General features: G+C 39.8%; 2 protein-coding genes across 5 annotated transcripts; one reads left to right on the plus strand and one right to left on the minus strand.

The window, feature by feature from the left end:
• Positions 1 to 9,677: 9,677 nt before the first annotated feature.
• Positions 9,678 to 34,807, plus strand: ST6GAL2 (ST6 beta-galactoside alpha-2,6-sialyltransferase 2). Its single transcript, XM_062020582.1, has 5 exons — positions 9,678 to 10,677; positions 14,707 to 14,804; positions 17,988 to 18,089; positions 19,163 to 19,337; positions 34,539 to 34,807. Exons 1-5 carry the CDS (start codon positions 9,732 to 9,734, stop codon positions 34,805 to 34,807), a joined length of 1,590 nt encoding a protein of 529 aa, XP_061876566.1. The 5' UTR covers positions 9,678 to 9,731.
• Positions 30,008 to 115,216, minus strand: LOC104560978 (opsin-3). Of its 4 annotated transcripts, XM_062020581.1 has the most exons (6): positions 115,070 to 115,216; positions 109,850 to 110,624; positions 85,983 to 86,308; positions 51,428 to 51,661; positions 48,130 to 48,190; positions 32,033 to 32,171 (listed from the first exon to the last, which is right to left on the minus strand). In XM_062020581.1, the coding sequence occupies exons 2-6, from the start codon at positions 110,184 to 110,186 to the stop codon at positions 32,119 to 32,121; spliced, it is 1,011 nt and encodes a 336-aa protein (XP_061876565.1). In that variant the 5' UTR covers positions 110,187 to 110,624; positions 115,070 to 115,216; the 3' UTR covers positions 32,033 to 32,118. The 4 variants fall into 4 exon arrangements, with proteins under 4 accessions (XP_061876564.1, XP_061876561.1, XP_061876562.1 ...); XM_062020580.1 differs by lacking the exon at positions 48,130 to 48,190 and having other exon boundaries at positions 30,008 to 32,171; positions 109,850 to 110,620; XM_062020577.1 differs by lacking the exon at positions 48,130 to 48,190 and having other exon boundaries at positions 30,008 to 32,171.
• Between the last annotated feature and the right edge of the window lie 28,963 nt (positions 115,217 to 144,179).

A 144,179-nucleotide genomic window follows, 5' to 3' on the forward strand; every position in this document is an offset into this window, starting at 1 on the left:
TGGTAGTTCTTAGAGATCTTGTTGCTCTGCAAAATTTTCATGTAGGTGGGACTCAGTGGTTCGTGTCAGGTTGCAAACAGCTGTATTAGCCACAGAAGAGATTTCTGTTGGTCTAGTCATGGTTTAAACTAATACTGCCCTGAGCCATGCATTAAACAGTGCCAGAATGTAGGAGAGAAAGAAAAAATTTAAAAAAAGACCCAACAACTTAAGTACTAATACCACTTTATTTTGCTTTTTGAAGCCAAACAACACATCCAAGCTAGTGTAAGTTGGCTTATCATTAGCACAGTCATGTTAAGTATTAAAATAAATGTGAAAAATGGGAGTAAAAATTGTTCCAGTACAGGAAACTTTGATTCTGGATTGTATTTGCAGTGTCACAAAGGCTAAACTGACTTCATCCTTCAGTTTGGCAGGCCTTCTTCCAGAGTGAAACCTTTCATTCAAGCTTTTAGCCTAGAGCAAATAAGCCTATAGAAAGCCTGTTGTTTGTGTGTATGTATGTATATCAGTATATAGAATAAAATATTAAATATGTTAATTTTCAAAATGCTTTTTTACAATTACATACAATTATAATTACTATAAACAGATAGAAATTGGCATTGAGACAGAGCTGAGGAGGAAAGATTTATTTACCATTGTTCTCTTTTAGAGTTTTAAAAGAAGGGCTTGCTTGCTTTCCGGAAGAAATGTAGAAAGACAAACTAGAGTCTAATAAAAAAAAGTTAGTAATAAAAAAAAGTTAGTAATAACAGGTTAGTAATAAAAAGCAAAGCAAATCACAGTGCCTACAGAACTTGCTTTATTGCAACATACAGGAGAAACATATTCTGCGGATGTAAAGTTTACTGCTATATTGAGCTATGGATAATCAGTATATCTCAGAAACGTCTTAGAGTGGAAAATCAAAATTCTCTAACCATTTCTGTCTGAAGGGTATGTGAGTTTGGTCAAGTTATTTTTTTTTTGTCATAGGATTGAAACAGACCTTTTCTAACTGCGCTCTCTGTTCATGTGCGTGTTCGTATAAACGTTTCCTTCTTTCAGGAAGCAATTCAGATTGCCCTTTTTTGTGCAATTACTGCTGTGTTAAGTTCAAGTAATATAGCATCTAAAAACATTTACGGAGCAAAGAAAGGAAGCCTTTTATTCTAACCTTGCCAAGAGCAGAAATAAAATGAGCTGTTGTGCTGGAAGTGTAGAACTGCATGAGGATTTGTAATGTCCTATTTCTCGTGGTTTAGTCTTGTGTGCAGCCTGAGATTTGTGTGATTTAATGAGACTGTGATTCGTTTATCCTGTCAAGCTTTAAATAAAAAACCCTCAAAGCACTTCCTTCCTTTTTTGAATTATGTGTTTTTGCAAGTACGGTATCAAAAGCTGTCCCTTGAAAAGAGGGAGGGGATCCAGATACAGTTATGGATGTTGGCTGTATATTTTTTATTCTGTTTTATTAGACACTGAGTAGACTATCCATTTCTCTGTGCCTCTCTGTCTTGTTTCTGGGTATTAAGAGATTCCTGCCATCATGTTCAGTTACATATGACATCAGAACATAGGCATGAACTGCTCCTGAACTTTGCTTTTGCAAGGGGAAAGGGATTAAAACCTTCTGTGGGCAGGGAAGGGTCAGTCCCACAGGCTGGGTGGTAACTCCTGCTCGTTTTGTGCATCCGAGAGTACTGTAGTGCATAGGGTAGGAGTGGAGCAATGGCCATATTTCACCTTCAAGGAGCACAGTTGGTGCTCAGGATCCCCTTTTCTATGCACAGGGATGGCAGGAACCAGCATGGGAAGGAATTACCTAGCAGAAAGGGGAGAAGGCACAGCACGGGGTCCTGCTACTCACCCAGACCTCTTATCTGTTGCAGGTGGTCTCTCTTCCATTGCTTGCTTGGGAGAAATAGGGCAGGATGCTCTGGGCCAGAATATACCCTCAGTAGTTGGAAGGCTCACATGGTGCTTCCCCAGAGGGAAGGATGTGGTGATTCTGGTGTGAGGATGTTTTTGCTTCTAGTTCTCACCCTCTTGGTGATGAATTGTCCCTGCCTCTGGCAGATGTTGTTTTGCTCTTTCACTAGTGCTGCAGGCAGAGTTTTTTTTCAGTCTCTGCTGCTCTCCCTTGCCTTACTGCCTTCCACACTGCTTTGCCGCAGGGCTTCCTTCCCACCCAGACCAGCATCCCAGCCTCCCCCAGTCCTTGCTTCTTCCTCCCTGTATGAGTGTACTCACTTCCTCTTCAGTGACTTTACCTCATCAAGAAAAGTAAATACAGTAATAAGGGGGTTAAGTATGAACAGAGGATGTGCCAGTAAGTGATGGACATCAGTGTGATCACCTTGTTTCCACACCTGGCTTTTATCTCCAGCAACCTTGCTGTTTCAGCCTGCATGCCTCTAGCATTTGGCTTCGCAGGACCCTAATGCTGATTAGGTCTCCTGCAAGCAACCAGTTTCTCTACAACCTGTAGTTTATGAAAGGGACCAGAGGTGCACAAAGGTACTGGAGAAAATACACATGCAGTTCCATGGCTTGATTCCCAAGGCTTTGCATGTGTAGAGGAACTCCTGAGTTGTAAGAATGTAGCCAGATGGGATGGTGTTTGTACAACGCTGGATCATTCCATGAGTACAGAATCATAGGATCATAGAATGTTTTGTGTTGGAAGGAACCTTAAAGATCATCTAGTCCAACCCCTTGTGCCATGGGACAAGGACTTCCACTAGTCCAGGTTGTTCAAAGCCCCATCCAGCCTGGCCTTGAACGCTCCTAGGGACAGGGCATCCACAACCTCTTTGGGAAACATGTTCCAGTGCCTCACCAGCCTCATAGTGAAAAAATCCTTTTTATTTCCTCAGTTTAAATGTCAGTTTGCAAAACTGACTTACACCGTCTTTGGATATTTGCAGTGATTTTATACTCATGTAGTATGAGTTTGGGTTTTTTTTTTTTCTTGATGCTTGGGTCAAACAACAGTGCTGTGGCAGCTAAAATACAACCAAAAACTGGCCAAACCAGCCAGCTGGTCGTTATACAGTGGCAGAAAAGACACCTTAGCTGCTCTTCTACTGTGTATGAGGCATGCTAGGGACTATGGTCAAAGTGATGGTTTCTGCATCCATGTCCTCTAGTGGAATGAAACATGACTGATGTTTGCTGCAACTCAAAGCAGCCTTGAACCTTTGCATCTCACTGTGAACAGTGCCAGGACAGAGCAAAGGTATGGCAAGAGCAAATGGCAAAAAAAGGTGTCAGCAGTAGGTAAGGCTGAGTGCAAATAGTGCATGGCTATGTGAGTGGCTCCTTAGAGGCTGTAGGGGCTGATTTGTGTTCTGTTGTGAAAATTGCTTATTTTCAACACAACTATATGACTCTTCTGCCCCTTTGCAGTTTTGATTGAAGAGCCTGGAAGTGATTTACACTGCAGTTTTTCTGAATTTCACATGGAGAAATGTGTAGTACATTGCTACAGAAGCTTTCAGTTATGATTACAATACTGTGGTCAGCACATAACCAGTCTGTAAAAGATAAAGAGGTTTGCATCGTCTCCCTTAACCTGAAGTCTGGGAGGAAATTCTGGCTAGGATATTGAATCTCAGAGTGTATCAGGGTGAGAGGTGCTAAGTTGCGAAAAAAGATGCTCCAAGCTGGATAGATGGAATCTGACCCGAGAGGTGCAGTCAGTCACTGCAAAGCCAGGTTTTCCTAGGCCCTTGGTGTCATGATGAACATTTCCATCTGCAGTGGGAAAGCCTGCGTGTGAAGGCTAAGAGCTTGTAAGGCTGCTTTTACTTCCCTGTTGTCCACACTCCACATAACCTGTATGCGGTCTCTGAGCTGTTCAGGTGGCACTGTGGGTTGTAGGAAAGAGGTAGCTGGCTTCAATGCCAGGCAGCTTGAACTTGATGGAGTGTGGAGAGTGGGTATCAGATGCAGAGCAGATAGCTTTGACCTCCCACTAAAACCCAGAGATTGATGCATCTAAGCCCCCATGCTCCTACAGAATAATCTTAAGACACGTTCCTTGGCAGAAACCCCTCTGAGCCATTTCTCCCGCTGCCAGGTTACCAGCTTGACTGTTTTTTACTGCAAGTCTCACTATATTTGGTAATTTTCTTACAGGCTGAGCTCCTGGAAATGGATCATTAGTAAAAATAATAATAATAATTAAAAAGCCACTCTACTCCCACCCCCTTTTGCTTGGAATCCTAGGATTTATCAGAGGACCTGAGAACAGACACACTGCCTGCCTGCATTCCCAGAAGCAAACAAGAACCAGAGACTCTGCTTTCCAAATGCCCTGGCTTGGGGTGCTTGGCTCACTTCTATCAGGCGATTCAGTACCGTAGCAATACTGTAGCTTGTGTACCTCCCAAGAAATCTTGCCTAAGAAGATAACTAAATCTAAGGTACAAAGGCAATGAGCAATAGTGAAAAATGGAAAAAAAAGAATCCTAATTATGAGTTGTTTGGATGTTTCTTCTTTGGTTCAGAAGACATTTTCTTATGGTGCCACAAATAATACTGAATGCAGCTTGACTCCTCTGAAAATAATGTTGAAGGAGAGAGCCAGATTTATCGGGACTAACAAGGAAGTTGTCCAAAAGAGATTCATTAATTAAGAGGCCTAATCACAGCCAATAAGACAAGTGCCTCGGCCATCAACAGACTAATATACATCTTTTGGCAGTCACCACTCCCCACAGGCTTGCCTGTCTGTTGCTGCCTACTGTATGGCTCACGCCACAGAAATGATGAGATAACGCTAAAACCAATTTGGCACTTCCCACGTGAGAGGGTGAGTGTGTTTCCCCACTTTGGAAATGCAGCCTCCAGCAGTCTTACCCTATGCCAGAGGTTTCTTAATATCCTGGAATTAGCTGACGAAGAGATGAAGCAAACTGAAGGAGCATTTGCTATCTGTTCAGGCCACCTAAGCTTTCTATCAAATAAACCCTGGTCTGATTCTCAGCCCTCTGGGAACGGTTGCCCACAGCTAACATTTGTTACCCCAAGTAACCCCGAGGTGACCTTCTCTTAGCAAAGCTGCAGCCAAGAAAAACCCTCTTTAACATAACAGTGCAGAGCTTAGAACATCAACTTGAACCATCCTGACCTCTGAGCTGCCAGGGTCTGTACAAATTAATTTAACAATAGACAATGTTGAAAGGGAGGAATGTTTCAAAGGAATTAAAAGAAAAAAAAAAGCTCCCTCATCCATCTCTTCTCATTTAAGAAATAGTCAGGAGGCCTTCTTTAGAAAACTTAAAAGTGCTCCTTGTTGCAAAACAATGGGCAATATAAGGGAAACTCATTGGTTTCTTGCGCATTAGCATAGGAAAATGAAATTTCCCATAAATGGGTGCTGTTTTGGGAAAATCAGCCTTTACTTTCCACTGGGGAATTGCCTTTATTTCCTGGGATGCTTCAAAGATAATTTCACTTTATTTTTCAGAGCTGCTCCTAGGGCTTCTATTGAGCAAATAAGGAAGTCTCCTCTTTCTGCCCACTTCACCAGTTTGTACCTTGCTTCATATTTCCAGTGGCTCTCATGCCAACAAGCAGACTGGGTAAGAAAAAAGCCCCTTACCATATGGAGCTTAAATCAGTTAATGATTGAAGGAGCCAGACAGCAAGGAGATATGTAGGAAAATAAGATCTTCAGGCTCCAAGGCAAACAGCTTTATTACCTCTGCTGAAGAAGAAGCTGGCTGGGGTTAATTCTTGGGTGTTTTCCACAGGTGCAGACTTACTCCTCTGGTCCTCCTTAGCAGGAGCTTTGACACCAGTGGTTTCATTCTTTGTGAGCAGAGAGGATTATTATAGCAGGAGTGGTGAAGCTGGAGGCAGTGAGCAATGCTAATGGTAATTTTTAAATTTGCCTAGAATTGCTTTGACAGCTTGAAACCTGTGTGGTGAGTATAGATAGGGGAGATGGAAGTGTCTTCTTGAAGCATGCAGTGGCCTTCAGTAATTACACCAATGAAACCACCTGTTTTTCTTTATTTAGCCAGTGTTATTCGTTGCAATGGTAGTTTCTGTTTTCCTACACAAATGTTTTTTTCTTCACAATTGAGCTGTGCTTCCTTCAGTAACACAGGGCATGAACCCAAGCACATTCCCAGGTGGCACCGAGGGAGATTTCCCAAGGGAAGTGTGTGTGGGGGCTGCCCTCTCCTCCCAGACATTCCCAATGCCTGGGACTGTGAGATCTGAGGAGCTGTAAGGGCTGAGGGGGAGAGGACTGGATGTTTAGTGCAGAGGGAGATAAGATAAACCTTTATGTCTCTGGACTTACTGCAGCTTTCCACACACAGCCTTCAAGATCCTGTGAGGTTGTAGGGGTCCTCTTGCAACTAATACAGTAATGACCTTGAATTCACTTCGAGCTCAGCTGCGCTGCTGGAGGACAAGGCTTTTCTTGTGAGCAAAAAACATTAAGGCAGTGCAGAGGTTTGCCTACATAGCTCCAGTCTTCAAGAGATTTGAGTATCCTTTTTGAGGCCCTGCTTGCAACAAGGGATTTTAGATAAGCTTCTGCAGGAGTTAATGTGTAAAGTTTTCAGATTTATCCTCACTTGATGCCTCTCTTTTTTGCTTGTTGACAAATACACTGCTGTATGCTGATTGTTTTACAGAGGTCATTTTTTGATGCGTGAAAAAGGTAGTCATGTGCATGCTCATGTGTGCATGCTGACCAAAACAAGTGTGCTTTTATGACTGTGTAAGTTTTAGGGGGGGAAAAATTAGTCACATAAAATTAAAAATAATGAATAATCTGGCTTATCAATTTTTCAAATTGTAACCTGCATTTAGGAGGCCAGACTGATTCTTCATACTGAGGTAATCTGTTGCACCAAGCACATGCAATCACAGACGGTTAGAAACTTTCATAGTTTCACACTAAGACTAAACCCCTTTCTATTTCTCATCATCTTCTGGTTATAAGAGACAACAGAACCTGGGCGGAGGGGGAAGATAAACCCATGAGATTTTTGTTATGGATTATTTTTAAATTGTGCTTGGACTTGTTACATGACTCAATGGAAAATATTAGTGACCTCTTCCTTTATAGCTTCGACTTCCTGCAAGCTTGTCTGTTAAAAAGATTCTGCAAGATGCTTCCTTTGTGGATCCTGTAAGAAATGTATATTCAGCAGGAGAAACATCTGACTGAGCAAAGACTAACTTACACAGTGGTTTGGAAGCCACGTGTTGAAAAGTGCTGGGAAAACACAGCAGGGAAAATGATAAAAAGGGATGAAAGCAGTTCAGACGGGCAAAGAATGCTAATTCAAAAATGCAAACCATCTGAACACTGATGAGTGTGCAGGTTGCAATAACTTCAGGGCTGACCGAAGTTGCTCAACAGTCATATTCTGTAAGTCAGCTCCCACAGGACATTGCCTGCAGTGATTTAAAATTGGAAGAGGGGAGGGGGTTGGTTTGAGGTGCTGCAGAGAGCAATCCTGCAGTAGCAGAGTGCGAGTAGGAAATGGGTCAGTTGAAGTAATAGCTTTTTTTTAATGTGGTTTATGTGAGCCAAGCCAATGTCTGTGGAGCACAGGGTTATCACATTCATGACCTGGATTTTTTTTTTTCATTGTATTAGAAATGAGTATTTTTGCAATGAAATTCAGTCATCCAAGTGCAACATTATGAATCCTCTTTCTATTCGGACACCACCTTGAGGCCCACAGTCATATTGAGGTGTTTTTTTAGTGTTGACGTTTGTCTAGATCGTTAAAATAGACCACTGTTTGGCAATGTAATGCTGTGGTCTCACATTCCCAGGAGGTCAGCAGAAATACCAGCCTGGAGTATCCCTGCTAATACCGCCTGTGGTTTGTTCTCACCTCTGCATTGTGGGAGGCAATCTCCTTGGTTGTGCTGAAACAACTGGATGTGTGACCACACTGAAGTGGCTAAAGGGGCTGACCAAGCTTAAAAAACACCCAACCCAACCCAACCCAAACCTCACCAACCCTTGACCGTATATTTCCTCACCTTAGCCCCTTGCTATATCAGTTTACTGATCCAGTTTGTAATATGCCAGCTCCATACACACAGGTGTTGGCAGCAGTGGGGGCACGATGCTGCAAGGGATGGAGAATGCCTTGCAGTAGTGTTATTGTTGGTTGCTTTCAGTGTGAGAACACAGCCTTAGTTACAGCTTTGGTCTAAACTTTTCAGTCAGCTTTGATGTACTTTAGCAGCTCGCGGAAAGGTGATAGCGTACAGTAGCTATGTTTTTGGTCCCTCCTGATGGGCAGATATTAAGCAGACAGTGTGTTATCAGAGGTGTGTAGAGCTGTGCGTGCTGTTCAGATGAGGTGTGACGAGACTGTGGCTCCTGAGGCACAGGCTGTTAATGAAATCCAAACCTGCCCCCCCTCCTACTCCCCTGTTCTGACCACTGCTGACTGGTTCAAGTGGCTCTGAAGTCTGACCATTAAGTGGTTATTGAAACCAAAGGGGTTAGAAAGAAAACTCCAGAGGAAGGGGCTTATTTTTAATCCAGATCAGGTAAATCGTCCATCAGTAAGTAGTACACTGAGTCAGACTGCAGTGTAGCAGCTAAGGTTGATAATGGCTATGGTGGGGAGAGGTGAATGATAGGCTTATGAGAGGGGAGGGACAGTCTTTTTTCAGCCAGTTTTGCCACCGATGCCCACACCACTTGATTAAGCAAGTGAGTTCATGTAAGGGCATAGTCTGCATGACAGTCCAGCAATGTGCTAGTGTATTTGCCTTGGAACACAGTCCTCTCGGTCAGACTTTATGTCATTTTGGACTGTGCATCCCTCTAATAACGCCCAAGCTGTCCAAAAGTCCGAGGTATTAGCAGAGCATGGATTTCCAAGTCTAGGTCTGACATTTCCAACCCATTCCTTTTATGTAAATCTCTATCATTATCCTAAAGGCATGTATTTAGTTAGTTGTGCTACACATCCCCCTTTTTCAAAAATGCAGACTTCCCCACCCCTTGACACACAGAACTCCTTCATGCTGCCTCAGTGTGTATGCAGCATCTGTAGCAGAGGCACAGCAGTCACTCTCATTTGGATCTAATCCTGGGTAACAAATGGTGTAGCCCACTGATGCCGTGCCAGTTCATACTAACTGAAGAAAGACCTGCTGAGGTGATGCTCTCCACTACTTGCCCTTGCTGATATCCACAGAGCACAATCCTTTCCCGATGGTGGACAGAGGAGAGCTGTCCAACTGAGGATTTGTGCTCCCTGCCAGGTCCCTTTGGGTACAGGCTTGCTCACAGTCCTGCTGCGTTAGGAATATCAATGGCAAAAGAGAAGACAGCTAATATTGTCCCCACTGTGCACACAGCCAGGCGTGGGTTTTGCTTTTGCTCCCTTAATGCTGTGCTTCGTATACCAGAAGCAGGCGGGCACATGATCTCCCTGAAGGCAGGATCCAGTGTTACTGTAGAAACTGGCCACCAGCTTCTTTTGTAGCTAGCAGCTGTCACTGTGTGGTTACAGCCAAAGTGTCACTCCTCCAGTGTCTGCAGGCTCTGGAGTTTGTTTCTGCTTCTGAATCCTCTGTGCTACAGCTTAGAGATTAATTCCGCACCTTCTATCAAAGCATGTTAATATATTTCTGAATTGCATCTATTTTTGGAGATGTTTAATATTTGATGTTCTTTCCAGGTTTCATTTTCCTTCACCAATACTTCAAGGCATAGAGGAGCTGTTAAAGAAATTGCCATGAAACCTAACTTGAAGCAATGGAAACAACTCATGCTGTTTGGGATCTTTGCATGGGGTCTGCTTTTTCTGGTGATATTCATCTATTTTACAGATAGCAACGCTGCTGAACCAGTTCCCAGTTCCTTTTCTTACATTGAAACTAAGAGGCTTCTGCCTCTTCAGGGCAAACAGAGAGTCATCATGGGAGCCATTCATGATCCATCATTCTCTGAAACCGTCGATGGGAATGAGGTACTTCTTAATGAAGATCTCTTAGGTACCTTTAAATCGGGGACTGGAAGTATTAAGAAATGGACTGATTTGGAAGATGCCTTTAGAAATGAAGATGAGTTTTTTCCATCCCAGATAGGAAGAAAATCGAAAAGTGCTTTCTACCAAGTGAACGATGATTATTTATTTGCTGCTGGTCAGCCTCAGTCCCACAACCATCTTCAAGAGACAGCGAAATTCATCTCAGCCGATGAGGATAATCTGAAAGTAAATAGTTTACAGAACAACTGGAGCCATCAAAGGAGAATGAGGAGAAGGAGCACAAAGCACAGGAGAAGCCAGATGCTTGATGAATCTGATGACTGGGATGGGCTGTATTCCACAATGTCGAAATCCTTTCTTTACAAGCTTTGGAAAGGGGATGTCTCTTCCAAGATGTTAAACCCTCGACTGCAGAAGGCGATGAAAGATTATTTGAGCACCAATAAGCATGGGGTGCGGTTCAAGGGGAAACGAAACTCCAAGTTGACAGGAGACCAGCTATTCTGTGAGCTAAAAGAAAGGGTGACTGTGAAAACAATAGATGGCAAGGAGGCTCCCTTCTCCACTCTTGGATGGGAAAAGCACGTTCCTCAGATTCCATTGGGCAAATTGTATACACATGGTTTTGGGAGCTGTGCTGTAGTTATGTCTGCTGGTGCGATACTGAACTCCTCTCTAGGAGATGAAATAGGTGGGTTAAATGCATCCATTCATGTACATATATATATATGTACACATGTGTGTTCATGTTTGTCTTTCAAAAGGTTCGTTCTTTTCAAGCATAGATCTGTAAAGCCTGGTTGTTTTTTCTCACCAGCATTACATGAGTGTGAGGTTATGGACTTCAGTGAAGCTGTTCCCTTTCAGGACAGTGTTAACTGAAAGGAAAATCAAGGCATAATTTGATTTAAAGAAAACAATGCCTTCTTATCATATTACAGCTTATAGTATGAAGGAGGCACTGGTTCCATGAGATCTGCCGCATTTGACATTTTACTGCAACATGTGTTTATTTCTTCAACAGATTAGAGCCATGTTCAGGTTTTATTCTGCAAAACTGTGTTGTACCTGTCTATGTTTTGCAGTGGCTTATAAAGAAACTTCTTGTGTTGCTAGCCCAGACTGAGCTTTTGTCTGGGAAGAAGCAGTAGACCATCTTCTTGCACATTTAGAATTCACAGACCCTTGAGCAGCCTCATGTGCTGAGGTCAAGTCCCCTGACCTCTTTTCCAAGAGTGAATTTAAATGAATTCAAGTATCTCTTCACATTGTTTTCCCATTGCTGCACTTTGTCAGTGAGGTTGCAGGTGCTGAGATTTTAACCTTCACAAAGAATGCCCTACTTTAAGGTGGGGTATTGTGGTAACTATTCAGAAGAGGATTGTGGAGCCATAAAACTAATCCAGGCTTGTTTTATTTTTAAGAAATGAGTATTACTACTCATGTTAACATCTCAGTACTTTTTCAGTTCAGTAGTACACATGCAGTATGCTAAGAGCACTGAAAGAAGGATGAAATGTATGTCTCTAACTTGCGTCTGGAGCAAGAAGACTTACCTCCTTCAGCTTTATAAAAACCTTTTGATGTGCACTCGTTAATCCTCCTATTTTCCAGGACTTCGCATACTGGTACCTGCTTCATCACACTGTATCATCTCTTTGACACAGATGGGTTTCCTTTAAATCTCTGGGACATATTAGAGCTACTGTCATTATCAAACTACTCTACTGATTTAGAAATCTTTGGGGTGAAAAAGATTAACAGTTCCTCTCCAATGTGTTGTATTTGACTGAAGCAAAATCTCCTGACAATGTTCCCCAGTACACCCAGATTTAGAGCTATACTGGAGAAACTATAGCATATTGTGATGTACCTATGTAACCACATATTACAGCATATATTTTAACATATTTGCACTCTCAGACATAGACGTAGGTACTTGACATGGTACCTGTGGCCTGGGTACTCCCATGTGTACCCATTTTCTTGGGAACACTCTGGATACAGGAAGCTTATGCTCTCTAAGGAAGGGCTTTTGAGTTAATTGGGAAATTGTGATCTGATGCTGCCTAAAGGAAGGGGATACCGTTTAGTCTGCACAGAAGTTCTGTATCTCCTCCTATTTGTTGTTCAGGAAAGTGTGTGGGGCAGCAGGAGTCACAGAAGGTGACCAGGCCACGTGCAAGTACTTACGACTAAGCAGATAATTTCTCTGAGAGCTGTGGTAGGCCAACTAATTGCTTGCCATCATCCAAGCAAGGCCTGGTAGAAACCTCTGAGTCTCAGTGGTCAGTGCAGCTCCTGGGAAGTGCTGATATACTGGAGTCATCATGCCAGTGTTTCCCTCTTAAAATGGAAAATGGAAGCTCCAGCATCTGTTTATATTATTGTTCCCATGGGGAAGAAGTTATGCCTCCCCTGCAGAGTGTAGATAGTACATATTGCAGCTGAGCTCTTGGCTGTGACTTTCCACCTCCCTTCTAATCCTTAAAAAAAAAGTGAGAAGAGTCTGACCAGGAAGAGAAAAATCAGACTGTATGAAATACTCTTTTTTCTTGTATGTGCGCATTGGTGGGAGAAGACCATCCTCTCCCAGAGGCTGAAAATACAAGCAAACTTGTCAGTTTAGAAGCACCTTAGGTTGCCGGTGGTGCTACTCTGTGGAGTCAGTCTGGCACTCCCTTGGTGGCCAGAGAGGGATGGTGAAGTCAGCATCATTGGGGAGTGAGGAAAAACACTTCATACATGACTTCTGGCTATATAGAACCTAGGTTGTGAAGATGCTGCAGCCGACAGAAAAGGCTTAGGAGCTCATCAGTAGAGGGCCTTTCTCTTCATAGGCTTTTAGCTCCCCCTTCTGTGTTCCTATTAGAAACGCAGGCAGAAATGTTAATTTGGCTTCTGCCTTTTGCCCTCCTCCCAACCACCCCTACTATTGTTTCCAAATGAAGCTATCTATGGTAATACTGCGCCCGTGCAGCAAACACTCCATCGTGATGATGCTGTTTAACAGGAGACCTGTTTGGCATCACTGGGAAGTAACAGGGATCAAACTCCAAACATTTTACACCTTGAAAATGGTTATCTCCAAATACTGAATCAGATAAAAATCTATTGACTTAAAATTATCTATTATCAGTGTTAAACTGCATTCTGGTCATATATTTTATAGCGAAGGAAAAGGATTTCATCTTGATAGGAAGAATCAGCATGGGTAACGTTGGAAGTGCAGTACACTGCCTATCAGTTAAGTTGTGAACCATACAATTCCCATTTCTCAACTCAGTTCCCAGTTCTTGGTCAACAGATTGTCAAAAAGTTGTCAAATGCAGGTCCAAATTTATTCTTAAATTCATAAGCGGGTTTCAAGTATTAAGGACCTTTGTTTTTCTTTTCCTTCTCCAAAACTGTGGAGTATCTGCAGATTCCACTTGACTTCATGTCCTCAAGCTCTTACACAATCAAGATGTTTATGTTTAGGCAGATGAAGGCTAGGTGTTGTCCCTGCATAGGGAACGGCCCGATGGGAAAAGCCGCCACTCCTTAGCTTCTGAGAAGCTGGGCTTGGTGGACATTTGGCAAAAATCTCTCTTTTCAGACGCAACATGCTAAAGCAAGCAAGTATGGCTGAGATTGTACTGCCAGTTTCGTGTCACATAGTGTTTTCTTGTCGGGAGTAGAAGGAATATGGAGTAAAGGTGTGGAAGGATGAAAGATCCCCGTTTGATAGGATCAGACTTGAACTCCATTAAAACATGTTGGTTATCTTTGGAAACTTCTGTCTCCTCCATTTTTGAGCTGCAGACTGTGATCTTTTAAGTGACTAAAGATAAACAGCTGTATGAATTACCTATGGTTTAAGGCATTACATGTCCATTTGGCTATTCTCTGCCTCCATCAATAGAAGGGACAAAAGTAGACTACGGGAAGTATCCATTACTGTGTTAATGGATATAACGTCTTAGTCTCCCTCACACCTTTTGGGCTTTGAGATCCCCTTTTAAAAAGCACTGGAAGGGTAATTATCTTTTGTCACTCACAGACTTGCACATAGTGTCTACCCTTGACCCATACTTGACTTATAGCTGCTTTCTATTTTACATGACTCCCAGGTCAACAGCTTGTGGGGAAACTTTGACACTTCAGCTCTGTTATATCTTTGCTACCAAAGGGTCCTCAGGTTTTTGTGTGTGAGCAGATCTGGGGGCCGACTTCCATACAGAGACAACCTTTGAGACTTGTACTGACCTTGAGAATAAGTGCACAGTATGATTAATAGATTTGAGGTAGGCTGAGATTTTCAAGTGTTATAAAATACTGTGAAACACAAGCTTATGCTTAAGCATTGTTATTCATTCAAATAGGCAATTAGATATCCTTGCAATTAATGTGCTTTTGCATGGAGTGATTCTTTGTAAATTTTGCAATAGAAATAGCAAATAATTATGTGTACTGGATGTGCTAACAACTTTCTCACACTAAGTTCATCCAATTCAGAGAAATATTTAAGTATTGAAAGCTGAATTAATAGATAATTCTGAACTCGTTTTTCCAATGGATTTTAATAAAGTTAATAACGTATGGAAGATGCAAGAGGATTTTTGTTTGTGGATAGTACAATGTTTATTGTCCTTAGAAGATAAAGATTAAGCGAAATGTGTAAATTTGATATTTGTTTAGATCTAAGAAAAACAAACTACCCCTGCATTTATGCTCCTAGATTCTCATGATGCCGTTCTAAGATTTAATTCTGCTCCAACACGTGGCTACGAAAAAGATGTGGGAAATAAAACAACCATGCGGATCATTAACTCTCAGGTAAGATCTTCCTTTTGTGACTTCAAGTTGATGTCACTTCTGTAAAATATACATGAAATTAATGTCATCTGAGAAAGTTGTGAGTAATCTGGGAAAGAGCTAGTGATTTAGCAGTTGTGATGCAGAGCAGGTAAAAGTTCTCCCTTACAAGAGTATTCACACTGCTGGGAGTGGAGAATGATTGTAATAGTTACTTGATGTCCCTGTTTCAAAGAACTGGGTTGTAAGGTTTCTTATGTGTCTTACATCTGTAAAGGCTCTGCAGGATGCCAGAGCCGTCAGTGCAGAAGACCTTCACCACACTGCCTCCGGGATCTTCACAAAGCCTAGGCTCTGGGGATCCCAAAGCTCTTTTCTCATATTCTCCAGTTCCCCAATTATTTCCTCGCTGGAAGGCGAAAGAAATGGGAACTGAATTGTCTTAATACATAACTTCAGGCAAGTCATCGTTCTTTAAAAGTTTACTCCAAACTAGTGAAAAACTTTAACATACACTGGATATTACATGTAAAGGCAAATTTGTTCATCCGAATGGAAAAAGAAAATGGTATTTTCTGCATATGGGCATCAACAAATAATTGTGCGTTGAGCTACAGTGACACCTTATGGTTGAGAGTAGTTTTTCTGTTTTGAAAAAACTATTGCCTGAACTCAGTTCTTGGGCAAACCAAGCCTCTTTCCCCTGTATGAAATGCAGCCACAAAGCAGCAATGGAGTTACTGTGAAATTTTGTGACATATTGAAATGGTCAGTTTACTTGGTCAACACTAGTAGTATGGTTGGCCATGCATCATGCTGTATACATAGTGATTCTTGCTGAATGAGAGCAAAATTTTCATTTATTGTAATTCTTAGGAATTCATTATTTTTTCTTCTTCGAGTGACTGCCCATGCAAAGTGTATCCTTGGTGGATGTGCTCTCTGTGCATACAAGTTCATGTTCTTTGCCACCACATAGAGGACTGTTCATTGTCATTCCCTCCACACTGGTTTTGTAGCTCTTCGTGAGATTTGCAGTACAGAGTCGATCTTAGAAGAGATCTGGGTTAAATGTGCCCTCTTTTTTTTTTGTCAGAGAAAGGAAGCAGAAATACGTTACTCTAGTGCTGAAATCAGTGTATCAGAGAACATTGATCTTAATGACATTTTTGGGTTTTATAGTTTTCTTTTTTTTCCTTTTCTCTGACTGTTTTCTGTTAAACTGTTAGCCAAAATGTCCCAGTACTGACCATGCCTGACTCTTGTGCCAGGCAAGGAGGAGGGTTTAGAAACTTTATTTAGTTGACTAGTCTCAGTATGTTCTCTGTAGAAGAGAGAAATGTCTCCAGGTAGTGGTCTGAGCTTTGTTTTCATCCCAGCAAACTCAGAGAGACTGAATTAGCTAAATTCAGAGAGGCAGGATTAGATGTGGTCTGCTGTTCGTGCAGGCTGGGGTCCTCCTGGCTCCCAGAGCTGCTGCAGCATGCTGATAGAGGGGTGCTAATGCAGGCTCCCATGGTCTTCTGTGCTGCACTGTACATTGCCTTCTCAGTACAATCCCTCTCAAGGAAACACAGGGCATGGCTAGAGATCAGGCCAGATCAGCTCACAGACCTGCCTCACAAGTATTTCTATTTCCATCACCTTTCTGCTTCTTCAAAGAGGTAGGAAGCCACCTGGGATGCTCTGGCCAGCTGCTGAGAAACTGGCCTATGCCTCTTTGGGAGTGAAATCTGCACAGGTCACTTGGTAAAGTGGCTTTCCCTACCAATATTGAAGATGGGTTACCCATACAGCTTTACCGACCCTTCTTTCCTCCCTGCTGTTGGAAATTCCTGCATTCATTTGATTAAAAGGCTGCCGTGGCCCTCATCTTACCTCATGTTCTCCACTGTGAAAGCCTAAAGGACATGAAGGAAGTGCATGCAGTCACAACAGGTGATGTTATTCCGAAGAAACTCATCTCATACATATGAATACAGACTAAGAGTGAAATTTGTGTGGAGAACGCCTCCAAAGGACTCTTGCTTACTGAAAGGCAAGTAAGAGCTTGCTTACTGAAAGGCAAGTAAGAGCTCCTTTGTGTGATAACTATGGAATCGAGCTTTTAAAAGCTTGACCTTTTGGTCTGTTTACCCTGTGCTCTCAAAAAAGAAGTTTAGGTTCTCAGGCGAAAACTGCTCTGAGAAATGGAGTTGGGGATGCTGATGGCAGCACGACTAATTCTGTTCTTGTTGTAGAAGGCTGATGGAAAGTCATTAAGCTCAAAGTTTATGGTAGGAAGAATATTGCTATGGCAACAATATTATTTTTCTGAAGAAAAATATGCATAATCAAATATGGCTCATTGGATCCCAAAGGGAAATGAAAATGAGTATGAATTTATTTGTCTGGAATGTTGATTAGTTTAACAGCTGGAGCCAAATTGATGCTGTTTCAACCAATGCTGAAATCACTCCGCTCAATCCTGCCTGAGATTAGATGCACCAGGGACCAGAGAGATCTGGTTTAGGCATGGAGGGTGTGGGAAGGGATGAGCCAGTAGGGGTGAAGAGTAAACTTCTAGTGGGGTGGGACGCAGAGTACCAGGAGACGTGGGAGGGAGTTGTATGAGAGCAGTAGATTGGAGCAATATGTCAGTTACTTCAAAAGCAGCCCTATTCCAGTGCCTGTTGCAAAAATTATTTTTCTAGGTATTACCAGCTTTTACAGTCATGATCTAATTTGCCTTTTTGGAGTTAACTTGAAATGAGTCTGACTTGCTGTTGAAATGAGAAAGCAACCAAAAAGGAGAAAGGAAGGAGTATGTTATCCTTGGGGGCTGTAAAGAAAGCTGCTCTGTGTCTAAGAAGAGAATCCTGCAGGCGGTCTAAAATACCATAGCTTTCGTTTTCAAGTTCTAGAATACTCAGTAATGTTGATATATAATTATACAACATCTCAAGTGATCCCATCACATCTCTCACAGATGGAGAGTAATTCGGCATACTGCTACTTCAAACTCATGAGTGCTGTTTATGGCTGAGCTGGTTTTTATATATATATATATATTTTTAACAAAACAAGATGCTTAAAATTGACCAGAATTAAAGCAGAACAAACAGCAGCATGTGGAGGACTGTTCATTTTAGAGAAGGATGTTTCCATTTTTCTGGATCCTACTTGCTTTTAACGCCGTGCAATTCCTTGCATCTGTGTTTGCAGATTCTCACCAATCCAAACCATCACTTTGTCGACAGCTCCTTGTACAAAGATGTTATCTTAGTAGCCTGGGATCCTGCTCCTTATTCTGCAAATCTGAATGTGGTAAGATGTCTGCTTGGACCTTTCTTCCCAATCAGTCTGAAAGCACTGGAGAAAATGAGTGGATGTAGTACTGCAGTCTCCTGATTCTCACTAGTCACAATGAACCCCAAAATCTATCTTTAAGGAATGGGGAATGATATTTCTGCATGAATTGGTCAAAATTGGCTTATTAGTCAACATCTTTTTATTAGGATGCTAGGATAGATGGATGATGGCGTGTTTTCAATAAAATGTTCTTATTTTCACATAACAGTGAGTTTTCTGTATGTTTGCCAAGCAGGGAACATTGCTAGATTTCAGAAGGTTTCATCAAAAAACGTGAAGAATTACGTCTGTTTTTTTTCCCACCTTCCCCTCTGTCTACCCAGACAAAATACAGCACCATAATGAAAGTCTTTTTGGCTCCTTCCCTGTTTCTCAGGCCTCCTCCCTTCCAGTCTTCCCTTTGTATCCACTCCCCCACAGCCATCTGTGCCCCACAGTCTGCCCCCTCACTAAGAGCAGCAGACGTCCATCTGGTTGTCACTGGGGGGAGTCTCTGCTTTGGCTCATGCTGCAGCTCCAGTGGACCAGTTGATCTGATGGTTCTTGGCAGGGACAGCTCAGAGCTGAGCATGCTGCAAAGTAGGAAGTAAACCTTAATCTGCTGAACTGTCTTAGCAACAGATGCCAGAGGCTGTCTGCCTCCCACACAGGCTGCTGCCAGCCTGTTTCATGTGCTGCTGCTGCCTCCATCAGGGACAGGGACACTTTCAGAGGAAAGTTCACCCCAATGCCCAGATCTTGTGTCAAGACTCTTTGAACCCCATGTTCAACATGAGCCTGTGAAGGGGAAATGAGGTTGGCTCATCCCACTGCAATGAATTGCTCATTGGGAGTCTCTAAATAAAATGAGTAGTCCAGAGTGAGGACTGGCTTCCCAAGAGAAGCATCAACCAGTGCAGGCTGCTTTGCTACCTTTGCTTCTGTTCTGAAGAACCCATGTGAACCTAGTTCACATTACGGTACATGTAGTGTTAAAAACACATTTGCTGCCATGAGATTTAAAAAATGTCTTACTTTTTTCCTCCCAGTGGTATAAGAAGCCGGACTACAATCTGTTCACTCCCTATGTACAGCATCGCAGGAAAAACCCAAACCAGCCGTTTTACATTCTCCATCCAAAGTTTATATGGCAGCTCTGGGACATCATTCAGGAGAACACTAAAGAGAAGATACAGCCCAACCCTCCTTCTTCAGGTTTTATTGGTAGGTGTCTCAGTGATGGGCCCAGTAGACATGTTAGATTAAAAAAACACCACCAAAAAACTGTAGATGTCTGCGTTGCATGAGGATCAAATCCCTGCACATGTACTGTTTGTTCTTGGTGCTCTATATAGAAATGACGACTAGCTAAAACGCACAGTATGAGAACTACAGAATAATTGGGTGTTCTGCTTTCTTGCCCTTCTCACCCATAGTATGCATACCATATTCATAAAACATACATGTATCTGTGAGAAATTTGTATTATTCCGTATCAATATATCTGTTGAGAACCTACTCAATTCTGAAGTTCTTTGTTAGGATCTTAGAGCAGAGATGCATCAGACAAGTGAAAGCATGTGGCAAATAATAGAGAGAGGATGAAATCACTGACAGGCCCCAAACTGTATTCCCTACACAGGACAAGGAATGGGATTTCCAGTGCCCTGCCACAGCTTCCAGTGGTCAGTCTGAAAGTGCACAAAGCACTCTTCTTCTTACACTTGGAAGGAATGGGTTTCACTGTATTTTTTTGTCTTTCCTTAGTATTTCTTGGAGAATCATTTGACACTATGCCCACAGTTCATACAGCATAAAGACTTATCTGATGCCTAGCAGGTCCTGATCATGAATGTCTAAAAGTTGCAAGCAGTCAGAGTAGCAAAGCTGAGTCAGAATCTTCCTTGTTCATAGTCCTAGAGACATGGAGGTTGACAGAGCTCCCAATACTCTCTTCCACTTTGGAAACATCATTATTTCCTACTTGACATTGTGATTATTGGTTGAGGTACTTGCTGCAGTCAGAACATGATCTTTTTATTTTTTCTATCTGAATCTGAAAGCAAAGATACCTGAGATTTCATCCAACGTGGGAAAAGCAGTTCCAAACACTTAGACTCTGTACACAGTAGTGGTATCTTAGGATATTGTGGAGCTGACCAAAGGCCTTAGTCTGCTGAAGCTCTCAGATAAATGACATAAAGATGTCTGAGAGATGCCTATCTATGACCTGAGTGGGCTGTGCTTACCTTGAGCATGAATGGAAAGAAGAGGAGGCCTTGTGTGTTGAAGGACAATGGCTTGGCAGTTGGATACTTCTTGAAGTGAGATCTTTGGAACCGGTTTGTAAAAATTCATGAGAGAGCTGCTCATGTGGAATGATCTCACCAGCTGCATTCATATTGTGCAAAAGCGTTTCTTGGAGTAATGAAGTTGTTGATAAAAATAGGTTAACAGCTGCTGATAGTAAGAATAGTGAAGAGGATCATTGTACTGTCAATCTGTACTTCCACAATATGTAAGAAATACTTCAAAAGCTTTCTTTGAAGAAATTGAGTTAATTTCACTATAAGAATAGAACAGTAATCTTCAACCCCACATGTAAATGTTCAAATCCTTCAAGCAAAGAAAGCTTTGAAAATATCAATCAAGCAAAAACATTAACAACAAAAACTGTACAGAGAAATGTATACTATGTGTACAGATGCAAATTTGTTTCCTTCACTACTGGGAATGTTTTATTTACATTGTTCTTTTCCAAAGGATATGCTTAGACATTTTGGTAATACTATTATTAGCTTTAAGAACATCAGGCAATAAGACAAGCTTACTGGGAGCTGTATCCACCTCATTTGATAATTAACTACTGTTCTGAGACATACATTTTAAATACGTTATTGAAGGGGAGGCTTCCTAATTTAGTGACCTTATTGAATGGATGTCAATGCCTTGCTTGTGTAATGTAATATAAATGGGGAGACAGCACAGAAACAGCAACTGCATGTTGTCAAAGGTGACATAAAGGGCAAGATAAAGCATAAAAAATATAATGCATCTTGGCAGAAATCTGAAAAGTCATGTTGGTCTTCAGATCAGGTATCGCTCAACAACTCGTGCAGCAAATAATCCAGTTAGAACTGCAGTTATCAGACACAACTAAGTACACCTGTATGAAAGGCATATCCTGAGCACTGGGCTACTCCCTCATTCTTATAAAATCTGTAAAATTATTTCTATAAAATGAATAGAAAGAATGGGCAAGTGATGACCATCACAAAACATGAGTGTCTGAATTTCAAAAATATATGGTGAAATGTTTATTAAACAACCACAATGTAAATACCGTTATGCTCAAAACAGCTGTATGAAGGAAGATAGACTGTTCCCAAATAGAGGGTATGCATTTTCACAGGCAGAGGGACCTGTATCCCTGAATCTAAGTTCTTTACAGCATGGACCATAATGATTCTAATCACTCTATTAGAGTAACTTATTATAAGGACTTATTTGCCCACATTTACACTGGCAGAAAGTCCAGCAGCCTTCTGTAAGCTGCTGTTACTTGTGGAGAAAGTGCAGCAGTTTCTCAAATCATTGTTGATGCCAGTAATGTGGAAAAGGTAAAAAAAAAAGGTTCTGGGTCAAGTGAAGAACTTTTGCTTCTAGCCTTTTAGCTCTCTGGAGCCCTGGTTTATAAAATTGAACAAATGTATAAATTAAAACGTGGAAACATCATACTATTTTCCTTTCAGGAATGTCAGGAATGTTTTAGAGTGGTCTTAGGCTGTTTCTTCAGTAACTACCATTTTCACCTGACAATTATATCTATTTCTGCCACTTGGCACTATTTATAAAAAACTGAGTCTTCCCAAAGGGAGGATGCTTGGAATGTGTTCTTCTGCAGCAGTGAGTCAGCAGCCTGCAGCAGTGATTGATGACAGGAGAATCTTTTAACATTGTTAATAGCTGTATTCAAGTATTTCAGTCATAATATTATGAAGTTTCTTGGAAAAGTGGCCAATGGGTCATTTGTGGGGAAGAGGTAGTCTCTCACATGCTGTGGCTCAGTGGCAATGAGAGAGTGAGAAGAAGTAGGACCTTTTCCTTAGTCTCTCCACTAGGTGAGAGCTAGAGAGACCATTTTTTTGCTCTTCCTTTGCAAACTGGGATGCCCTATTTTGGCATAACTCCCTCCTGGAGCCCCTGGCTCCCCAAAACCCTACGTATGCTAGCTCTGCACCAGCATGTTGCTGAGGAGAGACGATTGCATTGATAACTGGTGGTTGGGGTGAGGGCAGTGTATGTCCCAGCCAGCTGCAGAGGAGGAAAGAGGAGAGGATAAGGAGACAAGCATGGCACAGAGCGGGATTCGTTGTGCTCTACAGGTTATGTACAAAATAAGACACAAGCCTCAAATGCCTTAGTAATGGCACATTTTGTGTGCATTCACAAATGATTTTAAACCTTTTAAATGTATCAGTGCTTCCAGCCACTTCTGCAATGCTAACACAGAACACCTACATACTATGGAGTTCTAAAACCAGGTGAGGTGAACACTACCCAACATAGATCAGCTTCCTCCAAGAACATAGTTTCTCTGTTCTTCTCCACTGAGTTCTAACCTGTCTTTGTTCCTGTCTTTGGTTTTCTCCTGAGCAGCATGTTGGCTCGCAGCAGCCCATCCATCACTGGTGCCAGGCTGCACCTACACGCAGATCCACAGCTAACTGCAGTCTTTTCTGCTAAATGTGTTATTTAACATTGTTTTCTACACAAACTAGTGATGGGTTCAGGGCATTGTTAAAAGTAGGCTGAACTCATCTGTCACATTGCAACCCTAAGTTAGGTCCAGGGGTATGCCATGATAGGAAGGATTAACTTGGCACAAACAAATTACCTTTTAGTGTGGTATTTTCTAGTTTAAAGGCTATAATGACCAGGAAGACATGGATTATTTTTTCTTGGGGTGGAGGTGAGAAAAGGTTCACTAGAGTAAATCAGATCTTTAATCTGGGAGTCTTTCATAGCTTGTTTTCTAAAGAGACCAGTGTGGACTTCCTCTGGCTTGTAACTTTGCCTTATGTGGCATGCCATAGCTTTGCTAATGTCACTCTCATTGTAAATTATTTACTCTTTATCTCCCTAAACTAATCCTTAGATGGGCTTTGAGAACACATTCTTGCATATTTTTGCATCCATTTTTTTTGCAGCTGCCACCTTCATGCTTTTGAACAAAACTCTGCACAGTATTCTTATCATCTTGCATTAGCATTAGGCAATTGCCATAGTGGTTTTCTGCAGTTAAATTTGTTGGTTCACATTTTGCTGAAAATTAGGTTTGCTAAATGAGTATCGATATGTTTACATCTCATCTTGGACTTTGATCTACTCCATTTCTCTCAGAGGAGATGTAAGCAACCAACCACCAAACCTCAGGTCTGGATTCCACTGGCAAATCCTAAATTGACAGTTGAGAAAATATCACTGTTGTTAGAGAAGGATTTGCCCTGTGTTTTGGCAGCAGAAATATGTTACCCCTTCATTTCCCATTAATACATTTTTCGCTGTGAGATATGAACTCAGTCTTCCTGCCCTCTTTCTGAACGTATCAAAACTCAGTTTTTAATTGAGGCTGATGGTGTATAAATTGGCAGTCTTTTTTTATCATTCTGCTGTAAGAAAACTGTTCCTATAATCTCCCTGGTAGCCTATGTAAACAACCTAGTTCTGACCTTACATGTTTGTTATCTCAAGACCAAGACTAAAACTGCTTCCTTGGGTTTCTCAAGAGCAGCATTCTATGTGCATTGGATGGGATGGTACATTAGCATTGTGAAAGTTTGAGGGCTTTTTCATAACATCTAGGTTATATATAGGCTTTTCTATGAAGATTCTGCTCCTGCCTGTTTAGTAACTGGATTCGCTATGAATTCCCTCTTACCATAGCCGATCAATACACTTCGGTACTTTACCTCTTCAGAGGTGATTTTACTTGAAATTCATGTTTGTATACCCTTACGTACCCATCAGCTTTTGTCTTTTTCAAAAGCTAGTTGAAAGCTCTATGGTATTTTTTTTACTCCCAAATGAAAACCCGGTCTGTGTAGATGTTTACATTTCGATTTGCCTGTATAGGTGGTAGTTTTGGCTGTGTTGTAGCTTTCAGCATAGCGTATGAACCACTGAATGCAAAAAGATAACTAAGCCCAGATTACTTTATTGCTGGGGGAAAGAAAGTCTTATTTGAGGCTTTACAGTTGACATGACAAATTTAACAATTATGCATCATTAATAGTTGATAACATTATTTTAATCTTCATTTGCATGCATTGAGACAGTAGTACAAGCAAGACTATCATTACACTGCAACATTAGGAGGTCATTGTATGACTTAGTACTGAAATTTAAAATGGCTTTAAAGAGCATGTTGAATAGAAGAATGCAGCTGATCTCCAGCTCTGCTTACAAAAAATACACTTGCATCAACTGAAATAAAACATTTTTCTTTATTACTGTTACTTACTCAGCTGTTTGCCAGCAGTGAGTGTAGGGCTCACTCTTTCCAGCTCAGTTTTGTTCAAGTATAATCACACAAATAAATAATACCTTCAAATACCATAGCATCATGGAATCATTTCAGTTGAAAAAGACTTTTAAGATCATCACGTACAACCACTGACCTCACACTGCCAAGCCCATCACTAAACCAGCACCTCATCTATGTGTCTGTTAAATATCTCCAGGGATGGTGACTCCACCACCTCCCACGGCCACCTGTTCCAGTGTCTTAACAACCTTCTCAGTGAAAAAATTCTTCCTGATCTCCAATCTGAACCCCCCTGGTGTAACTTGAGGCCGTTTCCTCTTGTCCTTTTAAGCTTTAAATTCTTCTTATTCTAATAAAAAGCACTTCAAAATTTTAGCATCTCCTACTTCCTGAAATACAGCGATAAAAGAGCAAACTCTCCTCTTAGAGCACTCCAAATCACATAAAAAACCTTTACACTTCTGGTATATCACCCAAATTTGAATAACGCATTTAAAATGGTATGATATTACCAGTCAATATTTTCCAGTAAACACTCACATTACAGAGCATATTACTGTGATTGATGTATGGCTTTTTGCATTCCTGATTGTGGTAAACATGTCGATTTGTAGTTCTACTATATACTGCAAGTACGTATATATCAAAGATGATAAGTATTGTGCAATTCGTTATACTTAGACATGGGGCCAATTGGTGACAGTTCCTTAAATGCTTGGTTTTCTTGTGGTCGGTATTTATCACAGTTCATGAACTGAGCAGGGGGAAACTAACTCTTTTTCTAGAAATACAGTATTTTAAAAAGCCAACGCTACTTTTACTATATGTTCCAAAGAATAACTGAGGCACATTTGGCCCAGTTTGAAGGGGTGACAGATTTTCCTGTCTGACATGCACTGCTTCCTAAAAGTGCCCACTTTAGTGACAGCAAAGGAGCCTGTGATACCTATCTCAGATGTGGATAACTGAAATCCAATCAAGACAGATGACAGAACTAGGCTAACATACAGAAAACTATATGTTCTAAATTCTTTATGTTTATTTACGATGTTTTCAAGTGCACAGCTTATCAAGCAAACTTAGTAGTGTGTCTAACTAAATTATTTTTATGACTAAATCTGTGGTCTGTATTAAATGAGACACATTATGAATAATATACATAACAATAATATACCTAATAATCAGATTATGTATATTTAAACGTTTTCAGCATCTCTTACATTTTATTAAAGTGATGCTGAGTTCTTGCTTAATGTTTGGATTACATTTGTTATTCTAGATGCTTTCATACAGTATCTGTTGTACTCCGGTATATGGAGCTATACTTTATTTACTTGCAAACAAGAGGACATTCTTTTTAAATTGGCGTGCTAACCACAAAGCCATTTGTACTGTACAGAAGATGCATGTTGGAAATTTGAAACCTCTTGAGTCATTAAAATTGCCAAGAACAAATTGAGAAACATTTCCTCCTTTTGATTACAATCCGTAGTATATGCTCATTTGTATAAACCATCCATGCAAGGAATTTAATCTTAATTTAATTTTGGTTTAAGTGTTTTTGATGCAGATTGTAAAAACTCAGGAGTTTATTTGTGCCAGTTGGATGGAGTTTAAACCATACCCAACACTTCTTGACAACACAGATATCTGCCAAATAGGAAAAAGAAATATCACATCTTTCTAAGAATTTTGAAATACTAATCTATGTTGATTTGGAATACATTATACTTTAATATTGTACTGTTATAACAAGCTTGCAGGGTGACTGTTTCTCTGATAGCCACATCGTGTCTTTGGAGTAACATTTTAAAATATTTTTGAAAGACTATTCTATGCTCATGATCCCTTTTTTTGTCCAATGCAGTACTCTGTAACATTGCCATTCAAATGTAAAGCATTCATACTTTTGAATAATCTAAAGTGACTTTTTCCACACAGGCAGAATTATTTTGCATTTTTCCATTTTCACAGTTTTAATCCAAATGGGACTTCTGAAAATCCAGCTAAATGTATTAAAGTAGCCTACACAGACGTATCTTCAGTTGGTATTTTGAATGTATGATTGCACCAATCATACTTACCAAAGCTAAACTCATGCCAGATACCCAGACTTTTTTTCCTTGCTATGAAATAGTAAAGATGCTTAAGATCTAGAAGTTTTGAAGCCTAAGGATTAGCTCTGGAAGAGACCAGATCTGATGGTCATTTTCATACCTGCTTTCTGCTTTCAGAGTCATACCTCCAATATTGTTTTTGCTTGCTTCAGTAAACTTCTGAAAAGATTCAACAGCTCCATTTCCATCCTTGGAGACATTCAGTACTGGTATGGACAGGACCCCAATCAACCTGATCTAACTTTGAGGTCGTCCCTGCTCTGAAGGGACTCTGAACTACTCACACAGTTCCCTCCAGACCCCTCCACTGATCTCATGGCAACATCATTGCTCAGAGTAGTAATATTTCTGCTGGTTTTTATTGGATCTTAACAGATTCTTGACCAAATCCCCTAGACACAACAGTAATACTACCACTAGAGTAATCCAATTAATCTGGTTAATCTAGTTTTTTACTGAGCTTTTCTAAGGTCCACTGATGAAAAGCAGACTTTGCTTTGTGCCCCATGGACTTCTCTCAGCATTCATTCTAAGTAGTACTTCACCCTTTTTTGATGTTCACATGGCATAGTCAGTCTATGGGCTTTCCATCTCAAATTTTATGTTTTCTTAAGTTGTGCATGTCCTCTGGCCTTCCCTACTTTGTAATTCTCTGATTTTGCTCCTATTCACATACCTTAACCCTTATGAGTGTAAAAAAAGCCATCTCCTCTCAGCCTAAAATTGACTCATTCATGGTCCATGGCTAGGTCAGTCAGAGAGTGGGACTCATGTCACCTCTCTTTATATGTCTCTAATGCAGGTCTGTATGTGTGTTAGCCTCAGAATTAATAGAGCAAAAAATAGGCACCTTTTAAAAATGGATATGAGACTTGTGTTCCCCTCTGCATGTGAAATTTTCATCCTGTACTGGGAATGCGGGTAGAATTCATGTAGTACAAGTATCTGTGCTGCCACTCAGGCTTCCCTTAACATTCAGCAGAAAGAAACAGGAACTTCTTAGGCATGACTTGTATGATCCAATTTTAAATGGGATGAGTAGACATGCACTGTTTCCTAAAAGTGCCCACTTTATTCTATTGACAGCAAAGGAGCCTGTGATACCTATCTCAGATGTGCATAACTGCACCATTTGGTCTAATGAATCACACTTTGTTTTCATTTCTTCTCACAGTGTTCCTTGAAAAGCCAATCACATTACTTTTTCATGAAGCTTCAAAAGCTTCTGACTGAGGAGGGTGGAGCTGAAGGTCCTTGACAGCAAAAGCCATACTTTTATTTTCAGTTTCCGCCTAGTAACTGGACAGGAACAACATTTACAATGAACAGTTCATCTCGTCCTGAAGTAGACATCTAAAGTAAATCAGATTAATTGTGCCCTGTAAATGCCTGTCTCCTGAGCTGTGTGCTGCACTGCACAGTGCTTCAGGCCAGCTAGGTCAGAAATGGACATGATCATCTCAGTGAGATTAATTCTGTGCAGACTGCAAGATGTTGGGACAACAACTTTTCTATCAGGCTCATTAATGACTCCTTATGTCACGTATGAGCCAGTCTCTGCTGTTTTAGATGTTGTAATCGTGCATTGACTGAAAACTAACTTAAGGACTATGAGCAAAGACAAATATTGAAGTATAGCATATGGAAATTCTTCACCCTACAAGCTGTGAGACAATTTGGTTTTCATTCATACTGATACTGGTGATCACAGAGTGCAAAGATAGGAACCAAACTTGCAGATGATAGCAAATCAGGTAGTGATGTGAAAAGTACACAGACAAAAGAAATTAGTAGATAGGCAATATAAGAAAAGAAACTAAACTTTCAAAATACAGGTTAATATGTGTGGGAGGAAATACAAAGAAACTCAGCCACAGCAAACAAATCTAGGAAGTGATAACACAAAAGGAAATGTGTAAAGATAACAAATGGGATAACAAACGGGAAGCAAGGCAGGACTTTGCAGAGCAAACTGGCAAGCAAAGCAGGTTAATGGAAAGTCAGGTCAACAAGAAGTCTACCTCTTTGTTGTCTTTGTGATTGCATCTGAAACACTGAAGTTCAAATGTAATGTAAAAAGTATTTTGGGGACGGTGTAAGTGCCAAAGAGTAGTTTGAAAAAAATCGTAAGATTGCTGAAGATAACTAAGGGAGAGAAGGGAAGATGGGGAAACTGAGTTACAAGATAGAAGAAAACACAGTCAGCTTGGCACAGTTATACCTGCTGGATACAGATGTCAGTAACTCAATGCAATGTTGTTAACACCAAGAAAAGAGAGAAACTGAGTTAGAGTGGTACTAAAAAACAAGGGCTGTAATATGAGACTCATAGCCTCGGGAGCAGTGTTGGCAGCCCTATTTTAGGAACTTAAGGAAAACAAGCCAGACATGGTATTAGAAAGTAAAGAGAATGAAAGCTGAATATATCATAGTACCTGAACTGGTGTACATGCCCTTATGTTTCAAGCTGCTGCTGTTCGTTTAAATATGATTAATTCTTGGTTTTCATGAATTTAGATTGCAATATTGCGGTAACGGCTCTGCAACACTACAGATGTCCCCTGTGGAGAGGGGTTCATATCCTCTAAGGCACAGGACAGAACTGAATCCATTTCATAGAATCATAGAATGGCAGGGGTTGGAAGGGACCTTTAGAGATCATAGTCCAAACCCCCTGCAGAAGCAGGGTCACCTAGATCAGGTCACATCATGTCCGGGTGGGTCTTAAAGACCTCCAAGGAAGGAGACTCCACAACCCCTCTGGGCAGCCTGTGCCAGGGCTCCCTCACCTCAACAGTGAAATAGTTTTTTCTTATATTTAAGTGGAACTTCTTGTGTTCCAGCTTCATCCCATTACCCCTTGTCCTGTTGCTAGCTACTATAGAAAAAAGGGATGTCCCAACCTCTTGACACCCACCCTTTAGATATTTGTAAATGTTAATAAGATCTACCCTCAGTCTCCTCTTCTCCAGACTAAACAGCCCCAGTTCCTGCAGCCTTTCCTTGTATGAAAGATGTTCCAGTCCCCTGATCATCTTGGTGGCCCTGCACTGGACTCTCTCCAGAAGTTCCCTGTCCCTCTTGAGCTGAGGAGCCCAGAACTGGACACAGGACTCCAGATGAGGCCTCACCAGGACAGAGTAGAGGGGGAGAAGAACCTCCCTTGACCTGCTGGCCACACTCTTCTTGATGCATCCCAGGATGCCATTGGCCTTCTTGGCCACGAGGGCACGTTGTTGGCTCATGTTCAGTTTATTATCAATCAGGACTCCCAGGTCTCTCTCTGCAGAGCTGCTCTTCAACAGTTCAACCCCCAGCCTGTACTGGTACATGGGGTTGTTCCTTCCCAGATGCAGGACTCTGCACTTGTCCTTGTTGAACCTCATGAGGTTCCTCTCTGCCCAACTCTCAAGCCAGTTGAGATCCCGCTGAATGGCAGCACAGCCTTCTGGGGAATCAGCCAGTCCTCCCAGTTTGGTGTCATCCAAAAACTTGCTGAGGGTACACTGTCCCCTCATCCAGGTCATTGATGAAGATGTTGAACGAGACTGGCCCCAGAACCAATCCCTGTGCAACTCCACTGGCCACAGGCCTCCAACTCAATTCTGTGCCATTGATCAGCACCCTCTGGGCTCTGTCATTGAGCCAGCTCTTGATCCACCTCACTGTCCACTCATGCAAGCCACACTGCTTGAGCTTTCTGATGAGGATGTTATGGGAGACAGTGTCAAAAGCCTTGCTGAAGTCAAGGTAGGTGACATCTGCTTCTCTCCCCTCATCTAGCCAGCCTGTTATGCACTCATAGAAGGCTATCAGGTTGGTTAAACAGGATTTCCCCTTGGTGAACCCATGTTGACTCCCTCTGATAACCATCTTTCCTTTTATATATTCAGTGATAACATTCAGGATGAGTTGTTGCATCATCTTTCCAGGGATGGAGGGGAGACTGACCAGCCTGTAGTTTCCTGGGTCCTTCCTGCCCTTTTTGCAGACTGGCGTGACATTGGCCTTTCTCCAGTCCTCAGGCACCTCACCTATCCTCCATGATTGTTCAAAAATGATGGAGAGAGGCTTAGCAATTACATTTATTCCCTATTTTAGTGAGGACTATATTCATACAAAGAAAACAACTTACTTTCAAAAAAGGTTGGGGTTTTTTTTGCCCCTCCCTGCCTTACCTCACTTCTGTTTTTAATACAGTGCTATCCCACCTTCTGGTTTTGAGTGAAGCAGCAGGAGATCACTCAAAGAGAAAATTTGGAGGCTATGACAGCTGAATGGAGATATCTACCTCCTCAGCTTCACACAGAACAAGTGTGTAACACAACATGCTGTGGGATTTCACCCATAGGTGGTTTTTGTGGGAGTGCTGGTTGGACCACACCTTTGGTCTCTTTGCTGGGAGTCTGTGGTGAGAAAAAGTCTAGCACTGGCCACTAGTTTTCCCCAGAGAAGGGTTTGGGTACTTGAAATGTGCATCAGGCCTGGAAGTCTCAGGAGTGCCACCATTTCCACCAGGACAGATAAGCCTCCGTAGCACAGGAAGACTTCTGTATGTTATCATCTCCACTCATGGTCTTAGCTCATCTTTCAACTTGTTGACTGTAGACTTGAACACAAAGATGGGCTGTAAGTTACCTGTCAATATTCAGAAACTAGCCTATCAAGTCACCGTCTTTCCTCCTTCAAAGCATCATCATCCAGCATAAGCAAAATCTTGGGTGGGCTGTCAGAAATTGTGGTTATTTGCGAGAAACCTAATTGGAAATCCCAAGACGTGGACTGGTTAGAACAAGGCAGGAAATGCAAGGAGCTTAACTAGATAGCCCAGTGTGCTTTTTAGATTGATCCTGGAGGACATTGATCCACACACAGATCACTAAAAACTAAAGCTCTATCGCTTCCAAGTGCTCCATTAACTAACTTACTGGAAATCAATGATACTGCTATAAAATTTTCTTATTCATGAACCATACCTGCAGTGATACGGCCATCTTTACTGTTATTAGGGAAATTAAAAGAGTGTCCCAATTTTTGTACTTGACGGCTTTCCTCTCCCACAAATGGCAACTTCCTTTATTAGTTTTAAGGTTAGCTGGGTGGCATAGCAGTGAAACAAAAACACAGTCTGATTAAGGCTTATGCTTTCCATCAGAGCCAATTTTCCTAAGACGTTGGTGGTACAGCTTTTGAAACTGGCTCCAGGCTTGCCTGTGGCTGCAGGAGAGAAGTCATTTTACTGTCTGTTTCTGGATGTGGCTCATTACTGAACATGTTTCCACCATCTGTCCTCTGATTCAGCTGGATAACGGTTACCTTGGAGTGGCAGGTGGGCTCTCCGTCACTGGAGGAAGGAGGTTGGCAGTGGAAAAGCTGACGAAAGCATTTGTAAAACTGAAACAACAAACAAACAATGCTAGATACAGTTGCTACGCAGGTTACAATTCAGACCATCTCTATAACATCTCAGATGGAAGGAAACATGGTTTATTAAGGTCGTACCTTTTGCTGAAATGGGGATTAAGTATTTTTTGCTGTGAAGCTGTGTTACTTGCTGCTCAAGACTAAAGTTCACTTAAATATGTGGGCTTTTCCTTTAAAATTGGTATGTTTAGCTTTTCTAAGACCACAGACTCAGTAGAGTCTAAAGCTCTAGAGCAATCTAAAACATTTTTCCAACCTTTCATTTATGATGAAAGAAGATTTAATCACAGAAGTAATTGGCTTTAAGTTACTTCACATGTCAGGCAGGGAAAAAAATCATTGTGATAATCTAATGATACGCAGCAGGGAGAACATAACGTTTGTTTCATTAGCAAGCCATTGAAATCTCCATGTTCCCAAACTGCAAACTAAACTTCAGAAAATGGCTTTGCTTAATTAACAAGCAAAAATATTTTTTAGTGTTAATTCATTTCACTTGTGAGATCCACCCAAAACACCTTTGATGCGTTACGACTCCAAAGCTGTTGTACAGAAAGAAACAACAATTGCATCAGTTCTAATTTGTAAGTGCAAAATGAGCAGAATTATATAGCTGTCTCCTCTGAGAGCTTGACAATCATAATTAACAGTATTGGTAGTGCAACAAGTGTTTCAATACATTTAATATATATTTTTACTTTTTAAGTGAAATCTTTAAAAAACCAAATGTGTCCAAGACTAACTTTGTCATTTTCCTTTCATGTGACTATGTGAAAAGGCTCCCAGAAGCTGTGATTGATGTGAAAGTATTGCAGTTTAGACAGTGCTGTTGATCAATGATGTTAGTCCCTTTGACAATGTGTAGCCACAACAGTAGAGTTCTCTCATTTTAAAGTTATAAAGACCTTATCTTAGTATGGATTTACAGTTTTGCTGTAGGAAAACAAAGTTTATGTAAACCCACCTATCTTTCTCCTGAATCTGTCCTGGTCTGGTTTTAATCTTGAGCGTGGTAAAAGAAGAGTACCAGCATCTTAGGGCTGCACCTAAGGTCAAAGCAAACCTTTGCCTAGCTTTGAACAGAAAATTAATTTCCATATGGCATTTCTTAGCTGCTGTTGACAGTGCTGATGGCAGTCTGCCATTGACATGTAGCAGGAAAAAATGGGTTGGCATTTTGTGCTTTCCTCCATGCTGTGCAGGAGGTGGTCAGGGGAGGTAGTCAGAGGCTGTTAATCATGATAGCATTGCTCTTAGAATGAATTGACCTTCCTTTATCTCTCTTGGTGAGACTCTCCAAAAAATGCCAGAAGCTGTGGGCTTCTGTGCCAGCACTAGAGGGCTCATGTTTCATTAAGTGCCCATATGCATGCATTTCAGCTGCTGCCTTGGTCAGGTCTTCCTGCCTAGAGAGAAGAAAGTGGATGGAAAAAGTGGAATTTGTTCAATTCCAGGCCAAAACCAGCACTGTAATAAGGTGGAGATGTTTCAAGGAGTAAATTGATACCCTAATATTGCCAACAATCTGAAGGAGCTATCCGAAAGTTTTAAAGGGAAGAAACATGAGTGATATTGACACATCTTTCTATTCTTGTTTCCTCTTGCCAAGGTGTACAAAAAAGGAAAGGGAAATCAGTCATATTCTTTGTAGCCCTGAAGATTTTTATGTGTGTAAATATTTGCAAAACACAGATATCCAGAAGCACAGAGAAGGATAGAATGGGCGTACCTGGATTATTTTTTTATGTCTCCTGTGCAAGGCAGGTCAGAGTTTAGCTGTGGAGGTGGCAGAAGTACCAAGAAGTGCTCCTTAACACCAGGCAACTGCTCTGTGTGTGTGTGTGTGCGTACATGTGTGTGTAAAGACCTTATCTGTTTTGCCAAATACCTATAGGAAGTGATACACAAGAAAACCAAGAAGAGTGATCAAATGACACTGAAAAAATAGCATGCAGCTGCATTATGTCCATGATTCTTGGGTGAGACCTTTTGTGACAGGATAAAGGGAGGGAAGTGGGAGAGAGCAGTTGTCTCACTCAAGGAGGCTGATGGTGGTATGCAAACCATTTATAGACTTTTTGTTCTTTCCTTAGAATATTTTTGCTGCCTCCTCAAGTCTACAGGGGTCACAATCTTCATGTATCGGAGGCAAGTGAAAGTCACTCTAATAAGAGGAAGTATTACTTCATTTAATGAATTTACAGAAGTAATACTTGAGATGTACAATAGCAAAGGAAAGAAGGAAAAAAAATACAAAACAGATTGGATGACTGCAGGGAAGCTTCTATGAGAAAGTTGAAATCTGGGATTCATTTTTGTTTTCACTTTCTGCTCCAGGTATCCTCATCATGATGTCCATGTGTAACGAAGTGCATGTGTACGAATACATCCCTTCAGTCCGACAGACCGACCTATGTCACTACCATGAACTCTACTATGATGCAGCTTGTACCTTAGGGGCATACCACCCCTTGCTCTACGAGAAGCTATTGGTGCAGAGGATGAACAAAGGTTTGCAGGATGATCTGTATCGGAAGGGGAAAGTAATTTTGCCAGGGTTCAAAGCTGTCAAGTGCCCTGAACGAAATAATTTCCCTCATTTGTAGAAGAAAGTCTTTCAGAAACAATGTGCAATAAGGTACTACTGTCGTACTATAAACAAGAAGAGAATACTTGAAAAATGTATCTTAGACCAATCTAGTTTTGAGTCTATAAATTGTAATTAAGTAGCAGGCACAAGAAATACTTTTTTTCTGAGCCTGAGTATTTATTACTGCTTTGCAAATAGTTAAAGAAAAAAACCCAAGGCTTAGCTCATGAAAGGTGCAAAGGATGTACCTAGGCAGAAATATAATGTATTGTTGTGGGTGTGACTGTCAGAATTTGTTGGTGGTTTCTTACGCCTCATATACTAGACTGTAACTTTTTTTTTAATGAACTTATTTAATTGTCAAACCTGGCATTGTTAAGCAGACTCTATTGTTGATAGACAGAGCAGCCAGTTGAATAATGCAGTGTTTCTCATAGCTCCATGGGATTTCTACATTCTCCTGAGACCGAAGCAATCTCTACTCTGAGCTGTGCAGACATTGAGTAGGAGTAGACTTTAATCCCTATTCATGTGAGGGCTCAGTTACAGACCTCCAACTGTGTAGGGGGCCATACAGTGGCTATGAAGTCAGTCGAGATGGCTGTACACACATCTAAACCAGTTAAACTACTGGATGTACTTTTGTTGTCAGACCCTCTTGCTCACACTGATTGCATAGTGCAGAGGGGAAAGAGAAACATCTCATTTCTTCAGAGTGCAACAAATGTATTTGTAACCCATTCATGAAATAAAACCTCACCCTGGGAGACATATCAAGGGAGTGTAAGATGGAAACCATACGTTCCCCTGGTCTGCATGCATAAAGAAAATCCAGAGCCAAAAGAGGCTGTGCAGCACACACACATCACACAGAAAGCAAGCACAGAGGGACCTCACCTTTCTGCAGCAAAGATAACGTTCAGGATTACAGATGTCATTTGTTAGGCATTTCATTGGGATCCAAATCACATTCACTTATTTACAAGTTACTGCTGTTAAGAAAGTATAGGGAGTTTTCTGACAAAAGAAGAGGATATCAGCATTCTTTATTTAACATTTGAAAGACTGTATCCCAAATAAGCTGTAATGCCTCCAAAAAAACTGAGTATAGATTGCACTTGGAGATAATCTAATACTTTCCTTCATAACACACAATAAGAATGTTCTCTAAGGTGCTTCTAAAAAATCTGCCTGGTTGCTAATATATTTAAAGCATTATTTTTCACAGCAAGACTGGAGTTTCAGATTTTTCGAGTGGCAGAACGTTAATGTTTTGGATGGTTTTTTTCCACACAACTGTACCTTTCTCTTAGGGTAAGTTCAGCTGAAACTTATTTACACAAAAGCACAGCTCTATCCTATCCATATATATTCAGTAAAAACGCAGACAGCTCAAAGAGGCACTGAAAACAATAGCTGAGTGATTGTGGTGGAAAGTATTTTTGGTATTTTGTATTATGCAACAGAAAAGCAGTTGAAGAGTGCACACAATATTAACGACTATTTCTTCGTCAATAGTAATGCAAGTATAATCACAGAATCCTTTTTCTCTCCCTCTGCTCTTTGTGTCTGATGATTTTCTTTCCTCAGAAGTGATGAGTATGTGCCCTACACAGGACTTAGCCTTTTCCCAGATAGTATTCTAATTTGGGTCTTACAATTTGGGTCTTAATTTTGTTGAATTTCTGTTGTCCAGATGATCTAACTTCTGTACTTCTGTGGATAGTTAAGTTCATAAATGATTTCTCTACACATCAGAATGGATAGGTTTTACTCATATTAGCCTTAGACTCTCAAAGTCATACATTATGATTTCTTTTCAATGTTAGGTATGGCTGCAACTGTTATTCTGAAAGTTAATAATGCTGTTATTTAATCTTGTGGAGAACAGATAACCTGCATAGAAGTAATCCGTTTTTCCATATGTTTGGTACTCTGCTTGCAAAACCCAGGAAGTTTGAACAGTGCAGTCACCGTCTCTCCTGTACTCTGGGTAAACGATCACATTTCTAAAGGACAGGACGAAGGGTAATGGGATGAAGCTGGAACACAAAAAGTACCCTTTAAACATAAGAAAAAACTATTTCACTGTTCAGGTGAGGGAGCCCTGGCAAAGGCTGCCCAGGGAGGGTGTGGAGTCTCCTTCCTTGGAGGTCTTCAAGACTCGCCTGGATGTGTTCCTGTGTGATCTGATCTGGGTGAACCTGCTTCTGCAGGGGGGTTGGACTAGATGATCTCTAAAGATCCCTTCCAACCCCTACTATTCTATGATTCTATGGAGGGAGCTGATTAGCTTTGTAGGACTAGTGAATATGCTACTTTTCTATAAACTGGAAATATCCAAGTTCTGAGAAAAAAAAAACCCACATCACTTTGACTGGTCTGCAACCATTAATGTTTAACTTTGATTTTCATGAAGAAGAGAAATACTAACTGCATTACTCAGTATGTTGTATTAGTCCCTCAGTAATTTGTCAGAATAATTAACATAACTGTTGTATAGAACCAAGCAAATGATGGAGTTTCGTGTAACAAGTGCTAAGCATACCTACTTAACATAGCATTTAAATAACGATGCAGAATCAGGTCTTGAGATGTTATAAAAGGAACTCTGTATTTTTAATTTGCTGGACCGTGTGCATTCAGACCCTCTGCATTCAAGCAGAAGTTTTTTTCTTTGCTCTATCCAGATTTATAAGGCAGGCAGTGCTCCTTCCACAAGTGCAAACAAGGGTGCTTGTAGCACCATTACCTCAGAAGACACCACAGAGCTGTGCTGCAAATACTTGCTTGCTCACAGAGGGAGACGAGCAACTTGTGATGCCCACTTTGAAAAAAAAGTAACCTTCCCAACACTGGTTCCCACTGTGATGATTCACTGGTCTTGCTCAAAACACTTTGTGGCAGCTTAACAAGACTTTACTCCCCTACCTTGCATTGTCCTTCTTTTGTTTTTAGCACAAGTGCAAGCATGCTAACTTTCCAACTGAAGCAGAGTGTGCCCTCTGCTAACTGAGGGCTCACCGCCACCTCGATAAAGGGGGAACATAAAGGACCTGCAGAAGTGCTCCACTCACCACTGCTTATGCTCCGTGGCACTGGAATTGCTGGCTTTTACAAGAGCCCACCAAGTATTTTTGAATTAATGGGCATTTCCCCATCCCTCGTGAGGGCAGAGAGATCCTCACAAAGAATCACGTTCAATAAATGTAACACAGTGGGTGCATAGTGACAATGAACCATGTGTCTTTTACTAACCAGGATAACAATGTGTGAGAGTGATAGCTTTAGATAAGTATATTAAATGCAGACATTGTGAAAGGAAATGCATTTCTCAGCTAGATGATAGAGTTTTTTTGGGAAAAAAAGGTACATGGCATGGCTTTGTAGCTGTCCTGTGTGGCTGTCACACACTAATGGAGTGGAACGGCACTGTAGATGAGAAGTTTGCACAAACCTTGCTCTTGAGATGCATCATCAGCCAAGCAAATGCCTCTGCTAGTGGTCTCCTGAGCTCCCTTCACACTTCATGTAATAATGCAGGTTCTAAATCTGTGACATTTTACTGACAAGTATGAGTAAGTTGCCTTCAAAAGCTATCAAGCCTCATTTCTGTGCCCTGGTGCTGTGGACAACAGTTGCAGTTGGCTGAAACAAACCAGAAACACAGCAGCAGCTCAAGGAAGTGTGCTGAGTTTATGCTGAATTCCATTGTGCTCTTTTTTTCCACTGTGAACTCTGTAGCTTTTCTGACTCGCGGTGCTCTATCATTTTATGCATTCAGCCTTTGGATGGTTAAATTGAGGTATTCTTCTGTTTATTCATGAAAAAAAAAAAAGATTTTTTTCCTCAGAGCCAAAATCTTTTTGCTAGAAAAAAAATAAAGTATTAATTGTTCCATTCATTTTTAGTTCTAAAGGATACCTGAGCATAAACTCACGGCTCAGCCATTAATTGATTAATGGATTAAACTACTACGTCGTCTTTATTACCTTGTTGTGCTGTTGAAACTCTGATACAGTCAGTGAAATTATCATGATATAAGAAATATATACCTTTGGAGAGAGAGGCATGATTCGTACACTCTAATCTACACTCTCTTTGTACAAATTTAGCTAGAACGTTGCATGGGTTTGATCAGGACACTTTCTTTGGTGAAAACATCCAAAGTCTGGACCTGTTTCTGTAGATCTCTTGCCAAAGTCAGGAACTCATACAATGTTTTTCTTAAATGAAGAAAGTGTCTATCTATACTCAATGGTTGCACAGACTGAACACGTTAGTTTTAGAGACAGACTGAATTATACAAGTTCAAAACACATGTAGACCAACCCAATCCATAGTGGGGGTTTTAATTTCTTTTTCTTCAGCAGTTTTCAAGGACAGAAAGTGCCATATGGACAGTGACACAGATATATTATAAAAGTAATATTAAATGCATTGACTGCAAAAATAAATGGCTACTATTTTTCCCTTTTTGCTCTCTAAAGTTGATGCATATTGAAGAAATGAAAGTGTTTTTTGAAGTAAGTAATTCAGAAGGTTATCATTAGAAAGCATCTGAATCTTTTGTGGGACTTATCCTCTCAGACACCTGAGGAGGATACCTGATTTAACTGTTTAAAATTTGAAGTAGCCCATGTCTGGGCATACCTGCGTCACTGAATGAATTTTGACACTGCAAATTTCTTCTTTCTGGCTTAGTAATCAGAATTCTGTTCTTGAAATAAGAGTTGTGTCTAAAAGCCTTACATTTATTCATATCATCTCATCACTCTTACAATATGTAGTCATTGAACTATTCAAATATAGACTGTACTTTTTTAATAGCTTTGAGAATTATTTTGTATGATGATTTTTTTAAATGAATGTGTACTCTAATAACAAAGCTTAAGATTTTACAGGAGTCACATTTTTAAGCAGTGTTTGTATACATTTTAACACTTTTTATATTTTCTATTATGATTTTGTATATTTTTATGTATGCACAGTGTACAGATTTTTTCCTGTAAATAAAACATTTGTTTTCATTTGTTTAGGAGTGCTGGTCTTTTCTTATTGCCTGTAGTGAATGACACTGAACTGCAGATGGAACAAAATGGAGAAGGTGCCTGTCTGTTCTGCCCACAAATGCAGTGAAATCTCAAATGGAAAGACAGACAAGCTGACAAGTAGCTTTTACAATAAACTAGAGAAAGGAGGCAAATACTGTAAAGCCAGTTTTCTTCTAAAATTAACATGTCTACCCCAGATAGTTCTCTAGGGTTCCTCTGAGAGAATACATATATTTGGCAGTAAATTTCTTGGGATAGTCAAGCCCTCGGAGGATGTCATGCTCTGATGACTTGAAATACTGGTAAACTGCAGCTCAGTGACTGGAGTCCCCATTCAAGGAATCCAGCAGCATGTTTTAAAGAATAAGAGCAGACTTTTTAATCAATTATTACTCAAAAAACAATTTATAAAGGGAAAAGATAACTTGCCACGCAGTTTGTGATAAATTGCTACACAATTTATCCACTGCAAGTCTTCCTACATCCATTAGAGTGAGGCATTCTGCTGCTTTTGGTAGTCTTTGATCTACATAGTGGCTGGAGTTGGAGCAATGGAGGTAGTAGTCACTTTTTTCATACCAGGGAGTCTCAAAGTCCATGCTGACAAAACTAGTTACATGAGTGGTACAATAAAAGTTGAGTTGGGTTGCTGTTTTATACACTCCTGGCAGCCAGTAATGAGAGCTCATCCTGTGTATCACACATCTCCTAGCAGGTAGCATTGGGGGACTAATTACTATATGTCACAATAGGCTACACTAGGAAATAAACTGAATGCTGGGATGCATTAACAAAGCAACTAATTGATGTTTCTCAAATATGGCAACTTTGGTTTTACTGTGGCCTTTCATTTACAACACCAACAAAACACACTCACTGTATTTCATCCCATCTCAGTCAACTTCCTTGTCTGTGACATGAGAGAGGACATTTTTGTCTTGCTGCATACAAACCAGTGTCTTGGTAGGAGGTTGAAACCCATGGACTATGTTGTGTGGGGTACAAAGAACATTTTGCTGTAATCCCTATTGTTTAGCATTGACTGCTATGGGAGGTGTGTCATTACTTTTCTCAGGGAACTTCAGATGCAAAAGTGGACTGCCTTTCATCAAACAACATGCCTTTGAGGGAGTTGTCTTTCATGTTTTTATTCCTAGAAGTGAGCTGTGTTTCACTTGAGCAGCTCAGTTCTCTGGCAAGCTGAGCTTCATTACAGGCATTTCTGTTTATCTGAATTATTAGCTCACCAGTTGTGATCTGGCTAAAAGATATGTCTCAGGATAACTGCTCCAAATTGTCTTGACTGCATCATGAACCTGTTGAAGTGATTCTGCCCCTCTACTCCATTCATCAAAGGAAAGACATGGACCTGTTGGAGCAGGTCCAGAGGGGGGAGAAAAATCATCAGAGGGCTGGAACACCTCTCCTATGAGGTTGGGGCTGTTCAGATAGGAGAAGGCTCTAGGGAGACTGCAGGCTTCCAATACCTAAAGGGAGCTTATAAGATGGGGACAGAGTTTTTAATAGGGGTTGTAGTAATAAATGTTCTTATTTTTTCCTGCATGTTTGGAGAGAAACACAACTCATCTGTTGGTGCTCATCTTGCTGCTGTCAGGTTTAGTGTGCTGGGATGTGATCTTAAAATGAAGAACTGAGGTAGAGTTAAGAACTGTAACTGACTTCTGCTGAGGTTCAGCTTCTTTGTAAACACATGAATCCCACAAATTAAACTGAGAAAAGACTAATGGAGTTACACTGCTACACTCTAAACAACCACCTCCGTGTTCTTATAGTCATCTGTATGACAAATGAAATAAGAAACCCCACTTCCTCTGGAGACCTGTTTCTGAACATAGACAAATACGAATCGAATACCTTCTTGGTTACAGGATGCTGACAGATAAGGGATAATTACTGTAGCAACAACTCTTTATATGCTTGTGAAAGGACTCCAGAAAACCCGAGGGGTTCGGGAGGACAGGCAATAGACATCACAGTTACCTTGATTTTATGGCAGGAGCCAGAGGGGGAAAATTGCTTCCAGTGCTGACTCCAGGCTGTGTCAGATGCTGTAAATTGCCTCACTCCCAGTCATCTGACTGCAAGTGAGCTTGCTGATTAAAATCTTTTCCTGGGTCATCTTCTAAACAGTGTTTTTTTCCCCACTCCCAGTCCTAATGTATGTGGTATACTGGCTACATCCTGTACTGTTGCTACCATGTGCAGCAGGTGTGTCTCTTGTGCAGGTGAGGTCCTCGGGCAGGGAGGGAGAGCAGAAGAGGTTTAGGAGTTTATGGATTGTTTTCTATAAAACCAGAAGACTCCTCTTGTATTTTAAACATAGTTTAATCATTATTGTAGCAGCTCAAGAAACTATGACATGAACATGCCTCAGGAAGATAAAAGTTCATGACTTGTGAGTTGTATGTCATATAGACTACTTGACCTGCTGGCCACACTCTTCTTGATGCACCCCAGAAAAAGTACTAACGAAATTTTTCCATGGTAGAAGAGCAGGGATGGCAGAAGCAAAAGAGCATATACAAATGTCTGAGAAATACTACTTTGTTTTTGTGGATGTAGCATACTATTCAGATAATCCTTGATCATTTAAAAATACTCTTTTTAGATTGATTTCTTATTAAATACATGCTGTCATATAAAGTGAACATAGTGAGATATCGAAGCTGCAGGAATCCTAAGCTGGGGATAATTGTTTTGCTCGAGGAAACACAGAGAAACTTTTTTCTACTTCAATGTAACCAGTATGGCTGCTGAACTTCAAAAGGACGGGTTGTGCATAGGAAAGCACAGTATTAACAACTCGACAATGTCTTCAGTGCACATTGATTTGAGACAGCACTATTGCTTTCAATGGGATTTATCACTGCAGGAAAAACAAAAGACCAGTTGTCATATTTATCTTGCACATGCTCTTCCCTGGCATTAAATAGAGTTGCTAAAACCCATACACGTTTACAAAAGGGCTAGTTAATTCCTCCTACCTAAAAAAAATGATAAATACGTTCCTAAAGCAATGTGAGAAACAAGAACAGGCAAAGAACTTCAGTGAATAGCAACAAAATGGATCTTGCCTCTGTTTCCTGTTCCTATTTCATTAAGTCAGAATTGTTTAGGGCTTTGCAGTGTGATTGATGGATCCCGACTGACAGAAGCAGCAGCAAATTTCCCAGTCCCTACCGTAACATTTTACTTCATGAGGAGAAATGAAGGGTCTATTACTACTGTAATATGGGATGAGTGATTTCAGATAATTTTGAAATAACTCCCATTTTGCTGAAAGTTCAAAGTATAACAACGAGAAGTATTTTGACACTTGAAAAATGTGTTTATTTAGTTACAGTCAATATGCTGTTCTGCTTACCCAGTTTCTTCTTGTATTTTCTGTTCTCCATCTATGGTTTCTGGATCAGCCCGCAAAGATTAAAAGAAAGACTCCTGTGATGGGGTTATGCTGATATATTCCTGCCCCAATTCTGCTGTGACTAAAGTCAAATTAATAAATATTTGTAGAAATGTGATCTTACTGGGCTCGTTTTTTGCTGGGGGTTATAAGCTGCCTATCTTCAGCTATGCGTGTAAACGCGTGTTTAGGGAAAACAGTTATTCCAGATGTTCTTTACAGAGTTTCACTTAGGCTGAGACTAAGAACACTGCACAAGACAATACAAAGCTTTCATTTCATGAGGTTATTTGTAGTACAATAGCATTGGCTGTCTTCCATTGTGAATTCCTCAGTCTTTTTGCTTGAGGGTGGGTCACTGCCTTACATTCTGCTAACACATGCACAAAACAACTTCAGCAACTCTTGTGTATTTTACCTACTGACTCTTCCTTGGCACTATCTTTCATTCTTTCTCTGGCTAAAACACAAGTTCTTATGAACCCTTCCTTCCCCCAGGTTACCATACCACCTGCTCTGTTGCAAGAACTTCCCTTGTTCAAAATGATCTTTCTCTTAGTTGCTATGAATGGCATACTGGAGGTAATCCAATATGGGAATGCTAGAAAAAACTTGTAATTACCAGATATGCACCCTGCTGTTGGATGAGGGCTCTTGCTGCAGAGCTCACACTGTTTTTCAGTCAATGAGAGCTGCAGTGTGGTAAGTGGTGGGTATAAGGGATAGGAACCAAGACTTTCTAGTTTTTTTATCTTTGTCTTAGTTTGCAGCCAATTGGGTATTGATTTTCTCCAAGGCAGAATTAGAAATTAGTGAGAGTGGTTTGATTTGTGACTTTTTTGGTAGCAGTTTGGTTTATGTGTAAGTAATGCAGTAACAGAACTGACTGGGTTGAGAAATCAAAATTTCTGTTCTGACAGGATTTTTAATTCTTCTGCAATTTCTTTCTTACCTTGGACAAAACCAACAAAACCAAAGTAAATTATAAAAAAAATCCAGACAAAACCTTGGACTGTGAAAATAACCAGTTACAGGTAGATGCCTTCAGGAATTATAGTTCAACTTCATTCTGCCCTGGAACTCTTCCAGGGTTGGTTCATTCACAGCCTCTCTGGGCAACCTGTTCCAGTGCCTCACCAACTTCATAATAAAAAAAATTCTTCCTTATATCCAATATAAATCCATCTTCTTTCAGCTTAAAACCATCACCCCTTTTCTTGTCACAACAGGTCCTGGTAAAGAGTCTCTGTTGTCTTATAAGCCTGCTTTAAATATTGAAAGGCCTTAACAAGGTTCACTTCCTCAGGCTAAACACCAACTCTCTCAGCCTTTCTTCAGCAGAGAAGTCTTCTAGCCCTTTGACAATTTTAATGGCCCTCTTCTGGACCCAGTCCAGCAGCTCCGTGTCTTTCTTGTCCTGGGAGCCCCAGAGCTGCATGCAGGACTCCAAGTGGGGTCTCACATGAGCAGAATAGTGGGAAAGAACCATCTCTGTCAACCTGCTGGCCACAGTTCTTGTTACATAGTTCAGGATACAATTGGCTTTCTGGACTGCAAGCACAGACTGCCAGTTCATGTCCAGCTTTTCATCCACCAGTGCTCCTATGTCCTTCTCTGCAGAAATTTCTTTCAGAAATGCCTGTTTTCTTTTGCAAGGTGGATATAGACTGCAAAAGGATGCTACTGTCTGCTACAAACGCTACTTGATGCATTTTCCCCTAGGTGTCTGACATGTTCCCTTCCCTTGTCTAATGCGAAGGTCTCTTCCAACTTCTGTTAAGCCCCATATTTCTCCAGTGCTATGATAAGAGCAATATAAGAAGAGACATCAATATATTAGATACTGTTTAAAGTAGGGGCATATTGCTGCTCTTCGTCTTTTTTTTTTTTTTCCAGAAAGGAAGATCTTCAAACTGGATATCACTTCCATTACTTTATTCTCTAGTCAAAGTCTAAAACACGTGTACTTATCCTGTGTTTGCACTCATTCATGCTTATTAGTTTCCAACTTTATTTAATATTTTACTAGCATGTCAAGTGGCCTGGTTGTCTGCTTCCTACCCTTCTGTGATGTTGAAACCAGTCCAGCCCCCAGAGAGCATCTACATGGGACCCAGGATCAGGCTGAGCTCATGGCAACATAGTCAGACAAGTTGCACGAAGGATCAAGCCTGAGGCAGCATGAAGGTGAGCTTGGGCTTCTTGAGACCCTAGTTAAATGGCCAGGTTATTGACCTGAACTTATCTTTTTGTTGTGAGCTATGAGAGAAATTCATAAAGTAATTTTGAACTTACTGTGTGAAATGCAGTTTTACCTTAAGACAGCAGCAAAGGTGCCCTTGAGACCTTTCTTCTCTTTGCCCTTCAACTTTAAAAAGTCATAACACTGTATGTTGGGAAAGAAATAAAGTCAAAACCTTTCTGAACTGCACTATAATATTGTACTTAATGTATTCTGCACTGAGATCATTTTGACTTGGCCCATTTTCAGCTTAGGAGCTTGGGTATGCAATTCTATTTGGACAAAAAGATCTCACTATTTCTGGATGATTGAGAAGGTAATGTAGCATCGCTTCTTTATGATGACTATTACTTACTCAAAGTCAGACCAGATAATAGTGAAGAGATGAAAAACCAGATCATGAGTATTAGCATCTACATGAATTTCAATGAAAAATTGTAACAACTTGTGATAATAAATGTTACAGTAAGCCCATGAACCTCTACAAGGTCATGAACTAAATAAACAGATTCTCTTTTCAGGCATTAATAGGTGTGCTCCAATGTAAGCACAAAATGAGGTTTGACACAATTGTCCCTGTATCGTATACTATCTTTCCAGATCTGTGGTTTTGTGTTCTCATGCAGCTAAAATATCTTAGTTTTCCGAGTGGGAAAATAAACAGCTTAAAAAAAAAATCCCAACAGTGTTAACTTATCCACATATCCCCGCAGCTGTAAAAATGAAACATTACCTTTTGTTGAAAATACTGAAAACGGCAAAATACCACATGAAAATTGACTGTGAAAATACAGCTGTTAAACAGCCAGATGGGAAATGTTGTTTTGGGGTTTTTTATGACTATCATGTGTAGCTCTTCCCCAAACTGAGTGTGCATTTCTCCTTGCTCAATGCATGATGTATGATAAAGAAAAGACTGAAAAAGGTCACTAGAAAACTGTATATATAAGGCACATGTACAAGGCTGTGTCTTCACAGCCTCTCCATAGAGGTTCTTGGCTTGGGCCCAGGTGATTATTTCACCTTGTGTACATGAACAATGAAGATAAATCTGAGGATAATTGGTTGTGTGAGCAGTCCCATGGCAGCCTCTGGGATGTGTGCCCGAGTGCTCAATTGTGAGAAGCACAGTTGCACACGCTGGGTCCAGGTCTCATTAAGGAACGCTTCTTTGAGTATATTATTATTCAAATCCCATTGTCCACCAGAAAAAAAAAAAAGTCTTTGTAGTTGCCTTAGTTTGTTCATTCTATTTCATTTCTCCTCTATTCAAGTCCACTGTCCCTCCCCCCTCCCATTACATCATATCTCCCATCCCAATACACGATAAATTTGGAAAGATCATGGTATTAATTGTTTCCAAGTAAGTGTGTATATTCTTTCCAGCATCACTCCTCTAAATCCTTGGGGAAAATGGCAGGGTCAGCTTCTATTTTTAAAAGTGCAATGATCTTAATACAAGAAGACAGAAAGTTGAAATCAAACCGCTAATCAGGGACTTTTACTCACATCCAATACGTCCATTCCCTCACACTTTCCCTCCTTACTTTTGCTTAGAGGCACTGAAACCAGAAATAGCACATTACTGATCAGAGGGTTTGAGTAGACTTTTTTTTTCTCAATTGTAATATTAGATTGTATTGTAGTATTAGATGTGCTAGCCTGAGTTTCAGTAGACCAGGGGAGCCTTAGGTGCACTGCTTAAGTGACTAAATGTGCGAGAGTAATTAGCTGGAAGCCTGTGAACTGTAGTGGAACAAGTCTATTTTACATCAACAAAGGTTGTGACTTACAATCTGACGAGTGGCTTCCAAGTGATAGCTTCCATAGATCTTTGAGTGATATAGGTTTAACCTGACATTGATTTGGCTGTCAACAGCAATGCATCAAACTCCTATTTTTTTCTGACTGCAAACTTGAAATTATGTGAAACAAGAAGTGAAGATTCACTGTCTCACCATTGTCTCATCCATAACCATATCCCTTCAAGCACTAGGTATTCATATCAATGAAAAATAAACTTATGATGCAAAAAATCCCCTCAGACGCTGCCACACCATTATGTTTTCCAACTAATGATCCCTAGTTCTCAGTGTGGTATGTCCCCATGAACAGTTATGCAAGCCAGTTAAGCTCTTCCATGTCAGAATTCCAGTGTTGTGGAATACATGCAAGCAAGATGTCTCGAGTTGAGTGTTCAACTCCTCAAAAGCAAGCCCAAGACTACAGGGAAGCTCCATGACTTTTTGTGTCAATATTTAATACCTGCTTGCAGGTAACATGTGAAAGAGCAGGTTTCTGTCAGCACTGCCATGGTGAAAGAAAGGTAGTTGAAGCTGTCATTAAAAATCTGTTCGAGATGGCTGCATGGGTAGAAGTTTGAAGACAGACAATGTGATCCTGACAGGGAGCTGTGATGGAAATAAAAGACACTAAGAAAGGTAAGAGAAGATGAAATGGAAAATCTGCATATCTACATTAACTGTATAACTGCAAAGGACTCAATGCATTAAAAGCCTAAGCATGTAGACCCTGCCCAGTTTGCTCTGGCAACTGGGAGACAGTGCCAGACCAGTTAGCATGGTACTTGGCCGTGTGCTGCATTTTTGGGGACTTACCCTTTGGGAAGGCCTGCCTCAAGCACAAACAACCATGTTGCCAAGGGCCAAAAGAGCCATCCTTAGGAAAAAAAAAAAAACAGGTGAAATGGAGTCTCCTCTACTGTCTCCTCCAGCTTCCCCCAAACATCACTTAGTCTCAGTCAATTTAGTGTTTTACAGCTTTGTCAACAAAGTGTGTGTCATGTTATTAGCTCAGTAACAGTCCAGCTTAAAAGGTACATCTCACTCCTCCTGGAGAAGAGCAGAGGGAGAAGGAGAACAGAGTGCTCCATGCTGTCCCACCTGAGGGAATCCCTGTGCTTGGAAATAAACTCACCATTTTCCTCAGCGTTTTATTGCCTCAAGTCAGTGCAGAAGGCAAAGGCAAAGACAAAACTTTTTCTCTGGGGTTGCTGGACCATGAAGGTGACCCAGGGCCTGCTTGGGAGTTAATTTAAAGGTGTGCTCTGCAGGCTAAGCTTTAAGGCTGATTCAGAGGCTGATGGTTCCACAATATCCCACATTGATTTATGATAGCTGGAAGCTAACACCACAGCTGCAGTCAACCAATGCTGTTTTGAAATCTTCAGGGTATGTCTCAAAGTAAAAAAAGTTTCCATGTGTACAGAGAGCTAAAAATTAAGCCATATGTTCTCAGCATATTTATAAGATGTAGGAGTAAATAGTATACTGTGGCATCTCACATCTGAAAAGACTACTGTGAAAAATGTTGGTCAGATAATTTCTGTGCTGGGAGGCACCAGCCCTCTGTGACAATTCTCAGCTAAGCACAAAGCCCAGAAGTGCTGACTGATGGAAAGAAGAGAGCTTTTCCTGAGGTGTCAAATTTACAAAAAAGAATGAGAACAACTAAAGAGTACCATGAACACTGGTGACACATCAGATGAGAGTGTTACGATTGTTCCCATTCTGAAAGGAAGCAGAACAGATGGAGGGATGTGTTTCACCCTTTTTGAGAGAAGCTCATTCCTCAGTGTCAGATAAACCCAATTATTTTTACTGGTAACACACAGTGGCACAGAAGATGAGAGCTGCAGATTAATGCTGGGCATTAGGTATTACTTTGGTTTTATTATAGTGAAATGTATTTACCCCTAATCTATCTAAGCTCCTTTTCAGGGCTGATTTTTACCCTGATTTCTGCATCAATAAGGAAGCTAACTATGAAAAAAAACCCAGTCCACACAGTAACTTCCAGCTGGCAAGACTGACTTGACTATCCCCTTGCATGTTTTTGTTAAATGGTGGCAGTGGTGGAACAGTAGACAATGGGAAACTATTGAAACGGTCTGTGTTCAAAGAAAGACTAGGAAGAATACTTAAGAAACTGTTTCCAGTTCCCTGCCATGGTGCTCCTGGATTGTTGCACAGCCTTTTCAGTTCCTGCTGCTAAAAAACAGCCCACTTCACCTCACAACTATCCTACCAGATCTTTCCCTTGTAGACAGATCACCTTACACTGATCTTTATCATATCTTATAAGATACGATAAATTAGATGAAAAGTAAACCCCATATTGAGGAACAAGTATTTCCTTTCTAGCTGAAAGTGGCAGATACTGTAAGGAGAGTGGTTTTAGACAACTTGCTATACTTCTGTGATGTTCAAGCACCCTGGTTTTATTCTTGGTAATCGAATTTTTCTCAACAGTAAGAATTTGCTTTTTTCTTCAGCACACCCACAGCAGCGTGACTGTCTCATAAGTCATGGATGCTGCAGAATTCAGTTTCCATAACTGCTTGGAGCACTTTTAGAATATAAGAATGGGCTTAATTGTGTGTATATCTGTGGACGCTAGGTTGGCAGAACAGCTAATTGTGTGTGTGTTTCTGTTCTCAGAACTCTCAGGCTGAGTTCATGTGTTTTAAGATGTTGTAACTTTCCCCTGCCTTCCATAATCTTGCTATTTGAGATGTGCCCTCTGTGTAAAGACAAAGGCAAAATGTTCTTGTTGTCAATATTATAGTCTGCTCTGGTTATCACAGCACGGTCAGGCTTCTCACAGCAGTCATGGATCTCAGTCAAACTGCTCAGAGAATAAAGCAACAAGACAGATGCTGCTGTTGAGAAGTTTCCACTAGATTTGTAAAAGGGGAGAGGAAGTAGAAAAAGTTAGTATTTTGCTTCAGCACTTTTCAAATGGAGCTCCATCTTTTTCAATGTCAGCTCAAACTAGACTTTGGAAATTAGGCCCTGGTCTTGGGGAAGTCAATAGTACTTTTCCTTTCTGATTTCAGGGAGGTTTCATTTCTTGCCCCAGGTCTTTCCTTCAAACTCCAGAGTCAGATTCATTCCTCATTTAAGAACTTTAGGGTACATAAATCAGAATAATAATGATCTCAGGCTAAGGCAAAATTGGAATATATTTAGCTGTTACGTTCAACTTTTCCCTTGTCTAGGTTCCATCATTATATACTGCTGCTGTTGATAAATACTAAGGGTAGGCTCCAGCATACACTGAGCAAAAAATGGTAAAGGAGGCTTATCTGCTATATAATAATATGATGGACATAATGAAGACGGGAAATTGAGAACAATTGTAATGAAAAAGGGAAAGTGTTTTCATAAACTATGCATATTTTCCAAATTTCTTACTGCAAAACACTTCTGAAACTTCCAGATCTGCCATTGTAAAACCTCAGGGTTAGAGTTGTAAACACAGAAACATTAGGCAGTTTAACTTGTATACTGAAAATACCATTTACAGGAATAAGAAACTTGAACTGTACCTAGGCATTTTAGAAGGGTTAGAATAGGCCTCGGTCCTCATAAGACAAAATTCATTATCCGTTTGGGTGTGTAGCTGAACTGAGAATTTAGTAGGAAGTATGCAGAAGTCCACAAAAACTGTAATTGCGATGACCATTGGTTTTCAAGGGGATCTGTCATGAAAATATTATTTGCAAATGGTCTCCTCCTTTATATAGTTTTCAAGATCACAAAATCCCTTCCTCCTCTCTTTCCTCTTTTCTTCCCCACACTCCTCAAACATTTGAGTATTCTTCTTGTAAATAGATGCCAATACCTTTGGCAACTAACTCTGCAGCATACAAATTAACACACGGTGTGTCCTCAGAACACAAGCAATTTCAGTAAGCAAACATTTGCCTATTCTTCCTATCTAGCAATACATTGTTGATTGCAAACACTTCCATCCCAAGACTCCAGTAATATCATGCGGACAAGTCTTGTATGTTTCTTGTAAAGACACATCTATAGGACTGGTAGTCACAGTGGTCAAGAACACCTAACAGCTGGTAAAGGAAACACAATTTTAAAATAATATATGTCTTACCTGCTTATTCATAAGTATGTAGATGATGGGATTGCAAACAGTGCTGCTTTTTGCTAGGATGGATGGTATGATGCTTGCAACTGGAGTCACCGTACCTGGCTTACCAAATGTTGCAAGTAATGCTATAACTCCATACGGAATCCAGCACACGAGGTAACATATAACTGTAGTGATCACCATGAACAGTACGTGGTATTCTCTCTTGCGGGCAGCGTTCTTGTGGATTTTTCCAACCTAGGGGATGGTGAGAAAATAAATAATTGAAGAAGCTAAGCTGTTGGATTGATTGCTTTAGCAATGATAATCAGCATTATGGTTCCAGAAATAAAACAAATAGGAAACCCAAAAGTGAGCAAATGCAATGGGAAGCCTCATTACCTCCAGCAGGTACTAGGAGAAGCCCTGTAGGCACCAAGCTGCATGCCAGCATAAACCCATTGCCAGAGTCACAGTGAAGGTTGGAGCAAAATAAAAAAAAAGCTGAAATCTGATGAGGTTAAGGAACTAGTCCTTAATAGGTGGTAGGTCATCTCAAGTTGCTTTTCAGGTATGGCATTTTGTACAATGTTCTCACTGACGTTAATCTAATACGCAGGACTTGCTTCAGATGGAGTAGCATTATGAAGCACAAGTGAACCAACAGAAGGGTTTTCTGTTAGAGGTAAGGAAACAGCAGACCAACACTAGGACTGTGCTTAGTACCTCTGTCCTTGGATGTTTCCAAGGTTTGGCTACATAAAACCTCAGCTGGCCTGGAGTTGGAATGGCAATGGTTGCACTTGGAGTAGGACACTAGAGAAGCCTTGCAAACAACATGTTATGATGTTTCCAGTGATAGGATTAATCCTTTCTAGACTTCTTTCTTCCAGATAGTTTACTATTTTGGCAAATGGGCCTCGCTCCTGATAACTACCAAACACATTTTTTTCTACTCTTTAAAAAAAGTGTGCTGAATACTGACATAGTTCAGCTACTGTATTGGGGTTTTGTGAAAAATGGAGTAAAACTGGGTAAACAGGAAGCACAGATTTAAATTAACAGTTTCTAGTTGATGGTACAACAGTCCATCTTGCTAACTTGCTAACTAGTAGTTACAATCTGTGAGCAAACTCAGCTGTGCTGTGGAAGTATTTACAGTCTATGCTTCAAAATGTACTCTCCTTTGACCAGTTCTGGACTGAAGCATCATGCCTTTTTGGAGGCTAGAGCTTGAAAATGAAGGTTAAACATTCAAGTAATAGACATTCACGTAAGAGCCAATTCTCATTTTTAAACTTTGGTGAGAATTAATTTTTCTGCAGACAGCTACAGAATGCTTTTCCAGTGTGTTCATATTGCTGAGTGCAGTGGTGATAACTGAGAGGATAAAGCTTCTTTCCCTACACAGAACACACATTCAGTACCATGCACAAGTGTTATTTAAAAGCAAGCTTCCCATGCAGTAGGTCTGTGAGATGGTCATTAGGTTTATCCAAAGCCCATGGCAGTCAGCACAGTGGGGTACAGGTCAGGTGTGGCAACTTAACCTCATTTTATTGGGATTATGAAAAAGTTCTTAGGAAACTTTTGGAAATATTAACTCCAGAATAGCAAGGCTGGTGTCCCTAAGCCAACTTTGCAGCCAAGAAAGAAAAGCAAATTTGACAAGGAGGTTAATTTTGGAGACAATTTCTCTCCACTGACTCTAGACAGAGCCTCAGCACACTGGTCTCCCTAGAGTGTGGTTAATTCCCCAAATTCGCTCCAACATGTGTTTAGCAAACTCTGATGTGTCAGCAGGATTTCAGGAAGTATTTGAATATTTAAATTGTATCAATTAAGACTTGTACTCAGATAAATGTAATTTTTGTCTACTTTAAGGTCATTTTGCTCCTGAATGTGGTACTTGAGAGTAAACTGCACCTGAGGGAATTAAATCCCTGTAAAGCTACAAACATAAATAAGCAAAAAGGCAGTTCCCTGGAATACAATGCATTCTGAACTTTACCTAACAGAAAAATAATTTTGAAATGAATAGACTTAAGCCGATGCAGAACACTGATGTGCATAACTCTGTAAATGAATAGAATACAGTTAAAGGTAGAAGCTACTAATCACTCAAGTTAAATATCTTATCCTATTTCCGGGCACACATGCTAATGCAGGGGAAATGAAGCATTACCTACCTCTTTGTGGTATGGGTGCTTTTGCATAACATTTGTGTTTATGTCTCAGACTGCAAATTAGAAACAACCATGTAACTGTGTAAGCACATATGGAAGGCAAAGCAATATGGCAACACTGTTTGGCTTTAGCCCTCACAGAATCATAGAAACACAGACAGATAGAGATTGGAAAGGATCTCTAGAGATCATCCAGTCCAACTTCCTGCTAAAGCAGGTTGACCTTGTGATCAGGTCACACAGGAACCTGTGCAGGCGAGTTTAGAAACCTCCAGAGGAGACTCCATAACCTCCCTGGTCAGTCTGTGCCAGGGCTCCCTCGTCCTCGAAGGAAAGTTTCTCCTCACAGAATCACAGAATGGTAGGGGTTGGAAGAGACTTCTAGAGGTCGAAGCCTTCTGGAGTGTAGGAAAGAAGTCAGAGAGTTGTCATCCATGGGGCAGAGTCTAGTTGGAGGCCTGTATTGAGTGGAATCCCTCAGGGGTTGATGCAGGGACTAGTACTGATCAATATCTTCATTAATGACCTTGATGAGGGAACAGAGGGCAATGTCAGCAAGTTTGCTGATGATACTAAACTCAGGGGAGTGGCTGACACACCAGAATGCTGTGCTGCCATTCAATGAGACCTGGACAGGGAGAAATCTAATGAAATTGAACAAGGTCAAGTAGAGTGTTGCATCCGGGAAAGAAGAACCCCATGTACCAGTACAAATGGGGAATGAACTGTTAAAGAGTAGTGTAGGGGAAAAGGACCTGGGGGTCATGGTGGATAGCAGGATGAACATGAGCCAGCAATGTGCCCTCCATGGCCAAGAAGGCCAATGGCATCCTGGGGTGTATTAGAAGGGCTGTGGGCAGTAGGTCAAGAGAGGTTCTCCTACCCCTCTACTCTGCCCTTGTGAGACCACATCTGGAATATTGTGTCCAGTTCTGGGCCCTTCAGTTCAAGAAGGACAGGGAGCAGCTGGAGAGAGTTCAGTGCAGGGCCACAAAGATGATGGAGTGGAGCATCTCCCTTATGATGAAAGGCTGGGGCTCTTTAGCTTGTAGAAGAGAAGACTGAAGGATGATCTCATTAACGTTTACAAATAGGTAAATGGCGGGTGTCAGGAGGATGGAGTCAGGCTGTTCTCAGTGATGTCCAATGATAGGACAAGTGGCAATGGGTACAAGCTGGAACATAAGAGGTTCCAAAGAAACATAAGGAAAAATGTCTTCACTGTGAGAGTGATGGAGCACTGGCACAGGCTGCCCAGATGGGTTGTGGAGTCTCCTTCTCTGGTGACATTCAGAACTCACCTGGATGAGTTCCTGTGACCTACTCTAGGTGACCCTGCTCTGGCAGGGGGGTTGGAATAGATATTTTGAAGTCCCTTCCAACCCTCAAGATTCTGTGATTCTGTGATCTCAAGTTTCAGTAAAAATATTCCTGTTAAAAGTAAATAAAATACACATTAAACTTAGTCTGCTGAAAAGTAACTTATTTTTCCTGTCTAGACTTTTAACGCTTTTCTGTCAAGAGGCAATTACAACATAAAAAACATATTTTCTGAAAACACTGGGGAATACTCTTTTTTTTTCTTTTTTTCAAGAAAGAATAAACAAGTTCTTTATGTTTATCTCACAATTACTTTAGCTAGAAAAAAGGATTAATAATAGATAATGGTCCAATACCCTATTGCTTTTCTGAACTGAATTTTTCATGACTAATGGGAATTTCCTCTGACTGAAGAATCCAGGACTCCATATCAGTTGAAGCTATATTAGAAGTTTAATATTAATCGATGAATGCAAAGTCTCATCTAGCCACACATGTAGCATCCACATCTAAAGATCTTCAATAAAGGCAGAGGCATGTTAGCACATTTTTCCTCTGTGTTTAGATATCTTGGTCTTGAGTTTGCAAGAATTTACCCTCTTGCACGGATAAAACGTATTTCATAAACAAGTGAAGGAAATATATGTAAAAGTAAAGTGACTGTGGGTGTGATTTTGGTATGAATCCTTCTATTATCACATCTCTGTCTTGTTTTCTGTATTGGCTTTGCCTGGGCAAGGTTTTGGTAGCAAACATTAGCGAACAGGGCCAATGTCAGTCACCACCCAGAGGGTCAGCTGGCATCCAGCCTGGGCAAAACCTCTAAGTTTCCTTAGGAAGAGAAGCCTGCATTGTCATTGTGTCTGTGTCAATAGGTTAATAAATTTGTTTGTTGGGTGTAGTAGCTTCCTTGTATATTTGTTTGAGGTGTTGAAAATTATTAGGTCGATGGGAGTCTTTGACATCAAGCTCTTTGTATATCAGTAGAGCAGAATTATACTTATTTCCACTACCAAGAAAAACGCAATGTGACATGAACTCGAATTAGACATCAGAGAATCCACTCTAGTTTAGGTTATATTTTGATTTTGCTTATATTTTTCCTCTCATCTTCCTCTTATGATAAATAAAAAGGAGAAAACGCTGATCACAGTTGTTCCTGAAATAGGACATTTTTATGTGTCCCCAGTATCCATTAAGGGTGACATTCTGCTGCAGTCTTCTGTAATTTAGTTTAAAACTAATTTATCATAAGACAGACCTATTGGAAAGCAAACTTAGTTAGCTATCATGCTCACAGAGTCTTTCACTTCCATGTTTACACCAGCTAAGTCACTTGTTTTAATTTTTACGTACCACAGATTATAACTCTATAACAAGATTTATTTACAGTCCAGATCCTGAGAATGAGCAAATTACAACTTTAGGGGTTTTTAAAATAACTTTCTTTTTCAAGAAGTTAATTTCTGTTCCCACTGCCACAGAGAGGACAAGGATGGTGAGTACAAAGGACAAATGACTTTTAGGCATCTCCTGCAATGAACCCCAAATGTACTTGATGCTTCTTTCCTTAGCTTTCTCTAAAGAGAACGTCTCTTCTTTCCTTAGACAGAGAAGGGAACAATCTGTCCTTTTCCATGCAGAAGGCAAGCCAGCATCTTCCAAACACATGAAAGCTGTTGTACAATGGTATGGGAAAGAATAACAATATGGCTATGGGCCAGAGGAAATTATTTTAGAGTAACAGGTTCTGGTTACTGAATTTAGGCATTTACAGGTCAGTTCAGACCCTGCTATTGGTCAAGTTAACCAGTTAAGTCAGTCTGTTCTGCAGGAAGTAGCCAGGTAGCAACCACAGCTGGGCCCGTGGGCTTTTTTTCAAGCTAAACACTGGCTTTCCAGCCCAGACAAAAGAGGATAGGCAGCTCCTTGCCTCCTGTGAGAGATTTACCACTTTTAATACTTTTCTTAGCCACCACATGGCTCCATATGGGACAAGAGCCCTGGGCAGTGCCCTGCCAAAGGGAACAGCCTGCCCTGTCCTGTGCCAGAAGTTTGACATACTGCAGCCCCTTCTCAGCTCCCTCTGGATTTAGCTGACCAAGGGAGTACTGGTGACACTTCACCTGCTCAGAAGGCAGCACATATGCAATGAAAGACCTGCGGGATGGTTGTACACAGAAGCTGTGCTGATGAATACTGCAGGCAACTGTGAGGCTCACAGTGCCAGAGGCGCATACCGAAGTCACCCTATAAGGCACTAACATGTACAACTGTACATGTTCTCATCATCCATGGGCAAGATGTTTTCTTTTTTTACACATGGGTTAAAGATAGGTATTAAGAAGCTGAAGCTTCAGTGATGAAGGTCTAACCTAATTGTTTTAATTCCCTCATGTTTTCTTTTTTTTGCATTTACACTAGTCTCTCCTCCTTCCTCAATGCAGCCATGCAAACATCTTGAAAGGTTCTGAAGAATATACATCATCACATCCATCTAACCACTAGATGGAGAAACTACATGGTAAGAATCCAGCATCCATAGCCACTTCAAGTAGGTGACATGAGCATATTGCACCTTAAAAATCAGGGAGGCTGTTTGTGTGTTTTGTCCTTCAAATCAGTTTCCTTTTCTCCAACTATTTATTAAGATGGAAAATAATGTCAGTTATTATACGCTTGTACAGCTAAACAGTGGATGCCATAATTGTCCTTTACATAATGTACACTAATTAAGAAATATGGAAACAGTGTACAAAATTTTTATTATGGCTGATGCATTATTCCTGGGTCTATGTTTGTACATTTCACACTTAAATAACCACATTTTCTTCACTGCTTTGGAACTGCACAGGAAAGAGAAGGCAACTAATGAGAAGTAGTGTGGTTGCCAGCCTCTCTAAGTATCAGTTGTTTTGACATGATCAAATATTCAACAGTACTACCAATACCAGAGACAAACAAAATAATAATAATCATATGAGGAAAGTCCACCAATCTCCAAACATTTAGACTCCTACAGCTTCTTGAAACAAACAGAAGGGAGCAAGGCATTTTTAATGCAAAAGCTGCAACAGAGAAAAAAAAAGCTGGAAAAAGATCATCCTTCTTCCTTCATGAACCAATCAAGTACGACAGTCTTCTCTAATATGTTTCTAACAAAAGAAAATTAGAAATGCTCTCCATTTATTGGTATGAATAAACCTTTACACAGCCTAGGAGTGTTTCAAACTAAGCAATGACTCAAGTCAGTTATGATGAGCTTTCTCCTCTCCCATTTTGATTCTGTCCTGAAGCAGAAACAAGTTAAAAAGTAAAAAAAAAAAAAAAGGAAACTCAAACCAAACCCACTCCAAAGCATGACAAGGTATTAAAAACTGTAGGAAACAGAAGCTCCAAATAATCTACCTTTCAGTGTATTGTATGGATTAATAGTAAATTTGATGAAATACTTTTTTGCTTCAGATAAATAAACATGGTAAAAGAGAGCTCACTGGTTTAAAAATAAATCCTTTCTTTATCAGTATTTAGGCTGCTAAGTTCAAAACAAGAGTGAATCCTGTCTCTGTGGAAACAGGGACTAAAAAGAAACACGTGCTTCGGTACTCTTAGAATCCATTAGGCTCTGGCTCTACACTGGCTGAACTGAGATTTAAGTACGCACATGAGCACTTTGTTCGGTTGGGAGCACACAGTGAGTTAATAGCAACAAATACAGAAGGAGTAAGCCATGAAGTCACACAAGAGGCTTTAGAGTTAATTATTTTAATGTCACTATTAAGTTTAGGAATTGAAGCTAGTAAGAAGGATATTTTATCAGTTGAAGACTGGCTGTATTGGGAATTTTTGTTACTGAAATGGAAACAATCATTTTAATGCCTCAAGGTGAAGTAAAGCTATGCTTTAAATACAAAGCTTATGGCTTTGTAAACTGCCCTTGAAGCATAACTGCTATTGCTGCTAATATCAGTGAATTTCTATTATGGACTTAAGGAACACTGTTAATCCTCTTAGTTGCAGGAATTCTTTCACTGCACTAGCTAAAGGGCTTTTAGTGGCAATTTGACTTACACAGTGAACATCCCCATGCACTCAACAAGCAACTGATGCTGTCACTTCCATTGCATGTGACTATTTTATCCTGACCTTCTTTCCTTGCTGTGGATTTTCTAGTGTCCCTGTGCATGAGAAAATGAAAGGTGGGTTACGCATAGCTACCATTTGGTTTGCATTAACAGTTTGGTTTTTGAAAGAGAAGTACATTATTAGATACTCATATCTTCTCCAAATGGAGGCTGTCTCCTTTTTTCTCTACAGCTGCTGTCATACCCTTATGCAAAAGGACTGACTCATTGAACGGTCCAAAGCTATGACAGCAGTAAGTAAAGCAATTGGGAAATGTTAATACCTACACCCAATAAAGACATAAGAGTGCTTCTGAGGTGAAACAGAATCACTGTAACTCTGAAGGGCCACCAGTCCTGTCAGATCATTTAAGCTGATGTATTTGATATGATGATATACACTTCTCAAAAATGTTACTTGCATGTATGTCCTTCAGTGACTGTGAGACTGCACAGAGCTGGTATTTCTGATATTGGCAGCATTGCTTCTATAGCACTTACCTGCCTGAAACAAATCAAAGGTGTGTAGAAAAGAATATATGTGGAAAATGGAAACTGAAAGGACAGTGAAGAGTGTTTTTACTACCTGGAAGATATAGTTAGGTGAAAGGTGCATCAAGTGTTATGTCCAAAGTTATTTAAACTCTGATTAATTTTATATCAAAAACATGATCAAAAGAAACTGTTTACTATAAAATATTAAGTGGTTGGAGTTTTGTGTGTCTGACACGATTTACCTTATTTCACAAATTCCCTAGATAGTTTATGACACTGTAATATATAGTAAGGAATTCCCTTGAAGCCGTTCAGTCTAAATTTTCCCAAACTGATAGCAATCACAAACTGTACTGGCTGCTTGTATTTGATTTCTTGTCTAAGCTCACTTCTAGCAAGCATGCTGTAACTGGCTTGACTCACACCAACTGACATTCCTATCAATGGGCTCAGGAAGAACATGTCAGCCTGAATTGGTCTAAAACCAGATTATATGGAATACAAAGAGGCTTCAAAGCTTTAAAGGCAGGATTCACTACACCGATTCCAGCATGTGCTACAAAGGAGATGAGTCCTCCTTGATCAAGGAAGACACCTATTTTGACCTGAAAAACCACTGAGACAAAGCTAGCTCTAGTGTTGGGAGTATGTTGTGTTGGGACTATGGCCCCTACATAGAGGCTAGCATTACAGTTTTAAAGCTCTGGAAGAACTAAATGTTCATGTGCCTTCAGACAGCAAATACCAGTTGTATTTTTCAGTTCGTTTCATTTGAAGTAGCTGAAAGTCAGTCCCAGGCCATAGGTAATGTTGCAGCTACCTGCATCTAAGCCTACTTGCAGATTTTTCTGGGGAGAATGAGGGTTTGGTATATATTCTGATGGCCAAGCCAGAGTACTTCTTGACCTGGTGCTGAGCATTCAGACCATCACTGTTAAGCACCTGACAGCAAAAACTACAAGACCTGAGCAGATCCACCATCCTCCTTTTGACTGCAGAAGAAGCCTAGAAGACTTATTTGGACTAACCTTTTGCTGGCTGAGGCTATACCAACTAAATGTCATCCAGGAAAAAAAGAAGGGGACAAGAGAGGCAGCTACCCCTATTCCCATTGCATAGTACCCAGGTAAACCTGGGATTTTACATTAGCATATGGCCAGAAAGTGATAACATTGCCAACACAAGTATTAAAAAAGAGAAAATTATGTGTTTTTTCATGAAGACAGGAACTAACTAAGCTTGTTGATGTTCAGTCTTTATGCTATGGTTAGAAAACTTTCATTGTAAGACATATCAACAAGTACACATCAATAAAAGCACAGGTTGCTTTTGTTGTAGCTGTGTGGAGTAGTTATCTCAAAACCCCAGTAACATTTGTTCTGTGGCTGAATTAAACAAGAGTTAGATGGACAAGTACAGAGTCCTGCATCTGCGAAGGAACAACCCCGTGCACCAGTACAGGCTGGGGATTGACCTGCTGGAGAGCAGCTCTGCAGAGACAAACCTGGGAGTCCTGGTTGATAATAAAATAACCATGAATCAGAAATGTGCCCTCATGGCTAAGGCCAATGGCATCCTGGGATGCATCAAGAAGAGTATGGTCAGCAGGTCAAGGGAGGTTCTGCTCCCCCTCTACTCTGCCCTGGTGAGACCTCATCTGGAGTGCTGTGTCCAGTTCTGGGCTCCTCAGCTCAAGAGGGACAGGGAGCTTCTGGAAAGAGTCCAGCGCAGGGCCACCAAGATGATCAGGAGACTGGAGCATCTTTCTTATGAGGAAAGGCTGCAGAAATGGGGGCTGTTTAGTCTAGAGAAGGCTGAGGGAGGATCATGTTAATATTTACAAGTATATAAATGATAGATGTCAGGAGGTTGGAGCATCCCTTTTTTCTATTGTATCTAGTGACAGGACAAGAGGTAATGGGATGAAGCTGGAACACAAAAAGTTCCACTTAAATGTAAGAAAAACCTATTTCACTGTTCAGGTGAGGGAGCCCTGGCACAGGCTGCCCAGGATGTGGAGTCTCCTTCCTTGGAGGTCTTCAAGACCCACTTTGACGAATTCCTACGCAACCTGATCTAAGTGGACCTGCTTTAGCAGCAGGGTTGGACTAGATGAGGGACCTTTAGGTCCCTTCCAATCCCTACCATTCTGTGATTTTGTGATTAAAGGAATGTTTTGTCAGCAAATAAAACATAGACTTCTAAAAGAGATCAAGTAGCTGCTGAACCGAGTCAGGACTGAGTGTGGCGCATAATACTGGGTTCATCTATGACAATGAAACTGAGGAATTCCACCCTGGGGAGGGAAAAACTGAAGGTCTCTATGATACTCTTCAATAATAGAATAAAAATGCAGTTAATTTCGTAAAGGTAATATATAAAAATCACATGTTGCTCCTTAGTAATACAACTTGATATTACAAAGGTGGAAGGGTGCTGAGATCACATTCAGAAAATCAAGCCAGTAATTTGGCTAAAGTCTTTTTTTTTTTTTTAAAGCTTACCAACATATTACATCTTTAACAGATTTAATTTTTCAATAACAAGCTTCTTGTTTGTGGTGGGGGTTTGATTTTTTTTTTTTTTAATAACTTCTGCAATAGCTTTAACTGACCTAATGGCCCTTCTGAAGTTAAGGGAAATGAGAAATGAAAGATACTTCTGTTTTACAAAGCTGACTTCAGGGTATTTTGCATTGAAGGATTTCTGAAAAAGAAGAGAAAAATATCAGATATTAATTTTTTCTTGGTTTCTGTGTACTTCCTTCCAGAGAGAGCACCCAGCAGAATATATATCTGCAAAGTCACTAATATGGTTGAACTCTGCAAAAATATATGAACTGACAGGTGTAAAATTTCTTTCCAGATTTCAAAGTTACTATTTATTGGATGCTCAGCAATAAAATGCTACCATCTACACAGAAAATAGAGTGTGTATTGGCCTGCATCTAAAGTGTTTTCAATCAATGGCAACAAAAAATAATGCTTCCACTTAAATATAAGAAAAAATTATTTTATTGTGAGGGTGAGAGAGCCCTGGCACAGGCTGCCCAGAGGGGTTGTGGAGTCTCCTTCCTTGGAGGTCTTCAAGACCCACTTGGACATGTTCCTATGCGACCTGATATAGGTGGACCTGTTTCTGTAGGGGGGTTGGACTAGATGATCTCTAAAGGTCCCTTCCAACCCATACTATTCTATGATTCTTTGAAAAGACTGGAACACTAATATAGCTAAAGCAGGAAATAACAGCCTGTAAATAAATACAAGTGTCAGAGTGAATGTCAGTTGAGTTTGGAAAAATTGTTTAGCTGAAATCAGAAACTTCTCCTCAACCTTCAGGCACGTTTGCAGTTTGGTTTTTGACGTCTCCCTTCTCACTGGAAAAGGTAGTGTATATATGAATGTATAATTTTTTTTTGTAAATATGTAAAAGTGTGTACATACCATACTGTATATGCGCTATATATGTACACAATCTATACATTATATAATATATACACACATACATATGCCCATAATTGTGTGAGAAGTCAAACACCGGAGTTATCCAAGTTTGGAGAAGCTATGATGCAAATAGGATTCATTGCTCTCTTTACCTCGAGTTAGATCAACAACCACCTTTTCTACTACTACCAATACTTCCTCTGAATCTGGAGTGTGGATTTAAAAAGAAAAAAAAGCACCAGGATAATGTTTTCCCTAAAATCAGACCTTGGTTATTCCCCTAGATACACTTTTGTATGCATATATAAAGGTCTCACTCACATTTAACACTACTTTTCACCAGGCTACTATATGTGGGTGAGAACCAAGCTTTGCTTTCCTTGGGATTAGTAGCTGCTCTCCTTGCAGTGAAATTAGATGCTAAAATCTCTCAGGCATCAGCAATTTTTCAGCATCTAACCACAATTACAGTTTCCCCACACTTAACTGAGGGATTCCCTCTCATCCTCTTGGAAACTTCTACTGACAAATAAGACAAAGCACGATTAAGGACATGCGGGTATGCCTTTGACATGTAGCTATTTATATTTAAATAAGCCTAATATATGTGCTCTGATTTGCCTGTCAAATTCTATAGACTCTACACAGAATATAAATCCAAAATGGTTTCAAAGCTTTTGTCTCATTGGCATTTTTAAAAATATAGCAATTACACTGAATCTGGCATTCTCCTCCATACTCATGACAGACCTTTTCCCTCAAATTACTATATACTTATCATAGCACAGGTGTGTTCAGTAAAAAAAAAACCCAAAGAAACCAAAACACAATCTGCAAATTCTGGAAGTCTTGAATCCCTCTCCTCTCAGCAGGAGTCTCAACACCCTCCTGAATTTTAATCTCTCTATTACAGCACATCATCCTTTTTTCAAGACAGAATGACAAGTAGGAGGGAGAAATTCATATAAACAGCTAAGTTAGATCAATTAAATTTAACCAATAAGACTGCTCAGCTGTACACATATTTGTGCACCCAGGATTGTGTACTCAGGATTGTGTTGCACCTGAAGAAGTTCAGTCTAGCCATCACTCTCATACACCAGAGAGAGTAAGCAAGGGGAAATTAGCATAGTGAGTTATACCCAGTCTGAGTGCTTATAAACATTTCTCTTAGCTCACAGAATGTAATGATAAATTATCTTTCTGTAGCTTCCATATTATAGAATATCCTCTATAATGAATGTCTTGTTTTAGGAATTCCAGTTAAGAAATTTACACTTATATTGCTGTAAAATTTCATATTTGGTTTAGATTACTGAAATGTCAAGATAAGCAGAACCACACTTTTACAATTTTATGAGTTTGATATATTATCCTTTAAGGCTGTCTTTGACTGTGCAGCGATTTGTGCTTGTGATTAAACACAAAATAATCTAGGACTAAATAAGATTGAAGTCCATACTTAATTCTCTGTAAGCCGGTCCCCAAATCCCTTATCCATTAGATGAGTGAGGAGGGCAGAGTGTCTCCAGAAGACAGTGTGTGAATACAAAACAGTCCAACCTTCTGCCAAGCATACCTAAGCTGCAAGAGTAGGGACAATGTGGCAAAGAGGTATGTGGTTTTTAAGAGAGATAGAGTTATGCACTACATTAGAAATATTTCTCTGTGTCTGGTCAGTCTACACAAGCTGATGCTGTATTGAATATATGTATACAGAGGGACCTTGACAGACTTTAGATGTGAGGCCATGAAGTTCAACAAGGCCTAGCGCAAGGTCAGGGCAATCCCAAGCACAAACAGGCTAGGGGATGAGTGGATTGAGCGTAACCTTGCAAAGAAGGACTTGGGGGTACTGATGGGTGAAAAACTCAGTGTGAGCCAGCAATGTGACAACCATGTCCTGGACTGCATCAAAAGAAATATGACCAGCAGTAGGCTGAGGGAGCTGATTCTCCCCCTCTTCTTCACTCTGGCAAGACCCCACCTAGGGTACTGTGTCCAGCTCTGAGCCCTCAACATAAGAAGGACATGCACCTGTTAGAGCTTGCTCAGAGGTATGATCCCAGTTCTGTTGAAGCAGTTCATTACCTCTCCCAGTCGAGAGGAGGGTCACAAAAGATGATCTGTGAGCTGAAGCACCTCTCCTATGTAGACAGTCTGAGAGAGTTGGGTTTGTTCAGCCTGGAGAAGAGAAGGCTCTGAGGAGACCTTAAAGCAGGTACCTAAAGTGGCCTAGGAAAGATGGATAGGGACTTTTTAAAAGGGCATGGAGATAGGACAAGGGGCAATGGCTTCAAATTTCAAGAGGAAAGATTTAGATTAGATGTAAGGAAGAGGTTCTTTACTGTGAAGGTGATGAGGCACTGGAACAAGTTACCCTGAGAGGCTGTGGATGCCCCATCCCTGGAAGTACTCAAAGTCAGGCTGGTCTAGTGGAGCAACCTGATCTAGTGGAAGGTCTCCCTGCCCACGGTGGGAGGGTGCAACTAGCTGATCGAACTCAAACCAGTCTATGATTCTATGAAAGCTTATAAGCTATAGATAGATATGGGTGAGGAGGGATATCAATGTTCTTTTTTGCTTTGTTTCGGTTTTATACCAAATCATGATTTAAAATGGAGCCATCTAGATGTCTTCCCTGTACAGTTAGAAACATCATTTCAAGATAGAGCAAAGGAGTACAACAAGACGTATGTGTGTCTGGTCTTTCAGTAAAATGTTTTTGAATTATACTTCTACCACCACACATGATCTTTCAACTCAAGATTAAGCCAAATTTTGTCCTTTTTCTATCGTCTAAAGTTGGATAAAATCTTTGAAAAGGAACAGAAATATGTTTTCTAATGCATCAGAAACACTGAAATAGACGTCATAAAGTATGATAAACACCATTAAGTACTCTCTAACTAACTGAAAATGCATTCCACATGGGACAAATCAGATCTTTCTGAAAAAACGTTGGGTTATAGGTGTTCTTACAGATTGAAAAATCTGTCATTCTAAAAGTTTATTTTACTTTGCCAAATGCACATAAAAAAAAATAGCAGATGGTGAAGGCAAAGGACTGAATTTCTCTGCTTTTCTAACATTTCAGTTTCATATTGCCATAAACTAGTACTGTAAACTTTCTGTTACCTTGATTAATTTGTTTTACAGTCTTTGCAAATAAATGTTGGGAATGCCATGAATTTTAATGCATTTAAAATTACAGAGCCAAAGGCCTGGAAGGATTCTTACAAAATACAGCGACATCCATCACCTCTTTTTCTGCAGTAAGCACTAAATGCTGGACAAGTATTCCTCAACTAGCCTGAGATTTATTTTCTAATAGAAACACATTTCATATCCTTTAACACTCTGCTCCATTATTTCAGTACTTATAACCTTACAAACTTTTCAGTACGATCTGATTTAAACCTTCATTTCTAGAAACTGTTTTCTTTTATCTTTCCATTAGTGTAAAGGTGTACAAGCACAATTAGTCACAACCATTTTTGTTTAGTTGCAGTGTTTTTTACATTTGAAAACTGATCACATGCCCATTCTCGGTATTTACTTATCTTGGTTTAACAAAAACAGCACACAGAACAGAGCATGTCCAAGGTCAAATGTTTCACATCTCTGCTCACTTATCCCATCATAAGATCTGTTCTGTTTGAAAACGTATTGTCTTCCCAAACCCGCATATCATTTGTAACTTACTATTCAAATTAGATCTTTTAGACTGTACTGATTCCCAGCCTGTATTTACCCATCCTATATGATTTCTCTGACCTAAGCAAAACTCTGCACTTGCCTGAATGAGCTCTGATGTTCACTGACAGTTTTAGATAGAGATTCCTACTTCATAATCCAAATTGGTAATGAAAATGCTGAAAGCACTTGACAGATCTTTATGAAATAAGCATCTTTCAAGGACTCCTTTAAGACAGTATTTCCTTAGCTGTTAAAAGCACGTCAAGAACTTGAGTTATATCCCAACTACAGTTCCCCTTCTGTCCACTAGAGCAGGTTATTTGTCAAAATGAAAATCAGTACATTTCAGTTTGGTCATCTTTTGACCAACTCATGTTGGTAGTTCTGACCCAGAACATTCAAGTGTAAAGGGACTGAAGCCTGTTTTAAAGTAGTGAGAGAAAAAACGAGCTTTAAAAAGGGAATAAAAACCCCTCTGCTTCCTGTTTGGTATGGCCCAACCATGACTTAATGGGGCATCTATATAAAGGAGGTAGTTGAAAATGTACAGGTTATGGATCTTTGGAAAACAAAACTCCTTGGCTGACACTTCTGCAGTAAATGCTCAGACTGCTGGATAGCAAAGACCGTCTTCTGTTATAAATCTTTATTCTCCATACCTGGTAAGATTGCTCTTTCTTGTCATGAGTGGATATAAACTTCATATCTCTTTTTAAAAATTATGTGAACAGCCGAAGTATTAAGAATTTCTTTGAATATGAGAAAGCCAAATGGGAAACTGGTGGGATCATGTGATGATCACAGTATAAAAGATGTAATAAGGGCTGAGAACACTCTAGGACAGAGTTTGTCTTACCATATGCACACGAAAATATTAAACCAGAGATTATGAACACTTCAGTTATTCGTGTCCAAGATTCTTCTGGACCTTTAAAATTAATCCCCTTTCACTGTCTACTTGTATTACAGAGTAACAGATGTTACATATGTCACGTTCTGCTGAAGAGGCACTCCTGACTTCATAATGTATTTCACTATCCATATATACACTTACTTGTTCCTAGAATGACAGTTTTCACATGTATGCTGTTGACATCAAGAAAATAAATTAATTCTTCTGTTAAGGTAATAGCCACAAATATTTCATCTTGTGGACACACAATGAAGAAGATGAACAAAACAAGACTTTTGAAAAATTTCTTTTTCCTCTCAAAGATATTTTTGTGTAATTAACTTGAAGATGAGATTCGGCATATCAATGCCAGTTGTTAAAATTGCCCATAGCACAGAGCATTCATCTGAGAAGACGGTACCTAGAGAATATGTGCAACAGACTTTGCCATAGGCTGCCACCGGTCTTCACTGAAACAAAGTTCACCAAACTTGCTTTAGGGCAGACGAGTGATTTCTATAGAGACACCCAGCATCACTTAGGGAAGAAGTGGCAGTTTTATAGCACTAATAGCCCAGCTAGAGACCTACTGGCATTTCTAAGGGAGAGCCAAGCATTTATAAAAGTGATGAGTGGTGTTATCTTCACACTTATATAAATCCTTGTCCTTGCAGAAAGAGCACAATACAGATAGTGCTGAAGCACAACTGTAAAGTATAGTGATGCTAAATTATGGTGTGGATAGGGAAGAGAAATACATTACACATTAAAATGTGCAATTTTGAAAAAAAAATGGTTAGTTAGCAAACTCCATTACATTATTATCTGTGAACTGTAATCACGTGTAAAATAAAACATAGCAGACAACAGATAGGCCTGCTGACTTTGGAAGAAAACAGTGAAAAACACCAACAGCCCATCACATTATATTGGCTTGGATACTACCCATTCTTGACAGCTCCAGGGGTTCTGAGCTTGTAAATTATTACAGCAGAGAAACAATTTCAGTAAGAAAAAGACTAAAGTAACCCCTTAGAAAGTGACTGGGATATAGGATGGCTGTTATTGGAACTTTAGCTCTAAATAATGTTGGGTTTCCCTCAAAATTTGTTTTCTAGTTTATGGAGGGGGAGGAGTACAGCAAGTGCATCACTATGTTGTTGTTACTCTGCTGCTGGACAAATGGTAGCACTTCTACAAATGGTTTCTGCAGGTAGCACAGATTTCTGGATTACAGGGGAAAAAGAAGAATAACACAGTACTGATGGCAATTGAAAACAATCAATAGAGATTGCAAATTTTGTATCCACACAGAAGAATTGCTGCCACATGGTAATGGTTCATTTGAGCTATTTGCCACACATTCTCACACATCCCAAGAAGACAGACATAAGGGTGCAGTAAAAGACTTTTGTAAGTTAAAACTAGATGATGGCTATTCTTTAGTGTATTTTAATACTTCTGTGTGGTGGGTAAAATTCTGTAAAAGTGAAGTGGCAGTTTAGCCAGTTAGACTACTGACTAGATCTAAGAAGGTATCAGTTCATTTAGATGCAGGTTTTGTTCAAGAGCTATCTGAAAATAATCTATTATGGAGTTAGTGCAATTAGAATTATTCAGTCAGCAAACATGATCAAGTAGCTATACCTTAACATATGCATTAATTTAGATTAAAACAGTTGTTACCAGCAAGCTTGTTGTTGACTGACATTAACATGAGGAGGAAAGTGAAGGAGGGAAAAGAATAGGAGTGGATGGAGGAGAAGGGGAAAAAAGAAAGTGGAGGGGAAGGAGGAGAAAAGGGGGAGAGTTAGGGGAAGGGAGGATTCAGTGTCATACAATCAACTCTTGCTTTCTTAAGGAGGTATAAATGGAAACTCAGAGCTGATGCCCTGCTTCTGAAACACTATATATATGCAGGGAATTCAGTGGGATTGTATACAAATCAGGCTGCTTTCCAGTTTGAATGATATTATAATCTTAGAGTCTAGGATTTCGAATGAATGAATTTTCTTTGCTGAGAAGAAAGAGTCATTGCATTAAATCCTTCAAAGACAAGTCTTTTCACTTAAATATTTTAATAAATAGGATCTGTGCATATAATGTGAACAATAAGCAAACAACAACAACAACAAAAGTAGCAAATCCATCTTAAAGAAACAGAGCTTCTTGAGTTGCTTTCCTTTACAGGTTACTTTTCAGAAACTGATGACAACTTCAGGGAAAAGAACTGATTTCATTTAGAATCATAAATACAACTAATTATAAATACTTAACAGCTAACTGTTAACTGAACCTGGAAGTTGAGTGAGACCAGTGCATCTTATTACCAAAAATCTATGTACACAGCAATGCCTTTACTTACTTGTAGGGCAGAGTTTGACACATAGCCTGTGCAGGAGGATTATCAGCATATCACAGCTCATAAATAACAACTTCTAATTTTTCATAGCAGCGGTTTTAGCTTAATGAGCACTTTTTCTTCTTCAATTTCCTACCAATTCCTCTTTACATGTACAACTATTTCACAAGAACCAGAATGAAGGACAGAGTCAAAATGTGGAACTACATTTCAATTGTAGCACCACAATTGAAATACAATAATGTTTGAAGGCTGGTTTCTAAGGATGTTTGTCTCCCTGTCTAATCTCTCCTTGCAAGCTGCTTCTGTAGCTCTGATCACACTCATCACTCTTTTCTGTACCTTTTCTCTTCCTCTTATTTCCTTTGCAAATAGACAACCAGAATCCCTTCCAACTGGGGATATCTCTCTCATTTCCTCTCCCAGTACCTTCTAATGTCTTACTTAATTCCATTTTCCTTAACAGAGAACTATTTTTTTTTTCAGGAAATTACTCCAACTGACTCCACCATGTCTTTGAAGAGTGATAACTTTTCAAAGTTATATCATATATATATGTATGATGTGAGTTACTTTTCTCTGCACAAATTACTGTGTCTCAGGTGCTGTTATCACCCACTGCCTTTGTAGGCCTTGCAGATGCTGTTCTTCTCCTCTAGAAATACCATGGTCAGTGTTGCTCGTCCCACCCTTGATCTGTCACATCACTGTCAAAGCTACTCACTTCCCTTGTTCCAAGTCTTCCTGCTTCAAACAATCATTGCTGGCCATTGCCCCTTGCTTTATCAGCTGCACTCAGTTCCTAGATGAGCATCTCCATGGATATTTACTATAATAACTGTTTGGTTCTATATCTGCTAAAGGCAGCAGTAACAGAACTACAGGGGATGTCACATACTGAGGATGGAGATTCTGTATCCCTGATCATGGTAAATGGTCAGACCCTTGTTCTGCTCTGTCAATCTGCAAATTAACACTACTTCCAATTGCAAAACTTGTTCTTTATTGTGCAAAGAAATGGTTGGCAATAGTATAATATTCTTTTACAGACTAATTTTGCTCCAGATATGCTTTTTTTGACAAATACATCCAGGAAAAACAACACAGGTATTTTAAATAATTCTCTAGATGTCCTTCTAATTCAAATTTCAAGGGGTCCATCACACGTCTGGGACATTTAGTACCAAGATATAAACTAATCTAGCAATGATTCACTAATAAACTCAGGCCCTTTCAAGTCAATATTTATTAAATATGTATATTCAAATTCAGCTCACTTTTAAGTAACACTTTAATTTCTGAGTTTTGCAACAGAAGAATCCTTCAGAGTGCAATAACAGTAGGGACGGATATAGTCAGAGTAAGTATGAAGCCCCTCCAGCATGAATTTTATCACCTCAGAGAGAAAAGGATGAAGTAGTCTTACAAAATTCCAGCATTCTTCCGGAAAAACTGAAACTAATCAAGCGATACCTTTAGCTCCCCAAGGAAAGGTTAACGTAAATGAATACTGAGTTAACAAGATGAATCAAGCAGGCTGGAATCATATTTCTTTTAACTTGACATTTAGACTGAATTAACATCCTGAACTTACTCAGCAAGCAATGGAGCTCAAAGCAAATCCATTTAGTTTTATATTGAGAAAATTCAAAATGTGCCAGGCTGAGATGACTAAGCACCTACTGAGCCTTGACCAGCTTGGAGCGCAGAAGCGTAAAGCAGGCAGAAGAGCATTTTCACTACTGAAAGGTGAAAGAATTCATGCAAAAAGAAAAAGCTCCCAGGAGAAGCGTGTAATTAATAAAAGGCCAAAGCCAGATTGCCAACCACTGTTACAAATTTTCCCCATAAAGAGCTTAAAGATTGATGCAGAAAGGCAAGGTTGAAATGACATGAAAGTCAGTTCTTTCAACTTGACATTCAGACTGAACTAATATCCTGAACTTGCTCAGTAAACGAGAAAGAGAAAAGCATCAGGTAAGGCTTTTAAAGTTTTTTAGTGAGCACTTACAAGCCATACAAATAGAGAATCTAGAAAATACAATCCAGGTGAATTAGTTGAGTGACCTTTCCCAGCGACAGATCTCTTTAAAGGTCCAGCTCCCACCAAAGGCATCAGAGCAGATGCAGAGAGCTGATAATGTTTAAGTAGTGATAGCTACAGTTTCAATACTCATTCTATTTTCTCTGTAAGTCAATGGCTTGTATGCAGTGTTTTACAGACTTATAATCAACCTTTAGGCATGTTCAATAGGAATGCTAATGAGAATTAAAAAATACATATACTTCACTGTTTGCTATGTAGAGAAAACTCTGTTCTTCATAGGGAGTTTTTTGCTTAGTTGTTTGGGGTTTTTTTACTTAGTCTCAGAACATTTATTAATTACTTTATTTTCCATTTCTGTGCAGGTTGGTTTTACTCACATTTTGTTTATATTTAATCTTGAATAAGCCATATATAAGTAGCAAGACCTCAGCTAAGTGGAAGTTTCCACATGTTTGGGGCAATTTCAGGTGCAGTGTTGCATTACCAGGTAAAATGGATGTTACTGACTTCTGAAACACTGATGTTGTGCCTCTTCTGCCTAGTACGTGACTAGAAACAAACCAGTCCAATATTACCAAGATCCCCTTAGGACCACCTTACATGTCTTTTATTATCTAGGAAGTTGTTTACTTGACAGATCTCCCATCTGAATTTAGATTACCACTCTTAAATACAGCAAAAGGCCTGGAATACACCCTAAAGGCAGCCCTAACACATACTCAGCTCACATACTCTAATTGCCTAGCAGATGCCAGTTGTACTACTGAAAGCCAAATAATCACTCATTCATTGTAAACTCAGACAACTCTACCTTGAGCCAGGGACTGCTGTTCATTGTTTCAAGATGCATATGGTGTAGATGTTTTAAAAGAACAACCATGGGGAAAAAAGATGCTTAACTAACATGAAAGTGAAGCCTCTGGCCCTTAAATCTTGAAAATTACAGAGTAAGTGCTCATTTTAAAAATTTTTCTATCCTGTAATAACAAAGGAAGAATTAATTAAGTCCACAAAGATGACAGTAGTTAAGTTACAATGAAAACTGCGCAAAACAGAAAAAATGGAGTCAGTAGATTAAGCATCATCTTCAAAATAACTGGAGAAATGGGGTAATACACTTTACACATATTTCTCCAAAGGAAACATTGGTTACTTAAGATTTTATCTTTTTCTTTCCTATCATGTACCTATCCAGAGACGTATTGATTTATTGTATAAGGATTCCTGAGATTAAGTTGAAGATCTCTATAATTAAGCTGCCAAAGGGTTCATCTGACAGCTGCACTGCTAGTGAGGAGAAATTCAAATGAAATATGTGCCTGATAAGAAGAAGGGTAAAACTGTTTACATGGTGTGACAGTTAGGCATCATTTCTCCTGGGAAGGTTTGGTCAAGCACTCCTTCAGTGAAGGAGGTTTCCTGTAAAACTAGAGTGTCAGACACAAACTGGAAAGTGCCTGAACAGTATCTTTTCAGATGGACCAGATGTTTTGAAGAGCCATATGTAAGCACTTAAATTTAAAAAAGAAAAAAAAAAAAAAGCCTCAGAAACCTCTACTCTAAATACTTCACAAGGACTGTTCTCACTCTTCTGGAGGCTGCTCTCTGTTGGGGCACAGCGTGTGGCCCCAGACCTGCCCAGGCGCAGCTGCCTGGCACCAGCAAGCTACTCTGAGCCTTTGCTGCTGTCAAGGCAGCAGCACCACTCCCCTTATTTTGCTCCAGCCTTGCCTTCCCATCTTATACCCCTGCCACGCCTGCAAAAGACAAAAAAAAGCGTTATTGTCCCAGTGTTTAGTCCAATCAAGTCATGCTGGGATTATGTTCTACCAAGTCTAGTAGTTACAAGCACTTGGAGTATTACCAATCTATTTTCATTGACTCAGATTAATAAAATGCTGCCTGAAATATAAGTCTGTGTGTTTAAAATGTTATTGGCTCTATTTCTGCCATAATTTTTCACTTGTGACAGCAGCCCTCACTTTACCATCAAACCCACTGAAATAACTAGAGCCAGATGCATAGTAAGATACTTGTAAAATGAAGCATGACTCCAGTTTTAACCTATTACAGAACACAGAAGCTCATTTCCACTGACACATTGTGAGATAGACCTAAGTAGCATGCCAAGCAGCAACAATTTAGTGAAGGGGAAGAATGCCATAAAATATCCTGATCATTTATTTTAATAGTAAAGGAGAAAAACAAGAATAGATCAAAAAACCCACAAACCCTTGTAAGAATACTCACTTGGACTGACTGTATGAACATGACAGAATATATAATTAGTATATGAAAATTAGTGACTTTTCAACACTTCTTTGCCATACTGACAAGGCTCAGTAAGCTGAATACCAGTATTTGCACTTTAACCCTGTTAAACTCTAAGGACAACGACCTACTATGTGATTCTGAGAGCTGCACGTTTATTACCATATCACATCATGCATACAGAACAAGGTATTATGAAGAAGGTGGTAGAGGTACAGAAAGGTTTAAGTAGAACCACAGAAAACCTTTTGGCATTTTTTAAGCCATCTGCACTGCAATGACATTTTCATTTGCAAAGAGGCAAATTACAGATCAGTTAAGGTAAGAATTATTCCCAGTGTGACATTTTTGCACCGGGAAACTGAATCAGATAAAAGGAAAACATTCTGTGGGAATGTGCAAATATGAGATCCAGATTTCCTTGCACCTTGTTCTGTGACTATGTGCCTGACAGAGATCTAAAATGCTTGGGCTTTTAGTGCCTATTACCTCCCAAAACAGTTTTACTCAGGATCTCACAGGCATTTCAGCTCATTAGTTCCAAGGCTTTCTAGGCCATTTTTTTTAATACATCATTTTAGCTAAGCAACTGCTGTACAAGGGCACCAGGACTCTGTGTATTTTCAGGGTCAAGAGGAGATTATTTTATTTTTAACATCTAAACATCCCAGTGGAGGATTATATCAAAATAAAATACTGTTGGTTTCTTGATCAGTGAAAAATAGTGACGTTAAGATTTGTGTGAATTCTCCCTGCCTTTTTCAAGGCAAGAAATCTCTTCATCAAAAAATCTCAAACTAGGAAAAAAACCCAGAAAGTCTATTTCCCAACCATCTCCACTTAAAATAGTACCCACGGTTGTTTGAAGTCAAGGAAAAAAGCCAGAAATTCAGATTCATGTATACACAATTTTTTGCACACAAACACACACACACACCCCCCCGCAATTAAAGTTACAATTAAGCTTCCATGGAAAAGGAAGACACAGAATAGGTGCATATTTTTGAAAGCATAAACACCTAAGCATACACTACTACCTAAAACCACTCTATGGGGTGAGATAAAGCTCTTGTTTCTGATCATCCATCATACTTAACTATTGGCATCCTTAGCTTCCCAGCACAAATTTGCCTTAAGCCTTCTCTAAGACAATGCCTTCAAGCCACTATAGAAAGACAGAAAGCATCAGTAACAACTCTCAGTAGGGGACAGACAAGACTGCACCAGGTTTGGCTCCCTCCCTTCTATGTATTCCTCTGACCTGTGCCACAGACTTGCACTCACCAAAACCTCTGCCACATAGGGAAGAGCATAGCATATGACCTCTCAACACCAAACTGTAAGAGTTGGAAGGCAGCTTTCATGTCATGTCAGACACTTTGATTCGAGTAAACAAAAAAAACCCTACTGTGTTTGATGTCCACAGAGGATGCTCACAGCTAAACACTGTGTAGGATAGTTGTAGGCATCTTGTACCATTTGCTTCAAAGCCAAGGAAGGTCCCTGACCATGCAAAAATATGTCAACATTGAATATACACAGTTGTCTGCATGCATGCTCCTGGCTGCTGAGTCTACGAGAGCACAAAAAAATAGAATTCTTCTGCTTCTAAAGCATGTGCAATTTGAAAGAGTGACCCATTAAACTCCCATTAAAGTATACACTGTGAAGATAATATACTCTCACATCACTACCAAAATATTGTCCTTATTCTCATTTAATCTTTTACAGTCATATTACACATGAGTTTGCTTCCTCTGAAAATAAATGTAGGTTTCACAGTGGAAATATTTAATAAAATGTGGAAATATTTAATTTAAGTGTACCATTTAAGTCCAATTCTTTATCAGGTTGTAATATTCACCATAAAAATATAGGATATAGTAGGTAAAAATATTAGAATATGAGTAGTAGTTGAAAAAAAAAGGGTATCTAATACAGTTTGGTTAGGTCATCTTAGTTTTAGTCGGGTTAAGCTGGAGCTATGGGAGCAGAAAACAATTGAGATCTAAGACAGATGAATTGGGCTTTCTCACTTTCCGTTTGTGGATAAAACAACTTTAGTGCCAAGTAGGTAGGGAATCCTAAACTTTACCTTATTTTAATTATCATTAAAAAATACAATCTCATAACTTTAAATAGGCTAACACATTTTCATTAAGAAAAACCTGACAGCTCGATTGCATTATTCTGTCCATAAACGTTGAACCTGTGTTTATGCAGAAGTTCTCACGCAGATATGCCAGTTATTCATCTCAGCCAAAGAATCTACTTAGCCGGTAGGATTAGAAAATTTGAAACAAAAATTTGATAGTAAATGTGGCTCAGTTTTCAATGCAGAAACATAAGTACACAAAGCCCTATTCTTTATTGTGCAGAACACCCTTCTGTACATTTAACCTTTCCAGTTTTATAACTGGTGAGCAAACAGAAAATTTTATGCTTTTATTTATCAGGAAAAACTCTTTACTAAACCACCCTCGATACTGAGACATGTTGAGTGGTCAATATTGATGTACGCCATTTGCTATAAATGGAAAGACTTGTGAGAACACAGCCAATTCTTTATGGACATAATGCATCCAGAGATTAAAGCATCAGATCTTAAATTTCTATTAGCTTGTTATTAAAGACTGTGACAGGCTTATTTCCTCCCTGTTTTATCTAAAGAATGAAAAATGGAAAAGTCGATGAAATCCTATTTTCTGGCCAGCCATTAACTTGATTTACAATGAATTTGTACAGTGCCTGATTTATGCCAATGTTGTATTACTGCGTGTCTGCAAAATACAAACAATTAACAGGGGAAAGAAGATGACAGTCTTTTCTCAAGCCTGTTTCCCTTCCAGCACACTCAGACTTCAAAAAAATGAAGACTAATCTGGTCATGTGTGCCTCAAATGTCAGTTGCCACTCTCAAATTAGAAATCCGGAGAGCAATCTTGAGTGAGCACATCCGTCACCCATGAGACAGACACTCATCTGTGCAAGACCTGACAGCAGCTGAAGTCTCTAAACACTTTGAAAGGTATTTTGCATTGGATTGACTCACCATGTCTTTTCTCTCCTAAAAGCTGAGATGCTGAAATTACAAGCCTTGCAGCTATACACAAAGTGTTAGCTATCTCCTTTATTTGTAGATGGTTTCACAGGGTTTCACATTTTTCTCCACTGTTACAGAAGACACCAGATTTTATGCCCTTGAGACAGACTCCTTCAATAAAAACTGGTGTAACTGTAGTGCACAAAATGGAAACCTTTTTACACTTGAAAGCAGTGAACCCCCAAAATCAATGCTATATTTATAGTGTCTTTATGATAGCTACTTAACAGTCTTTTAACCTCTTGGGCAAACCCTAATAGTTAAGAAAGAGAAGAAGTTAGCTCTTTAAAAATTAAGTGTGCTCATAAATCTTCCTCTGAGCAAATCAAAGCAGGCTTCCATTAAAAAAAAAAAAATAAATAAAAAGCTAACAGGATAAATCAGTGCTTGCATTGTTACAATATCCTTGAACAGAAATGTAATACAACTGTCTGAAATGAGAAATGCTGATATCTGAAAATTGCTTATAAAAGTGAAAAGAGGTATTTATAAAGTCCTCATGAACTGAGTGACAAAGTGCAGTGCCAAAATGCTACAGATTTTACTTCAATAGTTATGCTATGCTTGTATTTTATATTATGACCTGGAATTAAATGATAATGACATAATGGTATAATCATTTCACTGTCATACCATTTGAAAAAAAATCACTCAAAACAGGTACTATTTTTTTTTAAAGAAATGACTGATACATTGCATCCTCCTTTCAAGATGAAAGTGTTTCCTTATTTTGCTGTAATACAATAATTAACTTCTCATAGTGCTACTCATCTTGCATGCCTGAAGCTGACAAAAGTTGTCTACTTTGGGAAACCCTGCATGTGACTTTATTTATTCACTGCAGAGGGACTGTAGAAAAAACGATTAGACTACAGAGATGCTGAAAAGGTCTTAAATTCTCAGTTTTCAACTACACACTTTCCTTCTGTAGACTAGGAATAGTAGTACCGTCTTTACAAAGCATTGGAAATTGCATATTCACAGCATTTTCAAACTGTCAAAGGAAAAATTTTCTTCACTAAAAGAAGGTAGGAGCTCTATGTATGCAAAAGATGGTGTCACAGTAAAAGAGAAAACTCATGGTTTATGAAAGATGAGAGTAACTACAGAAATGCTCAGAAAAAAAAAATTGAAAAAAAAAGATTATATGTTAAGAAGTTTATATTTATGTACGAACATGTACATATTGTGACCTGATTCTAAACAAATTACATATTCCAAAGAATTAACTTCCTGCAAAATGTTGAGAGCAATGATTTTTTGCCTTTTTTTCGATTACCCCTGAACTTTTTTATTAACCATTTCCAAAGTAGCCATTCCAGATATCATATCATCTGCAGGATTCTGAAACAATTTCATCATGGCAGACACCAAGAGAACTTAAGAATAAACAGATTTTCAAAGAATTTGTCACTGATACATGCAGCCCAATGGATTTCAGCGTTCCTCCTCTTTGAAACAACAGTCATCTGTTTTGCATTTTTACTTGAGAAATGATTGAGAAATACACAGAAAACACACTTTTATATAGGAATGTCAATTCCTCTCATCATCTAAAGCCCATTCTTCTAAAAAAAACATCCCAAATCAAACAATAAAGCTGCAGGTCTTGAGTGTTATTATTACAGAATGTTCTTGTTACCAAGGAACCCAATATTGGTCTGTTACCTGCATTGTAGTTTAGCTGTGTTAATGCACTGCATATAAAGAATTTGGCAAAGGTCAAACAACTGCTCAATAAGGAGATGTTAAATATTGACTGCTGTGTGCCAGTTGAAGGCTGTACAGACAACTAAAAAATACTGATTTTGTTGATTTTCTTGGTGATGATGGTTATAAGATATAAGTTTATATTACTTTGTAACAAACATTTAATAATCCAGCAGATCCCTTCCATTACATTTTGCAAAGATTTATTCAAATTCTCTTAGCCTAACATGCTCCCATATCCTCATGATCATGTGAATTTTTACAAATATGTAAAGGGTGGGTGTCAGGAGGATGGAGCCAGGCTCTTCTCAATGTAGGCCAATGACAGAACAAGGGGCAATAAGTATACGCTGGAACATGAGAGGTTCCAAAGAAACACAAGGAAGAATTTATTCACTATGAGGGTGACAGAGCACTGGAACAGACTGCCCAGGTGGGTTGTGCAGTCTCCTTCTCTAGAGACATTCAAAACCCAACTGGACAAGTTCCTGTGTGATCTCCTCTAGATAGTCCTGCTCTGGCAGGGGGATCTGATGATCTTTTGAGGTCCCTTCTAGCCCTTGAGATTCTGTGATTCTGTAATATGCAAATTGAATCTCTTTTTGCTTGTGAACGATATTTAATTATTATATCTTTATGGAGAGGCAGTTATTTATCATCCTTCCTCTATACCTTCAGAAGCTAGGAGAGAAAGCACATACGAAGAATCAAAGGGAAGAAATAAAATCTATAAACACAATGAGATATAATTGTCTAATGAGTATAGCTGTCTGAGAATAAATTCAGTCAGGGTAAACATATTTGAAATTAAGTCAAATTGCAAATGTACTTAACCACATTTGAAAGGGATGAGGCAAAGGACTACATCCTCATCATCTGAATTACATTTCTTAGGACTACTCTGTTTCAGTAAATAGCTAAAAAGATTTTGATCTTTGTTTCTAAAAGAAAGCCTATGACTACAAAGGTTTTTATTTAGGACTTTTAGAAGATAAGAGTTAATGGTACATAATGCCTTTATCAGTTTTCTCAACATAAGTCATAACTTCAGTGCTATCAAAGAGAAAGTTTCAGAAAATGAAGTTTCTCTATAAATAGGATATGTTTCATATGAAGGAATGATGGAACAATTACCACTTTGCCATCCTACTCTTTGTATTATGCGAATACAATTCCTTTTCAGATTAAGTAATCGAGCATTTTGCCCTGATATCTTGTCTTCTTACAAACAATTATTTTGAAACAACCTGGAGAACTGGAAACAGTCATTGGAGCAATTCTTATACTTTAAAATGTTTTCTTGACTACTTCAATGAATGATGCAAAATTGCTTTTACAGATCTTTTTAGCTGTTCCAAATAGCACAGACATAAACCATATTAACAAATCAGAACTCATAAAAATCTACATCTCTCCTTTTTTTCCCACTTTCTTTGTGTTCATGAAACATTTCAAAACCACCACTGTTGTTTGTATCCAATGCTTTAAAGAAATTTACTAGAGTAAAAATCTTAACACACAGAATTCACAATTAGTTTCTTCAGGTTTATAATTGGGTCACAGTTTCACTCTGGGGCATTACTTCTTAAATAAGAGACAGAAGCACTTTTCCTCCACTAAATTTGGTAATTTGAGGTCTGGAAGAACAAGAGAGAGAGGACCAGGCATCTCTCTACAGAATAACCCTGAGTGGCTCCATTCCCCTATAAAGTGACAAGACTCAGGAAGGTCAGAGAATGTGATTAAAAAAAAGGTGATCTGGTCACCATGTCACATGGAAGTCAGAAATCACATGTCACTTTTCAAAAGAAACAATAAAAGTTGCTACAAAGGGAAATAGTTGGATGATTCCTCTACCTGAACCCACATTTTGGTCACTAGTTAAACTAGTAGCTTACGACAAATTAGGCATTAATAGCTACATCACAGGGTGGAGGACAAAGCACACTGTTAAGATCAACCACTGTCTCATACAGGCTGGTCTTCAAATTTTTCTTGAATATGGTTTGTCTTATTTTATTTTAAAAAAAAAAGTCAAAGTACAGCTGGGGTAATGACATGAAAGCACATAGTAAATGTTTTTCATTTCTACTTTTTCCTCGCTGTTTTCCAGTAAAGAGAAAAAACTCACACAATAGCACTGTCAGGTCAGGTCTCAAGTCCATCTACTTCAGAAGTCAATAAGACAGCACAAGCACTGGCCCTTTGCCCACTTTAACACACAGTCTGTCGTACTAAGCATGAAGTGCATGGTCAGATGACTATTATAGTACATGTTTAAGTCTTTGTGCTCTGCTTACAGCCCTTTATATTGCATTCCATGTTTTAACTAATTTCCAAGAGCTGCTGAGCTTTGTTCAGGCACAGCTTTCAATGAAGAAGTCTGGCAATCAGATGAGCTAAGATGAGAGCATCCAAAAAATCAATCTGAAAACTTTTTTTTTTAAAAAAATAACGTTCTGGGACTTTTCTTGTCCTTGAGCAAGATTTCTGTGTGCAAGTGAGATATCATAGAATTGTTTTGGTTGGAAAAGATCTTTAAGATCATCAAATCAAACCACTAACCTCACAGTGTCAAGCCCAGTACTAAAACACATCCCTAAGCATCTCAGCTACGTGTCTTTTAAATATATCAATGGATGGGGACTCTGCTACCTCACTGGGCAGCCTGTGCCAGCCTTCAACAACCCTTTTAGTGAAGAAGATTTTCCTAATCTCCAATCTAAACCTACCTTGGAGCAACTTGAGCCCATTTCCTCTTGTCCTATCATTTATTACTAGAGAGAAGAGACTGACCCCTACCCCACTACAACCTCCTTTCAGGTGTAGAGTGGTCATGCCTCACCTCAGCCTCTTTTTGTCCATGCTAAATATCCCCAGTTCCCTTAGTCACTCCTCATCAGATTTGTGCTCCAGACCCTTCACCAGCTTCATTCACCATCTCTGGACACACTTCAGAACCTCAGTGTCTCTCTTGTAGTGAGGGGCCCAGAACTGAACATAGTATTTAAGGGGCAGCCTCACTAGCACTGAGTACAGAGGGACAATCATTTCCCTGGTCCTGCTGGCCACACTATTTCTGATTCCAGTCAGGATGTCATTGGCCTCCTTAGGCTTGTTTGTATGAGTTCACTGGGCTCCTCAGTGGAGTATTTTAATCTTATTGCACCTTCTGCACTATAGCGATCTCAATGCCACTCTCTCTAATTCCAAATTTGGAAGCTCACTTTTCAAAACATAAACAACTAATACTGACTTTTTTATAAAGAATATTTTTGCAGATGGAACACAATGGTAGAGTCATAGGGAAGAATCATAAGGCAAAAACTGGGGAAAAAACATAATTACAGTAGAATAAATAAATAATTACATTTCCTTCCCTTGATTCGTAGCATATCCATGAATAAAATACATATTAATAATATTTCATGAGGGAAAAAACTTCACAACTTCCTACTTATAGGTATCAGACACATCATCTCTGAAGTAACACTTACAGAAGATGCTGAATTTCTACATCTGCAGGAACAGAGATGATCTCTAAAAGTCCCTTCCAACCCTACCATTCTATGATTTTATGATTCTATGAAACAAGATCAGCCTAAGTGAAAATATGAACTTGGAGGGAGGAAAAGTCGAATGAATATTCAAGTTTCCTATGTCTTAAAATCTGATGTACCGACAAGATCCTTAACAGCTTCTGATACCATAGGTTTTTCTTTGACTCTCAATTTCCAGCATTTTCTGCTTAGCATCTTTGAAATGCTCTCATTATGCAGAGATAATATTTTTCTCCTCTGAGCGAGTCACATAAGGATGGCATCAAAGACGATGTGCAGAACCAAGCTCAACCATTTAGATAACGCCATTCTAGAAAAACACCCGTACCTTTAAAGAAAATTACTTCCTAAGGGTCTTTGAGCTTGATAAATGGCAAAAGCTCTGAGATAACAGTGCAGTCACATTGTAATATTGTTTAATGGCACTCGCTGTTAACATTATTTATACGGGGATGCTATTGACTTGTCATTCCTTGAAAAGATGATCTTTTATAAAACCTGTATTACTGAAATCATTGTCGCTTTTACCATTACACAGTTTATAGATGACTTCATGGCATTTATTAATGCCCTGAGTGTCAGAATGCTACAGTACTGACTAAATTTAGAGAAGAAAAAGAGAAAAGTAGACCTTTTACTGTCTCTGCAAAAAAGATAATGCAGGCACTGTGCCAATTCTTGCATTAACTATCCCAAATCTATTAAAATATTTCTTCCACTTCAATTAATTTACATAGTACTATTAATAACAGCATAACTTCTGCACTTTTGATCTCAGGGTATAACGCCATTAACGTTACAGTGCTCTAACATAAAAACTTCTACATACCTTGCAAAAATATGAAATGCCTATTTTAGAATATTTATCAGGCTGTTGAAGCTGGGATAATGCACTCATTATGTTTGCAATGCTCACATATTTCTTCTGATGGGGGGGGTTGGACTAGGTGATCGCTAAAGGTCCCTTCCAACCCCTACCATTCTATGATCCATTGTATGCATTACTCAGAGGGTCAAAGAAGACTTTAATCTGTGAGGTCAGAATACTGCAAGATAATGTAATTTTTGCCCATATCAGAAAGTAACAACATTACAATAGATGAAGGAACCTCTCAAGTTGTTTTGGGGTTTTTTTTACTGGCCTATCTACCCTTTGTAGTTTTAAGAACTGCTATACATTTCTTTTCATATTGTTCATCTCTTCCTTCAGTTTGAAATACAACATACTTTAGCATTTCATAGTCGACTCTATTACAGAACAGTTAGAAGACCTCAGACCAAAGGGGAAAAAAGTCTTTATTTCTGTGAATGTGTCATGATATGGTCTTTGTAAATGTAAATATTTTTCACAGGAAAATTTTAAAATGCAAGATTTCAGGATTATGGCACTGGAAGTATTACATATCACAGAAAGCTGAGGATTGATGAGTTTTCTGATTGAGATTGTTTTTGCTGAAATACAACTTATCAAGGAAATCTTTTACAAATGCCAGGGGAGTATTAGATGTTTTGTTAAAAAATTTTAGGTTTAGCTATTCAAGACTTCACAAATGCTTCGGCAGTTGTTATGACCTTGAGTTGTAACAACTTTAGAGAGGAGATTCGGTCTGATCCTCATTGATGTTCCCTTGCATTTAACGAACACCCTAAGACCTGCCCTCCAACACATTATGCAAGATCAGATTAAATTCTTTTTCACTTCCACTCTTTACAAAATTTCTGAGACAGCCGTCTAACCTCAACATCTTAGAAGCTTCCTGATCACTCTCAAAAGCACATGAAAGATGGAGGAGAAAGGACTGTGGAAAATAATATTCCATCTCCCAATTTTTTTCTCTGGATAGACAATTTATCAATCAGCTTAGTCTTCCACCCAAGTCTACTCTACTTCATGCCTAAATACAAACAGCTTCAAATTGAACATATCTTTTGTACAATACTTTTTCCCCTCATCATCACTTCTTGAGACCCATCAGGCAGACCAAGGAGACCTACTACTACTTTTATCATAACTGAATTTAAAAACTAAAAAGGTGAATAACACAAAGTCTACATTCAGAAACAGATGCTAAACCATATGCTACAGAAGCTTCATCCAAACAAGTATTTGTATGTTGTCAGTGATGTCTATTAGTCAGAAATGACAGTGAGGGCTAAAGGCAAGAAGAGACAAAAGTTTATCTTCTGCGTATTAGTAGTAGCACATGTTCCTACATCCCTCTTCTTTTATTAAGGGGATGATAAAGGATACTGCTGCCCAGGGACCAGATACGGTCGGCAACTTCACTTTAATGGTTTATAATCAAGAGAAATGTTTTCCATATCACTATTTCACAGCAGTAAAAGGAGAACTAGCGTGTGATTCATCAAAGGAATTTTACTGGCCCATTCAGCACTCAACCAGGAAAAGATTTCTCATCTGGGCTTCAAGTGTTCTGAAAGTTTTGACAAATCACGTAAAATGCACGAACTTAATTACTTATGATTAATCAAAAGTAAACTACATCCACTTTGATTCTGTACAAGAGCCTCTATTTGGGGATTTACTGCTGCCTTTTTTTCTTTCCCCGTTTAACACCTTCAGTTAATTTATCTGAACATTTTTGGTAATTGTCTTTTAGAGAACAACTATATACTCATTTCTTTCTCATTATTCATCATCAAACCACTTAGTTCCTGTCCCAAGAGTATTCAAACGATACCACACTCCCTTGGCAGGGTCTTTTGGAACATTAATTTTTCAATATCTGCAGTACTCCTTAAATCAGTCAGAGGAATGTTGGCATAGTAGTAGTTGTAGTTGTAGTAGTAGTAGTGGTGGTAGTAGTATCTAAGTAAATTTTTCCATGTAGCCTAGACTTACAAGGAGAAGTTGATCCCTGAGACAACTCCGCAATTTGCAGTGGAACTGCATTTCTGTAGAGTTAGGTCTCCACAGATTAAGAAGCAGAAATCATGAAAATGTCATGATCAAAAACAAGGAAGACATTTTTGCACAGATGTCTTATTAAGAGACATATAAATATGTGCATTGGCTTCATTACAAATGCAACCTTCACCTGGACATGCTGGTTTCCCAAGGACATAATATTTTCAAACTATAATGGAAATATATATTTCATTATGTTATTAAATATCATCTTCATAACATATGAATTTTATCTGGTTGTCTAACTGTTTGGAGCTCTGGAGTATTAAAAAACTTGGTGAAGACCTCCTGCCCCTCCCTTCTGGCTTTATGTTGTCTCTTCCATTTGGTTTTCCTTTGCTGTTTTGCTCTCTATCAGCACTTTCAAACTTGATAGAAAAGAAATGCAACATGTGTTTCAGAGCAGCTTGCACCATCAATACAGCTTGAGTAGCTTACCTGCTTAACAGCATAAAGGAGACGGCCATAGCAGTACACCATGACAACCACAGGGATGACCAAGCAAAATATGAAGAGACAGATGATATAGGATGTGGACTCGGCTGACTCCGAGGACCAGCGAACTGAACAGCTTGTACCCGCACCTTCTACTCCATAACTGCTCCAGCCGATCAGAGGTGGCACAGTCCAGACCAGGGAATAAATCCATGAGCCACCCACTGCCAACAATGCCTTCCGGTAGTCAGCGCTGCGCTTGTTGCACAGGGTGAGAGTGCTGTAGCGTTCATAGGACAGGACAGCCAGGGAGATCAGGGACACAATGCCTGCAATGAACCAAACAATTTAAATGCTGACTTTTGTTATTTGAGCAGCATCAGTTTTAAGCTCCAAGAAACGAGAGACTTTACTTGCTGCATTCAAAGCAACAGCAAAAAAACTATTTCCATTATTCTCTGTGCTTAAATCCCCACTGCACCTGGTTGCTGTGTCCATCAAATTTATTTCAACTTATGTTTATCTTACATTGCAAGATTGTCATACTTGACAGTTATTCCTCTTCTAGGCAGGTTTTCATATTTAGCTGTTTTAGTATTACCCAGGGGAAGATTTACCCATTTTTTATGTGAACTATAAAACGCTGAATGATTCCCTTGCTAAAAAATACTCAACTTTAAACATCCATGAGCATTTTCAAATATTGCATTTACTTTTATATATGCAGAAGGCTTTCTATTCAAGATTGGAAGCCCAAAAATGAAAGAAGCTTTTGCCCTTCTACCCCATCAGATAGATATAGCTTAAGTTCTGACCACTTGTATATGGAAACAACAGACAACCATTGACATGAGAGTGATGTGGTAGGTCGTAACTTTATTTACATATACATCACATAATGAGTCACGAGGTGATTTAGGTAAATTCTGAGCTCTAGGTGTCAGAGACCAGTTATATCCTCTAGTGGACAATGAAATCTGAGTTGTACTACATTCTTATTCTCTCTTTCAAGGTTCAGATTCCTGACCCCCTATAAAAATCTCTATGGATCTCAGTGAGAGTATTTTTGCCATTTTCTATGGTTTTGTTCTTGCAGCTTCCTTACAGCTCTTGGAGACACAACACTAGATACCACTTTCCAGGATTACGGGTTACTGGCCTCTCCTTTTGGTCCTGTAAGACAAAGATCCTGAAAAGACCTATTTCCTGGTTAGCTAGTTGTGGGCTCAGCTGTTCCTGACAACTTGACAACAACTTGCAGTTACTTTGTGCAGAGCTGGGTACAGCAAAGGACCCAGGAGGAACAGAAGATTGCTGCAATAGGATACCTTATTTTTCAAGAGAGGAGAAGGAAAAAGAGTGTGAGGAGAAGGCCACTTTTAATGAAGCAAACTTTTCTTTTTACAAAAGTGTCCTAAATTATTTTCTGTACAGTACTGGGAAGCTAGACCTTAAAAGTAGATAGACTTACAGCTTCACTAAGTTCATCTGAATTACGCAGTTAAGGAGTCCAATTTTTAACCTATTTTAAGGCTAGACTATTGTAGAGGCAGTGCAGACTTTCTGATCATCCCTCATCTGACCTGATTTCCTACATAACAGTTCTTGAAAGCCCTTGGCAATAATTCCTACATTAAACACATACCTCAATATAGAGAAAAAAAAAAAAAAGTGGGTCCTGAATTGCAGACTCAAGAATAAGGAATCTACCAGTCTCTTGCCACTTCCAGCCCACAATTATTTATCTTCACTTTGTTAGCATTGCCTGTTTGCATGCTTTTATCTGCTTAACTAAAGAGCTTCTTGCTCTCAGAAACATTTAGCTCATGTAGGTACCTATGGCAAAAATCCAGTTTTTTATATTTGAGACTCAGGCCTCAGTAAGGTGATATAGATTAACACATTTCAGATTAGACCATCATGGACTAACAGAAAACAGTCTTAGGAACAATAAATCTCTCCCCTCCCAGCGGAGTGTTCCACAGCAAGGTTATATATTCTTGCTTTAGCTCTGATAACAACTGAGGGCAAAATGTCCCTATTTTGATGAGATGGCAGGTGAGACATATTTTTGTTGCAAATATCCTACAGTCCTGAGGATATGATGCTGCCCAGAAGACCCAAATGGGGTATTCAAACTTTCCCACACCAGAGCCTTGCTTCCTGGACAGCTGCTTTAGCCATTGGGCTCTCAGGTTGTTTCGCCGCCAGCTCTGCCTGCTTATCCTTGTGGCTGTGCTACTGCCCAGTAGCTTCTTATGGTTTATATTGTCACAATTTACATCATTTGTTTACACTTTTCCACATTTTTGCCTCTTGCTTAATATGAGAAAGATGCTCAGGTTTTCTCAAGCTCGTATTTATGATGGACGGCTTTGCAGAGTGGATTTGAAGGTAACTGGCCATAAATGCAGAATTGCTTGCTTAGAGCCAAGGAAGCATCTTGTCTTTAACTGGCATAGAATTAATGTTCAGTTATTAAATTAGGACCATGGTGATATCATTAAAAAAAAATCAAATATCAGCAATCAGACAAAACCACAAAAGTTTCCTCTAAAATACTGCAAATTATTTTTCTTCTCTACACAGGAAAAGATTAGAAACTCTGAATTACACACCTTGGCAGAAGACATTTCTTCTTTAATCATCTTTTATTATTGAGTTTCACTGACATGACACAAACTACATTTCTCTCTGGAGGCCAAGAACCAAAATATATGGAATCCCAAACCACAAAAGTTTAGAAAAATATCAATGTTTATCTTTTTTATGTCACAGCAAGACTTCAAGATCTGTGCTATACCTGAACTATTTAATATCACTGAAATTAACACCACTGTGCATTGACTTCCTATGCTTTCAAAACAACAAGGGAAAAAGAGGAAAGCACTAAATGGGTAGTCTGTAAGAGATACCAAAAGTTTAAAAAAATAACTGTGGTTCATATGTGGTTTAAATATACTAAACCAAGTTAACTGTTTAGAAAAATTACAAATACTTTGAAAGATAGACAATGATGAAATTAAGAGCCATTAAAAAAATTAAATTTTTCTTCCAACAGAGGGAAAAATTGAACATCTGTTCATGAAAACATCTGTTACTCAGGTGGGAAAGAAACAAACCCAACAGAGGCCGTAGAAATTCTCTCTCAGGCTTCTCAGTGTGACCTTGGGCAGTGTACACGAAGTCTCAAGATATGCCTCAGCTCTCTATGCCCCAACACGGCAGCTCCATCCAACTTTGCTGATGAAAGACTTTCACTGTAACACAGAAGCCCAAAAAGGACAAAAACAATACAGGACACATATCAAGAAATATCCCTGTTCCAGTATTGTGGTAGGTTCCCCTACCATTCTGTGATTATCAGCTCCAATGTCTCTGATGACTATACTAAGCTTTTTAATTTTTAATAAGTAATGTTTTTACATTTCTTTTATCACTTCAGTATCTGAATCCTGGGAAGAGATCACTATTATTTAATGAATTACAGCAGATACACAGGCCTAATTTGTTGAACTGAAAAATCAGTATTTCATAACAAAGGCAAAACCTGGTTTTGTATCAATATTTAGTTTGATACTGAGTGGAAATAAAAAACAGGGATCAGATGATTCACAGTTGGTGAATGAGCTTCCAGAAAAAAAAAAAATAGTGATTGCCTTGCCCTTTATATGCCTTTCAATAGCATCAAGTAGGACCTTTTCCAGGTACTGAGGTTATATTAACAGGTTAAAGTGCTGAGGCCTGAGCAACAGGACTTGAACCAAAGCGGCCCTTGTGATTAATCTCCCAACCAAGCATTATATGAAAGTAGTAGCTAATCATTAGTAAAACATGCATGACCATTAGCAAAAAATGTAGCTTAGAAAAAATATCATTGTTGAGGAAGATAAAGTTTCCAATCATTAGTGAAGGATGTAGCTAAATCCATTTCTCTGTGTATAGGGGCTGGTGTTCAAGACTGTGAAACCAAATGTTCGGCCTTTGCTGGAAGTACAGGAAGAAAAAACAAGTAAATGAGGAAGTTCCCTTGGTTCCTCCTTGAGCCTTGGTGGTATCTCAGTGGAGAATGAAACCAGATGTTCTGTCGAGGAAGTTATGTAAGATTGTTTATTCAACAATATAAAAAGCTGGATCCTCTTGCAGCGACTTTGGGGACCACGCCTACGAGTAGTCATAATGCGTAGGATCCTTCAATTGCTGGGACAGGCTTTCTAAATCCTTTCTCCAACTGGGGCTCCCCAGCGACTGCTGATCTAGATGACGGTAAAGTATTAGGGCAATTGGAGATGTATCTTTCTTAATCACCATTGCTATTCTCATGTAGTAATGACTAGGTGCATTACTTTGCTTAATTCTCTTTGTTGCTTAGAACTAAAGTGTCATAGGCTTATTGTTTTAACTGAATGCATTATCTTATTTTCTGTAACATTTTAAAATAAACAGTAGAATTAGTTCTTTTATTGGTATCTGTGCCCTTTCCATTACCTCCCCATCATTTAACAAAACACAAGTCCACAATTTCCTTGATCTTCCCTCATGGCCTCTTATAATCTGGTTTGGATAAAGTAAAATAAAGACTCACTTTTCATTGTGCCTCCTATTTTTGTATATCAGAATTTTATTAATGTAATACACACTTAACTGTTGTGGCCTTTGTCACAAATCCTGCAGCTATCCAGTATTCTATTTCACATTCTACCTTTGCAGTCATAGGAATTAATGAGAATTTCAGCTTTAAAACAAAAAGCAATTAAATACTTTAAAATTCGGGCTGAGAAAAATATTTGAATGTAATCTCCATAGTCTTAATAACCAGAAAACACATTTTTTAAAAATGTCAGTTATAATGATAAAAAAATAAAGACAATTTTAAACCTAATCATAATGCTTTCTGTCAATATTTCATTTTTATTTGCAGTAACATTTATGGCTGAGTAGCCTGCATATATTCATTTCAAATGAGTAATGTTTTCTAAAATTGCAACAAAATTAAGTTCAGGAACTGCACGTCTAAATAGAATTTGCCTCCAACAAATATTTAGGGCCTCAAGCTGGTACCTAGCCAAATAACTCCACAGGAGCCAATCACAGTGAGAAATGTAATTTGTTCCCCCAGCATTTCATGCATATAAAGGAACAAAGCCGAGGTTCTGACTGAACAGTACTGAAAGATGGCATAAAAAATCCACTGCAGATTACATTATAGGAACCAAAAAATATTCAAAAATTAATCATGGAAATAAGTGTCTTTGAGACAAGCCGGGTCTGACGCATGAGCCTTTTCTACACAGCAATTAATTTCAGTGAGTAGAGTGCAAGAAATTCAATTTCAAGTCATAAATTAGGAGAGGCATCCACTTATTGGGCTACCATCTGAGACATTATCTATTATTTACTTTTATTTAAGGATCTGTACATTTCTTCCTGGCAGCACAGCACAGAGTACAGCTCTAGGTGAAGGACACAGCAAATCACTGTTTTGCTTCCCAGAGTCTCAACTGTGAGTGTTACATTTTCATATTAGCTTTTGTTGGTTTATGCTTCTCACGGATATAGTAATTGGAAACAGGATGCAGCTTGCCAACAGTCCGCACGGTGTAAAAAACAGGGAATCCCACAGATTCAGCCTATACTAGGTAAATGTTTCCACTACTAACATGTATATTTGTCTTAAAGCTCCTCAAGCTTGTACTCCTACATTCCTACATCTTGATTAGAGTCCTGGAACATCATAGTTCCATGTTGTAATGTGTATCCTGCACTGTATTCTGGTTATCAAGGACCAAGGAAAATGAAAAGAAGCCGCAGGTAAGCTCAGGCAGACTGAGCTCGTAGCAATGCAATTTAAACTCCTTCAACAAGATATTAATGGAGCAAGACTAAATGCATACTGTCACAAAAGGCCGAGACTATTTTATCACACCTAACCTCCATCCAGGATGGTTTTACTCACTCATGGCTTTCATCTCCTCACACTCACAACCACAAGCACAAAAGGATCTCTTTTGTGCAACAGGGAGAACAAAAGACTCTGGCTATCAGTTTTTCAAATCCCTTGCTATGGGTGCCTCCTTGGAAATAATTTGTGTTTTGGATAGAGTTTTCACAGAGTTTAGGAGTCCACTGTGTTACGAAGTAACTCATTCCTTACAAATTGTGCCCACATGGACCCCGGCATGTCTCAGCTGAGGTTGCTGCTCCCTGTTTGCATTTCCTTGTGTGGAAATGTCTGGAATGGAATGTACTCATCTGCACGGGCACTGTCTCTTTTGGGGTGAGCTACCAGGGAAAGAAATGGCAGATGTGATGTACTTGGTGCCAGGATCCTATCAGTGGGCTGCAGGGTCTTCCACCAATAACCAGTTGTGCCCTTATCAGCTGGGAACAGCTTTCTTTGTTACCTGCACAGGCCATTCTTCTGTAGTTTCTTCTGGTATTTACACCTGTTCAAGTTGGCTGTACCAACATCAATAACTCCACAGCAAGTCCCTACACTTTTTGCTGCCACTGCAGCAAGGCCAAATCCAGCTGCCAAAATTGAGCCAGGATGAAACTTGCCTGCAAGGCTGATGCAAGGTAGGGAACCCAAGCTTGCTTGGCCATCCTGGTGCTGAGACCCAAGACATGATGAGGCCAGCTGCCAGACACATACAAAATGCATAGGGGAAGACAAGGGGATAGTAAGTGTTGGGGCTCCCACATGCCATCTACAGACCCTGTGCTAGTCCCAGAAGGACCTGCTAGCAGCACAAGTTAACCAACAGCAACTCCAGCTACCATTGCTTAAATGTGTTGCTGAAGGAAAACAGTGATGCTTCATGCCTTTATGACACCTTTTATTACATACACATGAATATGTAATACCTACTCCTATAAATCAGCTTTAACATAAAATCCTGGTAAGGACATCATGCACTTGAAAGTGAAAAAGGAGTGTGAACTGTCAGCTAGTGAGCTGGGACTCACCAAAAGTTATCCCTTGCACCTCTCCTTTTGAAGTCAGGCCATCAGTGCATTGGTGAACAGTGAGCTCGGAGAAAGCAGACAAGAAAAAGCACAGTGCTGTAAGTTCACTTTCAGGGATGGAAGAAGCATGCTCTGGTCTCCACTTAGAGAGATCAGCTGCTGTTTGGTAAAAATCTAACAGGAGCAGCAGGTATGTTCCTCAGAAATACGTGTTTTAACACAGCTACACTACCTTCCCCCTAGTCCCTCAGGTTTCAGATGCTAAATCTGCTGCTCCATTAGCTGGAGAATATGCTAAAATTCTCTGTGACACTATGAAACAGAGGCAAGATGTAAAAGGAAGCAAAAGGGTTTTGTGACTAAAGGTACTCTAAGTTGGGGAATATTGGGGAAATGCTGTGCTGAGGTATCCTATTGTTTCATCTGGCTGACATCTTTTGTCATGCTTGCCCAAGGACACAGAGGTAAATCAACAGCAGTAATAAACAGTCTTCTTCAAATGAAAGCTCTCACTTCCTCAATTTTAATGTTTCAAGTTTAATTCCAAGTTGTGCCACCGAACAGTATTACATAAATATGTTTTTGAGTGATACAAAACTAGCTTGATCAGTGACTCAGTGCTGTTTTCAAGGGGAATAACTTTCCTGAATTTAAATGAGAGAACATTTCTATTAGATCTCTAGAAAAACAAAACACTCCACTCATGGAAATGAAACATAAACAATTTAAGCAATTTAAAAGCCATGATCTGTCCAACATTTTTGCACTTTTGTATCTCCTAAGAAGACAAAAACATATCTTAGAATCACTCCTCGGAGACTGTGCATGAAATACAATTTGCAGGTCTAGTATTCACTAGAGAGGTTAGGAGCAGCAAGAGGAAAAAATGCAACAAGCTCTTTCTAATGGTTGACTAATCTTTAGGTGAAATTTTGCCGGCTAACCTAATACATGCTACAGCATCAAACACTTTGAGAGTGCACATGGAGTAGCAATCTGTTCTATCATCAGCTTTGTTTCCATCTTATATGTACTAGTCAATGTTAACACTAATAATCTGAAACAACTGGATTTTGTCAAATAATTTCTTTCACAAAAATACAATAATTTCCACCACAGCAGTTGCTGCCATGGGAGACTTCCTTTCATATGATGAGGTAAAAATATTAAAATGAAAAAGGCAAAAACTTTCCAAGGCTGGCTCACTGGGCAGAAGGGGAGAGTATTTCTCTGATTTGCTCACCTGATGACTGACTTCCTCACAGCATATGCACTTCTGCAAAAAATCAGAAACTATTCAGGCACAGCATTATGTAGGAAAGAAAAAAAAGAACAAAACTTGTTAACTGTTTAAAAAAAAAAACCCTCAATGTATTCTGGTTTGGTTTCTAGTGCTTACTCTTATAACACACACTTCACTCCTATGGTCAAGACAGGGAAAAATCTCTCTCATACACAGTCTCCCGTGAGGCTCTCCTCCTCTTGCATATCAGAATTGCCGTTAAGTGGCAATGAGAATGTTGATCAACCTGTAATATCTCAGCTGGGCAGCCCAGAAAGAAACAAACCCAGCTAAACTAACAGAATAGAGAAGTTAGTTAACAGTTTTCACAGCTGCTGGGGCTGGTAGAAAAGTAGCATCAAGTGAGCAAATCTGAGAGAGAAACAAGTGAAAGATTACGAGCACAGAATTTCACAAAATCATTTTTATCAAGAGTAGGGGTTTGGGAGTATATGTTCTTTTTTTTGAGATGAGAAGCACAAATATATATTCAGAAGGGTACAAACAGCCTTGGAGAGTGGTAGACATAAATGGTTGCCATTCCTTCCTCACTAGCACCCAGAATATTATATGCTTTTTGTTTTCTCTCCCAAACAGAAGAGAGACATACTTCATGGGCTAAAATCCATCTGACAATAGATTTTGGCAGAAGACCCCAAAACATTTCCAGAGTTAAAAAGAAAGCCTGCTGAACCTAGAAGACTTTCTGGAGTGAAGATGAATACACTGCAAGTGAGCACTTGCCTTGTTGGACAATCAAACAGTACTAAACTGACTTGCTTGAGCTTTACAGCTCAGTATCTACACTTCAGTGAATAAACAAATCAGTAAATCATTTTATGATATAGCAAAATCACATTGTGAATGTAACAACTTCTGATAAGTTCAGTGCTAGTATAAATGACACAAACTGCAGAGGTATGCATGGATGCCTCAATAACTGTCAGAAGCAGCTGAATCTTTCAAAATACAGGCTACTTTAAATATCAACTACTCACTTTGAATAGAAATAAATACAGCAATCGCTATTTTTCAAATGCCTGTAATTACTTGCTTGCTTTCATTTATATGACTTGTGAGTCCATTAGATTGGGCAATCATTTCTTTCCCTAAAGAATTATCTTCCTGCTTAATGACAAAAGGAATCACAGTTTAACTCTGCACTTGAAAGAAATCACTGCAATCAAAATCACTCTTGCATCTAAGCCTGCTGGGACAAATCTGACAGCAAACATTATCAGTCCTGTCCAGTAAATCTTTCCTGCTCTTTTCTCAACAGTTGTTTCTCTGTTTCCTCCTTTGCACAGCTTACCCTTCCTTTTATGTTTGGTGGTATCTTCAATACAGGCATGGTGCATTACTTTTAATAGTAAAGAACTGTACTTTTCCTTCCTTCCCCTCTTGCTCTGTTTTTAAATGTGTATTTATTGTGCTTGAAAGGTGATCTCAATTCTTAGCTGTATCTTGCAACTTAATGCTCATCACTGTACTGTGCTTTTGTGCTATGTTATTGATATGCCTATCCATCAACCAGTCAACCAACAACTACTCTTAGTGGCATAAATATAGCAAAGACTTCCCTTTCACATCTCAACAATACTAGCACAGTAGAAAAAAAGTACCCCAAATTTTAACTTCAATCTCACTTTCCATATGTCAGGCAGGATCTCTTTGCATTCTGGAATATGGGCTTTTACTTTCAAATTCAGTCTCCTAAACCGGCTGCCTCCATATCAGTGTATTTATCCCACTGCCTTAGAATTCAGAATAAGAAATAATGTCAGCACTAGATGGAGCTCCTGTACAGCAACTTCTCAGGAGAAGTCTTTGGAACTTGTGTGCACGTGGAAAGCAGGGATGGATGTACAGTGCTGGCATAGCAAGAGGATACTCTCAGAGTGGTCAGGTTCACTGCAGCACCCCCATGTCCAGGTCCATGCTGCCCTACAGGACCCCCATTTCCTGCCAGGACTATTCCTTTGCTTTCCAAACCTGTAGAGATTCCCAGGACCTTCCTTCACCCTGAGCATTGACACAGATTTAACACATAGCATGTAATCTCAGGGTTTTTCTATACATGAGATTTAGCACCAAGTAAGCTCAGGGGTGAAATTACAGTGTATTACCATCTGCCATCCAGAGAGGCAAACTTCCACCAGAGCACACCAAGCTAATTTCCTTCCTCTGGTCTTTCACTGTTGGCAACTGCTTATTTTAAATAATTAAGGTATATTTCTAGGGAATTTTAAATGATTACATAATATGCTCTTTTCAGCAGTTACCACACCTTGAGAAGGAACATCCTATAAATATTTACTCAAGTGAAGTTTCTATCATAAGGTGTACCGGTCAAATTGGTTTTTACAATAACTAGCTATTAACAGGTCCATAATAAGTCATATCTGATAATATGAGTGCAGTGTCAAAAAAATACATAGACCAGTTTTTACACTGTCCTTGGGCTAAGAGTTTCTTGTGCAGTTTTATGACCCAACAACCTCACATGTTACAGAGGTGGGATGACCGACTGGAGAAGCTGCTCTTGTCTCTGTCCAAGATGACTTTGTTGGCTAAAGGATATGCAGTGGAGAGAAATGGTATTCTCCATTCCAACACCCCTCAGAAGGACCTCAGAAGATACCTACACTCATTAGTACATGGTTTGTAACTGATCCAGACAGAAATCCTTTGAAATATATTTCATCCAGTTAATAGGTCTAATCTGCAACACTGGATCATTTGGTAGAAATTGCACCAGAGATTATAATAGTGGATGTATATGGAGGTATGGTATATTGAGACAACTCAGCATGGCTACTGTGGAGGGAAGTCATCCCTCACTAATTCATTAGAAGTTCTTGGCAGTGCTATGCATACAGGAGTAATACATTTGACAAAGCTTATGTGGATTTCTAAACAGCTTTGACTAGCCAAAAATTTCATAAGGATAGTGAGCTGGCTTGAAATAACAGAGATCTTCACATGGATAAGGAATGGATCATAGGCAGAAAAAAAAATGAAGAGAAAATAGTTTTCTCAGTGGAAACTGTGGCCAGTAGAATCCCTAAGGGACCTGTTCAAGGTCCTGGATTATTCATCGCATCAGTAAATGACCTGGAAAAGATGATAAAGTCTGAAGTTTGGTGATTTTACTACACTGAGTGACTCAAAATCAAGAAAGGTTGACACTGAAATTCTGAAGAATAATCACATGAAACTGAGCCACTGAGCAGTTGAAATGCAATGCTGATATAAACTGCCTTAAGTAGAGAAAAACGGACATAGCTTTAAATACACAGTGATTGTTTCCAAGTTACCACTCTGCAAAAGGGTTATGATAGATAGCTTTATGCAAACTACTTCCACTACACAGCAATGCTCAGCAGCATTTATAGGAGTGAATATTGGGGCTTATTAGAACAGAAAAAAACAGAAAAGAAGAGAAAATGTGAAAAGGTGGGTGGTGGAATGTTACTTAATATTTTTTACAATACAAGAAATAGATTTTCACATGAAATTATCAGGTTGCACACTTGGAATTAACAAACAAAAGAAGATATTTTTCTTTGCATAGTATGTAGATAGGAAGTGCAATTCCTTAACATATTATATAGTGCATAGAAAGTATTGCAGGGTTTCTGTGAGCAAGCAGCCTGGGAGATAACTTACAGAATCATAGAATGGTAGGGGTTGGAAGGGACCTCTAAAGATCATCTAGTCCAACTCCCTGATAAAGCAGGTCACACAGGAATGTGTCCAGGTGGGTTTTGAAAACCTACAGAGAAGGAGACTCCACAACCTCTCTGAGCAGCCTTTGGCAGGGCTCCCTCACAGGAAAGAACCTTTTCCTTAACTGGAACTGTTTGTGTTCCGGCTTTTGTCCATTACCCCTAGTCTTATCATTGGACACTACAGAAAAAACTGCTGCCCCATCCTCGTGAAATACACCATTTAAACACTTGTAAGTATTACTGAGGTCCCCCTCAGCCTTCTCTAGACTCAACAGCCCCAGTTCCCACAATCTTTCCTCATAAGGAAGATGTTCCATTCCCCTGATCATCTTGGTAGCCCTGTGCTGGACTCTCTCGAGAAGTTCCCTGTCCCTCTTGAGCTGAGGAGCCCAGAACTGGACACAGTACTCCAGATGAGGCCTCACCAGGGCAGAGTAGAGAGGGAGAAGAACCTCCCTCGACCTGCTGGCCACACTCTTCTTGATGCATCCCAGGATGCCATTGGCCTTCTTGGCCACGAGGGCACGTTGCTGGCTCATCTTTAGCTTATTATCAACCAGGACTCCCAGGTCCCTCTCTGCAGAGCTGTTCTCCAGCAGGTCAGCCCCAGCCTGTACTGGTGCAAGGGGTTGTTCCTTCCCAGATGCAGGACTCTGCACTTGTCCTTGTTGAACCCCATGAGGTTCCTCTCTGCCCAACTCTCAAGTCAGTCAAGATCCCACTGAATGGCAGCACAGCCTTCTGGGGAATCAGCCAGTCCTCCCAGTTTGGTCTCATCAGCCAACTTGCTGAGGGTACACTCTGTTCCCTCATCCAGGTCATTGATGAAGATGTTGAATAAGAACTGGCCCCAAAACCAACCCCTGTGGAACTCCACTGGAAATTACAGAGATGGAATCCAGGAAGACCTATCAGATTCAAAAGTACTACTTCAGAGCTGAAATCCCTACACCATGAATCAAAGGCTGCTGGGACTACATGCTGGAAAAATACCAATGGATACTGAAAGCTATCTTAACTTTCGGCTTATTATTCTAGAAGCATACCTGGGCAATATATTTTTTAATTGCAAATACTTGGTATGTATATATACAACCCTTTGCAAGGCACAATTATTATTTAGTTACTGAAGTGATAAGAAGAAACAATCACAGCACAGTAAGAAGCCATTACCTGCTTGTATGTACTATTTATATTTCTTTCCCAATGTTCTGAGTGCCTCCAACCACAGAAAATATATTAACACTTGTAAAACTCCTACTCATTCTGATCCTCGAACTCCTTGTTAAACAGCAATTGATGCAGTGACCAACAGAGAAAAACTGTTATATGGATCAAATCAAATGGTGGTATGTCTACTGCTCTTAGTATAAAGAATATTAAGCTACGACTTTGTGTTCCCTTATAACCTGCTTTCTGCCTAGGAGAAAAAGCCCATTTAAATCCCAACTGGCATATTTATCTGGCAGTCTTTTATCCTGCTCTTCTAATGCATTCTTTGCCAAGGACATTAAATCGAAACATTTTCAGTTTTAAAAAATACACACAGTAAAGTAATCCTCCACAGACTCAATACAGCCATTACTGGATCTCAGCCCTCTTGCCTTGACCTTGACCTGAGAACTCAGACCAAAACTGGGGCACTGGCACAGGCTACCCAGAGAGGTTGTAGAGTCTCCTCTGGAGGTTTCCAAACCTGCCTGGACATGTTCCTGTGTGACCAGATCCAGGTGAACCTACTTTAGCAGGGACTAGATGATCTCTAGAGGTCCTTCCAACCGCTACCATTCTGAGGAAAACAGAGCAAAATTTGGCAGTTTCAATAAATTAAGGCAAACTGCTGGTACTTGCTACAAAGACTTGTATGGAGCTCTTATGTGCATGGTAGGCAATGTACAGAACATACATATAACGCACACCCACATCCCATATAGATACTGCACCCTTTCATTAAGAGGTAGAATTTGTATCTCCTCATATTCGTCCTTCAATATTACTTCCTACCCTGGAGCTGCTTCTAATTAATGCCTGCTGAACCCACACAGAGACAGATGGCTCAGCCACAGGGATGCCATCAGTTTCCTGTGCACCACTTGCTCTGTCACCAGAGGGGAAGGCAGCGTTCCCAAGCACCACACCAGATCCCCGCTCCTCGATCCTCTGCCTTGTGCTGCCTGCTGCCCAATGCACTAACAGCTTTGCATCATTTCATTACAGAGATTAAACATATCATAGTAAAGAGGTCCCCTGGTAACTTCATAAATAGCCCAAATGCAGAATAGAAATTACCCACAAACTGTAAATCTGGTGAACAATAATGCTTCAATGTGTACATGCACATAAGAATTGAGACTAATGCAGACCCAACCGTATTCAACCCTTTTGTGTTTTAAAACTTTCATAAGGATAAGTAAAAGGGGATTATCTATGGAGTATTTTTTGTAAAACTCATACCATTTCTTAGCTCAAAGCAAATCTCACCAGATGTTAGTGTGATATTTCAGTACCATCTCAGAGGTCTGTATAAGACACAGACAACATTCAGCAACAAAACGTCATGTATGTGAATTAACCAATGGGTTTGAATCTTAGAATTAAGAGTCCTGATCTAAGCAAAGTTTTACATCTCTGTTGGTTCTTGAAGTAGATCAAACTATTCCTTATAAAATACGCCACAATCGAGTCTGATTTCTTTCTACCCTTTGTTTTTTTCTGATACTTATTTTGTCCTGAACACACTTCTGTTGTTATAAATATCTACAAAAATAAATAGCATAAAACAGTTTCCAAGTACTGACTCATCTGAAGCTTGTTCACTTTGATCCCTTCTTCCCATCCCATAGTTATCTATCTCTGCTATGGATTGCATTAGTGAAACCAATAGAAAAAGAAGGGAAAAAAGCAACAGAACAGAAAACACTAGAAAACTACACACAATGAATACCTGCTCATAATAAAACACTGCAAAATATATGTAAATATTTACAGTCACTAGCCTTCTGCATCCTATATTTTCATGTGAAACAGTAGAAGTTTGTGTCTGGCCACAGGATGAGATTATACTTCAAACATATTGGTCCCCATCTGTGAAATCAATTAAAGAACCACAAAAGGGATCAGTAATGTAATTTTAGCACATTTTGGGAAGATTTGTTGGCTGAAATTGCCCAAGACAATTGAATCTGATGCTGATAGCTGGCATGAAAACCTTCAGCTGAAGCACATGAAGTTTGATACTGATGGAACACAGTTGTTTTAAAGATGGTTCCCAGGTGTCCCTAATTAGAGGGTACCTATTATTGCGTCATTATTTGAAACTATGCCAATGGTACTGTATCACTTTTAGCACTGAGAAGACTCTTTCATTTGCTTACTAGACTGGAAGATGTAGCATGTCTGCTTAACTGCTTCCTAGAAAGAAATAAACACAGAAAATGAATGTCATCAGCTTTTAAAAAAGCTTGGATTTAAATAGCCAAAGATAATATCCTTTCTCTGGTATATTTCAAGGACTACAAGAGAAGTTCAAAACTTGGGCAAAAAATGATCAGACTCTGTTCAAGTATGTCAGCATACAGATGGCCTTAAGAGTTACCAGAGATTATTACACACATAGCTAAATAGAATATGGTTTAATAGCCTTTCAGAAGCAAGGTTCTCTGCTAATACACTTTTTTTTGATTGAATATTGCTAATTTACTGAGTTCTAGGTTTTCTTCCTTTTACACACTGAGGGATCAGAAAGCCAGCTACATTTTGGGAACATTTCTTCACATCTGTGTGCCTTGACTACCAGCACAGCTGGTTTGTTCTTTTTCCTAAAGTAACAGAAAACATATCATTGGCTGAGTGAAGGCGGTGATACAAGATTAGGGAAAAGCACCCACAAATGCAAATGCTTAAATTTAACTCTGACAAAAAAGTTGTTCCATCACTTCCAACACAGCTTACAGCCAGGACCTGCTAGACTCAAATCACCATCAGGATAATTTTGCAAGAAATCCAATGGGGTCTTTCCCTTTAGGTTCCTATTCCAGGTCTCTATGTAAAGTTATTAATGTATTTCCCTGCATAAAGTCCTTAGCGTTTTGCAATATGTGATCCTATCACAGAACAATGTCCCAGAATCAAAAATATGCAACAGAACTGCAAGGATGGCTGCTCCATAAGGAAGCATCAAATGTTAGCAGAAATTTGTAGCCACTTACACATGCACAGAAACAGACTTTGAGCATGGGCAGAACATTTTTTTTACATGGATAGCTGACAACCACGCACCAAAAAAACTTAAGATACAAACTTCCTTACAGAATTCTTCTGTCCCTCTTTCCAGAGACACATATGCAAACTGAGGTCCACCCTTCATTGTTGATATGTCTGCATGTTTCTTGCAGTTTCTTTTGGTCAGGCATAAGGAACATAGACTCTGGATTATCATGCAAAATAACACAGCAGAAAATGTTAATACAGCAGCCAAGGGAAAATCTGATAACTCAACCTACCTGTGGCTGATGATGTGAGCTGAAGGGACACTAGGGTCTTAAAAACATGAGCAAAGCGAATAACACCTTAAGTGATGCTCTGCTGTAACAAAAGTTTTCCAGACTTTTCCTCAAGTTGACTCCCTGCTCCAAGCACTTAAAGTGAATGCAGAAGTCCAGTATATGCGCTCTACAAATTATGTGTAGGAAGAACAGACAGTATTTTCCCTACATGATGAATGAGAGATCTTAAGCTCTGAAAGAGGACTTGGGCACCTCTTCACAAAAACACAACAGATGTTTTCCAAATGCTCACTCTAGGACAACTATTCAAAGATATTTCAACATTTTTCAGTGATTAATGCCTATAGGAACTAGAAATAAACTAAAAAACAAACCAAACATTCAGGAAGATGATACTGATGTGGGGAGGGAATTACAAGCAAAAGTAAGAAAAGCACAGAAGGTCAAAAGGAGCAATAAGTACCCTGTTTGTGAAGGTCATCTCATGACTTCAGAAAAGTACAGAGCAAAATCTACCTGAGCTTGGGCTCCTTTCACAGGCAGTGGAAATAAAGGGGTGCTTGTAGGACACACCTCCCACCACCCTGAAGAGAACGTCTCAAATACATCAATCTGCATGCTGGCAGTACAAATTTGTTCTTCTGTTGATTATAAAAGAAGCCTGAGAGACAGGAAAATGTCTAGTTTTAGTCCGATGTTTCCCATCTGTCTCGAAGGGGTTCAGCATTTCATTTTTCCATGTAAATACAGCCCTCAGAAGTGTATTTAATAATATATCACTACCTCATTGATTAATTATTTAAATGAAAAGCATAGCAGGCTAACTTCAGTTTCCCCGAGAGAGGGGACGCCAAAGAGGAATTCAGATTGCATATCTCTTGAATAAGTACTTTTGTGTTTCCATTTGTTATACAATCTAATGAATATCAGGAGCTTGAAAATCAGCAGAAAATTTCAGGACAAACTACCACCTGTAACTCTGTATTAAAATAAGAAAAGCCATCTAGGCAATAACAACATTTCACCTTTTTTAAATAAATCCACTGTAAGTACCTTTGACCTACTGTGTTAGTCAGATCCTTTTCTTCCCCCATCTCTTTGGACCTGCAGAGTATTTCTGATACTGAACTATCTAGGAAAGCCTGCATGGGTTTTGTTGACTGCAGAGTCTATGGACTTCAGAGGACATTCTTGGGGCATGACGCAGAACTATGTTTTCCTAAATATTACTGATTAGCTGTGCTTGTTATCTACCACATTTATAGAAATTACACTTTGAATTCCATCCCAAGACCATTGAAAAAACAGCTGTCTATGTACAGTGGGCAGCTGATGAGCTGCTAAGAGAGTTTTTGCACTGGAACTTGAGTATTTTCTGCAGCAGGGCTTAGAACACTTCAGACTTGAGGTCTTGCAGGGTCAAGCCAAGGGAGATTACATCTTTAGTCCTGGAAACATATGTGCTTTCTCACAGATGAGCCATTCATTTCATCTGAGGTCTCCACTGCACCTCATTAAGCAGAGCATTTTCAGTATATTACAAGCCTGTACTCTAAAGTACCTTAGCTGTGCAGGGAGTTTAAGAAGAAAATTATTTGTTTAGGGTCACAAGGCAGATGAACTTTTAAACAAACTCATGAGCAGCTCTGATTTTCATTCAGTGAGAATGGCAGTTTACAAGGGAATAAATAACTGCTTTAATGTGACTGAAAAGATGATCTATCCATATAGTTCAGGACTATGGGGTTTCTAAAAAGGTTAGTTTAGAAGTCTTCATTTAGATAAGACCCTGGTTTATCAATGGACATGAAGATACATATACTTGTCTTACTTCAGTTAAAATAGGTTAAAGAGCGTAGCCCTCTTCTGTGTCCCAGATGGACAGGATGCTGTGCGGGAAGGCATGGCTTCGAATCACACAGCATTCACACTGCATAGGCATCTGTGTGTCTTCTTGAATAGTGATGTTCACTCACACAACACTAATCTGAATTCCTTTTTTTAAATGTAATATTGGAATCAACTTCTCAGGCCAACTGCCAGATATTTTTAACTATCACAAAGGTTGAGGAAGGGAAAACAACTCACAGACATCTGAAAAAGTGAGCTAAGAGTTCAATGATCACAAGAATATCCTTGCTAGGGAGGTACCTTGAAGCTTTTCCAGTGTTAGAATCTAATGTGGGATTTCCCGAGTGAGAGAAAGCTTCATCTTTCCCATATGTATTAATCTATTTAATATTGAATCCCGATATAGCATGGCATAAAGTGGCATTCTGAAATGAACTCCAGAGTCATGAGCCCAAATTCTGCCTGTCCTACACATTTGGGAAGTCTACATTAGTGCAAGCATTTTGGGAAAAAAGTAAATGTTTCTGAAAAGTTTCATCTGTCCAGAGATGTGAAGTGTTTAATAAGGCACTGGAGAGACTACATGTGAGTTGATCAAAGCTGCATGACAAACTTCATCTTAGGCTAGCATATCACGTTGTGTATATATGGTCTCTCTGAGAGTGTGTTATTAAATTATGTATTTTTCCTGCACTAATATTTAATGCTTAATCATTTCATAATATATTTAGCATTTCAGCTTGGTTGCAAAGTTTACTCAGAGTTCATCTGTGAAAATGTGTCCCTTCCTTGTGTCCCTTTCCGTATTTGCTTAAATGTACAACCATGAGCCTTTCAAACTGTGCCTAAGTGGCGTGTAATGGGAGCAAATTTAGTAAATCCATCCATTTCTCCAACTCAGCGATGTGTGCAGTTTCCACTACAGTGACCTACTTGATAGAGCTGCCAACATATACAAGCAACAGGGCAAAATCATATATGCTGGGAACAGTCCGTGCTGCTCCTCCTCTAGTTCCATCCCTAATGGTCCCTCAGATCAAGACCCAACAGCTATTAACGCTTCCACAGAGGTCTCATGACATTTAAAGTTCTCCTTGAAACCCTCATTACATGCTTATTGATCAGTATCTGCACCTATCATTAGCTAAAACTTCTGCTTTCTATGAATGGTTTGAAATCACAAAGCAGATGTGTTGAACACAGCAAATAAAGAAAGCAAACACCTACACTTTGTCCATACTTTTCTCCATTGTGCCTATGGCAATCTCCTGGTTCTTGGGTCGTGTTTTTAAGTGCCTGGGGCAGGCAATGGATTCCCCAGTAAAGAATTTACAGCTTGATTCCACAATAAGCAACATCAACATACGTTACACCATCAATATTGTTGGGAAGAGAATCAGATCTGCTTTCCAGATCACATCCCAGGGCTACAGTGATGTGATTTTCAAAAAAAAAGTAAGATACTAGAGAAAAGAAAGAGTGATATTTCATCATGCATTTCCATTTGAAACAAATCTCAGCTTCTTACTTTCACTGGCTCAGGTTTCATCCCAGCCACAGATCTGGGGCATAAAATCTTTGCTCTCAACTTGGTTTTAAACAAGAAGCAGCTGGCTTTCATAGCATCACAAAACAAAGCAGGAGGAGAAAAAAAATCCAAAACACTAAAATATAGACTTCTCAGGAGCCTTTCAAGAATGAATTGCATTTAAAACATGCTAACAGTTTGAAGTCAGCACAGATGTGTTTTACACATTATCAAATACTCATCAAGTTATAAAGATTAGTTGCCTACTTAGAGTTTCTTCACGATTTAGGAAAATACTGCAGGGTTGGGTTTTTTTTTTTTTGAAAAAAAAAGGGTACAAGAGAGCACAATTCTGCTGAAGCCTATGAGTTTACTCTAACACTATCTGAAATTCTGGCTCTATACTGATGTTTATCCTAGCAGGACAGGATCTATCCTGTGAGAGAAAAGGGAACAGATAAGAACATTGAAGTGTTACAAGAATTGCAGTTCTTTTTCATTTCCTCCCCTCCTACTCATCTCTATTCTGGACTCTGAGCATTAGGACTTCTCGTCTTAGCCTCGACAGGCAAAAGTCAGACAAGAGGCATAAAGGAGGGTAAGCTAATTTTTATTGAATAGAAAGTATATCTATTTTTTTAAGAAAAGCTAAGAGATTGCAAGAAAGTGTAAGTAAGAAATGTTCTCTTCCCAGCCTATACATTTTGCCATTTCTGTGTTCTTACATGCTCCTTTCATAACACAGCCTCATATAGCATTTTGCAGTCTTTGTGACTTTTCCATTTATGTTTATAAATCTCATCAGCTTTACTACTTACAAGGTAGTCACACTGATCAGGCCAAAGGACACAATTTACACTAGCCTACTTAGGTGTCAAAAAATCCTCTTTCAGATGAAAAGCTTTCTTATCCTCAGTAACAGTAATCAGAGAGCGACCAGCTTATGACACGGAATATACTTGATTTTCCACCTCCTGAGGTTTTTTTATCACTTTGGTCAGTTTTATACATTTTTTCCATAGTCCACAGAAGACAAGGAAAATAATCATAGAATTATGGAAAAGTAGGAGTTGGAAGGCACCTCTAAAGATCACCTAGTCCAACCCTCTGCTAAAGCAGGGCATGTAGATTAAGGGGGCACAGGAACACATCCAGGAAGGTTTTGAAAACCTCCAGAGAAGGAGACTCCACACTCTCCCTGTGCAGCCTGTGCCAGGGCTCCCTCACCCTCACAGGAAAGAAGTTTCTCCTTGTGTTCAAGTGGAACTTTTTGTTACAGCTTTTGTCCATTACTCCTAGTCCTGCCACTGGACACTACAGAAAAGTGTTGCCTCATTCTCTTGACATACATCTTTTAAATACTTGTAAGTATTAATGAGATTCCCCTCTCAGTCTCCTCTTCTCCAGGCTGAACAGAACCAGATCCCACAGTCTTTCTTCATAAGATGCTCCAGTCCCCTGATCATCTTGGTTGCTCTGCACTGGAAATCCTAAAAATAATCCTATAATGAATGAGATGTTATTGTTTTTTTTTTCCTTTTAGCAATAGTACCTGCTAGTCTCAATAAAAAGCTCCCTCATGTCACTTTCCAATAGCTGATAAAAATTAACCATTCAATTAAATGGATGCTCATTCCGTCTGTGATGCTTCAGCACACATTGAATACAAAAAACCCAAAATAATTGTATATCTTAACGTTTTGTTTTCAAGTGCTATGATGACCTGCAAAAGCCATCAACACATCCCACATCTACAGCAACTCTTTTTTTAAGCACTATTTGGAGTACAAAAGTGAAAAATACCTGATGAATTATTTATCGACAGATATCACTTGTCTGTAGAGACACACAAATGTTAGGCAACCTCCTACTATTATTTGCTTTTCCTCACGTTATTTTTCAGTGAATATTTTTTAATTATAACTCTGTAAGCAAACTTCTTCAGTATGCCTTTAAACACACGAAGGAAAGGAAAAAAATGTTGTGAGTGCTGCAAGGCTTTGAGAAAAGAACTGCAAAAGAGTTTCTTTCAACACCATCATGAGAAGTTTCCATGTGCATAGCTCAGTAACTACCAGCATTTAGGCAGCCTCAGACACTCAGGATGGCACCCTGCTGATGGCACCAATGCCACTCAGAGGCGCTGAGGCCATCTTTGGCATTCTGTTTTTTGTGGTTTTGTTTGCTTGCTTGTTCCTCGATGATCTAATCAATTTTAAGATTTACATCAATTTCTGATTCATACAGAGTATTTGACTTAAAAGAATTATTCCATAATAAAATCACCACAGGAGAAACCCATTTGCTGTTTAATTCCACAGTTCCTGGCATGAAAACACACAGATAACCTGATAGAGGCCAGCAGGCTCAAAGGACACCTTCAACATAATTTTTCTTTTCTAGTCCCTTAAAACTCATAGGAATTTTCCCTTCTCTTCAAATGTTTTTCTCCCATCCCATGCCTAAATAATAAAAAGGAGGCTAAATCAAAGTGTTGAGAAAAATCACTCCTACCCTTTTCTTCCCGGAGAAGACCATCAACTGAAATATTAGAATTAATAATATTCACAAAAATGGAAATGAAATGTGGAAGGAGAAGACATATCTTTCTGCTCTGTGCAGATCAAACCAAAAACAGCCTGCCAAAACAAGCCAAGGTTTTGTTGATAACAAGGTCTATTTTTAGATGGCCAAAAAGTCAGTGCTTTTACATTATACAACACTGTAAACTCCTGAGAGTTCACTTTGGGCAAAGCAGCAGTTTCCATGGGGAAGCTGCCAGACTGAGTTAATTGTCATCACCGGAGCACATGTTTGAGGAAAGAAAGAGTACCAGAGACCACATCCCTGGAAACAGAGAGAGCTTACAATTCAGGTAGAAAATATGGGTTCGGATCCACAGCCTGACTTTTCTTCGAGGGCTGCAGGAGCATTTCTTGGGCCAAAGCACCTGCACAAGATGCACCGCTATTCCACGATGGAAGAAAAGCCAGGGATCTGCTTGGTCCTGTCCCAGTGGCCTGGACGTACCAAAGCAGGGACATACAGCAAGAGGGACCTTTGCCAGGCTCTCCAGTCTGGGAGAGATGAAGATCATGTCTAGATGTGCACTCACAGGCCAGTTTATGCCTTAGTGGATTTTTTTTTTAACATAGGAATAGGTGAACAAAGGGTCATTGCTTGGTGATGTAATTCTTAAAGTGACAAGCCACCTTGGGAGGGATGAAGGCTGCCCTCTGACTGTGCTTTTTCCTGTATCTATCTCTAATAATTAAAGCAAATTTTAAACACTTAAATCTAGCAGTGAAAAAGCTGGTTGCAGAAAAAAATTTATCTGGACAGGAGAAGAACGCTGAACATCGTTTTACTGTAGCTTTGCTGCACACTATTTCCAACAACTATTTCCAACAAATCTGTTCCTATGACTTAATTTGCTATTGAATCTGCAACCATGTAATTTTAAAATAAAGATTTTGCCTTGGGGAAGAAGAGAAAGCACCTAATGATGAAAACTGTCATTATCTGGGACATGAGGGAATTCATATTATAGATTGATAGTTATAAATGGCAAATGGACTACTTTTCAGAGACTTTGTTCATGACAGAAGCAGCACTGAGGAGCCCGTAGTTCAGTGTTTGCATGGATTTTCCTGAATAAGAAGAAAATATTAAATATATCCATACATTTAGTCAAATCCCTTCCAGTGGCTTGCCTCTTTCTAGATCACATTTTTAACAATTAAAAACACTTTTTTTTTTAAATAGGCTATGTTCAGAAATATTTATCATATCTGTTCTCTTTCATAAAGTCATTTGTTAAAATGTTTTAAGTAATACATTTCTTTTGTGTTTGACTGCAACAAGGTGATCAAAGTATCCTTCTGTATGGTACCATACAGCAGCAATGAGCACAGTGGACAAGTAGCTTTGTGTTGTCCCAGAATAACATAACATAGGGATAAGATAAAAAGAATAAGATAAGAAAACTATAATTGAACTCTTACCAAAGCAGGAATTGACAAAGCCATACCACCTACAACCATGCTTCCCTCCAATCCATTTACCGTGGATGTTAGATGCAAAACTGAGAGTAGTGCCTGAGATGCACACTAACATGTCACTGATACTGATGTTCAGGAGGAGCATGTTCACCGGGTTACGGAGGGTTTTAAACTTGCAGAAGAGGATGAGGACAACCAAGTTATTCAAGAAACCAAAAACCAAGATAAATCCAAGAAAAACAGCCACTATTGTGTGCCCATTTCGTGAGAGTCCAGCCCTTGGCTCAACAGGATCTGTAGGTGCAACAAAGCTCAGGTTGTATGCCCAAGTATTATTCATTTTGGACTTTGGCAAGGATTGGTGAGGGCAGAGACACCAGATGCCCTCTGCTGAAGTCCTCTAACAGCTTCCCAGAAGTGTCCCTCCATCACAGGTCAAATCATTTCAGGAGCCTTGCAATCTTCAATCAATTGAGATATCTCACAGATGGTTATGCACGTATTAAATATTGCAGCACAAGAGTATTGTTCTGCACTGGGCCTTTCCAGTGGTCAGCTCTGCAGCTAACTCCAGAGAAGCAGAATCAAGTAAAAAAATCACCTCAAATTCATCATCTTTATTATTTAAACCCAGGATCATGTTAGATGATCTTTTCTGAGGCTCAGAATGGACAGTAACTGAAAAAGTTGCTTTAGCATGGCCTCTTCCTTCAGAGCAAATGGACAGCCCTCTATCAACAAGCAGGTACCATTGTTTCTTCTGACAGTGGGTGTCTTTCTGAAAACACAAAAGAAAACAAATGGTTAAAATAAAACAATTATTTCCACACCAAGATCAAAAAGTAGGCACATGAATTAATAACAGTTTTCCCCCTTTTTTAACTGTAACAAATATTTCTCAGTGTTTTCAGTTTTCTCTCTTGTTTTTCAACACACACACACAAAGTTTGTGGATATTTTCTCAGTTGTTCTAAATAGTTTTTTCTGAACTGACAGTTTAGCTTGGAGAAGGTTATTTACAGTTTCCTAGCAAAGTTTCTCAGATGATAAAATGCATAATAAGACACATCTTTTGTAGCAGCTTCCCAGAAGAACTGTATCTTCTGCCACATTAATTCAATCCACACCAAGCAAAACTAGACTTAGCTAGCCAGACCTATCTAAGACTAGATCTTCATTTAAGTTATGAAGATTTTAGAAGAAGGACAAAGTCTTTCTTTACCCAGAAAGGCTAATTTCAAGCACAGACTCTGAAGCTTTCGGGCTTACAAAGGCTGGCAGAGTTGTTACATCAGTTTCACTCCTCCCACATTATCGGTAGACAGATGTTCTCCTTCATTATTTATAATTCAGCCCAACACCCAAGCTTCACATCTCTCTCCCACTGCAGACATGAATTTCTACACCTGAACACAGCAAGTATACTTTGTGTGTGTATGTTGTGAAGCAATAGCAGACTGTCTAATGTGGATGTATAACTGCTTAGTCAGCTTCTTGCACGGAGGAATAACACTGCAGATATTTCTATAAAAACAGAGATGGACATATAAGTGTATGTATACAAGTGTATATATAGATGTAGGAATTTCTACTCCTCACTGTAAATACATGGTACTCATAGCTTGCTGAACTAAAAAAATAGGAAAGCTTCTTTTTTATGAATCATGTGCTCCTGGAATGATGACACACATTTTAAAATGGAGCATCTACATCACTCCTAACCATTACTTTTTAGACATTGTCTTGTGGTAAATGCTTCTTGCACATAGAAGAAAGAGTAAATATTTCTTCTTACTATTTCTCTACTTTCACAAAGTCATTATGTTAAATATATCTTATTATTGCAATGATGTTGAACTCTAAAGTACACAGTCTGTCTTTGCTTTCTCTTCTGATGAGAAAACTTTGCACACTTTATGGATTTTCTACTGTTTCGTCATTGGCAATATGAAATGTTGATGCTTTCTGCTTTTTTCCCCCCCCTTTAGGATTCAAGTTTAGATTGGTAAGACAAGTAAGAAAAGGTAAATAGCTGCACCTTTTTTGTGGTCAGTAAAAAGCATGATGGCATTGTGCTGAAGGATGAATTCAGAAGGATGAATTCACAGGAAAACAAGATGTGCAACAAAATAAACTCAGTAAGTAATCACCTGTAGAATTTTAAAAGTAGTTCTGCTTACACTCTTCTACCAAACTAATCTACTCTTTTTTTTGAGTGCTTTGAAGACAGTTTAATCTAATCTCTTCATGTGTTACTGTTTACTGAGGAATGGAACTGAGGTCAGTTCTACCTACTCTTCCCTTCTGCAAAGCACATTGCAAAATCCGGCCTCAAAATCTGAAGAGACTTACATCTGATTTACATGCAGATTAATTTCAGTTACAGATGCAATTTTTTTTCCAAGCTGAACTGGTTGCATCTCAAAAATCTGTAGCAAAGATTGTAGCATGCCATCATAAATATTTCTATGAGGGATTTAGCTTCACCAGCACAATAACAGGCAAAGGATCTGAAAGATATTACCAATAAAGCATCACAACCTTGGTGTTAGACAAAGCCAAAGTTTCTAATCCCCTTAGCAAATATGACTGGCTTTATATATGCATTTCTAAAATAAAAATAATAAAATGGAGATCTTTTATACACAGTCAAATACATCCTGCATTCTTAAAGGCATATTAAAAGTTCATGTTTACAGTGTTTGTAAAAGGACATTTATTCCCTGGTTGGGATTCAGCTGATGAAAATTTATCAGTCTGATACCAAGTGTGCAGGCACAGCCAGTGCCCAAGTCATTCCTCCATTAGCTGCAATCCATCTGTCTTCACTGAGATGAGTTCTGCCCCGGTGCATCAGGGAAGGATGCTCTAATGCCCAGGTAAGAGCTGCAGACCCTGGAAATTCAGTGTAAGATACATTTTGAAAAAACTATTTTAAAGGTCAAGCCACATGAAAGATGACAAAAAGGATGCATGAGGCTGTGCTTCAAAAAGTTTAGGGTGAACTTAAGAGACAGTTCCTGAAGATCTGGGCTGTGTACAAGTAAATCTCGATTGGTAGCTCCTCAAGTATAAAGTGCTATGTTTTTTGCACCTTTGGATGAAGCGCAAGCCAAATTCAGATTTCAGTAAAGCTCTAGACTCCCACACAAATCCCTTGAAGAATGGGTTGAGTTCTTACCTAATGTTAGCATTCAACTGAATAATACACTTTGTTGCTGGAAAACACTTAAAGATGGGCTTGTGTGCTTTAAGGTTCACCTCACTTTTCTTTTTTTACAGATAGACAGCTTGGTTTAATAGAGGCTACTTTGCAACTTCCAGGTCCCACTCCATGCTTCCCAAGTCCCCATGACTTAGCAGTACATCCAAAAACCCCCCCTAATTTCTAGCAAACTCATAAGCTTGTAGGACTTTATCTTATTTTTCTCCTCAAAAGAATGTCCAGAAAACTCCCAACAATAAAACCTAGAATTTCATTCAAAACAAACAAATGAGCATCCAGATTGTCTGCTTGAACATGTTTGAGTTGATGTGGAATGGAAAACATACCCAAAGTGACCGAAAACATATGGTCAGGTGAAAGAGGCCAAGAGTTTACTTAATGTCTCCAGCTATTAAACGCTTCATCTGATAACCAGTTCTGACAATAGTAATCTAAAAATACAGCAAAACAGACACCTATCACTGCTTTCACTTTTCTCTGATGCAGTCTGTTGGGAAAAAAGGTTTCAAAAGACTTTCTAGCTGCTTGTGGAAAGAAGGACATTAATACTGAGAGTGTAAGGCTTCTTTTTGCACTTGCCACCACACATTAGTTTAAGCAGTATCCTACACCACTGAAGCTGTTTTTTCTTTCTGACTTTGCCTCAGAATAAGTACTAGCTTACAGACCATATTAGCTTTAAGGATTTAGGATTGTTCTGGTTTTTTTCTTCTTAAATGAACAAGTTCAGTCTTTCTAATTGGCACATCATTTAACATCTTCCCTTGCGAAGTTGTGCAACACGGCAAAGATGACTTGTAGTTTAAATATTTAACAGCTGATGAAATGCATAAAGTCAAACTTCAAAATCATATCATTCAGAAACTTACATATCTTACATATTTACATTATTCTCTTGTGATAGAGGAGCTAAAAACAACTGCTTACATTTACATATCCACACAGCCTTAATTGACTTGTTCAGCTCATATTATAATGTTTTAAAATAGTTATTTTTCCTTCATTTATGAACTTAGCTTTCTATTGAAAAGTTAATACTTAAAAAAGCCATAGTATTTCAAATCCCAGATGAAATTTTACGAAGGAGGAAACAATTTTTTGACCTGATATCAGAACTATGGCACAAATGCTATATTTTTAAGTTTTTATATACCAAATCTTTCCAGGTGAGAAACTGAACTACTTTTAACAAGAAGTATCCAAACCCAAGTATCATCTGAAATAATTATTTCCAAAGCAATTGAAAGATGGGGGGCTGCATGGGACTACATGCAACACTGAAGACAAAATACCCATCTGTTCTGGACTACGTTTCCCATTTGCTAAGTCACTCTGCAAGATGTCAACAGACCCAGAGGTAGGTATTTAGGAGTAATCTAGAAGACAAAGAGGAGGCTCTATGGTCCAGATGTTAACTCTCAGCTCCCCAAACCAGCTATCTGTGGGAGAACCTCTTGTACACAGGTCTACACACTCCCTTTTATGAGTTCACGTTTATGAGAAAGACAGACATGAAAATGAAAACTACATTAAGTGAGGAACACATGTGATGAAGTCCATCACATTTGGAAACCACACCTATTTACTCAAGGGAAAATTCTAACAGTGTGGTAAAACAGCATGAGAAAACCCTGAACCATTGGTTTTTAAACAAAAACTGCTTTTATTTAGCGTTTTAAAAGTTAAAGCAACGAGGATTTTTTAAATTGTATTTTATTTTTTTGTAGAGAAATGTCTATGCTAACATTAAAGGAGACGGACCCATTCCCGAGCTGCGCCGAAGCGCTGAGGAGCTTCAGAGACTCAGTCGGGATGGCTGCAGCGGAGAGAAAAGAGAGAGCGCACCTTCCCGGCGCTCCGGCTCTACTATCAACCAAAAGCCCCTTCAGCCAATTTCATAGCTTGTCCTTCACAAACTTTTTTTTTAACACTTACTTACGTTGGGGAGGGAGGGGGTGAAGTGAGGGGAAGCACAGAAAACTGGAAGAAAAACCCACCTGCGTCTAACATCCAGAGCAACCCAAGAGAAGACAGCCACCGAAGTCTCCGGCAAAGACGTCCTGAGCGGCGATGTGCAGTAGCCACAACTTCGGCACCCGCCAAACCGCCTCCACCGCGGGGAACATCATCACTGTTTTTATCACACTAACACTAATAGGAAAGAAGCAAGCGGAGGCTCCGCTTGCGCCTGTTCCGCGCAGCCGCCGCGGCGGGGCGGTGCTGCAGCCCGGCACACCCTCCCGCCCGGGGCAGGCAACTGCGAGACCGGAGAAGAGATGGGGGCGACTGAGCGCCTCGCCTTTGGAGAGCTTCTACTTGTGCAGGGCAGCGCTCCTCCTGCACTTCTCTCTGGGATCTGCCGGGGCGTCTCTGACCGTGGGGCACGTCTGCACTAACGCGGTCTCGCTGCTATGAAAAAGTTTAGTATTGTGTAAGCGAGCAGGTAAAATGTCTGTTCAGCAGCAGATCAGGAATACAATATAAAAATGTGTCAGGAGCTTAACAGGTGTATCTTGTGTGTCCTCCTCTCTACCTCTGTTTTCCATGTGTATCTTTCCATTTTAAGCATTTACAGCGCTATGGTTACCGTGTGCTGAAATACCCGTTTTCAGCAATAAGTTTATCACAGAAATAGCACGTAGCTTGAAAACTATGTAATGCTGTGTCTTGCTGTTAATACTACTACCTGCTACTACTCTTTAGACTTCTACTGCTCTGTTCTTTCTACAGGAGAAAAGAAAAAAAGAACTAATTGCCAGGTAGAAACCCTAGGGGCAAATTATACCTTGCTCTGTTGGACATCTCTTAGCTGTTTCTTGCTGAAGTTCTGAAAAGAGTCTTCTAAATTCGTAGGTCACGGTTAAAGCCTGTAAAGTGTAAAGTATTATTCCATCTCAGCTAGATTTAACCTTTTGTCTTACCACACTTGTCAGGTTCTTCACCTTCTCTGGCTTAAATGCACCTATCATTATAGAAAAGGAGCCCAGAAAAAGAAAAAAAAAGATGCTGTGGAGTCACTTCATAAAATCTCTTCCCCAGTGGAAGCCTAAAGGTAGATCTCCTAGTTATTATTTATTGCTCTAGTAACAAGATTTTGTTACAAAATTTATCTTAAGTATAACTATTTAATAAGTGCTAGTGCCATCATCTTCAAAAAATACATGATAATACAATTTTGTTGACTAGACCTCCAGTGTAAACTAAGAAATGCTAAAAACAAAGCAAAAAATAACGTGCTAATGTCACATGCAGAGAGAGAGCAGGACTGTAGCTCTTTTAGAGATGCCTAACTAAAAGATACAAAGGGTCATTTTTTTAATGTCACTTAAAAAATGTGTACCTCGGAAATTCTCCATTATGGCATCTAGCTACAAAAACAACCACAAATGCACATATTTCTAACAATTCTTCATCAACATGAAAATGTGCAAAATTTAGGTGTTAAAGAATAACTAATAATAAATAATTAATACTAATAAATAATAATAATAGGTGTTAAATTCTATTCATTACCTGGTACAAAGTTAGATAAAAGCCCTTATTAAAGATAGGTGTGTTTAAAAGGGTTGAAATTCATTTACCTTCAACTTGGAAGTTTTCAAAAAGTGGGTTATACCAGCAAAAACCCTTGTCAACCCAAACAAATCATCAGGCAGTTTACGTGCCTGTTTCATTGTGCCTCCTTTTTTGTCACTGTTAATAATTTGGAGTACTTTGACAGCATTACTCATTCTCAGTGTGTGTCTGTTAAGAGCAGGCAGGCTGCCATGCTCTGGATAGTGTCCATCTGGGGTTATAATTCTGCAATGGTACTGCAGAAATTAAACTGGGCGTTTGATTTGAATTCCTTGTTTCATCTAACAAGAAACAAAAGTTACTATGGAATTCCAGTAGGCCCCATGAATTTCCTGCTTGCCTCCTGCTTCCAAAGAAAGTTGTGAGTTTTAGTAAAGTCTCTAATATCAGACAGAAGAAGGGACAGCAAATAAGTCAACCACAGAGTGATACTGGGAATACCTGCTGTTGTGCTCCCTCAGTGCAGCAGTCCGTAGCTGCACCTGTACTGTCCTCTGCAGCAATGCCTGAGAGCTCACTGCCCAGTTCCCTTGCTGCAACAGCTGTGGATGCACAGCAAGGTGGAGAATTGGGTGTGCACCAACATGTAAACCACATGGATAGACAGGGGATGAGGATTCATGTGTGAAGTTGAGATTGTTCCCATATGCTAGTTATATCCTGCTTTCAGAAGCTACTCTTATATTTGAAAGAAGAGGTCTTTCAGTTACTTTCTAATGTTCCTATGGGAACTGCATTTAGTGTCATTGATCATCTTTCTAACTTCCCCATTGCTCTTTGAGGAAAAACTCAGTCCAACTGAGCACTAGGAGTAACAAGAAAAAAGAAGTTTTCTGGCACTTTCCCTGGTTTTACTAAAAAGACTTCAAATTTGCACCAGTCATCATAATTTGATTGGCTTGGCATATGATGTTGAGTGGTTGCTTAGCTCAATGATGTACTGTGTGCATGCCCTGAGATACTGAAGTGTGGTGGCACGTTACACAGCTTCACCAATTGGTTCTTAACATTAACAGTGGAACCATTTGGGTTTGTATGACAGTGATAAAATAAGGAGAAACCATAAGGGAAAGGGAGGGAAAGTCTTCCTTCTGCCTATGCACAGCTGCAAATGTTTTATTTTAAAAATCTTTAGTGCAAAGGTGTTTACCAATGAATACTGGGAACAAAACCAAAGCATCCTCAGGTTTATCATGTTATCTCATAGCCTATACCTTGAGATCCAACTAGTTGATTACTTACAAACATGACAACAGATAACAAATCCATTGGTCTCAATTCCATATTTAGATGTTTTGGATAGAACAGATTTCACAGTTTTTGAGTCTGGAGAGAGAACAGTTGATGTGAGTCCAAGATTGAAATTGCTTATAATCTCCTTATTCTGCACAAAGCATATGCTGACAAAATTGAAAGCAGCTACCAAAATTTAGACTTAAATTAATTTAGTCCTTCCTGTTTTGGAATAGAGACATTTATATTGCATCATAATAAAAATGTTGCCAGAAGATTCTGAATGCCTTCTGAATAGTGTGGAGGAAGATTATTTCTTGTAAACTAAGAGAGAATTTGAGAGTCAAACCCAGTTCATCCAAAACCAATCCTTATGTACAGTTATCCACACAGAGGTATCTAATGTGTTTTGAGATATCCTTGAGAATCCCACCCACTCCTTTTCTGCTAAACCATAAGTATGTGGGTCTCCAAAGGGTGGTCTAACATAAGACATTGTCTGTGTTTGAGACAAGAACTTGCATACATAAGGCTGATCTAATTTTTGAAGTATACTATCTGGTCTAATAAAAGATGCTACCTCTGTCTAGAGACTTTGTCTTACCTGCCCTTTGACAATCACAGCAAGAGTAATATGAGCATTCAGCGAGCCAGTTCTTTCAGTTGGTGTCTTGTTTCTTGGGGATGGTTTTGTTTAGGCTTCTGCAGGGCTTGGAAATGCCAACATGAATTAAATTCTTTCTCTTTTTTGTACTACATCTAAATTTCTAAATTGCAATGAGCTGGTGCTTAATTTACCTACAGAGTCTAAAGACTCATCTAAGTTGCAAGGCAGAGAAGCTTTTCCCACAGTCTGGATCTAGACAGCAGATTCCAGCTGCTCCCTGACTCCACGGTGTGTGAACACTGGTTGTGGTCATGTTACCTCTTCTTTCTCTAAGCAGTCTCAGTGATTCCTCCAAGCTTCAGGGGCACTACACATCATATCTAGGTAGAGAGCAGACCTAGAATTTTTCTGTTTCCAGTAGCTTTCTTTCTGAAAGTTATAGTAAATTGAAACCATCCTTTCTGTTACTTTGCACTTTAATAAATGCTTACGTCAGATTATTTTGAAGTTGCCAAAGAACTTGTGCCTTTTCTATTCACTAGACAAACTCATGTCTAGAGTCTTCTGCCATCAGCAGGTAAGAGAAAGGCAACAAGAATGCTTTCAGACATATACAAAAGGCATAAAATTATGAGTGCCTTCAGAAGGCATGAGATCTCAGGTAACACAAACATTTGTGGCTCACTTCTATATTGTAATGAGGTATATATGAGCTATGGCTTTCTTTGCTGAGGTAAAGTGGTAACAAAGGCAGCAGAAGTAACTTTTTGTTCAAAAGGATACAGAAGGAGCTATGCAAGAAGCTCATATTGCTGTTTGGTCTTTATCCAACTTCCCTTGCTTTTATGTAAGGTGGGAGTTGGCTTATATTCTTGTTCTCCCTGGAGGACATGAGTTTTTGTGACCTTGCTGACACTCAGAAAGCATAGGGCTGACCAGAGTCAAACCAGAGGGTGGGAAAGCTGCGTGGCCAGTACAAAGGGTACAGCACAAGTTTCATCCTCCAAGCCTCTATTAGCATCTCACTTTCTGTTTCCCTTTGGTAGTGAAAGGATGGCACTGCATTCATTGCTGACATGGTCCCAGGAAGACAGATGTTCAGTGAAGCTGCTGATGTGAAGATAAAAGACAGCAGAGAAAAAAAGATCAAAGGACTATGGAAAACAGATCAAGCACTCTACATGTTTGCATTTGGCTGTCAGGGCCTTTCCCCATCAGAAGTCCCTTGGAGATGTTCTCCATCCTACCTCATTGACAGAGTATACCCTAGAAAAACAGATTATAGGCATTTCTCTCTCATTGCCCTCTCAGTCAGCTCCATTGCTCCTAGTACTCCCAGTGGAAATCAAATGGATCACTAGAAATCAGATGGGTCACTGGAAATCACAGCCTCATCCAGAGGCACCTTATGTTTCCCTTGTTGCCTGGCCACAATAAGGGTGACTTCCTCAGACAAAAAGGACTTTTCAAACAAAGGCTTAGTTATCTGAGCCCTCAGGTTTCATTGCCCTTCTGGAGATAAGTGTGTATCTGTGTATCTGTGTATGCTTGCAAGTGACAGAGAAAGAGAAATATTTGCGATGCTCACTGTTCTTTATTTAGCTCCTGAAAGCATATCTGTCCACTGTGTACCCAATAATTAATGCTATCCTTAAATGGCCTAGCAGCTTCTACCACAGCTGCTTCTTCAGGGTGATCCTACCACCCCAGTTCTCCTCATCTGTGTGTGCTTCCCAGATTCTCGTGTCAGTCCCTCTTGCACATCAAGGGGTTTTGAATGCACCTTATCAAAGACCTTGAGGCTGCAGGGGACAGGCACGGAGCTCTTCAGCCTTGAACTATTTTCTGTTCTGATGTTTCCTTGAGGGAAGATTTTCTTCAGGGTAATAGAAAGGGAACAAAACTACTGAGTTTCCTGGTTCTTACTTGGGGACCATCTCTTGAGATGACAAAAGGAAGAGCTCAAGAGGAAGGAAAGAGCTATTTTTCTGTACCTTTGTGCTCTCTGGCCATTCTGCATCTCTACCAGTGGCTGAGACAACTGGATAAACAGCCAGAGCTTGTCTGTAGTTTGGTAGATGGCTGGAGTAGTTTGCTTTCTGACATTATCTCCACCTCAGCTGAAATCTGGTATCTCCTTACCTATTATAAGACCTGGAAGCATGAATATTAATGGAAACACTGCGTAATTTGTCAGTCCAAGCTAGCAATGCACACAAATGTTAGATCTGCCATGGGGAGAAAACAGGGCACTCAGCTGTTTAGTATTTCTGAACATGTTACATTTTACTTTTCTTAGCAACTACTTAGCAGTTTCTTTGAATCAAAGATTATTTTTTTTGCAGCAGCAGTTAAGTTTCATACTGGATGTGAGACAATGCTTCCTTCAACCAACAATACAGCTTTAGCAGAAGAAAGGAGGCAGCTGTGGAGCCGACTAAAATCAAAATTAAATGTATAGAAGAAGAATGGACTAGGGTGAAGAAAAGGATCAGGGGAGAATGAAGTTATGTCTTACAAGACTGGCATGAGTCTTAAATTTGTTTTGCAACATGGAGATTAGCTGGAAGGTTATGCCTCTACTACAGTGGTAAATTTAGTTGTACCCTGTGGACACTTGTTTTTATTTCTGACATCTTATCTGTCCTGGGTAACAGCTTTCTGTGATGCTGACTTGCACATCAAACACCTGGGCCTGGTTCATTCTGTGCTGAAATATTAGCTGCCGTGGTTTCGCTGGTAATAGTACCTCTGCTGGTGCTCTTAAAGCCAAGTCCATTATTTCTCAACACAGGTCAGGTGCATCTGACAGCAGACAGCTGCCCACTCTGATTACTCTGGGTTTTCTCACATGTGTAGTAGTCTCTGGTTTTGTCTGAGCTTCAGAGTCACAGAGATTTTCTGTGCTCTCAGGTCCAAGACTATGCTTTATTCAAGTCCGAGCTACAGTTAAGAGAGTCAGCCCACAGCTCTTCTGACTTCTCATATACCTTGATTTTAGAGGAGGACTGTACATATTGAACTTTGCATTGGACCAATGGTCTGAGTCCAGTTGTAAGAGGTTTAACAAGGCCAAGTGCCAGGTGCTGAACTTAGGCCACAACAACCCCATGCAGTGCTCAGGCTTGAGGACGTGTGAAAAGCTGTCTGGAGGAAAAGGACCAGGGGGTGTTAATCAACAGCAGGCTGAACATGAGCCAGCAGGGTGCCCAAGTGGCCAAGAAGGCCAATGGCATCCTGTCTTGTATCTGGCAGGTGACCATAAGGACAAGGGAAGTGATTGTCCCCTTGTACTCGGCACTGGTGAGACTGTGTTTGAATACTGGAATCCTGTGTTCAATTTTGGATTCCTCACTACAAGAAGGATATTGAGGTGCTGGAACGTGTTCAGAGATGGGTAAAAAAAGATGGTGAAGGATCTGGTGCACAAGTCTGATGAGAGAGCTGGGGATGTCTAGCCTGGAGGAGGCTGAGAAGAGACATGATCACTGTCTACAACTACCTGAAAGGAGGCTGTAGTGCAGTGGGAATTGGTCTCTTTTCTCCAGTAATGAATGGTAAGACAAGAGAAAATGGCCTCCAGTTGCACCAGGGAAGGTTTAGATCGGAGATTAGGAAGAACTTTTTCACTGAGAGTGTTGTTAGATGATGAAACAGGCTGCCCAGGGAGGTGGTAGAGTCTCCATCCCGCCTTGTAGCTGAGGTGCTGAAGGACGTGGTTTAGTGGTGGACTTGGCAGTAAGAGGTTACTGGTTAGACTTGATCTGAAAGGTCTTTTCCAGCCAAACTGATTCTATGATTCTATAAATCCTCTACTTGTCCTGAATTACCACATCCACATCCCTGAGCTGGACAACCAGGAGACACAAGGAGAGCAGTCATCAGCTGATGCATGTCAATACCATAACTGAGCAGTACTTGTGTAATACAGGTAGTGGGAACAGAGGCACAAAGGGTTTACCTAAGAATTTACCAGCTGCTGTTATTGCTTGTTTTCTGGATATATAAAGGGTCACATCCACAGTCAGGACTTAAATTTAAGTAGAGATGTAACTTTTTCCCTTTAAGTAGAGATGTAACTTTTTCCCCTACCTTCCTTATGTTTTTCATGATGGGTACCATATTTTCCACTATGGTTTCCTTAAGAGGAGAAGTTTGGGGTTAGGCTTTTTTTTTTTCTCTTACTTACATCTCCAGTTTCTAGATTACTTTGGTTCCATGAGAATCAAAATTTCAATTTAAAAACACGTTCACTTATTTAAAGTTGTTTCTAACGTGACCCCAGCTAAAAATGACCCACAAAACATTATAGAAAAAGAACTTCAAAGTTGCTGATTTTATATACTATGTCTTTTTCCGAAAAGGTAACTAGACAAAAAGTCAAATAATGTAAGCACAAATCTGAAAAACTCAGAAGTTAAATGGAGTTGAAGTTACTAGAGGTTTTAAAATGGAATAATATGCAACAAGCCCAACTGATATGATTTATACAGACATAAAAAATAAACATGTTTTGTTGTTCTGAGGATTTCATTAATATTCAAAGAATCTGGCTAGGGATTCAAAGTTACTAGCTAGTGAACTTTTGTGTCTATATAAGTCAGGAGCAGAATCTATACTTCTAAAGCACTCTCCCATCCTTGCTTCTTTCTTAGCAATTGGTCCTGGAGGGGTAGTTTTTCCTTTAACATTCTCTGTTTTCTGGAGGATTAAAATTATTTCCATCCATTTTAAAAGCAAAGCACAGTCTGTCAAAGCATAGTAACAAGATACCCCATGCAACACAAACTGAACTTCTTAAGAGCAGACATCTTAGAGAATTTAAAATGAATATTTTCAACTCCACAATTGTACTTATTCTGACCACTTCCAATCCACGTACTTAGCACTCCAGCTTGTCGTTATGGAGAAAGAAGATCCTGTCTTGCTCACAGGTAACTCCAACAAGATGCTTCTCTATTAGGAAACATGTGTCCTAGTTGGAGACAGGTTCCATTTTTGTCAAAAATACATGTAGAAGATGGAGAACCCATCTCTCAGATATTTTTCTCTTCACTATTTTTTTTTTCCCCTATGTCTCTCCCCCAAACTTCCATAGTCTTAGACTTCCTTCTTCAGGTAAAATCTCAAATCTTCTAAGCCTGTCATGATGGAGTGGGACTAAAATATGCTGCTTTCCAGTTTTCAGGGTAAGATTTCAATTAAGCTTAAATAAAAAATCTGAAAGTTTGGTGGCTAAAAATATAAAAGTTTTGTGGTTAAAAAATGAAGTCAATGCAAATGGAAGAGGAAGGTGGTTTCATTCTCAGAATGTTTCTCTCAGAAAAATGTGTCAGATGATGTCCCACAAAAATATAATCTCCAAGAACATTTTTCACCACTCAGGAAAAGCAATGTTTGCCATACTTCTGAATTACTCATTGTAGATGATGGCTCTACAGCTGGTCTGTGGAGACATGCTAAACAGTGAAACTGTTGGCCTCTTTATTTTAATTAAGTTAAAAGCCAATGCTAAGCAGGAGTTTTGTTCCATGAGAAATTTAGAGTGCTGTCATTTCTTTGATTCCAAAATTCGGAATCTCCTGCAATTCCATGAAATATCTACAAAACTGAACATTGTTTCTTTCACCAACAGCTTTCATGAACAATACATCCGTGCATCAAGTTCATCTTTTGACATGAATTTCCTGTCAACATTTGCCCATACAGTTCACATCTGGTGCTCAAAAGTACCAAAGACATGATTTATGCTTAAATTTTAGGGAAGAAGAATATTAATAACCAGGTTGCAGGTGTTACAGGGATTTCAGGATGTTACACATTCAGAAGCATGTTTTAACCAGGAATCAGTTGTAAAATATACATTTGCTTTCTCTTTTCTATCTCAAATCTAATTTTAGAACAATATTTGGCAGCAGCTGCAATATGTGTTGTCAGAAGAGCAGCCATATTATACAAGACCAAGGTTTCCTAAAAATTCCGCAGATTTTTTTAGCAAGATGACAGCTGTTTTTTTTTTTCCTGGCATTTGTGGTTTAAAATCCCTAAGAGAACACTTTGAAGGCTTTATGACAATCCCAGGCAAAAACGCAATTGAACGAAGATATCAACATTCATATTCCCCAAAAAACAATTTGCTAAATACTTAAAATACTTACCATGTTCCATAGTTAGCATTACCACCTTTGGAAAACAAGAACAGACAATTCAGTCAAATGGCTGCTGGGCATGTGCTATAACTTCTAACAACAACCAGCATATCCACAGTAGAATTGTTTAGCTGGTAGGAAACTATCCACATGAATATTTGGGTGGGTTCTGTACACTGTGACCAAGATGAACAGTAGAGAAAGCACTACAGAAGTATTTAATTTTATTTTTGTAGAAGTTTGGTTTAGGGGATATGTGTGAAAATTGCAAATTTCCAGTGTTTTCTTCTTTCTCTCATCAGTGAATCAGTAGGAGGCTGGGGCACACTTTCCTTGCACGGACTTCTGCTGAAATATGTGATGGTAGGACTGCTCTGATGTTTCAGGATGTGTCCTCAGGCACAAGCTCCTCTCCTAATCCAGAGTCATGATGCAGATTTCAAGAATTAACGAGCATTTGGGTTTGGGGCTCGGGGGCTTCTGAAAGTCATCTCTGATTATATTGCTTTCTTGCGTCTCACCTGTGATGGAATTTCACGTGTCTTAACTCCCGCTGGTCAATGAGAACAGGATTGTGCCAGGGAGAAGTATTACTACTATGTAAACCACTATAGCTTCTGTGATTCATTTCAGTGACATGACTTCAGTGCAGCAGAGCATTAAAATGTTGGTGTCTTTGGGATTTGTGAATCAAAGAAGAGAGACTTCCTTGGAGATTGGTTTAGAATCATTCTCCCGGAACTGAGGTTATCTCCTCTTTGCTGTTACCCTAGAAACTGAGCTGTGCTCAGGGAGGCAAATGGGATCAGGCTCAGGGGCTCAAAAGAAAAACAACTTTTTGCAGCCAGGTTTCTATTAGGAACATGGAAACACAGCACAGTAGCTTTTTCCTGCCAGAATAGGTCCTTCCTTGGGTGCAGCTGCTCCCATGGACTGAAAGGAACCAGTGCTTATGGATCTTATGTATCTTATGGATACAGTGGTGATAGAGTTAAACTTTAGCCTTTAGGATTAAGTTTAGTCTGAATTTGGTAAAAATATGGACAAGACAAATACATACCTACTGTAGAATAATACCTGTGTTAGCAATTCATATATTTAAACTGATGTATGTACATTTGATATGAGTACATTTTCTAGGTGTCTGGTTTTTTGAGTTTGTCTCAAAAGAAACACCAGCCCTAAATCCCAGAATCCCTAAATACTTGCAGGAGGCCGAACAGCATGAATTTTCTAATGCCTAATGCATAAAACTCTCCCACTACCAAACTAAATTCTGCAAAAGCCTTACATACAGGAGTATGCATGCAGGAATAATCCTCAACCTAAGAAGCAATGATCTTGGCAAAGCATAGACATTAGGGTTTTTTTCCTGACAGAATTTGTCCCTGGACAGTATTAGAATGGAAAAGGAAAGTTGAGAAATATTTATGTGCTGGGCAGATGGGAACTGCTGCTGGGCATACAACTGGCAATTACATTTTAACAAGAGAAAAGGCAATTAAGATTTTTCTGTTCAGTACTGTGCAAAAGGATAACAAATACTTGAACAGTAGCAGTTGATCACCAGCTGATTTTATGGATTATTAGGTTTTCAAAACGTATTTTTGCTGTGGCATGCTGCAGATCTCTGTGTGTGAGAGCTGCTACTTGTGTACTAGAGGAAAGGAGAAGTGCCTGGGGCCTTACTTAACATAAAAGCCAAAAATGTTGAATTCCAAAATGGAAAAAGAGACAAAAACACTCTCACATTTTTGCTTGTAACTTAGGGTTTTGTGTCATTGCACAGCTTCTCCTGTCAAAGGTACTATCATAACATTTAAATTAAAGAGACAGAAGGTGATTTCCTGGAAGAGGAGAGGTGTTAAACTGTAAATGATTTATTCTGCGAGGACAAGTGCACATGAATGACTTCACCTGTGGAGGCAGCTCCTAGGGAGAGCTTGGGCAGGGAGCTCTCTTCAGCAGCCCTGTGACTCAGTCTTCCTTGTGACTTCAGGAGAGGTGAAAACAGTATCTCTTTTCAGGGAAGTTCATTTCAAAAGTAAGGTCCATGTCTTTGCTAGTCTTGCTTCACCTGTAGAACAACCAATAAGAAACTGGGGGGTGAAATTATTCTAACAGGGATGGTATTTAGAATTTCAAGTTCTGTATTCCTCAAAATGATTCCTATCAAAATGAGTTACTCTCCTTCTACAACTTGTTTAGTATAAGCTTTTTTTTGTTTTGCCTTTTTTTAATGCCATGAGAAAGCAAGCTCCGTGGAGCTTAGTTTTAGAGAGAACCTACTTAGTGTCTATAAATCCTTCTTTAACCCTGTAGATATAGTGAAACCACTTCCTGTTATTCCTATATGTTTACTTATTCCTATATCATTTGCTGTGCTTCTGCATCAGTCTATCTGTATCCTCTCTTTCGGTCTCTCTTGTTTTGTTTTTGTTTTGTTGTTGGTTTGGGTTTGGTTGTGTTTTATTCATTATTTGAGAACAGGACCACTTTTTGTTCTAGGTTTTTTTAACACCTATGGAGTTACAGTCTATGACCAAGGACAAGGATAACAGGACTATAGCTGATAACAGCAATTTTAGGAGCAACTACAATGGAGGTAGCAAAAATCTAGGTCTTTTCTACCTGTTTCTGTCGAGTACGGCCAAAAGATGGCAGCCTTTTACTCAGCATCCATCTGTGAGCCCTGCAACTCTTCACAGGCTGCAAATCATCCCCCTCTCGTGAGATAAGGCAAAAAAAAATGAAACTTCTAATGGAGTAGCCAGGATTTCATTATAATTCCCGATAAATATAAAGCATAACAAAAGGTGTCAATACCAAAAGTAAGAATAAATACTACCCTGGAATAATATTTTTTTAAAAAAAATTACTTAGCATTAAACTTAAAATTACTGTTTAACCATATTTTGAAGGAGATTGGGAACACAATGAAGGTTTGGGTTTTTTTTACTGTGGTCACTGTCGTGGTTTTGCCCAGCCAGGAAAAAGGGGAAAAAGCCCCACGATTCCCCCTCTCTCCTCGCGGAACAGGAAGGGGATCAGAGAGAAGGGAAAAGTGCCTGTGTAAGTTGAAATAAGAACAGTTTAATAGAACAAAGTTCAAAAGAAGTTGAGAAGGAACAGTTATGACAAAAATGAGGGAATTATACAAATAAGACTGGTGCATGAAGCAGTTCCTCATCACCCAAGACCGCACCAGCCACTCCGGACCAGCAGCCAAAAACCACAACCCCGGCAGCGTGGGATCAGGTACCTGGTTCCTCATAGGGGTTAACTCCTAGTCCAAATCAGGACAGGTCACACATCTTTTCTGCTTACCTTTGTATTTCCCAGCTCCTAGCTGTCATCAGATGTGAAATTCAGTTCTGTTGATTTTGGATACGTGAGAGACAGGCAGTTTTGCCAACTCCATAACAGCTTTCTCTGCAATGAAACCTGTAAAGATTTTTTTTCTTTAATGTTTATCACTTCCAGCAAACTTTCAATTCTTATGAGAGGCAGATCAGCATTATTTCAGTCACAGATGTGTAGAAAGTGAGGCAAATAGAGTTGTCTGGCTTCTTGGCAGGTGCCTTCTTAGTATCCTTTCTTCTTGGCTATCTGCAGACATGTTTACAAATGCCACAAAGCACCTATGCATTTGTAGATGCAAAACATTTTTGAAAACAGCCTGAAGTAACTCATAATGCTGTACTAAAAGCTTATGCACATAGTTGCCTTTGCTTCTGGACCATGTTACAAAGGGAGTTCTACAAGCAGCTTTTAAAAACAGGTAGCTTAACTGACACTATTAAAAATACCAGGTTATTTACATCTCAATTGTAAATTTACATCTCTATTTCACTGTTCAGGTGAGGGAGCCCTGGCACAGGCTGCCCAGAGGGGTTGTGGAGTCTCCTTCCTTGGAAGTCTTCAAGACCCGCCTGGACGTGTTTCTGTGTGACCTGATCTAGGTGACCCTGCTTCTGCAGGGGGGTTGGGTTAAAGGTGCTTTCCAACCCCTACCATTCTATGATTCTATATGGAGGTTTTATCCCCCAACTTTGTGAACACTTAACAGATTTACTAAAATGTTTGCAGTTAATTTAGAGATGAGAGCTTGTAAGCTTATGTAGGTAAAATAGCCAGTCACTGCCAGGAATACGTATGCTTGATTAAGTGTACAAATCTAAGGGTATTAATGTGCAACAGCAGTAATGTTAGTGACAGTTTGTGTTAAAACCTTTACCAGTCACTCAGCTAATTCAGATGAAGGGACAGAAAACATTCTTCGTAAATGCGTTGGCTGCTTGTCTTTAGGCTCAAAAAGCCTCCTGGGTACTGGTTGACATTTTGAGGCCTATCAGCCTAATTATAAGGGCTGAAATTTCAATTTGTAAATGCAGCCTGGGTGATGTGTGCTGAATCCTTCCTCTCTGATGCCTACTAGGTGTCTGAACTTTCTGCCAGTTGGATCAGTGCACCAGTGCCCGTTCTCAGCTCATGTGGGCATGTATCTGCACTTGCAACAATGGCATTCAGATGAAAACTGTTCAAGGGGCCTCGGAGCCATAGGTTATCTATCACCACAGAGTCCCCATAGGGGCTGTGGATAAAAGGATGTCATCAGCACCCCGCAGTAAGTCAGGGGTTTTTTTGCTGGTTTCCATCATCTTTTAACACTGTAGCTGGGAAGAATGTTATCAGCTTCAAACAAATGGCAGGCTGTTTTACAGAAAAAACAAAATTACTGCTTGGAAGTTTAAAGAAACCAGCTAATCCAGCCTGAATGTGAGAGACAAGCTATGGTTGCTGGCACTAACTAGCTTCAAACTTTTCAGGAAATGATTTCACAAGATGCTACAAAGACAGCTCATACTACCCAAAAGGTTCTTCATACTTTATTTATGGTTGAACTTTATTAAAAATTAGTATTGTATGTGAGAAGGTCCTCAGTCCCTTCAATCTGGTAAAACTTGGTTAAGTTTACATCATCTTTACGTCTTTGCTTATAAAGAAACTGAAAAGAGGTACTGTCAAGGCAGATTGGATCTATGGTGTAGGGCAGAGGAAAGGAAGGGGATCTGGAAGTCTCTATCCCTTACACTGTGACCTAGACAACATGAGATAATTGTCTGCTTTTCATTCCTTATGGGTCTGATGGCATCCTCACTTATCTGTGAGGCAGTGGGGAATAACATCAGTGGTGTATGGAGCTTTGGCCAGGGTAGGGTAAGTAGTCAAGCTGTAAGCTGCTGAGGGGATGCCGGAGAAAATAGATAAGGTTATGAGTTCAAAAAGGGTTAATAAATCAAACTCAAACAAATGGATGTTAGGCAGCTTTCTAAGCCATCCATTACTTTTAATTTTGTTATTTTTAACTGTCAAAGTAAAGCTGAGAGTAGCTGTGTCTGTTAGTTACGGTGAAATCGCAATCATCTCACAAAATAGGGTCTTGGCACACAGAATCAGTTAATCCATTTGTAAATAATTCTCAACACAGAAAATACTGTCTAGAGATTAGTTTATGGCCAGTGAGCACATAGAGCCTGTCCTGCTAGCCACAGCCTCTCTTGGGAATGGAAATGAAGCTGTAGATTAGAATCATTAGATCTCCAGCCACAAATGGTTGGAAAGAGGGCAAAGCTGTGAATCTACCTCTTTCTCAAAGCTAGTTGGAAGACACACATTATTCTTTCTGGAGACTGCAGAACTGTTCTTGTCCAACATATTTTTTCTTCTATTTGTAACCTAATTCCATCCTATCCTGAATATGGATCACACCAGCATTGATGGTGCAATTTGCCTCCATGCTTCTGCACCCATAGTTATGGGAGCCTTCCCCTGGGACCCATTGGCCAGACAGTCATCTGAGAAGGTGAAAAATGGAAAATTAAATTATTCTGAAACATTTTTCTGTGCCACAGTTTTGTGTCTGTATATTTCTACTGAGCTGTAGCACTTTGATTAGGACACAAAGTCATAAAAAAATGTCATTTTCAAAAAAAACTTGCTATTTTTAGATGCAATTCCAAGTCTGAGACCAAGGCAACTGGGCAGAAAAATGAATGAACTAACTTCTGCTTTCCTAGTTTTTGTGACACTCAGGTGTTGGTTTAAGACCATGATTTTTTTCCATGTGGAAAAAGAAGCTAGGTTGATGCAGTTTTTCTCATTCCCAAAGCTTTATAGTGTATTGCCGCGAAGTTTTCGGCTCTTGGCCTGAAAAACCCAGGCTCGAAGCCTGAAACCAGGCTCGAAGCCTGAAACCCAGGCTCGAAGCCTGAAACCCAGGCTCGAACCCTGAAAAACCCAGGCTCGAAGCCTGAAACCCAGGCTCAAAGCCTGAAACCAGACCCTAAGTCTGAAACCAGACGCTAAGTCTGAAAAACCCAGGCTCAAAGCCTGAAAAACCCAGGCTCGAAGCCTACTTCATGCAGCGATCAACCCAGGGTCCGATTCTCAGCTGGGTGGGAAGAAATCAGTCCTACTCAATGTGAGTGATAGCAGAAATCTTCTTCTTTATTGAGAGCAGGCTCTAACTTATATACACAGCAGCTTCAAAGCTAGCTCAGCAACAGCAGCTAATAGATTACATTCTTATGTTCATCCTACTTGCGGTTTCTGCGATAAGCAAGCTCCCTCACATTTTCCCATCTTGTTTTTCCCCCGTAGTTGTTTTCCACCTTGAGCTGTTAGCTCGTTAGCTGAAAACAGTCCGACCTTGAAGGAAGAGAAAGCGGCCTGCTGTCTGCGTGACAGCAACTGCTTTAACCATGGCTCTGACTCTGGTCTTGATTGTGCATTAAATTCATATAACTAGAACTCAGATTGCCTTGCCCCATCAGGCCTAACATTATACCCTGGGATCCATGTCCATTCTCCCTTAACCACTCCTCCACAGTGTATGTTCCAGTTGGTCACTTTGTCATAAATGATTCTATTTTCTATATATAGCCTCAGCAATACTGGAGAAAAGTGACAGATAGTTTGGAAAGTTCATGAAGTTCAGTAGATTTAATGTAAGATTTTCAATGCTCACATAATTTGTTCCTTATTCTCAGCCCATTGCACCTAGAGTGTTTTTACTACTAGTACAGAAGGCAAGCCATCTTTTATTTATGTGAAAATTAATGTAGAAGGTGTCATGTGTATCATGGCACTTCACTGCGTGTGCTCATTTCTCCATTATTTTACCCCAAATTATTTTAGGCTACCAAAAAACTGTTTAAAATTCCACCACATTAGCAGCCTTGATTATCCATCAAGTTGCCAAGACTTCTATTTATTGTGAGGAATAATAGTTGCTTTCTCTTGGTTTTCTCAAGACGTCTCTCAGAAAGATGTGTGTGATTCCCGACAAGAAGTGAAAGAATTCTGCTCCAGTTCAGTGGATGAGAAGTAAAAGCTGTTAAAGCCCTATCATAGATTGCTAAATGCCATCTGATTAGCAGATTACATTTTCTTTTGCTCTTTTTCTGCATATAGCTTTCCTCCCAGTACTTTCATTAATAGTACAGCTAAAATAGGCCCTAAACCAAATAATATGCTTCAGTCATACATTTCTATTAAGATTAATTTTCTGTAAATTAGTCAGATGTTATTTGATGATTTTGCATGACTCTAGATGCTAATTAAAATTGGTGCTAGCTAGCAGAGCAGAGTAAGCTAGTGTCCCATGTAATAGTAGATGTTTTCCTCTAGAAGCACTTTGCTGCTCCAAGCTTCTGTTGGAGTCAGTGCTACCACTTACATAGAATTGCATAAGGGCAGCTGAGGATACTTGAAAAATATAAGGTGTCCATCCAAAGAAAGGCTTGGCAAGACTTTGGCTCCAACATCCAAATACACAAACCAGAGGCCTTTGCTCCATATCTGGCAAATCGAAAGGCTTCTAAATAGAATCTTAGACATCTACTTTTGATGGGAAGTGTCTCAAGTCACCTGTGTCTCTGTTTCTGCATCCATCCAGAATGGTGCCAGTCAAACAGTGAGTGGCCCACAGTGGTTCTTGACTCAGAAGCTAGCAGTCACTTTACACAGTACAGGGAAGAGCAAGCCAAACACATGAGCTAGTTCTCACATCAGTGACACTATTAAAGCCATTTTATCACCACTAAGCTAGTCAGTCCTGTGAACTGCTCACTGCACTGCAGACTGTCTCATAGAAGCCAAATCCCATTTGCTTGGGTGTGAGAGTGGTTTGCAGCTCAACATGCTCAGCTGGAGGAGTCTTCACTCATGCTGGATCCATCCTTGGATTCCTGGATGCATCCTTGAGGCCACCTTTGTTATTCACATTGAATGGAGCATGGTGTACACCAAAAGAAGAATCTGGAACCCCTTTCCCATGAGATGTCTGTCTTCCAAGTGCCCTCTCTTTACATGCCATGCATCCTATATTCCCACAGTGCAGAGGGAAAGCTTCACTGGGGAGTTGGAGATGCATGGAGTGCTAGTTGTTGCCATCTTCTTTAGTGGTGGAGGGTTCAACTCCAAGTGCTCTAAGCATTAAGCTGGATCTTCTCACAACTTTTTAACTGTGATTCTCTTTTGTTACATAAATACAGTTGAATGAGGACATGCTTGAAGGAGGTAAAAAAACAAGGACTGATTCCCAACTCTTTAGTACTACCTTTTCTTGGATGGGCTGGAGCTGTTGCCTTGGGCAAAGACACAGTGGCCTGTTTCCATGCCAGGTCCTGCTCTGCTGACAATATCCCCCCACTTGGCAGCATCCTGCCACTGTGAAAAAGCAGGTTCCATCCTATTATACTATATGCACAGTGCAGGAGACAGTGCAGAAATATCTGCCACTGCCTGCAAACTTCCACACCTCTGGCATAATAGGGACATTCAGAATGTGGATCACATGCAAAGTATGAAACAGAGAGAAATGGGATACTGACAATTTCTCATCACAAAGTTTGAAACTTTAGATATTCCTCAGTTCCTTCAAATGACAGCCATAGGTGCCAGCCTGAAGGAGGTCTGTGTGCTTCATTTCACATCAGGGGAATGCTTTTTGAGGAAATATTTCAATTGTCACTACTTATTTGTTTCCATTTATTGGTTTTCATTGCAGAGGCATCTCTCAGAAAGGACTCTTTCAGCTGACACAAAGCCAAAAAACACACTGCCAGAGAACACCTAGCATGCTTACTCCACAGTAGCCCTGCAAAATACAAATGGTGTGAGTATAGAATACTCAAATCCAGATGTTTCATTCTGCAGGACTCTTCTCTGTGTCACTTATTGTCCTTGCTAACGTACCTGCTCCCAGCCCTGACCTGGGCACCTGAAATGCAGAGGAAATAGGACTCCTCATCCACCTCTTGGCACAGCTACTCCTGGCAGCCAGCTCTGCCCTTGTCTGTGTGTGAAACTGACACTGAACAGGATTTCACACCTGGATTCTGCTGGACCTAGCCCTGCATAAGGACCACTTACAGTCTTTAAAAATGCAATTAAAAATAAGTGTTACAAATTCTTTTATCCTGAAAAAATCTGAAAGAAATCCCAAATGGGGAAGGAGCTCTGTATGGGTTACAATCTGTGTAGAAGCCAGTGATATGATACATACTGCACTTTAGCAGCCAAGGTATTGTTAATAAGCTAAATCTTGGGATTTCCCATGTTTGTACAGAAGAGGGAAACATCTATTTAGGAACTATGGTCTTTACACACAGTTTATTTTAATCTAAGTAGCTGGTCTCATAGCTACTTGTTAGAGTAATATGTGTTAAACTTATATGCAATTTTGTTCTAAAACACAGGCAAAAGACCATGCATATTTGAAGCTCTGATTAACGAGACATTTTTTTCCTCTCTCTTCTGTTTTGTAGCCAAAAGAGTATTTGCAATACTGCTATTAATGTCATTTGTCTAAAATAAGCCTCCCTTAATTCAGTTATGATATTTTCCCACTAAACTGTGGGAAACCATTTAGAACTCAAGATGATAAAAGATGCTGGAGAGACAGGGAAAATTAAATACCAGGACCAGAATCATCTAAAATAATAATTCTGGAAGGAACATATTAAATTGTTGACTCCATTTCCTGCTTTTCTCAGAAAACATATTATTTTAGCCTCTCATAATCTGGTATAACACTGTTTTCAAAGTGCCCCTTTCATAAGGTTGAATAGAAACCCACTTCACAACTAGGCATCTGTGCATTTGATCTTATGCCAGCTTTCCTCTTTTACATAAATATTAATCTTTCCATGATATCTACTCCACTAAAGTGGTTTAACAGAGCAATTATGTCCTTCCTCAGTCTTTACTTTGCTAGACTACATACACCCTGTGTATTTAAAGGAAATCTGTCCCTTCAGTGAAGCTTTTCATGGATGACTTCTAGTGGTAATTGCAGTAATCAAACACACAAAGAACCTAGGACAAAGATTGAACTGGTGGAACCTGAAGGCAGTATAAACACATCCATAGACTGCTGTATCTGACCTAATAAGCCTCTCAGAAGGCGCTGTCGCCTTTGTCAGATTAAATTCGGCTATGTTCTTATGGCATCCCAGGATGCATCAAGAAGAGTGTGGCCAGCAGGTCAAAGGAGGTTCTGCTCCCCCTCTCCTCTGCCCTGGTGAGGCCTCATCTGGAGTCCTGTGTCCAGTTCTGGGCTCCTCAGCTCAAGAGGGACAGAGAACTTCTGGAGAGAGTCCAGTGCAGGGCCACCAAGATGATCAGGAGACTGGAGCATCTTTCTTACGAGGAAAGGCTACGGGATCTGAGGCTGTTTAGTCTGGAGAAGAGGAAACTGAGGAGGGACCTCATTAATACTTAAAAATATTTGAAAAGTGTATGTCAACAGGATGGGACAACACCTTTTTCTGTAGTGTCTAGTAATAGGACTATGGGTAGTGGACAAAAGCTGGAACAAAAAAAGTTACACTTAATTTAAGAAAAAATTTCTGTCCTGTAAAATGAGGAAGCCCTGGCATAGGCTTCCCAGGGATGGTGTGGAGTCTCCTTCTCTGAAGGTTTCGAAACCCTTCTGGACACATTCCTGGGTGACCTGATGAAAGTGAACCTGCTTTAGCAGGGGTTTGGACTGGATGATTTCTAGAGGTCCTTTCCAACCCCAACCAGTCTGTGATCCTGTGATATCTTTCAAAGAGCTTTTAAATTTTCATTACAAATAATTTTCACTACAGATGTGATAACTTTGAATATCTCACTCCCATTCAACTTCCTGGCACTGTCCAGAGGTGGAATATGGCTGCAGGTATAGATGAATCTCAGAATGCACTTTTATGAAAATGATCTCTGAGATGAGACTAGGAGAGCACCCAGAGCTCCTGGAGTTGTGTGATCTCTAATCTCCCATGGGACATGTGGCATGTCCCATGTGTGAACAGACATACTCTGTTCAAAAAGTCTCAACATAAGGCTTTTTTACCACTTAGTTCCATCAGTATGAACTTAATGCTTCAAATGTGCAATAAAATTTGTCAGCAGTAAAACACATAAAAAATTTCCAGGATCATGTAAATAAGAACAGTGGCAACAGATGCATAAATAAACATGGTATCATGGCATTCAATTTTCTTTTGGCAGCTATCTCAAGAGCTGTTCCTGTGGGAAAGTTATCACACATAAGAAGTCTTTACTAACCCATATAAATAAATCTGTCTGGTTCCAATTTGTCTTGCTACTGATGTAAGTTGGAGAATTGCCATCTCATAGAGCAGAGTTGGGCTCTCGGCATTATTCCGAAGTCCACTGCTTTGCACTGAGACACGTGGTTTGCAGTGCCTCTTGCAAGAGCAGGGCCTGTCCAGCCACAGACCAACAACAGGGACCTAATGCCTGAAGTTCATGACAAGTCCTCTTTTGATTGTCATCTGTTTATACAAAAAAAACATCTTTCTGTACCACGTCTTGCCTCTTTCAAGTGAATACATACATATGAAATTGAGTGGGGTTTTTTTTCAATTAACTACCTCTGTTTAGAGTATTAAGTAGCTTCTATCAGGACAATGTAATTAACATGCAAATGCAACACCAAAATTTGTATGTCCAACAAACGTACCAAAGAGTACAGTTCTCTCATTGTAGAAAAGTGAAAATAAAATCATAAATACAGAAAAGAATTTGTGACTTCTTTTGTACTAACGTCTTTAGTGATCAGATTTTGCAGTTTTTATCCTTTTGCAGCAATGAAGCATTGTAGAAAAGAGTCTGTAACCTTGCATGAGACGAGAGACTGAAATATTCATTTTTTGGTCTCCCCGGGGAAAGAGGGAAAAGGACAGAGACAAAAAAATGTCTTTCCTTGGTAAAAAGGAACATAAGACTAATGAAACTCTAGCTTATAGGCTCCAACAGGACCACAGACACTTCAGAATATAGTAAATGGTGACTGGAGAAGGGATTGTTTGAAAGTCATTTTCATGAGAGTTTTAAAAGCCTGGAGTAGGAAAGAGAGAGGAGGTCACGGTACATATCTTGTTATCTAACAGCTGTAAGCTGCAAATTGATCTAGTTTTGAGCAGCCATAAACAAAGCCATGAACCCTGTTGAGGCAGTCTTCAGAGTCTGGCGCAAACATGCATCAGTCATTATTTGGGATCTTATGTTAACAACATAGACCTAGTAAAGGGGTAGCCGCTTAAGGCTGGAGTTTTACATAGCTTTATTATACAAGTAAATTTGGAAAGTGTCTTGGAACTCTGTTCCATGAGATTACCTTTTGGAGAACTTTGGACAAACATGAAGGAGGCTAAAAAAATTGTGAAGCAGTATAGGCAAATAGAAGATGTCATCTGCAGAGCAAAGTCAGTATATGAAATCTCATGAAACCATTCATTGGTTTCATCTGTTGCAAAGAACTTTTTGCTATCTGCTACTAAATTAGGAAGAGTGCATAGAAGAAAAAGAGAGTAGAATGAAAAATAACTCTTACAGATAATTTCAGTATAATCAAAAATAAAAGCCTTTGAAGAACTCTTAAATTCAGGTGACTGTCTGTGTCAAACATCAAAAAAGGTAATTCAACTGGATGCTAACACCTGGAGGGATTTATGTTCAGCTGAAATAAAGAAAAACAGATGCTAACTCACATGCAAACACCATCACAAAGATCACACATTCCAAAGGCTATTTACATCCTATTATTCTCCTTCAAGTGTATTGGTTGGTTTGCTTTCTAGTGTAGCTGACACCACAAGGGCCTCAGATTGAGCATAAGTATATTGCTGTTTATACTCCACTCCTACCCTGGCTCCCTTAGTTGAAGCACCTAAAACCCATTCCTTTAACTAGGAAGTTTGGGGTTGTCTATATAATGATCTACCCAAGAGTGCTCAGCTATAGGGTCACACATCATCTGAGGAAAAATTTACAGGGAAGCCTAAGAAATTTTCTTACAGGCAATCCTGCCAGGCTCATCAAACTGTCTTGGGAAACTCCTATACTGACAAATAGCCTGGTATACTTTGTAGTTTGGGGAAAAAAATAAAGAGTTTACAGTTACTTTCAAAAGCCACCTTTACACTAAGGCAAGTCTCATCCCCCTTGCCCACCAGATCCCCTCCAGTCCAGTATTTTCAGTCCTTATCTCTTTCTTGCTGATTTTCCTCTGGAGCCGTCTTGTCCTTATCTTAGATTTCATCTCACGTATCTTTTAGTTTGTTAGACACATTTGAATTCTGCAGTATTTTCAGCCACCAGCCTTACAGAACCCTTGCCGGTGGGCTGTAGTGGTTTCCATCTAATGTTTGCAAATGTACTTTTCACTTGTATCTGGGTGAATGTGAGCCAATTAATTAAACCAAATTAAACCTAAGGTCAGCCTCCTGGTTTCTAATTATTTTAGGCAGCAGAGTAAGCAATCACGTTTAGATCAATGTATGTTTTTGTCACTGCACCAAAGCTTACAATAAGTAGATTTAATCACTTTTGCTACACTAAAAATCTTACTTGAAAAAACAAGATGTGATATTCAAAGTTACTGTAAGTGCCACTCTGGTTTTACAAAAAAACACCCCAAAAAACTTTGAAATCTTTGTCTTTCTCACACATTTAAACAGCACAATAATTATCCACATCCTGCACTGTGTGCTGCAAGCACCACTGGTATCAGAAGCAGTTGAAAGGTGATACTGTCCATCAAGCTGGACACTGTTCTTTCCAGATGGAAGATAAATTTTGTTTCTGTTGTTTCCAAAGAGCAAATAGAAAATCCCTAAGGTAAATTCTACTTTTCTTCCAGCAAATTATTCTGATGGCATATCCTCTGTGTGTGTGTGTGTGTGTGTGGGTGGGTGGGTGGGTGTGTGTGTGTGTGGGGGTGGGTGTGTGTGGGGGTGTGTGTGGGGGTGGGTGGGTGTGGGTGGGTGTGGGTGGGGGTGAGGATGTGTGTGGGGGGGGGTGTGGGGGGGATGTGGGGGGATGTGTGTGTGTGGGGGTGTGGGGGTGTGTGGGGGGTGTGTGGGGGTGTGTGGGGGGTGTGTGTGTGGGGGGTGGGGGTGTGGGGGTATGGGGGTGTGTGGAGGGGTGTGGGGGTGTGTGGGGGGTGTGTGGGGGTGTGTGTGGGGATGTGTGGGGGGTGTGGGGGTGTGTGGGGGGTGTGTGGGGGTGTGTGGGGGGTGTGGGGGGGGGGGTGGGGGTGTGGGGGTATGGGGGTGTGTGGGGGGGTGTGGGGGTGTGTGGGGGGTGTGTGGGGGGTGTGTGTGGGGGGGGTGGGGGTGTGGGGGTATGGGGGTGTGTGTGGGGGGGTGGGGGTGTGTGGGGGGTGTGTGGGGGTGTGTGTGTGGGTGGGGGGGGGGGGGGTGTGGGGGTGTGTGTGGGGGTGTGTGTGTGTGTGGTGGGGGTATGTGTGTGTGGTTCCTGCTGTTCAACACTATTAGATGCATCCAGAACTGGAAATTTCTTCATGTTACGGGCTTTTGCTGCTCCCAAGCACCACTCAGGGATATCCGTATCTTTTCTATTTTTAAGGAAGTAACAGACTTACAGAGTTTCTGTGCTGCAATTCCAAGTTTATGTGCTAAATTCTGCTTTTTAGACTGCTTTGGTTGAAATAGCCAAACATCAATTTATTCCATTAGCATTTTGTGCTTCCCAGGAGTGAAACAGATTATCTGCAATTAAATGCACAGTTCCAAATCTATTCCAGCTACTTCCATCGCACCTTTGAGCAAGAAGCCTTTTTGTGGGAATATCCTTCACATCTTCTTGCTCAAGTATTTATATGATATGGTTCACATATATGTTTAGGTAATTCTTTTAAGCAACAGCTGATTTTCTACACTCCTTCTGGTAGTACTTGTGCAAACTGTCAGGTTTCCTTCCTTTTTTTATTTGTTTGTATCACCGTAACCCCCACGGCTCCCACCTCAGAAATGCTGTAATTCATCTCACTTTGTGTGAGCCATTAAGCAAAGCAGGGTGTCACTCAATAAATGCCTGCAGTAAAACTGCAATGGCCTGCAGGGGAAGAAATTCTATTCAATACTGCAGTAAATACTTGCTGTGGAATATAGGAATTATTATACTGTTGAACTTGCTATTAGATTTATTTGCAGACTCAATAAGGAAGCTATTTCTCAGAATAAGCGCAGGCATCAGTACCCCTAAAGGGTTGCAGCTTTTAATTTGAAGTAATAATAAATCATATCCCTATTCCAAAGTGGATATCAGTTTTCTTTTGTTCTTTTTCCTCATGCTTTTGTCCTTAATTTCTTCAGACCTTTGTCAGAAGACAAAGGTTGTGTACCAAACTTAGGGCTGTGCATTCATGCATTGTGTTTAAATAGATTTGGAGTCCTCTTCAAAATAGCCAGTTTGGGCTCATTTTTTTTCCTATTTAACAACTTGCTCAATACAAATCTGGCACTTGGCTCTAGGTCAGCATATGCTGAATTTTCAACCTGTGTGCCCAGAGGGATTATGGAGTCTCCTTCCTTGGAGGTCTTCAAGACCTGCCTGGACATGTTCCTATGCAACCTGATCTAGGTGACCCTGCTTCTGCAAGGGAGTTGGACTAGATGATCTCTAAAGGTCCCTTCCAACCCTTACCGTTCTATGATTCTATGATTTGATGAACCAGCATGATGGCTGGGTAAGCATCTTTGTCTCCCTCCTTACAAAGTGACAGCTCACCTTGCTGACCACCAGCAGCCTCACCAGCTGTACTGGTAAGCTAAACAATCCTGTGGTATGAAACAAGACGCTCTACAAGCTCCAACTCCTGTTGTTCAGACACTGCCTGAATTTGACCCAGGTGATCAACATGCTCTGTGCTAGTGCAACTCTCCTGTCTTTCAGAGAAGATGAAAGTGGCACCCCAGGAGTTGAAGAACAGGCTGGGCGAGATGGAATTACACCCCAAAAGCAGTCCCAGGACCAGAGAGCCTGCCCAATGCACAGCAGAGCCCATGCACACATCAGAGGCTGCACCACAGCTGTGAGGGGTAGGGCTGTCTTGGTGCAGCTGAAAATATTACTGGACCTCTCTCCATGTCTCTTAAAAACAGAGATACAAGAGGAGGCAGGATTGCGTGACTGCGTCCAGCAGTCCTCTCATCTCCTGTCACAAGAGGTCAGAGAATTTTTCCCACCACCCCAGCCTTAAGTCACCTGCACAGGAAAACAAGAAGACAGCACTGGACATATGCTGTGAATGGCTGGTTGTGGCAAGGCTGTCTTACTGTCAAGGCCAGGCCAAAATGCATTAGTTGCAGCTGGAGTGCAAGCCTCCCTACACAGAAGTGGCTCCATACAAAGGAGAGTTGCCTAGCTGGCTGGGGAGAGCTGTACCACAGCAGTGAGGCTCGCTAAGATTTAGCAACTGCCTAAATATGCTTTGGATGAGTTGGACAGAGGGCAGATGCTGCACCCTAAGCTCTGGCAGCTGTTGGAAACGAAGCCTTGGATGAATTTCTCTCTGTCTGTCACCCTCCAAGATAAATTTAGGCACCTGAACCTGCACACACTCACTTGCAAGTGACAGCTGACACTTCCTAACACTATTACATGGAGAAACTATGCCAGATGGATAATCTTCTCAGGAGCAGCATTTGCTCATTTTCTTTGTCTGCTACTGTGCTGAAATTCAAGATGACTTAAAAAAAAAAAAAAAGGAGGCATATTAAAAATGTGCAAGTTACAAAGCTGCACACTTAAGAAATCTCTAAAATGTCCTTATGGCCTCTTCTACACGTGAACCACTATAAATCTTTAATAACATGCTCACATGCTGTTTTTCACTGAACCTTGTCTTGAGCAGTAAATGAATATTGAGTGTTTCTCTTCCAGTTATTCAGAGGGACCTAGTTTTAGCACATTTCACCCAAACTGAACACAAAAGATTGTACTTGATGAACCTGTGATGTTCCTACTGTAGTAATGGAGTGTGTCATAAGTCTTAATCTTCAAGATGTTTTTCCTTATCTGAAATAGGGAAAAAGGATTCTAGGCAGAGTGGCCAAAGTTGGAAAGTATTCCTCAACTGCAAGAGTTCAACTTCAGGATGATGTTTTTTCCTATTTTATTACTGAGCACAATCTACCTTTTCACCTCTCCCTGGTACTGCTGATGTGTCATTCTGCCTGTGGTTTCCAGGACACTTCAATTACACTTTGTGGGACTGGATTAATTCATTAGCTTGTACAAACTAATGTCAGTAGCTTGGACCCAAGCAGTTAGAAGTTACCACTTCTGTAATTCTTCACTGGCAAGTGTGAAACATCTAAGAGTGTTTCTAACATTGTTTTGCACATGAAGGTCTACACCACTTCCCTTCTCAGAAGCTGACATCTTCATGGCAACTTCTGTGAAGGGCTGAGAAATAAGCTTGGGCTGCCTTTCACGCCTGTCACCCTCCAGAATGACAGCAACGAAGAGCAAGCATGATATGCTTCGTTTCTACTACTCATGCCAGATCTGCTATGGGCACATGGAAGCTGAGGCTGTCAGAGTCTTGTTTTGACAGTACAAAATGTTTTCACAGTGTACTTCACCATACGTTCATAGCCTTGACTGAAATTTAGAATTTCAATTTTGAAAATTCTGACAATGAAAATTAAATGCAATCGGAATATCAGCCAACATTTTAAACTGAAATGGTTAAAGATTTTCTCTTACCAGCAACGATATGACACTCTCATGAAAGAAAACATTGTGAGCATTGTGAAAGTAAAGCTTTGATATGGAATTCTTCATTTTTACATTCCTACAGAACATGCTGCTTGAATTACCTACACTTCCCATCCTGTACCATCAGAGAGGAGATATGAGAGCATGACATGAAGTCTAGCACTGACCCTGCTAAGCCAAACTTCCCAGAGGCACCATGGGAGCATAATGCCATTATGTGGATTCTGTTCTACTCAGAAAACTCGAATACCTTGGATGTGGAGTTCACTTATTCAAAACATAGTATTTCACCCTTCTTGCTAGAATCCAGAGACAGTCCACATGGAAATCATATTCCTACTATAATCCTTTCAGCTTAGCCATTTCTACCAGTTTATTTCAAAGGAGGTAGCTTTTCCATCACTAATATTTATTATCTTTGATTTGATTATTTGTTTTCTGCTTTTTTCTTCTAAAAAAATCTAGTACAGTATCCTTTTTGCTGTCTCCCAGGAAATTCCAGTACCTTCTGGATACATCTTTTCCCATTCTTTTCCCCCCCTCTGTTTGCATACCAAAACTTCCTAGCCTCAGAATGAGTAAAATCACATATGTGAAGGTTTTGCTCTTCCCTTCTTGTTTCTGGAAGAAAGAGTACTGTATACTTTCATTTAAAAGTATTCATAGTCTTTATTTCCAGATAGTTTCATATTTGAGGAAGAAAGTCAGACTGGTTAATGACAACCTGAAGCAGGGGTGACTTAGTGAGAGGTGGAAGGTGGAATAACCACCTGAGCCCTGCTAAGTTATCATTTCAAAGCAGACTTCCATTTGGTAACCTACTGAGTGCCTCGCTCCATCTCCTCCTCTGCAAGCAGAGCAGTGTAACGGGGATCAAAACAGCCAGTGCAGAGCACAAAGCATTGGCATGATACATACTTGAGGAAGTTTACTTTTCATTCGTGAAATCCGAGCTGAAGTGTTGAATGCCCACCCATAGCTGCAGTTTGTTATGGTCTGTCTTCTGGAAGACATCCTACAGCTCAGCTTAGCTGAAAATGGATCTGTGCCATATGCACTGAGGTCAGTCTGTGATGGGAGCTGAGACACAGCAAGGAGGATAGTTGAGGAGGTTTGTTTCAGGTTTGTACTGCTGATCCAAACTGAAACATCATTATAGATGCACCAAAGGCCAAATTCCTGGCACAAAAAGGCCTCAAAAAATCAACAGATATTCACATTACAATTATGTGACACTTTAGTGCAAAATATCCAGATTATTACTGACTCACATTCAGCACATCTGAGGCCACAACCCTAGCAAACAGATCTGGCCATCTCATGCTGGTACTGCTGATTATAATATATGGAACAAGACAAACAAAACACATGCCTTTATAACACTTTCTACATGTAACCCCTTCTTAACTTCACAGCTGATTGTGAAAAAAATCAGAA

The sequence above is a fragment of the Colius striatus genome, chromosome 1 (assembly GCF_028858725.1).
Source record: "Colius striatus isolate bColStr4 chromosome 1, bColStr4.1.hap1, whole genome shotgun sequence".
In the NCBI taxonomy this organism is placed as follows: Eukaryota; Metazoa; Chordata; class Aves; order Coliiformes; family Coliidae; genus Colius; species Colius striatus.

Bases quoted from the DNA above. Each gene is read 5' to 3' on its own strand.
- LOC104560978 (XM_062020580.1), bottom strand. From the start codon at position 110,186: ATGAATAATACTTGGGCATACAACCTGAGCTTTGTTGCACCTACAGAT. The intron at 86,309-109,849 runs GTAAGAGTTCAA...GGTTCATTGCAG, and splicing joins CTTTGTCAATTCCTGCTTTG to GCATTGTGTCCCTGATCTCC. The intron at 51,662-85,982 runs GTAAGCTACTCA...ACCATCCCCTAG, and splicing joins TCCTTTATGCTGTTAAGCAG to GTTGGAAAAATCCACAAGAA.
- ST6GAL2 (XM_062020582.1), top strand. From the start codon at position 9,732: ATGAAACCTAACTTGAAGCAATGGAAACAACTCATGCTGTTTGGGATC. The intron at 18,090-19,162 runs GTAAGATGTCTG...TTTTCCTCCCAG, and splicing joins ATTCTGCAAATCTGAATGTG to TGGTATAAGAAGCCGGACTA. The intron at 19,338-34,538 runs GTAGGTGTCTCA...TTTCTGCTCCAG, and splicing joins TCCTTCTTCAGGTTTTATTG to GTATCCTCATCATGATGTCC.